The sequence below is a fragment of the Oncorhynchus nerka genome, linkage group LG25 (assembly GCF_034236695.1).
Source record: "Oncorhynchus nerka isolate Pitt River linkage group LG25, Oner_Uvic_2.0, whole genome shotgun sequence".
Taxonomy (NCBI): Eukaryota; Metazoa; Chordata; class Actinopteri; order Salmoniformes; family Salmonidae; genus Oncorhynchus; species Oncorhynchus nerka.
Genome location: NC_088420.1, coordinates 43,308,757 through 43,438,567, shown reverse-complemented (window position 1 = coordinate 43,438,567; position 129,811 = coordinate 43,308,757). Strand labels below are relative to the sequence as shown.

The 129,811-nt window shown below is 41.8% G+C and overlaps 3 protein-coding genes, 1 long non-coding RNA gene and 2 other non-coding genes across 9 annotated transcripts; 2 read left to right on the top strand and 4 right to left on the bottom strand.

Annotated features, from left to right (window-relative positions):
- Positions 1–8,254: 8,254 nt before the first annotated feature.
- LOC115109540 (F-box only protein 31) lies at positions 8,255–39,060 on the bottom strand. Of its 2 annotated transcripts, XM_029634533.2 has the most exons (10): positions 38,545–39,060; positions 36,654–36,725; positions 26,539–26,625; positions 25,948–26,024; positions 25,577–25,744; positions 17,709–17,783; positions 16,432–16,541; positions 15,909–16,062; positions 15,228–15,589; positions 8,255–13,240 (listed from the first exon to the last, which is right to left on the bottom strand). In XM_029634533.2, exons 1-10 carry the CDS (start codon positions 38,936–38,938, stop codon positions 13,018–13,020), a joined length of 1,722 nt encoding a protein of 573 aa, XP_029490393.1. In that variant the 5' UTR covers positions 38,939–39,060; the 3' UTR covers positions 8,255–13,017. The 2 variants fall into 2 exon arrangements, with proteins under 2 accessions (XP_029490393.1, XP_029490394.1); XM_029634534.2 differs by lacking the exon at positions 26,539–26,625.
- Positions 39,061–49,478: 10,418 nt separating this feature from the next.
- On the bottom strand, positions 49,479–49,551 carry trnar-acg (transfer RNA arginine (anticodon ACG)). Its single transcript has one exon. It is a non-coding gene; the product is annotated as a tRNA-Arg (tRNA).
- Positions 49,552–50,163: 612 nt separating this feature from the next.
- LOC135564541 (uncharacterized) lies at positions 50,164–52,827 on the top strand. Its single transcript, XR_010461127.1, has 2 exons — positions 50,164–50,915; positions 51,732–52,827. It is a non-coding gene; the product is annotated as an uncharacterized LOC135564541 (long non-coding RNA).
- Positions 52,805–63,483, bottom strand: LOC115109539 (DNA polymerase subunit gamma-1-like). Of its 3 annotated transcripts, none has more exons than XM_029634531.2 (22): positions 63,412–63,483; positions 62,513–63,158; positions 62,008–62,203; positions 61,507–61,680; positions 61,148–61,294; positions 59,969–60,048; positions 59,532–59,714; positions 59,048–59,184; positions 58,546–58,669; positions 58,009–58,248; positions 57,698–57,815; positions 56,846–56,920; positions 56,552–56,668; positions 56,184–56,344; positions 55,802–55,973; positions 55,559–55,694; positions 55,051–55,297; positions 54,533–54,655; positions 54,096–54,264; positions 53,794–54,002; positions 53,427–53,587; positions 52,805–53,095 (listed from the first exon to the last, which is right to left on the bottom strand). In XM_029634531.2, exons 2-22 carry the CDS (start codon positions 63,091–63,093, stop codon positions 53,031–53,033), a joined length of 3,615 nt encoding a protein of 1,204 aa, XP_029490391.2. In that variant the 5' UTR covers positions 63,094–63,158; positions 63,412–63,483; the 3' UTR covers positions 52,805–53,030. The 3 variants fall into 3 exon arrangements, with proteins under 3 accessions (XP_029490391.2, XP_029490390.2, XP_029490392.2); XM_029634530.2 differs by having other exon boundaries at positions 63,324–63,476; XM_029634532.2 differs by lacking the exons at positions 52,805–53,095; positions 53,427–53,587; positions 53,794–54,002 and having other exon boundaries at positions 54,178–54,264; positions 54,516–54,655; positions 63,324–63,477.
- Positions 63,484–63,910: 427 nt separating this feature from the next.
- trnar-ucg (transfer RNA arginine (anticodon UCG)) lies at positions 63,911–63,983 on the top strand. Its single transcript has one exon. It is a non-coding gene; the product is annotated as a tRNA-Arg (tRNA).
- A 44,115-nt stretch (positions 63,984–108,098) lies between these two features.
- Positions 108,099–129,574, bottom strand: LOC115108959 (ammonium transporter Rh type C 1). Its single transcript, XM_029633511.2, has 11 exons — positions 129,352–129,574; positions 127,484–127,676; positions 112,888–113,038; positions 112,534–112,681; positions 112,275–112,441; positions 111,972–112,109; positions 111,654–111,790; positions 111,410–111,534; positions 110,319–110,392; positions 109,867–109,934; positions 108,099–108,914 (listed from the first exon to the last, which is right to left on the bottom strand). Exons 1-11 carry the CDS (start codon positions 129,572–129,574, stop codon positions 108,875–108,877), a joined length of 1,464 nt encoding a protein of 487 aa, XP_029489371.1. The 3' UTR covers positions 108,099–108,874.
- Between the last annotated feature and the right edge of the window lie 237 nt (positions 129,575–129,811).

Sequence of the window (129,811 nt, the reverse complement as noted above, 5' to 3'; positions counted from 1 at the left end):
GTTAGCTATGCTAACAAACAGCATCAACTTCCAGTAGACAGGCAAAGTGTTAGTACGCTCAACTGAAAGGATACCGTTTGTTTATACTATTCCAAAATGAGCTAATAGTACATAATATGTAGTCATTAAGTATGTATTATACAGTATGTTAGTAAATGTAGCTACATTTGATTTTCATGTTTGTATTCGAGTCGGTGTAAATATGACCCCAGCAGAATCCTTGGACTGCTGTGACAGAAATCTGTAAAGTTGCATCTTAATTGTTTATCAAATATGAGTAATATGTTAAACCAAGACATGCTTAAACTGATATATTTCACAACAATATTATTACAGTAAGATGTCCGGCTGTGTTGACCCCCCTTATGTGTTTGTGTAATGAACAATATGTTGTGCTCACCTTAGCTCTGTGTCACCATTGAGCTCTTATTCCATGGCGCTGCAGCTAGAGCCCCCACTGACTTGTACCACCGCATCTGTGCAATTAACTGGAGTTTCGGGAAACTTATATCTGTTTTTGTGTCCCTATTCTACAACTCCTGAGTGAGTATCTATATCTTCTGTAATCAGACCCCACTCTCAGCCAGGCCAACTGGTTACAGCTTCGCTAGTCAAACACCAGAAAAAAATAACATCTATAAAGCACACCAATATTCTTAACTCTAAGGATCATAAGAAGAGGACAACTCCTGCCACCCAGTCACCAGCAACCAAGGCAGGGATGCAGAGACCTAGCCACCAGAGATTGAGGCAGGGATGGCAGAGACCCAGCCACCAGAGATGGAGGCAGGGATGGCAGAGACCCAGCCACCAGAGATTGAGGCAGGGATGACAGAGACCAATCGAGGCAGGGATGGCAGAGATCCAGCCACCAGCTTCAGTTCCAACTGACCTGGACAAATACGTCTCCAATTAGATGTTGTTGGATGAGGCTGGGAAACCTTTCCTAATTTCCACATTCAACAACTTAACAAAGCGTCTTAATATGAGTACCATGTTTGGTTACACTTCTTAATTAGTTGATAACATAGTATTGTGAGTTCTTATTTCCTCTAGGTGTGTGTCTAAGATGGTCTTTCTTTTATTTAAAGACTGAGGAGTTTGCCATTATCAGCAACTGCAACATAATGTTTAGTATTTGTGTTTGTATTTATTATGGATCCCCATTAGCTGCTGCAGCTACTCTTGTAATGACCACCAAAAGAGGCGCATTTTAAAGTTATCTGCCCACATTGACATAACTTTTGATGGTATTATAGTCTGTTTTTTAAATTTTATTATAGTCTGTTTTTTAAATGTATCTTTGTTTATGAATATAGTTAAGAAATAAGGCCTGGGTGGGTGTGGTATATGGCAAATATACCGCAGCTAAGGGCTATTCTTAGGCACGTCGCAACACAGAGTGCTAGGACACAGCTCTTAGCCGTGGTATATTGGCCATATATCACAACCCCCAGAGGAGCCTTATTGCTATTATAAACTGGTTACCAACATATAAGTGCAGTAAAATTCTTTGTTTTGTCATACCCATAGTATACGGTCAGCTATACCACGGCTCTCAGCCAATCACTATTCAGGGCTCGAACCACCCAGTTTATAAAGTTCGATATGACACACTAGTTATTGCTCTACTTTGTAATCAACATAGATTTTGCAAGACTGGAATGTGAGCACATCAGGACATTTATTGTCCAGCTCAATATAGTGCATGTGCACTCTGGTGGAAGGGACATTGGTAAGAGTTCACTTGTTTATTGCCTTCTTAAATGTTCATCCTTTTAACACTTTTGCAAAGAACAACCCCAATAATCAAATGGGTCTTGATTCGTTATCAAGATCAAAAGAAATATGGCTTTGATGTCATTCTGGAGCCCTTGGTTAATGATGTTAAACTGGAGAGTCATGGTGTAAATTTGCCTTTTTCAACTGATAGAGTTAATCTGCCAAATAACTGGAGACAATTTGGGGATGCATGCAGTCCTTGGTTTCACAGAGTCCTTCAGTGGTCATTACTTTTGCCAGTTCTGTTTGATAGAAAAGGCTAATGCTCAGACGGTTTACAGTGAGGATGACCCTAAGATTGTCTTGCGTGGTAAAGATACATTTTAAATGCATTTGAATCAGTCCCACAGCTCCCATCTATGGTGTGAAGTAAAATTCTAAACTAAACAGTTTTCAGCACTTCCATGTTTGTAGTAATCTTTCTGTGGACATAAAGCATGACATTCTTGAAGGGGTGGCTCCATTTGAGTTAAACTTGTTGTTTGAATATGTCTCAGAATTGTTTTTAAATAGAAACATGCGCTTCTCTCTAGAAACTACTCGTTTAACTATGGGTACAGTACATGGAACGCAAAAACCGTCCAACTAAAGTCAAGCTAGAGAACAGTGGAAATAGCATAGCACTTAATCCTATTCAAACTCTGTCTTGTGGGAAACTTTTCCTTGATTTTGAGTGATGTTGTTCCAACAGGAAATGAGAACTGGAGTTTGCTGCTCATCTGTGTTGTTTTTGTCGCACTGCTTTGCTTTATCTTGGTCAGGTCGCAGTTGCAAATGAGAACTTGTTCTCAACTGGCCTACCTGGTTAAATAAAAGTGAAATAAAATAAAATTAAAATAAATAAATATTTTTTTCCCATTTTCTTGGCCAGGGCATGATTGTGTATCTGAAGCATTATGTCTTAACAGTGTTTCAATATTAACACCACAAAAAGTGTTAAATTATATAGATCCACTGATGGGAGTGGATCTATATAAACACTGAATGAGTGTTAAAATTACCATGCCTGGTGTAAAAATTAGTCCAGGAGCACAATTACAACTTTTGGGGCAACTCCAAGTAGGTCACCATATTTGCAGAGTCTGCCGGTGGAGTGAGCGTATCAGTACTGGTGAGGATCCACACACACACAGCTTGTTAGCGCTTTTGAACAGGCTCTTAATATTTAGGGATAAAAGGAGGAAGGGAAGCGCTGCTCAGGTACATAATAGTAGTTTTTGGTAGACAGAAGATGCTCTTTGGTAAAAGGGGTAAATTGGTCATTAAAAATAAAGGAGGACCAAGGCATTCTTCATATAATTAATTAAAATGCCTTTATTTGTATGGCATGTTCAATGAAAACAAAGTTCAAGAACTCTGATGCGTTTCGGCTGCATGGCCTTTGTCAGGGCTCTTAATATTGTTAGTAATTGGCAGCTTCATTCACTGTTGTTTGCTGATCTGTTCCATCGTGCAATGGCGGAGTGGTACAGCTATGGATGTTACCATGAGCTCTGACCTGTTGTCTGTGGCCCAGGTATTTTCAAACTCTGTCTCCACCAAACAAAAATCGACACAGTTCAAGGTCTACATCACATCAATATACTATTTTCATCACAACTACCTCAAGTGATGTCCTGGAAACAAATTATTTGTGCCTAAAACTTTCCCTAGAGGGATACTGCTTGAATGACGTGTGACTCTTCTTTTTTTACTTAAATAATCATGTTCTCAACTTCTGTCTTTTTAAAGAATCAATTGTTGTATTGTGGTGTGACTGTAGATGGGCATTTCCTGCCCAAGTTGGAGTTTCCAAAACCATGAAATGCACAAGGTACCGTTCATGACTGGAGCCAACACTGACGAATTTGGTAGGCTACTGGCAAACTTAAGTCAGCTTTGAGAATTTATTTAAAAATGTATAACAATATTGAATGTGATATTTTACGTGACTTGGATAACACTAAGTTAACAACATTAAGTTGTTATTTCAGCTATTTAGGAATATCTTTAACAACTGTAGTAACATCTTTAGGCTATTAACATGTTATAAAATTCTTTAGCAATTGCATAGTAATAGAGCTATTTATTTATCTATATACTGTACCAGTCAAAAGTTTGGTCACACCTACTCATTCCAGGGATTTTCTTTATTTGTACTATTTTCTACATTGTAGCATAATAGTGAAGAGATCAAAAGTATGAAATAAAACATATGTAATCATGTAGTAACCAAATATATTTTATATTTGAGATTCTTCAAAGTAGCCACCCTTTGCCTTAATGAGAGCTTTGTACACTCTTGGCATTCTCTCAACTGGCTTCACCTGGAATGCTTTCCAACCGTCTGGAAGGAGTTCTCACATATGCTGAGCACTTGTTGGCTGCTTTTCCTTCACTGTTAATTCCTGGTTGGGTGGATGGAATTGATCGGGAGCAGGTCATGCCTTTGCTGGCATTATTCTACCCTGATCTAAGAGACTGCAGTCACACCTGCCAAGACATTGCACAGATTAAAATGTGGCTACACTAAATGGTATTTGTCTCCTTCAGCCAAAGGATCAGTGGATAACTGAGCTGATAGCAGATGAATACCTGGGAACCTCTGTAAATCGGGTGAAAAACCCTGATGTATTCACTAAGCTGTTTGGGGATGCTATGTTTACCATTCCTGCTCTTACAACAGCAGGCTTCCACAGCAGTAGGTTTGGAAGTCAAGGACACAAAGTATTCTGAGTCAGTAGAAAGTGTAATTCATGCATCAGTTTGCTTTAAACAGCCACTACAAACTCCAACTCAGGGCTAGATTTGATCAGATCTGCATTAGCTGACACCAGCATAGCTTTTGTTTTGGCGGCGTCGGAACTGCATTGGAGCTGTCGAATCCACAAGTGGCTCCTTGCGTTTGTTTATCACGAACACTGCCATTGGATGCAACAAAACCACATGACTGTATGATACAATAAATCTCATGAAGCCTCGTTACAAGTTTAAGCACTCAACTGCATGATGTTGTAGTCTACACCTCAATTAGACTGATTAGGCTATAAACCCCCCATCCAAATCATCATGAAAACATGCATTAGCCTACACTTTCTATGGTTTGAGACACAAGAGCAGCCGCTCACCTATTTGTCAGCTCATACCCAGGGGGGCTTTGAGGTACCGGAACACATTGAGGGGAAAAAAAGTGAGACCCCAGGGGAACCCGCAATGCCGTCGGGGGTACGCCAAATAAAAATGTGATTCACATAGTCTTCTTTTATAATAATAAAAAATACATTTAAAAAATATATATATTTCTTCACATTTTCAAACAGTCCATTTATATTTTCCAAGGGGGTTAAACTGTTGGGTGAGGTTCTAACCCAAGTCGCATTGTTTCACTGCCAGAAATAAAATTAAACTATCTTGTGTTCAGTGAAATAACAACACAATGCTAAATACAGATAGCCTAGTCAAATAATAAACATCCAATCACATTCACTGGTAACCCCCCCCATCTAAGTTGTTAGATGAAGCAGATGCTAAGCTACCAGAATATTTTGCTAGCACAGACTGGAATAGGTTCCGGGATTCTTCCGATGCCATTTAGGAGTACACCACATCAGTCACTGGCTTCATCAATAAGTGCATCGATGACGTTGTCCCCACAGTGACTGTACGTACATACCCCAACCAGAAGCCATGGATTACAGGCAACATCCGCACTGAGCTAACGGGTAGAGCTGCTGCTTTCAAGGAGCAGGACTCTAACCTGGAAGCTTAGAAGAAATCCCGCTATGCCCTCAGACGATCCATCAAACAGGCAAAGCGTCAATACAGAACTAAGATCGAATCATACTACACTGGCTCAGACACTCGTCGGATGTGGCAGGGCTTGCAAACTATTACAAACTACAAAAGGGAAGCAAAGCTGCGAGCTACCCAGTGACACTACCAGACAAGCTAAATTACTTCTATGTTTGCTTCTAGGCAAGTAACACTGAAACATGCGTGAGAAAATCAGCTATTCCGGACGACTGTGTGATCACGCTCTCCATAGCTGATGTGAGTAAGACCTTTAAACAGGTGAACATTCACAAGGCTGCAGAGCCAGACGGATTACCAGGACTCATACTCCGGCCATGCGCTGACCAACTGGCAAGTGCCCAAGAACACTAAAGGTAACCTGCCTAAATGACTACCGACCCGTAGCACTCACATCTGTAGCCATGAAGTGCTTTGAAAGGCTGGTCATGGCTCACATCAACACCATTATCCCAGAAAGCCTAGACCCACTCCAATTTGCATACCTCCCTAACAGATCCACATATTATGCAATCTCTATTGCACTCCACACTGCCCTTTCCCACCTGGACAAAAGGAACACCTATGTGAGAATGCTATTCACTGACTACAGCTCAACACCAAAGCTCATCACTAAGCTAAGGGCCCTGGTACTAAATACATCCCTCTGCAACTGGATCCTAGTCTTCCTGACAGACCGCCCCCAGGTGGTAAGGGTAGATAACAACACATCCACCACGCTGATCCTCAACACGGGGGTCCCTCAGGGGTGCGTGCTCAGTCCCCTCCTGTACTCCCTGTTCACTCATGACCGCATGGCCAGGCACAACTCCCACACCATCATTAAGTTTGCTGATGACACAACAGTGGTAAGCCTGATCACAGACAACAATGAGACAGCCTATAGGGAGGTGGTCACTGACCTGGCCGTGTGGTGCAAGGACTACAACCTCTCCTTCAACATGATCAAAACAAAGGAGATGACTGTGGAATACAGGAAAAGAAGGACAGAGCACACCCCCATTCTCATCAACGGGGCTGTAGTGGAGTAGATTTAGAGCGCCAAGTTCCTTGGTGTCCACATCACCAACAAACTATCATGGTCCAAGCACACCAAGACAGTCATGACGAGGGCACGACAAAGCCTATGCCCCCTCAGGAGACTGAAAAGATTTGCCATGGGTCCTCAAATCCTCAAAAAGTTTGACAGCTGCACCATCAAAAGCATCCTGATGGGTTGCATCACTGCCTGGTATGGCAACTGCTCGGCCTCTGACCGCAAAGCACTAGAGGGTAGTGCGTACGGCCCAGTACATCATTGGGTCAAGCTTCCTGCCATCCAGACCTCTATACCAGGCGGTGTCAGAGGAAGGACCTAAAAATGGTCAAAGACTCCAGCCACCCTAGTCATATACTGTTCTCTCTGCTTCCGCACGGCAAGCGATACCAGAGCGCCAAGACTAGGTCCAAAAGGCTTCTCAACAGCTTCTACCCCCAAGCCATAAGATTCCAGAACAGCTAATGAAATGGCTACCCAGACTATTTGCATTGCCCCTCTCTTTTACACTGCTACTATTCTGTTTATTATCCATGCATAGTCACTTTAACTCTACCTACATGTACATATTACCTCAATTGCCTCAACTGTTGCCCCCGCACATAGACTCTGTACCTGTACCCCATGTACACTACCAGTCAAACGCTTTAGAACACCTACTCATTCAAGGGTTTGTCTTTATTTTTTACTATTTTATACATTGTAGAATAATAGTGAAGATATCAAAACTATGAAATAACACATGGAATCATGTAGTAACCAAAAGTCTAAATATATTATAGATTTGAGATTCTTCAAACAGCAACTCTTTGCCTTGATGACAGTTTTGCACACTCTTGGCATTCTCTCAACCAGCTTCATGAAGTAGTCACTTGGAATGCATTTCAATTAACAGGTGTGCCTTCTTAAAAGTTAAATTGCGGAATTTCTTTCTTAATGCGTTTGAGCTAATCAGTTGTGTTGTGACAAGGTAGGGGTGGTATACAGACGATAGCCCTATTTGGTAAAAGACCAAGTCCATATTATAGCAAGAAAATCTCAAATAAGCAAAGAGAAACGACAGTCCATCATTACTTTAAAATACATGAAGGTCATTCAATGTGGAAAATTCTTAAAACTGCATTGTTGGTTAAGGGCTTGTAAGCATTTCACAGTAAGGTCTACACGTTATATTCGGCACATGTGACAAATACAATTTGATTTTAAAACTTGCCTCACTGTGATTGATCAATTTGAAGAAAGAAGTTTAAACGGTTGAAACTGATAGGAAAACATGGTCATGTGGATGTTGTTTCAAAACCTAACAACTGAATGCACAGCGCTTTCAAAAGGTGATTATTCATTCGAAACACCCATTTGTATATTAGACCTTATGAGCCCAAGCCCCCACACAAAACAAAACAAATTAGGATTGTGCCACTACACAATACAAAGCCGACTGCATTTTACGTTTGGCAATTTAACAAAATTGATTTAAGATTTCTTTGGTGCATAATTGGTCTGACTCTAGCCTATACTCAAATTAAACTAAATCTAGGAATCGCCTTTGTGTGTGGACAGTATTATTATGCATACTGGTTGGACTTGGCACCTTATGCTATGCTCCAAAACGTGTGAAATGGGAAAGAGGAAAAACAGAAGCGAAAATGAGTTATTCTTTTTTATTATTGTTAAGGGAAAGGACACTTCAACTGCAGAACTGAAGTCAGAGTGAGCAGTTCAACAGGTCTAACAGTTTCAAGCAGGGTTGTGCCTCTGGGATTGACGATTTACAAAGCGCAAGACTCAATTTACAAAGGTGCTTCATTTAAACAGCTGACCACAGAAGCGCTACTTACAAAACTCAAATCAACCAAGTAATGATGCAAATATTTCTACAGCTGTCCCCAAAAATATTTAAAACAAGCTTATTAAATAGGTTCCATTCATTAATATATATATTACTTCTTTACTCTCGCTAGAGCTTATTTTTCCCCAAACGTTAGTAAAGCTGCAGTCTGATACAAAAGAACTGCTTTGAATGGAGCCTCGGAGTTAGTGACTGTCTCAATACTATCAACTTAGCTTCCTTTCCTTATGTCCTGCCCTCCATGATCACTGACCTGTCGTCAGGAGAAGATGGGGGGGAAAGCCACATGGTGGAAAACCCTTCCGGTCCCGGTCATGAAGGAAAGGGATCAAGGAAAGGAATCCATAGAGGAGTTGGGACAAAACCATCCACTGTACTGCCAAGAACAGTCGTACACTTTTCGCAATGTAAATGTACAGTTTGATTTAGTATTCAGTAGGGTCCCCATTCACTGCTACTAAGGCAGCAGCAGCTACTCTTCCTGGGGTCCAAATGGGAATAAAGATGAGAACCTTGAATAGCATTTTGTGTTGTACAAACAGCCATTATCCTAACGGGTGTTGCAATACCTTTATAACATCCTGTTAAAAGCATCCAATAGGGCAATATGCTATCAGTCTAAATACAAATGGCTGATACAGCTACAGTACAGCGTAAGCTTTTTGCCAACATGTAGAAAATACTAATATGTTGAAACATCCAGTCATTAAATATTTGCATTTTACTACATACTATCCATCAGAAGTATTTTGAAAATAAAAAGTAGCAATTTCTGATATGCAAATGCCCAATTGCGTAATATTGTAATACATTATATTTTCCTTGACCATGTGACGAAAAGAGTAAAAGCACCAGAGATCTTTTCTAACACCATAATGCCACCTGTGAACCAAACTAAGAGCAATGTACACACTAATATATAGCAAACCAAGTGTCTCAGATTGTGAATAAGAGTATTGGAAACAGGTGGCATTAAACTGAAAATACAGCATGCATCCAAACAAAATCATTAAAGAATAAGTTTTAGTAGAAATTCCACTCACTTCTCATACAATGACTTGCAAAAGTATTTACCCACATTTACCCTATTTTGTTGCCTTAAAACCTGGATTTAAAATGGATTTTTTGGGGGGGGTTTATATAATTTGATTTACACAACATGCCTACCACTTTGAAGATGCAAAATATGTTTTTATTGTGAAACAAATAAGACAAACAGAACTTGAGCGTGCATAACTATTCATCCCCCCCAAAGTCAATACTTTGTAGAGCCACCTTTTGCAGCAATTACAGCTGCAAGTCTCTTGAGGTATGTCTCTATAAACTTGGCACATCTAGCCACTGGGATTTTTGCCCATTCTTCAAGGAAAACTGCTCCAGCTCCTTCAACTTGGATGGGTTTTGCTGGTGTACAGCAATCTTTAAGTCACACCACAGATTCACAATTGGATTGAGGTCTGGGACTAGGCCATTCCAAGACATTTAAATGTTTCCCCTTAAACCACTTGAGTGTTGCTTTAGCAGTATGCTTGGGGTCATTGTCCTGCTGGAAGGTGAACCTCAGTCCCGGTCTCAAATCTCTAGAAGACAAACAGGTTTCCCTCAACAATTTCCCTGTATTTAGCACCATCCATCATTCCTTCAATTCTGAGCAGTTTCTCAGTCCCTGCCAATGAAAAACATCCCCACAGCATGATGCTGCCACCACCATGCTTCACTGTGGGGATGGTGTTCTCGGGGTGATGAAAGGTGTTGGGTTTGTGCCAGACATAGCGTTTTTCCCTTGATGGCCAAAAAGCTACATTTGAGTGTCATCTGACCAGAGTACCTTCTTCCATATGTTTGGGGAGTCTCCCACATGCCTTTTTGCGAACACCAAACATGTTTGTTATTTTTTTCTTTAAGCAATGGCTTTTTTATGGCAACTCTTCCATAAAGCCCAGCTCTATGGAGTGTATGGCTTAAAGTGGTCCTATGGACAGATAATCCAATCTCCCTGTGGAGCGTTGCAGCTCCTTCTGGGTTATCTTTGGTCTCTTAGTTGCCTCTCTGATTAATGCCCTCCTTGCTTGGTCCATGAGTTTGTGGGCCGCCCTCTTGTCAGGTTTGTTGAGTTGCCATATTCTTTCCATTTTTTAATAATGGATTTAAAACTTGTTTGGGATAGGGGGCAGCATTTTCACTTTTGGATGAATAGCGTGCCCAGAGTGAACTGCCTCCTACTCAGTCCCAGATGTTAATATATGCATATTATTATTCGTATTGGATAGAAAACACTCTGAAGTTTCTCTGAACAAAACTGTTTGAATGATGTCTGTGAGTATAACAGACTGAGAAATCCAAACAGGATGTGGGAAATCTGAGTTTTGTAGTTTTTGAACTCACCCCTATCGAATACACAGTGGGATATGGGTTATTTTGCACTTCCCAGGGCTTCCACTAGATGTCAACAGTCTTTAGAACGTTGTTTCAGGCTTCTCATGTGAAGGGGTGCCAGATGGGAGCTGTTTGACTAAGGGGTCTGACTACAGCCTCGACTACACTTTCACTTGAGAGGTAGCTCTCGTTCAATTGCTTTTATACAGACAATGGAATTCTCCGGTTGGAACATTATTTAACTTTAATGATAAAAACATCCTAAAGATTGATTCTATACTTAGTTTGACAAGTTTCTTCGACCTGTAATATAACTTTTTGAACGTTTCGTCTGAATGGACCGGATCGCGCTTTTGGATTTGTTTACCAAACGCCCTAACAAAAGAAGCTATTGGACATAAATGGGCATAAATGATGGACATTATCGAACAAAACAAGCATTTATTGTGGAACTGCAATTCCTGGGAGTGCATTCTGATGAAGATCATCACAGGTAAGTGAATATTTATAATGCTATTTATGAATAAATGTTGACTACCCAACATGGAGGATATTTCTCTGGCTGGTTTGGGCTCTGAGCGCCGTTCTCAGATTATGCTTTTTCCGTCAAGTTTTTTTAGAAATCTGACACAGCGGTTGCATTAAGGAGAAGTGTATCTAAAGTTTTTCATCAACATTTATTACGAGTTTTTCTGTGAATTCATGTGGCTCTCTGCAAAATCACTGCATGTTTTGGAACTACTGAACGTAACATGCCAATGTAAAGTAAGATTTTTGGATATAAATATGAACTTTACCAAACAAAACATACATGTATTGTGTCATCTGATGAAGATCATCAAAGCTTAGTGATTAATTTTTATCTCTATTTGTGCTTTTTGTGACTCCTCTCTTTGGCTGGAAAAATGGCTGGGTTTTTCTGTGAGTTGGTGGTGACCTAACAATCGTTTGTGGAGCTTTCGCTGTAAAACATTTTTGAAATCAGACACTATGGCTGGATTAACGAGAATTGTATCTTTAAAATGGTGCCTAATACTTATATGTTTGAGACATTTGATTTATGAGATTTCTGTTGATTTGTATTTGACGCCCTGCAATTTCATTGGCTGTTGGCGAGATGGTGCTCCGTGGAATGTTCAAAGTTTCAGATATTTTTTTATAACCCAACCCTGATCTGTACTTCTCCACAACTTTGTCCCTGACCTGCTTGGACAGCTCCTTGGTCTTGATGGTGCCGCTTGCTTGGTGGTGCCCCTTGCTTAGTGGCGTTGCAGACTCTGGGGCCTTTCAAAACAGGTGTATATATACAGAGATCATGTGACAGATCATGTGACACTTAGATTGCACACAGGTGGACTTTATTTTAACTAATTATGTGACTTCTGAAGGTAATTGGTTGCACCAGATCTTATTTATGGGATTCATAGCAAAGTGGATGAATACATATGCACGCACCACTTTTCATTTCACTTCACCAATTTGGACCATTTTCTGCATGTCAATTATGACATCAAAATAAAAATCATTTTAAATTAAAGGTTGTAATGCAACAAAATAGGAAAAACGCCAAGGGGGATGAATACTTTGCAAGGCACTGTAGCATTAGGCAATACAGACATGGTGTATACATTACAACTAGAGGCACAGAGCGTTTGTTCTGGGGTTTGTAGGATGAAAAGTAAAATCCTCTTCTCTGGATAAAAAACTAATAACAATCAGCTGTTAAGGAAGCCTTTGTCATATCATATGACCTTTGGGTATATCGCAGCAGAGATACCGATGTCGTGTGGAGGTGAAAAGAGGGGAAACATGGGACAGGGAGCAAGGATACTTCAGGTGCCTAGGGGGTAGGGCAAAAGGTTGTTTCTGGCCAGGGCCAGAAATGTGTGGGACAGTGTGGAGGTGATTTGGGATTGTGAAGCTGTGTACAGTAGAGAGGGATTCTACAGGGATAGTAAATATGGGGCTTTTCTGTGTGTAAGCATTTCGGGGTTTTATAGGGGAAAGATATACATACATGAGTGATAATTAAGACCAAGAGTTTTGCCTAACCACATAACCTGATCAGGAAAAAACAACGGGCCTTAGTTATAGGTTACAACTAGGTTCCCAAATGTTTTCCAGGTGCGGTCAACACTCAGGATGTGTGTACGGGGTCTAGGTAAGCCTGTGTCTGTCTGGCCCATCAGGATGTCCAGGACTGCATGTTGCGCAGCATGGCCTCAAAGCGCTCCATGTCGGGGGCATAGGCGTGGGCCAGCCGGTCCGTCAGGCGGCTGTAAAGGCTAAACGACTTGAGCTCTAGCCAGATGAAGCCGAAGTGGTCTTCGTCGAACAGGACAAACAGGCCCGGTGTGCGCTCCGGACTTGTGAAGCCGTGACCTGCAATCAGGCCTGTTCCGTAAAAGCTGAAATCAATGAAAATACAAAATAAATTAAACATGATTTCCTGTTGCGTAGCATACGGTGCCTTCAGAAAGTATTTACACCACTTGCCTTTTTCCACATTTTACTGTTACAGCCAGAAATTAAAATGGATTAAATGTAGATTTTTTTCCCACTGGTTTACACACAATACCCCATAATGTCAAAGTGGAATAAAATGTTGCCAAATTGGCCTCCCCAGTGGTGCAGCAGTCTAAGGCACTGCATCGCAGTGCTATAGTTGGACGAAGAGTTTTTCTTTAATGAGTCGGACAGGAAGGATATACTCCAAACACCCGTACAGGCCCTCATCCCTGTATTGGCAGGATAGAACAGTAGCCTCTGGTAAAGACACAGAGCAGGGGCCTATGCATCTTTGTAAACAAAAGCTGGTGCACAATATCTAAGGAAGTCTTAAGTTCTTGCTCACCTGAGGTAGAGTATCTCATGATAAGCTGTAGACCATGCTATCTACCTAGAGTTCTCATCTTCGTAGCTTTCTATTTACCAACACAAACCGATGCTAACACTCAGACCACACTCAATGAGCGGTATTCGGCCATATGCAAAACAGGAAAACGCACATCCAGAGGCGGCGCTCCTAGTGGCCGTGGACATGAATGCAGGGAAACTTAAATCAGTTTTGCCTCATTTCTATCAGCATGTTGAATGTGCAACCAGACGGGGGAGGGGAAAAAATTAATAAAAGTTTTTATTTTTATTTTTTAAACAACAACCTCTAGACCACCTTTGCTCCACACACCAAGACGCATACAAAGCTTTCCCTCACCCTCCATTTGGCAAATCTGACCATAATTCTATCCTCCCGGTTCCTGCTTAAAAGCCAAAATTAAAGCAAGAAGTACCAGTGACTCAGTCTATAAAAAAAGTGGTCAGATTAGGCAGATGCTAAACTACAGGACATTTTTGCTAGCACAGACTTGAATAGGTTCCGGGATTCTTCCGATGGCATTGAGGAGTATACCGCATCAGTCACTGGTTTCATCAATAAGTGCATTGATGACGTCGTCCCCACAGTGACTGTATGTATATACCCTGATCAGAAGCCATGGATTGCAGACAACATTCACACTGAGCAAAAGGGTAGATTTGCCGCTTTCAAGGAGCGAGACTCTAACCCAGAAGCTTATAAGAAATCCCACTATGCCCTCTGACGAACTATCAAACAGGCAAAGCGTCAATACAGGACTAAGATCGAATCATACTACACAGGCTCCAACGCACATCGGATGTGGCAGGGCTTGCAAACTATTACCGAATACAAAAAGGAAGCACAGCAAGCTGCTCAGTGACAAGAGCCTACCAAACGAGCTAAATAACTTCTATGCTCGCTTCAAGGAAAGTAACACAGCTGATGCATGAGAGCATCAGCTGTTCTGGGCGACTGTGTGATCACTCTCTACACAGCCGATGTGAATAAGACATTTAAATAGGTCAACATTCTAAAGTTCACAGGGCCAGACGGATTACCAGGACTTGTAATCCGAGCAAACGCTGACCAACTGGCAAGTGTCTTCACTGACATTTTCAACCTCTCCCTGTCCAAGTCTCTAATACCAACATGTTTCAAGCAGACCACCATAGTGCCTGTGCCCAAGAACACTAATGGGGTATTGTGTGTTGATGGGTGAGAAAAAAAATATATATATCTATTTTGAATTCAGGCTGTAACAACAAAAATGTGGGTATGAATACTTTCTGAAGGTACTTTGGATGGTGTATCACATGTTGTGATCCAATGATTCAGTTGGCTGGAGTGTTGTGCTTGTAACAAATTAATTTTGTGATTTCCACATGCACTAGACACATGCATAAACTAAGTCCATATGGAGAAAAGTGTCTGATAAATTACCATTTTAGTATATTATGCAGCTACATTTTCCTGGCACTCTTGGCTATATGAGGATGTGTGAATAACAACCTGAACAGGTGTGATATAAATGGTCTCACCACATCTTGCAGGTTCGGGGGTAAACCTCATTGCGGGTCATGACCCCCAGAGGCAGGACGAAAGGCTGGGCCTCTGAGGAAGCGCTGCTGCTACTGGGCCCAGGCTGGGGGCTCTCTGACTGGGCTTCCATAGCCGACTCCAGCCCCGCTGCCCCAGCACCACCAGCCACAGCCCCCTCTGAAGCAGCTCCCTGGGGGGCCACGTCTGGGTTCTGCACCTCCCGCTGCGCCTCCTCGTGCATCCCCAGCACCAGGCGAGACAGCTCTTCTATGCTGCGCTGGTGCACCAGGTCCGGCAGGCACACAGGCCGGTTCAGGTCCACGTCAAGCGTTAGCTGGCCTGCTGGGACATTGGGGTCCCCCTGGGAAAGAGGAGAAAGGGCAGGGAAATGTTCAGTAGGCACAAAATGGGGAAAACATTTTGAAAGGAAAGAGGTACTACCCAAACGTGTAATAAGGAATTTTGTTTTCAATTTCAAAATGTCTTCATGCCAACTGAACTGATCACACTGAAGGTTTTGTTAAATACACAATGGAATATGTAGGCCACCTGTAATATAGTGTTCTGCCCACATAACTCAATGCCAACCAACTACTGTAAGGATTAAATAAAAATAAACATTAGGGAGAAGGTTGGAGTTGGAAACAGTAGGGTGGAAGCAATAGGGTTGAGGGACTGACAGTAAGCTTGGTGGCCCTGGCGCAGGGCCCATGAAAGCTGAGCATGACGATCTCCAGGCCGTGGCTGCCATAGGTGCCTTTAAACAGGCCCGGCTGCAGCAGGTCCGAGGGCACCCGGGGGGGGAGGTAGATCCGCCGGTACGTCAGGCAATTACTGTCAGAACACAGCATCATCAACATTCATGAAGCCAATTACATAAAACAGATTTATATGAACCTCTTAAAAAAGGAATACAATATCACTGAATGAAAAATGAATTAATGGGGTATGTGTCAAGTCACCTAGCGACCAATCCCTTAAAGCATTATAAGGACACATTGAGGAAAATGTATGTACATTACAATTAATTCATAGCCTCCAGCTAGATAATTCTTTAAGTCTTTCACTGACAAATGAAAGAAATGAAAGAAAAGGAACAATAGTGGCAAAAATGTAAATATTTAAATAAATTGTCTAAAACAGTAGATGTAATATGGAAGACCTACTCACATTGGCTGGTATACTGTCATAAGGAAGACCTACTCGTATTGGCTTGTGTAGATGAACTTCATAAGAATGAGCTCCTGCATATGCTCATGGAAGATGTCCTCCAGTGTCCTCCCCCACTCCTCCTCCAGCCATGTGCGGAACTCCTGCCAACAGATCAAAATCCCACGGTTACGCCCACTTACCGATGTGCCTCATTTACCGATTGAAATCTGAACGACTTGATTCAACACAAATCTTAGACAAGGCAACAGTAAACATGTCATCCCCAAAAAATTATGCAGCCAATCAATCGAATTTAGTGAATTACGGATCTCTGTGGCATGATGCATCATCTACCCAAGTTTCGTCAAAATCAGTCCAGCGCTGTCCAAGACATTGCGTGTGACTAATGTGCATACAGTCAATTAGTATAGCTACCCCCTTGGGCCAATCAGTGTAATTTTGTAAACGCTAGAACTCTATTGCAGGACGAATCACTCATCCAATCTTCATCCAAATTGGGCCAGTGGTGTCTGAGATATTGCGTCTAAGAGCGTTCCACACCCGGATTGCGCAACATTTGCCCATTATTCTTTTCAAAATTCTTCAAGCTCTGTCAAATTGGTTGTTTATCATTGCTAGAAGTAGATTTAAGTCAGAAACATTCACGGTCTTCTTGGTAAGCAACTCAAGTGTAGATTTGGCATTGTGTTTTAGGTTATTGTCCTGCTGAAAGGTGAATTAATCTACTAATAGCAGAAGACCAGGTTTTCCACTAGAATATAGCCTGTGCTTTGCCCGAAAAACTTCCCAGATCTTAACGATTACAAACATACCCATAACATGATGCAGCCACCACTATGCTTGAAAATATGCAGCGGTACTCAGTAATGTGTTTTAGTGGATTTACCCCAAACACAACATTGTATTCAGAGGAAACGTTCATTGCTTTGCCACATTTCTTAAATGTTACTTTAGTGCCTTGTTGCATACAATATTTATGTTTTGATTGTGTTCGCTAAGGCAAGACACATCATTCACCCAGGTTTTGTCAAAATCGGACCAGTGCCGTCTGAGATATCGCGTGACTAATGTACGAACGAACGGAGACAGATCCACAGTCCCCTCCCCGAGTTCATGAGGGACAACAGCGAACTTTCAGTATGATCGGAACATTGAGGTTGTGTGTTTGTAAAAAGTGCTACACTATGTGATTGATTGATTCCATGTTCAATTAATACATTTATTTTACAAATGCATAGTTGCCTCAGCCATATGATAACAATATAGAAAGTGTTGTGAAGTGACAAGAGACCCTCTCTCCTCCTCACCTCCTGCCTCCCCCCTGGCATGCGGTGATGATCTGTCTGGTTGCACTTAGTCGAGAACTCATCCTTCTTCCCAGTCTGGAAATAAGAAAAGACATTGCAGCTTTTATCACAAAGCCATGGAAGACGTGGGTCATCAGCTAGGCCAATGGCTGACAGACTCTCGCCAAACTCTCGCTCTCTCCTGGGAGAGTTCACCAAGGTTTTATGACTTAACAACCGGATCGTAAATACCTGGCAGAAACTCTACCTTTGGCTCTACAGTATTAAGAATGGAATGTCTGAGTGTTAGATAGACTCTTGCCAAATAACTTAAACATCAAACATGGAACATTGAAACAATATACTTCAACATCCAAATCTAGGTAATGATGAGAAATGGAATATGGAAAATTCATGTCTATTTTGTGAGGTCATTAAAATGATCATAAAGACTGTATAACAAGAACTAGACACCCTCATAGATACAGTTCAGGTTTGCATTTAAATGTTGTATAAAATAAATGATTAAGTATAAGAATACTTGAAGATAAAATGTGATTTTAGCCTTCGAAGTTAGATAATTGTTTTTCATATAAACTTTTGCCAAGTCAGTAACCACGCCCACGTGAGCACAGACTTCATTTCAACATAATGGAATGACCCCTTTATATCCAAGCTTAAAATAACTAATACAATTTACATTAGACCAGAGAACGTGAGGACGTGGTCCACACGTCAAAATGGTTGGAATTTAAATACAGACCAGACAATGTGGAGCGGTGGCTACATGGCTTACAAATGGTTTAAAACTACAACACTAGAAAATGGTAAGACCCTCTGAATCTCTCGAGTGAAGAAGATAAAGATCACACCGGAACATTCAGTCTACAGCTGTTTAAGTACTGGTAGTCTAGTAAACTCGACCAAAGACCACCGCGTGTGTAACAGCTGGAGTATCCATTCAGGAAAATAACCTCACACTCAACGTCAACAAAACTAAGGAGATGATTGTGGACTTCAGGAAACAGCAGAGGGAACACCCCCCTATCCACATCGATGGAACAGTAGTGGAGAGGGTAGTAAGTTTTAATTTCCTCGGCTAACACATCACAGACAAACTGAATTGGTCCACCCACACAGACAGCATCGTGAAGAAGGCGCAGCAGCGCCTCTTCAACCTCAGCAGGCTGAAGAAATTCGGCTTGTCACCAAAAGCACTCACAAACTTCTACAGATGCACAATCGAGAGCATCCTGGCGGGCTGTATCACCGCCTGGTACGGCAACTGCTCCGCCCACAACCGTAAGGCTCTCCAGAGGGTAGTGAGGCCATAAAGATCTTCAAGGACATCAACCACCCGAGCCACTGCCTGTTCACCCCGCTATCATCCAGAAGGCGAGGTCAGTACAGGTGCATCAAAGCTGGGACCGAGACTGAAAAACAGCTTCTATCTCAAGGCCATCAGACTGTTAAACAGCCACCACTAACATTGAGTGGCTGCTGCCAACACACTGACTCAACTCCAGCCACTTTAACAATGGGAATTGATGGGAAATGTAAAATATATCACTAGCCACTTTAAACAATGCTACCTAATATAATGTTTACATACCCTACATTATTCATCTCATATGTATACGTATATACTGTACTCTATATCATCTACTGCATCTTTATGTAATACACTAGTATCACTAGCCACTTTAACTATGCCACTTTGTTTACATACTCATCTCATATGTATATACTGTACTCGATACCATCTACTGTATCTTGCCTATGCCGCTCTGTACCATCACTCATTCATATATCTTTATGTACATATTCTTTATCCCCCTACACTTGTGTGTATAAGACAGTAGTTTTGGAATTGTTAGTTAGATAACTTGTTGGTTATTTTAATTTTTTTATTTCACCTTTATTTAACCAGGTAGGCAAGTTGAGAACAAGTTCTCATTTACAATTGCGACCTGGCCAAGATAAAGCAAAGCAGTTCGACACAGACAACGACACAGAGTTAGTTACACATGGAGTAAAACAAACATACAGTCAATAATACAGTAGAAACAAGTCTATATACGATGTGAGCAAATGAGGTGAGATAAGGAAGGCAAAAAAGGCCATGGTGGCAAAGTAAATACAATATAGCAAGTAAAACACTGGAATGGTAGATTTGCAATGGAAGAATGTGCAAAGTAGAAATAAAAATGATGGGGTGTAAAGGAGCAAAATAAATACAGTAGGGAAAGAGGTAGTTGTTTGGGCTAAATTATAGGTGGGCTATGTACAGGTGCAGTAATCTGTGAGCTGCTCTGACAGTTGGTGCTTAAAGCTAGTGAGGGAGAAGTGTTTCCAGTTTCAGAGATTTTTGTAGTTCGTTCCAGTCATTGGCAGCAGAGAACTGGAAGGAGAGGCGGCCAAAGAAAGAATTGGTTTTGGGGGTGACTAGAGAGATATACCTGCTGGAGCGTGTGCTACAGGTGGGAGATGCTATGGTGACCAGCGAGCTGAGATAAGGGGAGACTTTACCTAGCAGGGTCTTGTAGATGACATGGAGCCAGTGGGTTTGGCGACGAGTATGAAGCGAGGGCCAGCCAACGAGAGCGTACAGGTCGCAATGGTGGGTAATATATGGGGATTTGGTGACAAAACGGATTGCACTGTGATAGACTGCATCCAATTTGTTGAGTAGGGTATTGGAGGCTATTTTGTAAATGACTTCGCCAAAGTCGAGGATTGGTAGGATGGTCAGTTTTACAAGGGTATGTTTGGCAGCATGAGTGAAGGATGCTTTGTTGCGAAATAGGAAGCCAATTCTAGATTTAACTTTGGATTGGAGATGTTTGATATGGGTCTGGAAGGAGAGTTTACAGTCTAATATTACTGCATTGTCGGAACTAGAAGCACAAGCATTTCGCTACACTCGCATTAACATCTGCTAACCATGTGTATGTGACAAATAAAATTTGATTTGATTTGATTTCTCTCACCACCATAGGTATCTCCGAAGGATCCATTCTAATATAAATTTGAAACGGACACTCTTAAGATAAAGAAGCCTACTACAACTACAAAGGACATTGTGACCTCTGGTGGACAAACCAGTCTTACATCCCTCAAACTACTCGCCAAAGACAGACGAGTGGTTTCAGACACAGAGAAAGACACCTAAGCGTAAATATATGTTGCATTTCTAAATCCTAATGAGCGGTTGTTTGGGTGCTAAATATCCATATTTACAGTCAGCGTATTTTCCAAATGTATGTACGATAAGTCCACTACTTTCTCTCTCCCACTCTTTCCCCACCCACTTTCCATTGTGTAACAAGCCATCATATCGGGTTAGTCCACTAGGGACTTTTCATTGCATTATGTTAGTAATCAATATAGCCTTCACGAGTGGTTGTTTATGTAATTCTGTGTGATTATTTAGTTAATTATTTATTTCCTAAGCCAATTTGTATATCGCTGATTCATCACTTAGGCTAGGGTTTGTAAGTCGCTCTGGATAAGAGCGTCTGCTAAATGACTTAAATGTAAATGATGTAAATGTGGTTCGTGCAGATATCCAAGAATTTTGCGACGTTCAGAATGAGACTGATGAGGTAACAATACATTAATAAGTGACTTATCTATAGACAAATATATATCTTATAATCGAGTAATAATTAAACAGAGTAGGTAATTATTTGATAAATAGCAGTCATCACATTAATGATAGTCCCGTCACAGGGGACTACGTCACCACACAGTGAGTGCACTGCTTACACATAAAAGGTAGAACAATAGTAGTGAACATGACTATTTAAGCACAATAATCACATAATTATCTCCCTTACTATACAAAAGTAGTTAACTGGAATGGACTTCCTGTGAGTTAACGTTAAGTCCTCTATTTAGGGGAATTTGAGCAGATCTGGACAGGATCCGACCAACATTTTTATATTACAGAGCGCTCTGTGTACTTTGCAACATCAATTTCTGTGCACCATTGTCCTGCTTCACATGCTACTATCTGCTCTCATCTGAAATGCAGTACCTCATTTGCATAGTGAGCGACAAGTCACATTTTCTTGCCCATCCAGACAAAGGATCTAATTTCTCTGGCTTTGCTTGCAGCTCCGCTTACAATACAGCATATGGAATGGGAGACTAGCGATTGCAGCAAACGCAGTCTCCTCTCGCTGTGATGTTCTCGGACGGATTTAGAATTTAAACAAAACCCCTTTCTCTTGGTCCCAGAGGAACAAAATCACCTTGTGCTGACAGCCATAGCCACAGGAAGAAGGGGTGTTTCAATTTTTATATCTATATATATACACAGTTCAAGTTGGAAGTTAACAGACACCGTAGCCAAATACATTTAAAGTCAATGTTCACAATTCCTGACATTTAATCCTATTCCCTGTTTTAGGATCACCACTTTATTTTAAGAATGTGAAATGTCAGAATAAGAGAGAGAATGATTTATTTCAGCTTTTATTTATTTCATCACAATCCCAGTGGGTCAGACGTTTACATACATACACTCAATTAGTATTTGGAAGCATTGCCTTTAAATTGTTTAACTTGGATCAAAATTTCAGGTAACCTTCCACAAGCTTCCCACAATAAGTTGGGTGAATTTTGGCCCATTCCTCCTGACAGAGCTGGTGTAACTGAGTCAGGTTTGTAGGCCTCCTTGCTCGCACACGCCTTTTCAGTTCTGCCCACTTAATTTCTATGGGATTAAGGTCAGGGCTTTGTGATGGCCACTCCAATACCTTGACTTTGTTGTCCTTAAGCCATTTTCTACATCTTTGGAAGTATGCTTGGGGTCATTGTCAATTTGGAAGACCCATTTGCGACCAAGCTTTAACTTCCTCCAAACAGAACGATGGTCATTATGGCCAAACGGTTCTATTTTTGTGTCATCAGACAAGAGGACATTTCTCCAAAAAGTACGATCTTTGTCCCCATGTGCAGTTGCAACCCGTAGTCTGGCTTTTTTATGGCGGTTTTGGAGCAGTGGCTTCTTCCTTGCTGAATGGCCATACAGGTTATGTCGATATAGGACTCGTTTTTCTGTGGATATAGATACTTCTGTAACTGTTTCCTCCAGCATTTTCACAAGGTCCTTTGCTGGGATTGATTTGCACTTTTCACACCAAAGTACGTTCATCTATAGGAGACAGAACGCCTCTCCTTCCTGAGCGGTATGACGGCTATGTGGTCCCATGGTACTTATACTTGCGAACTATTGTTTGTACAGATGAACGTGGTACCTTCAGGCATTTGTAAATTGCTCCCAAGGATGAACCAGACTTGTGGAGGTCTACAAAAAAACATTCTGAGGTCTTGGCTGAGTTCTTTTGATTTTCCCATGATGTCAAGCAAAGAGGCACTGAGTTTGAAGGTAGGCCTTGAAATACATCCACAGGTACACCTCCAATTGACTCAAATTATGTCAATTAGCCTATCAGAGGCTTCTAAAGCCACCACATAATTTTCTGGAATTTTCCAAGCTGTTTAAAGGCACAGTCAACTTTGTGTATGTAAACTTCTGACCCACTGGAATTGTGATACAGTGAATTATAAGTGAAATAATCTGTCTGTAAACAATTGTTGGAAAAATTACTTGTGTCATGCACAAAGTAGATGTCCTAACCGACTTGCCAAAACCATAGTTTGTTAACAAGAAATTTGTGGAGTGGTTGAAAAACGAGTTTTAATGACTCCAACCGAAGTGTATGTAAACTTCCGACTTCAATTGTATGTATATATCTACTCATTCAAGAGTTTCTTTATTTCCACATTGTAGAATAATAGTGCAGACAAACTATGAAATCATGTAATAACCCCAAAAAGTGTTAAACAAATCAAATATATTTCGATTTTTCAAAGTAGTCACACTTTACCTTGATGACAGCTTTCTATACTCTTGGCATTCTCTCAACTAGCTTTACCTGGAATGCTTTTACAACTGTCTTGAAGGAGTCCCCACATATGCTGAGTACTTGTTGGCTGCTTTTCCTTCCTTGCAGTTCAACTCATCACAAACCATCTCAATTGGGTTGAGGTCGGGTGATTGTGGAGGCCAGGTCAACTAATACAGCACTCCATTACTCTACTTCTTGGTCAAATAGCCCAGGGGTGTGTTTTGGGTCATTGTCATGTTGAAAAACCAGCAGTATACCACCCTGCATCCCACTATTGGCTTGCTTCTGAAGCTAAGCAGGGTTGGTCCTGGTCAGTCCCTGGATGGGAGACCAGACACTGCAGGAAGTGGTGTTGGAGGGCTAATAGGAGTCACCATTTCCTCTGGTCTAAAAAAAATAAATATAATATATATATATATATATATTATGTTTTGAAAAATATATATTTTCACAAATTTAGTGCACTGGGCCTTTAATAGTATTACCGGACCGACATACCGTAGACGTCTGTAGCGCGGGCAAACATATTTTTCAGCATCTCCGCTTTGGCAAAAAAGGTAGTTGCATAATTAAGAACAGTATCTATCAGGATTCGATAGTTGGAAATGTAAGAGTTGATGCTCTGTCCTTTTCTCTGCGATTGTCATTCTTATGGAATTTCAGAAAGAACAAAACAGTCCTCAAACATTTAAATCAAAAAGGTGAAAAGTTATGGGCAAAGACACAACATCTACATTAAATTAAATATTTTTCTTGATCAAATAACATGGAAAACAAGCACTTTTTGCGCAGTATTAATTTACCATCCTTACAAACTACTTTGCGCTTGCAATGTTAGCTAGGGTTGTGGGTTCAATTCCCACGTGGGACCAGCATGAAAAAGTATGCACTCACTACTGTAAGTTGGTCTGGATAAGATTGTCTACTAAAATGGAAAAGGGATGAATAGACCATTTCAGTTCACATCGAAATAAGTTGCATTTACAAAGTATTTCAAGAAACTGAAAAACATATCAAGCAAGTATTTTTATATTCACACAAGTATTATCAGATTAACTGTTTTGTATAGATAATTATCAGACTCAAGTTACAAATGCTGTTAAACACTCCAATACATTTAGTTGAAATTTTTTCACAAAAGTAGTGCACTGGGCCTTTACTAGTCCTGTATTAGCAGACCAATATAGGACGTCTTCATTGCGGGCAATTTTGTTTATATATAGCCCTACTCCACCACTTCTGTTGGATAGGAAAAAAATAATATATGATTTTTCATATTTGTACTGTGTACTTCACACCTCAGGTATATTTATTTTTACCAGAAAGGCGATATTTGAATCTTTTTGGCACTATAAGTATTACTAGGTATTGTTTATGGCCCTCATTATAATTAATTAATTTGGGGGGTGTCTATTTAGGCAAATCGACAATTTGACATATTTAAACAGGTTAAAGATGCACTACGCAGAAATCGCTCTGCCATTTCCTGGTTGCTAAAATTCTAATAGCTGGCTTACTTTCAGTTTGTGACAAATCAAACAAGTATAGTGTAGAGAATCATTGTACTAATCTAAACCGCAGAATAAAAAAGATTATAGAAACAAAAATATTGTATTTTCAGCTGTTTGAAGCTGGTGTTCAAAAATGAAAATAAGACGCAAAAACTAAACTGAAGAACAGGACTTATAGAAATAGTGCACATAGAACAGATCTACCGCTCCTTAGACTTGCTTTCAATGAGAATTATAGATTTATAACTCACATTTCTATGTGAATTTCTCAGGTCGCCCAAAAAGTTACATATTGCAGCTTTAAGGAGGGATCACAGAATGCCATCCAGGTCAAGAGGAGTGATCAGCCAATCATTATTCTCATTAAAAGAAACTGCAGGTGGCAGAAAAATAAATAAATCACAAACATTAGCTTTACTGTCCATTCAGAACACAAAAGAAGAAAAAAAAATGGACTCACTTGGATGTCCCCCTTGTGAGGGCCCTTGTGTCCGTACATGCACTCTACCGCCACCTTGTTGCTCTCCCACATGTGGATGCGGAAGAGTGGCCGCCTCCTCATGGGATCCTCGACCCGAGGGTCATGGGGGGGCAGGTACATCCAGCCAATGATGAAAAGCCCGTCAACCTGGAGAGGGATGGGTGGTGGTAGCGGAGTAAAGGGAGAGAGAAAAGTAACATGTTTTGATGGGAAAATAGACACATTTTTGTACCCCTCTACAACCATGCGTGCTGAACAATTTAAAGACTGAAAATGTTTAAATGTGATAAAGAGGGGACACAACTGTGTAGGTGTGTGTGTGTGTGTGTGTAAACACACTAATTGCGTACCACCACGTTGAGCAGCCCTCCGTACGGGCCTATGTCAGGCTGCCAAAGACCCAGGATGTGTCTGTATGGGTGCAGCACTGCAACACAACAGTGCAACAAAGGGTTAATACACCAAAACAGCGGTGAACCGTTCAAATCGCAGGACATCAATACATAAGAGTTTGGACTGAGAAACTGATGACAACTCAACAGAGCATATCACCGTGGTCTGGCCTCACTTCAAGGACAGCAGATATGGAGGGGGCATATCGTTATTGTACTCTACGCACGCACATGTGAAGTTATATCCAAGTGCATGAAAAAAACTATAATGTCAGAGTAAACAGGGAGCGGTCACTGTAAGCACTAACCATGTTGACTAGCATGCTAAATGCGCACATTCATTTTCCAGTACCATTCCTAGTAGTCAGACGTCCGAGTTAAGGTAAGGAGCAAAGTGCAGATTCACCCCTTCAAAACCACGTCACACAGTCGGTGAGCACATGGTATTTGTCGCAACTGGCTACAACACAGGAGTCAGTCACACACTAGCATGTTAAAAGCCACACGTGTGTTGAGCCAGTCAGGTCAGGCATGTGCTGCTGTACATACAGTGCCTGTACACGTCCCTGTAGTCCATGTGCTCGTAGTCCGGTAGGAGCTTCATAAAGCGGCCAGACTTCACCCGAGGGTTCACACCTGGACAGGTACACCACAACAGTGGGCAGACTAATCAAGTTAAGTTTTAAAATGTCACATTCACAAGTACAGTTAAATGCCTTTCTTGCAAACGCTAAACCCAGCAATCAATATCAATGTAGTACAACAACAACAAAAACATAAGGTAGAACAAAAACACACAAGAAATAAAAATACGAGAAAGTAAGCTAAAGTGCCTTCAGAAAGTATTCACACCCCTTTACTTTTTCTAAATTTTGTTTTACAGCCTGAATTTGAAATGGATTAAATTGAGATTGTGTCACTGGCCTACACACAATACCCCATAATGTCAAAGTGGAATTTTGTTTGTAGAAGACTTTCAAAATTAATAAAAAATGAAAAGCTGGCATGTCGAGTCAATAAGGATACAACCACTTTGTTATGGCAAGCCTAAATAAGTTCAGGAGTAAAAATGTACATAATAATTTGCATGGACTCATTCTGTGTTCAAACATAGTGGTTAACATGATTGTTTTAGGACTACCCCATCTCTGTACCCCACACATACAGATAATTGTAAGGTCCCTCAATCCAGTGGTTAATTTCAAGCACAGATTCAACCACAAAGAGCAGGGAAGTTTTTTAATGCCTCACAAAGGGCCTCGATCGGTAGATGTGTAAATATAAACAGACACTGAATATCCCTTTGTAGTGCTTTTTTTTGGAGGTCGGTTCGATTATTTTAAAATAATCACGGTTTTGGTTTCGATTAGAATTTTGTCTACATTAATTGTATTATGAAATAAAGACGCTACAATGCCCACAATAGTGAAATGTAATTGCCAAAACATTGAAACTATTCCATTGCCTGTCAGGTCCACATTGGGTAGACAGAGGTCGACAGATTATGATTTTTCAACGTCGATACCGATTAATTGGAGGACCAAAAAAAGCCGATACCGATTAAATCGGACAATTTTATTTATTTATTTGTAATAATGACAATTACAACAATACTGAATGAACACTTATTTTAACACATCAATAAAATCTATTTAGCCTCAAATAAATAATGAAACATGTTCAATTTGGTTTAAATAATGCAAAAACAAAGTGTTGGAGAAGAAAGTAAAAGTGCAATATGTGCCATGTAAAAAAGCTAACGTTTATGTTCCTTGCTCAGCACATGAGAACATATGAAAGCTGGTGGTTCCTTTTAACATGAGTTTTCAATATTCCCAGGTAAGAAGTTAGGTTGTAATTATTATAGGAATTACAGGACTATTTCTATCTCTCTATACGATTTGTATTTCATATACCTTTGACTATTGGATGTTCTTATAGGCACTTTAGTATTGCCAGTGTAACAGCATAGCTTCCGTCCCTCTCCTCACTCCTACCTGGGCTCGAACCAGGAACACAACAGCCACCCTCGAAGCTGCGTTACCCATGCAGAGCAAGGGGAACAACTACTCCAAGTCTCAGAGCGAGTGACATTTGAAACGCTATTAGCGCGCACCCCGCTAACTAGCTAGCCATTTCACATCGGTTACACCAGCCTAATCTCGGGAGTTGATAGGCTTGAAGTCATAAACAGCGCAATGCTTGAAGCACAGCGAAGAGCTGCTGGCAAAACGAACTAAAGTGCTGTTTGAATGAATGCTTACGAGCCTGCTGGTGCCTACCATCGCTCAGTCAGACTGCTCAATCAAATCATAGCCTTAATTATAACATAATAACACACAGAAATACGAGCCTTAGGTCATTAATATGGTCGAATCCCGGAAACTATCATCTCGAAAACAAAACATTTATTCTTTCAGTGAAATACAGAACCGTTCCATATTTTATCTAACGGGTGGCATCCATGAGACAAAAAATGACTGTTATATTGCACAACCTTCAATGTTAAGTCATAATTAAGTAAAATTCAGGCAAATTAGTTCGCAAAGAGCCAGGCGGCCCAAACTGTTGCATACACCCTGACTCTACATGCAATGAACGCAAGAGAAGTGACACAATTTCACCTGGTTAATATTGCCTGCTAACCTGGATTTCTTTTAGCTAAATATGCAGGTTTAAAAATATATACTTCTGTGTATTGATTTTAAGAAAGGCATTGATGTTTACGGTTACATACACGTTGGAGCAACGACAGTCCTTTTTCGCGAATGCGCACCGCATCGATTATATGCAACGCAGGACACGCTAAATAAACTAGTAATATCATGAACCATGTGTAGTTATAACTAGTGATTATGATTGATTGATTGTTTTTTTATAAGATAAATGTAATGCTAGCTAACAACTTACCTTGGCTTCTTACTGCATTCACGTAACAGGCAGGCTCCTCGTGAGGCAGGTGGTTAGAGCATTGGACTAGTAAACCATAAGGTTGCAAGATTGAATCCCCGAGCTGACAAGGTAAAAAATCTGTCGTTCTGCCCCTGAACAAGGCAGTTAACCCACTGTTCCTAGGCTGTCATTGAAAATAAAAAATGTGTTCTTAACTGACTTGCCTAGTTAAATAAAGGTGTTAAAAAAATTTTAAATAAACAAATAAAAATAAAATCGGCGTCCAAAAATACCGATTTCCGATTGTTATGAAAATCGGCCCTAATTAATCTGCCATTTCGATTAATCAGTCGACCTCTAGTAGACATCAGAAAAACAGGAAATTACTATGAAATGAAAAATATTTCAGTTGTGTATATTACTTTGTTTCTATTTTATTACTTAATTTGTTTTCATTCCATAAAGTAATCATCTCTGCACAGGCAGTAGCAGTCAGGTCATCTAACATTGTGTTCCCCATACTGTAATGTCTTTAGTTATCCTATTTTTATTGAACAAATATTTAAATGCAACAATGTCAAAGATTTTATTGAGTTACAATTCATAAAGAAATCAGTCAATTGACAGACCCCATTAGACCCTAATCTATGGATTTCATCTGACTGGGCATACAGATACGCATCTGTTGGTCACAGATACTTTTTCTGTGTCTATATATGGTATATGTGGACAACCCTTCAAATGAGTGGATTCTACTATTTCAGCCACACCGTTGCTAGCAGGTGTCTAAAATCAAGCACACAGTCTTGCAATTTCCATAGTCAAATATTGGCAGTAGAATGGCCTTCCTAAAAAGCTGTGACTTTCAACATAGCATTGTCATAGGATGCCACCTTTCCAACTAGTCAGTTCATCACATTCTGCCCTGCTAGAGCTGCCCCAGTCAACTGTAGGTGCTATTATTGTGAAGTGGAAACGTCTAGGAGGCACAATGGCTCAGCTGAGAAGTGGTAGGCCACAAAAGCTCACAGAACGGGACCGCTGAGTGCTGAAGCACGTAGCGTGTAAAAATTGTCTGTCCTCAGTTGCAACACTCACTACCGAGTTCCAAACTGCTTCTGGAAGCAACGTCAGCACAAGAACTGTTCGTCGGGAACTATATGAAATGGTTTTCCATGGCCGAGCAGCCGCACACAAGCCTAAGATCACCTTGCGCAATGCCAAGTGTCGGCTGGAGTGGTGTAAAGCTCACCGCCATTGAACTCTGGAGCAATGGAAATGCGTTCTCTGGAGGGATGAATCACGCTTCATCATCTGGGACGCCGACAGACAAATCTGGGTTTGACGGATGCCAGGAGAACGCTACCTGCCCCAATGCACAGTGCCAACTGTAAAGTTTGTTGAGGAGAAATAATGGTCTGGGGCTGTTTTTCATGGTTCAGGCTCCTTCCAGTGAAAGGAAATGAACGCTACAGCATACAATGACATTCTAGACAATTCTGTGCTTCCAACTTTGTGGCAACAGTTTGGGGACAGCCGTTTCTTGTTTCAGTATGACAATGCCCCCCGGGCTCATTACAGAAATGGTTTGTCGAGATCGGTGTGGAAGAACTTGACTGGCCTGCACAGAGCCCTGAACTCTGCCCCATCGAACACCTATGGGATGAATTAGAACGCAGACTGCTAGCCAAGCCTAATCGCCCAACATCGGTGCCCCACCTCACTAATGCTCGTGACTTCATGGAAGCAAGTCCTCGCAGCAATGTTCCAACATCTAGTGGAAAGCCTTACCAGAAGAGTGAAGCAGCAAAGGGGGGACCAACCAACTTTTATTGTCCTCAGCACAAGCTGCACCTGTGTAATGATCATGCGGTTTAATCAGATTCTTGATATGCTACAACTGGCAGGTGGATGGATTACCTTGGCAATGGGGAAATGCTCACCAACAGGGACGTAAACAAATTTGTGCACAGAATTTGAGATAAATAATATTTGTGCGTATGGAACATTTCTGGGATCTTTTATTTCATCTCATGAAACCAAAACTTTACATGTTGCATTTATATTTTTGTTCAGTGTAGCTAGCCTGCCTAAGTATGATGCAAAGCTGTCTGACAAAATAATTGTACTATTTCTTCTAGAGTAGAGAAGGTATACTTTCACGGTCCCGCTCGTCATTGTGTTGTGTACATTACTCCCTCAACGCGGTCTGTGTGTATCTAACCTAACGTTGCGGGCGTAAAAGTGTATCCATCCAGAGATCTGTATACAATGAGGAGAAGCTCATGTCTATGCCCTAACGATGGGGGCCGTTGTTCGAAAGGCGGGAAGGCAAGCGACAAGTTTAGGTCAAAAATAAAGCCAAAGAAACGCATTGGTCTTATTTAGGACAGACTTTGGCGAGAGTGAAACCTCTCGCTTCACCTCTGATCCGTCAGCCATAAAAAAAAAAAAATGTTTTAAATGGTGCAATATTATAGTCATTGTAGTTAATTACCACATTTCTGCACTGAACTAGGTTGAATATTAGTTTAATGAAACCTAAAACTCAGCGTCCCACAGACTTGATTCCTCCAATTTGTCTTATGAATGATTTTGTCTCTAGAGAAAATTAGTTTAATAATCGAAAATTTGGTTAATCGCTCAGCACTACCTTTTAGCATGGTGAAGTTATTAATTAGGCATTGGATGGTGTATCCCAATCACTACAAAGATGCAGGTGCTTTCATAACTCAGTTGCCTGCGAGGAAGGAAACAGCTCAAGGATTTCCCTATATGGCCAATCATGATTTTAAAACCGTTACAGATTTGAATGGTTGTGATTCGAAAAAACTGCAGATGGCTCCACAACATTGTAGTTGCTCTCTAATTGACATTGTAAAAGGAGGAAGTCAAATCCAATCAAATATCAACATAACCATGTACCACTCTTCATATTTTCAAGCATGGTGGTGGCATGCTTGTCATCGACAAGGACTATAGAGTTTAGGATAAAAAGAAAACCGGAATACAGCTAAGCACAGGCAAAATCCTAGAGGAAAACCTGGTTAAGTCTGTATTCCAACAGACACTGGGTGACAAATTCACATTTCAACAGTACAATAAGCTAAAACACAATGCTAAATCTACACTGGAGTTACTTACCAAGATGACATTGAATGTTCCTGAGTGGCCTAGTTACAGTTTGGACCTAAATCGTCTTGAAAATCTATGGCAAGACTTGAAAATGGCTTTCTAGCAAAGATCAACAACGAACTTGACAGAGCTTGAAGAATTTTTAAAAGAATGTGCAAATATTGTACAATCGATGTGTACTAAGATCTTAATGAGTTACCCAAAGACTCAGATGTAATCGATGCCAAAGGTGTTTCTAACATGTATCATCTCAGGGAGTGAATACTTATCGAATCAATATAGTTTCATTTTTCATAACATTTTATCAAATGTTTGAATTTTTCTTCCACTGTGACAGAGTATTTTCTGTAGATCGACCAAAAATAACAAATACATTTTTGCAGGGATACTGGAGTGATAGAGGTACAGCTGAAGTCGGAAGTTTAAGGTTGGTGTCATTAGAACTCATTTTTCAACCACTCCACAAATTTCTTGTTAAGAAACCATAGTTTTGGCAAGTCGGTTAGGACATCTACTTTGTGCATGACAAGTAATTTTTCCAACAATTGATTACAGACAGATTACTTCAATGTATCACAATTCCAGTGGGTCAGAAGTTTACATACACTAAGTTGACTGTGCCTTTAAACAGCTTTGAAATTCCAGAAAATTATGTCATGGCTTTAGAAGCTTCTGATAGGCTAATTGACATCATTTGAGTCAATTGGAGGTGTACCTGTGTATGTATTTCAATGCCTACCTTCAGACTCAGTGCCTCTTTGCTTGACAACATGGGAAAATCAAATGAAATCAGCCAAGACCTCCACAAGTCTGGATCATCCATGGGAGCAATTTCCAAATGCCTGAAAGTACCACATTCAGCTGTACAAACAATAGTACGCAAGTATAAACTCCATGGGACCACGAAGCCGTCATACGGCTCAGGAAGGAGACGTGTTCTGTCTCCTAGATATGAACGTACCTTGGTGTGAAAAGTGCAAATCAATCCCAGAACAGCAGCAAAGGACCGTGTGAAGATGCTGGAGGAAACAGGTACAAAAGTATCCATATCCACAGTAAAACGAGTCTTATAATCGACAAAACCTGAATGGCCGCTCAGCAAGGAAGAAGTCACTGCTCCAAAACCGCCATAAAAAAGCCAGACTATGGTTTGCAACTACACATGGGGACAAAGATCGTACTTTTCTGAGAAATGTCCTCTGGTCTGATGAAACAAAAATAGAACTGTTTGGCCATAATGACCATCGTTATGTTTGGAGGAAAAAGGGTGTGGAAGCATCATGTTGTGGGGGTGCTTTGCTGCAGGAGGGACTGGTGCACTTCACAAAATAGATGGCATCATGAGGAGAGGAAAATTATTTGGATATATTGAAGCAACATCTCAAGCGATCGGTCAGGAAGATAAAGCTTGGTCGCAAATGGGTCTTCCAAATGGACAATGACCCCAAGCATACTTTCAAAGGTGTGGCAAAATGGCTTAAGGACATCAAAGTCAAGGTATTGGAGTGGCCATCATAAAGCCCTGACCTCAGTCCTATAAACTAGCATGTGCGAGCAAGGGCCTAACAACCTGACTCAGTTACACCAGCTCTGTCAGGAGGAATGGGCCAAAATTCACCCAACTTATTGTCGGAAGCTTGTGGAAGGCTACCCGAAACATTTGACCCCAGTTAAACAATTTAAAGGCAATGCTACCAAATACTAATGGAGTGTATGTAAACTTCTGACCCACTGGGAATGTGATGAAAGAAATAAAATATGAAATAAATCATCATCAATTTTTATGAGGATTAAATGTCAGGAATTGTGAAAAAATGACTTTAAATGTATTTGGCTAAGGTGTATGTAAACTTCCGACTTCAACTGTGCATACGGAAAATATTCAGACCCCTTTTTTTCCACATTTTGTTACAGCCATATTATAAAATATATTAAAATATTTTTGTATTTCGATCTTATCTCATCGCTGCAACTCCAACGGGCTCGGGAGGCGAAGGTCGAGTCATGCGTCCTCCGAAACATGACCCGGCAAAACACACTTCTTAACACCCACCCGCTTAACCTGGAAGCTTAATACCTTAATATGCATACGTATATACTGTACTCTAGATCATCGACTGCATCCTTATGTCACTAGCCACTTTAACTATGCCACTTTGTTTACTTTGTCTACATACTCATCTCATATGTATATACTGTACTCGATACCATCTACTGTATGCTGCTCTGTACCATCACTCATTCATATATCCTTATGTACATATTCCTTATCCCCTTACACTGTGTATAAGACAGTAGTTTTGGAATTGTTAGTTAGATTACTTGTTGGTTATCACTACATTGTCGGAACTAGAAGCACAAGCATTTCGCTACACTCGCATTAACATCTGCTATCCATGTGTATGTGACAAATACAATTTGATTTGATTTTATTTTATTTGAAGCCAGCCAACCAATGTGTCGGAGAAAACATTGTTCACCTGATGACCGAGGTCAGCCTGCAGGTGCCCGGGCCTGTCACAAGGAGTTACTAGAGCGCGGTGACCAAGTAAAACCCCCCCGGCCAAACCCTCCTGTAACCCAGACAACGGACCAATTCTGCAATGCACTATGGGACTCCCAATCACGGCCGGTTGTGAAACAGCCCGGGAGCGAACCAGGGTCTTAGACCGCTGGCCACTTGGGAGCTCCCCTTTACGTTACACCCTTATTCTATAATTGATCAAATATTTTTTTTCCCTCTCATCAATCTAGATACAATACCCCATAATGACAAAACAAAAACAGGGTTTAAAATATTTTGGCAAATATATTAAAAATACAAAACTGAAATATCACATTTGCATAAGTATTCAGACCCTTTACTCAGTACTTTGTTGAAGCACCTTTGGCAGCGATTACTGCCTTGAGTCTTCTTAGCTATGACGCCACACCTGTATTTGGGCAGTTTCTCCCATTCTTCTCTGCAGATCCTCTCAAGCTCTGTCAGGTTGGATGGGGAGTGTCGCTGCACAGCTATTTTCAGGTCTCGCCAGAGATGTTCGATCAGGTTCAAGTCCAGGCTCTGTCTGGGCCACTCAAGGACATTCAGAGACTTGTCCTGAAGCTACTCCTGTGTTGTCTGACTGTGTGCTTAGGGTCATTGTGAACCTTTGCCCCAGTCTGAGGTCCTGAGCACTCTAGAGCAGGTTTTCATCAAGGATCTCTATGTACATTGCTCCACTCATCATTCCTCGATCCTGACCAGTCTCCCAGTCTCTTTCCCGCTGAATTACATCCACACAACAGGATGCTAACACCACTATGCTTCACTGTAGGGATGGTGCACGGTTTCCTCCAGACATGATGCTTAGCATTCAGGCCAACGAGTTCAATCTTGGTTTCATCAGACCAGAGAATTTTGTTTCTCATGGTCTGAGTGTCCATTAGGTGCCTTTTGGCAAACTCGAAGCGAGCTGTCATGCATCTTTTACTGAGGAGTGACTTCCATCTGGTCACTCTACCATAAAGGCCTGATTGGTGGAGTGCTACAGAGATGGTTGTCCTTCTGGATGGTTCTCCACACTCAATGTGTTTGGGGACCTTCAGTGATGCTGACATTTTTTGGTATCCTTCCCCAGATCTGTGCCTCGACACAATCCTATCTTAGAGCTCTACGGACAAATTATTTTGACCTCATGGCTTGATTTTTAGTCTGACATGCACTGTCAAATGTGGGACCTTACATAGACAGGTGTGTGCCTTCCAAATAATGTCTGTGCTCCCCCAGTTTCCTTAAGTCCACGATCAGCTCCTTGGTCTAACTGATGTTGAGGTAGAGGTTGTTGTCATGGCACCACACTGCTAGGTCACTGACTCCTCCCTGTAGGCTGTCATCAGGTGGTGTTCAGTCCCAGGGTCCTAATACATAGATATTCCTCTTATTAGGTGGGTGAGGATGGAGTACAATTGAGAGTGCATCATTTATGGATCTGTTGGGGTGGGTCTAGGGTGTCTGGGATAATGGAGTTGATGTGTCCCATAACCAGCCTTTCATAGCAGCTAGTCATTGTGGCATGAGTCTGTTCGAGTGTCATTTCTGTATCTGTCGGTCTGGTGTCTGTCCATATAGTCTGTCTGGGTATGGCAGGTTGGTTCTAGTGGTGACTACAACCAACCTAACCTAGAACCAACCTAGCCCCAAACCTGATAGCATCAACTTCATGACACAAAAACAAAGTAAGCACAATCTCTCCACCACGAAGAGCAATTTCCCACAAGCCATCTTGAGGTTACCCCTACAGTAGCAAACAACTGAGTTAATCCCCAAAGTGTCAAAGGCAAGAAAATGCCTCAAATGGTACTATTGCTAACTACTGGAAAGTGTTTAACAGCAGCCCTTGTCCAAATGAGGTTGAGTCAAGATGCTGGAATTTAGAGGATGAAACAGAGTCATCGATGATTTGCAGAAAGTGACAGTATGTGATATTATTCCCAGACCTTCAATGCACAAGTGATACTAGTGTGACTTGGTTCAATTAGCCAATGTAAAGATGCCCACTGTTGTCTATGGCCCAGAGTTTTTCCTGATCAGGTCAGGAAAAACTCTTGGTCCTGATAATAAAATGTTTGATATTTTCAGAAAGAGAGAGACTCACGTTTGGCATAGAGCTCCCGACTGGACACACCCACCACCTCCATCTTGCGCAGGTCCTCCCTCATTCCAAACTCTTTGGGAGAGAGACAGAGACCGACAGACAGGCATGTGACAATGAAGGCCAAGGCAGATTGCGACAGTAGCCTAGTCATCAAAGCTACGTGTGCTTTAGCAAACTTCACTAGCATGACAACAAAATAGAGGAGTTGGCATGACAATAAAAGCATGATACATGATGGCATGACAATAAAAGCACATTCAGATCTGGCCGCCTAGGCTTATGAGAAGTTTGCACATCCCAAATTCCAAAGCTACGCTAACCCAATAATGGACTGGACACTATGAATAAAGGAAGAAATCCTAATCCAATACATTGTATACCAGGCAAATTCAAAATCTGGACCTCAACCAGTTCCACTGCTGATTTTCATTATTCCCCTCTAACCAAGGACTGATTTGGACCTGGGACACCAGGTGGGTGTAAGACATCAGGTAGAACAGAAAACCAGCAGTATTCCAGACCTCAAGGCTCGGACCCCTGGTCTGCGTATCTTACAGTGAACATATCATAGCTGCCTTGCTCACCATGTTTACATGATGACTTAGCTACTAGAATGCACATTGCTCTCAAATGAAAAAATGCCAGTGGACACTACTGCTCCACTTGGCAGATGTCCCAATGGCAGAGCCAATATCAGGCTGGTGCGGCGTGTACCCACAAGAACTATGGCTTTCACTGAGAAACGACTCATGCAAACGTGCATTGGTGAACTACAAGTTTCTTAAAAGTTGTAATGTACTTTTATTTGAATTTCAGTTAGATTTCAGACTTGATTTACTTGTTTTCAGTTTGATAAAACCTTTCTATTTCATTTTTATCTTAGTTAATTTCAAGGTTATGGACAGAAAGTAGCCCATGCAGCCTTATTCTAAAATTATTGTTTTCCTCATCAATCTACACACAATAACCCATAATGACGAAGTGAAAACAGGTTTAAAAATGTTTGCAAATATATTAAAATAAAAACAGAAATATTTACATAAGTATTTAGACCCTTTGCTATGAGACTTGAAATTGAGCTCAGGTTTATCCTGTTTCCATTGATCATCCTTGGGGGGTTTCTACAACTTGATTGGAATTAATATCGGAATCGGATGATATTAGCTAAAAATGCAAACATCGGTGTCGGCCCGATGTCTAGTTTAACGCCGTTGCGAAAAACCGATGACAAAGCTGACATGCATACCTACAGTTGAAGTTGGAAGTTTACATATACCTTAGCCAAATATATTTTTTGTAGGTGACCAAATACTTATTTTCCACCATAATTTGCAAATAAATTCATTAAAAATCCTACAATGTGATTTTCTGGATTTTTTTCTTCTCATTTTGTCTGTCATAGTTGAAGTGTACAGGCCTACAGGCCTCTCATCTTTTTAAGTGGGAGAACTTGCACAATTGGTGGCTGACTAAATACTTTTTTGCCCCACTGTATATATACACACACACCTAAAGGGGTCCTAAAATTAAAAGCCAAATAGCTAAATGATCCACAGTTTGACCATTTTAACATAATTCCAAATGCCAGCTTTTTCAGAATTTCAGAAAATGAGCTTACATTTCTTTTTAAATCCTTGGTCCTTCAAATTAAAACAAAATCAAGTTGGTGGTGTATTTAATAGGCAATCTCAATAAATAAAAAAATACATCAAATGTGAAAAAGGGGCCATGGGGAAACAAGGATGGGAAACCATGCTATAGACTAACCTGTGGACCAAATACTGTCAATTAATTCCCGTATGATAAAACGTCACACTTCGCATAGGACATGATAGCAGCGAATGAATGATTCTTCTATCTGAAATGACAATGAGCGATCACTATTATTTACCCTCCGTGCATCGCCTTCTCCAGATGGTTTCCGTGTTGAGAATTTGCCTGAATTTCTTGCAGACGAGGGCCAGGTTTGGTAACTCCGTGCCCGGGAGAGATGAGAATACTTCCACTAAAATCTCTGGGGGCAGATCCAACAGGGACTGCGGGTTCGGTGGTACGGGGCTTGCACTGTCAGCAGTGGCTTCAGCAGCGGCTTCATGGGCCACACTCGGCCCTGCCGCAGCAGAGTTTTCCGGGCCGCCGGTGACGGATTGTGTCTCACCCACAATCCGCTCCCCTTCCTCCTCGTCCATATCGGAGTCGCTTCCCTGATCCTGTTGATTATGCCGCTGACGCCGCCTGCACCTCCGAGACTGACCCACTCCGCAGAGCCTGGCACACACAGCCATCCGCAGTAGTCACCAAAGGGATAACATTACAACAGAATGTTTAGTTATACAAATCTTTGACATTACTGCACCACAACAACTGCAGTATCGACAATCTCACTGTCCAAGCGAGCCTGGGCGGAAACACGTGACGCAAAGTCAACGTGTTCTTCTTCGTCTTTGGTATAATGGCGTTCGCAACAATTATAGGTGCATTCCGCCATCTACTGTACAGGTTGTTAATAAAGATGCCAAAGGGAAGAAATGCGGGCTAAAATTGTTAAATTATAATAATATATATAGAAAAAAGAATCCATACAAACTATCCATAACATTTTAATTCAACTAAATCAGCCTGCTTTTCTGTTCCAATCAGGTCCCAACACAGGCTCAGAAAGATCCTGCGATGGGGGGACATTTCCTGGTGACAGTAGTCTAGATGGATAAAAACCTGTTTTGGCATGGACATTGTCATTGAAGGTATCCACTATTTTAAAGTAGTCAACTGGGTGGGCCTCCTATCGCTGAAGGAAGGATCACATGATACCATTCGGGATATCAGGAGGGATCAGCCAATGAATTATATTCAATTTTAATGGCCCTCCAACTGGTAATTACTAGTGGCAAGGCCGGTCCTCCCATTAGGGTCAGTTTGTTATATCTGGAGTACTTCTCCTGTCCTATTCTGTGTCCTGTGTGAATCTAAGTGTGCGTTCTCTAATTCTCTCCTTCTTTCTCTCTCTCGGAGGACCTGAGCCCTAGGACCATGCCCCAGGACTACCTGACATGATGACTCCTTGCTGTCCCCAGTCCACCTGGCCATGCTGCTGCTCCAGTTTCAACTGACCTGAGCCCTAAGACCATGTCCCAGGAATACCTGACATGATGACTCCTTGCTGTCCCCAGTCCACCTGGCCATGCTGCTGCTCCAGTTTCAACTGTTCTGCCTTACTATTATTCGACCATGCTGGTCATTTATGAACATTTGAACATCTTGTCCATGTTCTGTTATAATCTCCACCCGGCACAGCCAGAAGAGGACTGGCCACCCCACATATGCTCTCTCTAATTCTCTCTTTCTTTCTCTCTCTCGGAGGACCTGAGCCCCAGGACCGTGCCCCAGGACTACCTGACATGATGACTCCTTGCTGTCCCCAGTCCACCTGACTGTGCTGCTGCTCCAGTTTCAACTGTTCTGCCTTATTATTATTCGACCATGTTGGTCATTTATGAACATTTGAACATCTTGGCCATGTTCTGTTATAATCTCCACCCGGCACAGCCAGAAGAGGACTGGCCACCCCACATAGCCTGGTTCCTCTCTAGGTTTCTTCCTAGGTTTTGGCCTTTCTAGGGAGTTTTTCCTAGCCACCGTGCTTCTACACCTGCATTGCTTGCTGTTTGGGGTTTTAGGCTGGGTTTCTGTACAGCACTTTGAGATATCAGCTGATGTACGAAGGGCTATATAAATACATTTGATTTGATTGGATTTGATTAGGCAAGATTCACACTTGAATTTTGTGAGTCATTTTGGCAATTGGTTCCTCCAGCGCCCCTAATCGGCTACTACATTGCCGGCAGCTCATAGCAATTGATGCAGTTCCCACCCCCTTCCCATTCCTGCTTCTCCGAAGTTCACTCCCACTATCCTTGGTAGCAATGGTGATATGTGTGTGTGTTTTTGGGATTATCCAATTGTGAAACATTGATCAAAATGAATCTGCCAATTAAACTATTGTAATTGTTTTTAAATGTTTGTGTGAGGTAGACGATTCGTGATTAAGGCAGTAGCCTAACCTAGCCTGTTTACGTTAGCTAGCTACCAGTGGAAATTATTTCAGCTAAAAGTAATCTATAGAGAATGAAATGATAAAATATACAGACCACAAATTCCAAATTGGCTATACTCAAACTCTTTAACATCATCCTCAATTCTGGCATCTTCCTCAATATTTGGAACCAAGAACTGATCACCCCAAACCACAAAAGTGGAAACAAATTTGACCCCAATAACTACTGTGGGATATGCGTCCTCAGCATCATCATTAACCGCAGACTCGTACATTTCCTCAGCGAAAATAATGTACTGAGCAAATGTCAAATTGGCTTTTTACCAAATTACCGTACAACAGACCACCGTATTCACCCTGCACACCTTAATTGACAAACAAACAAACCAAAACAAAGGCAAAGTCTTCTCATGCTTTGTTGATTTCAAAAAAGCTTTTGACACAATTTGGCACAAGGGACTGCTACACAAATTGATGGAAAGTGGTGTTGAGAGAAAAACAAACGACATTATAAAATCCATGTACACAAACAACAAGTGTGCTGTTAAAATGGGCAAAAAACACATACATTTCTTTCCACGGGGCCGGGGGGTGAGAAAGGGATGCAGCTTAAGCCCCACCCTATCAACTAATTGGCGAGGGCACTAGAACAGACAAATGCACCTGGCCTCACCCTACTAGAATCTGAAATCAAATGTCTGTTTGCTGATGATATGGTGCTTCTGTCCCCAACCAAGGAGGGCCTACAACAGCACCTACATCTTCTGCACAGATTCTGTCAGACCTGAGTCCTGACACTAAATCTCAGTAAGACCTAAATAATGGTGTTCCAAAAAAGGTCCAGTTCCCAGGACCATGAATACAAATTTCATCTAGACACTTGCCCTAGAGCACACAAAAAAACTATACATACCTTGGCCTAAACATCAGAACCACAGGTAACTTCCACAAAGCTGTGAACGATCTGAGAGAAAAGGCAAGGGCCTTCTATATCATCAATTAAACTTATGTTTATGTTTATTTATTATGCATTTTGTACTTTAACTATTTGCACATCATTACAACACTGTCTATTTTCATAATATGACATTTGAAATGTCTTTATTCTTTTGGAACTTTTGTAAGTGTAATATTTACAGTTAATTTTTTAAAATTGAAATTGAATTGATTTGCCACCAAATTTGCTACCATGTCTAAGAGACATAAACTATCAGGAAGCGAATATAAAAAACAAATGAGAAAAGAGGCATAATCTCTAAACCAAAGAGATTCGCGGAGGAAATTTCTCAGCATGCAGTAAGGGCCATCAACCGGTGTGGAGAACAACAAGTCTCAGAGAACAGGCCATTCAATTGCAGAGACTGACAAGCCCCCGTTCGCCGGTTCTAGCAGCGAAGAGGGTAAACCGGAGGAGTCCAGCCATCCACTTCCAACGATGATGACAACTCTCTGGGGGCACAAGAACAGGTGGCCGCACCAGGCCTAGCCACACTTCCAAACAATGCTAGCGGAGCCGGAGACGCTACTATCTGGGACCCGGACTCAGATTCGTTGCTCCACGTCCCCGATAACAGTTGTGCTGCTGCTAAATCCAAATCCCAGACAAAAATATAAAAGATCCCGGTGAGTGACCATAAGATATGAATGGATCTTTACGGGACATGTTAGTGCCGGTTGGGCCATATCAACATAAGGAGGGGAATTTCCCAAGAGATGAGGTGGCCAACTACAATAGGAGCATGGCGAACAGAGAGAGGGTGGAGAGACCATAGCTCGTCTATTCCAAGCAAAACGATGCAGCCTTCTGTTTTTGCTGAAAACTTTTTTCACACACGTGCAAACCTGCGCTGGTCAGGGATGGAACCGGGGACTGGAATAATCTGTGCCACTCCCTCACCTCGCATGAGAAGTTGAGAAGCGTGATAGTTTCCAGAGGTGGAAGGAGCTGGAGATCAGGCTGGTGTCCAAACAAACTCAGATGCTTTGATTTCAGGACCATGGGCAGCTACCGATGCCCGAAGAGACGCTCAACTGGCAGCAGGTGCTGCAGAGGCTCATTGCCCTAATATTCGTAATGGCCACCCATAACATTGCTCCGTGTAGGGCCACCGACAGGCTGAAAGAGCCAAATAATAGGAACTTTCTGAAGTTCCCATAGGGCGGCGAGAAATTGGACCAGCGTCGTCCGGGTTTGGCCGAGGTAGGCCGTCATTGTAAATACGACTTTGCTCTTAACTGACTTGCCTAGTTAAATAAAGGTTAAATTACAAAATGTATAATAATAATAATTACGTTTGTGGAAAACCTGGGTATCTTTGAAGGAATCATGAAGGAGCATGTAAGGAGAGTGTACTCCAAAGAAACACATGAGCACTACCTCTGTAAAATAATCCAGAACGAAATCATTGCCATGCTGGCAGCAGACTGATATCCAGCAGACAGCGTGCAGTGAGCTAAAAGCAGCCAAATATGTTTCTATAATTTTGGACTGCACACCAGACGAGCAAAACAGAGCAGAGGACCATGGTGGTGCGTTTTGTTTAAACTGAGAATGATGGGCCAGTGAGCAGGAGAGAGCACTTCCTGGAATTTAGTGAACTGCTTGACGCAACAGGTGCGGGCATCACCGAGTTGCTCATCTCAAAACTACAGGAACATGGCATTGCCAACGTGAGAGGGCAGGGGTATGACAACGGGGAGAATATGAGGGCAGTGGCGGAACTAGAGTTTTATACATGGGGTGGCCAGGGGGTGGCCAAGGTTACTTCAGGCGGTCCATAAACCATGACAGAAAAATAGTGTGTAACCCTAACCTGGCATCTAAGGAGCATGAATGAATCCTATGATTGCTGATTAGAGGTAGAAGTGATCATTCACTTAACCCCAGAATTCTTCAATGTGGCAGATAGTGTGGTCCAAAAGGGTTACTTCACTAGAATACTTTAACATACTATGAATAGTCAGTGTCTCTACCTCGGAACTGCAGCTCAATTTCTTTCTCTCTCTCACACACACACACTGTACTGTGCTCACATACTGAAGAGATTTAGGTCACTCTGTTTTCATGAACATATAATCTGGGTCTATAAGTGTTGAACATCCAAAGTATTTTCAGAAAATACATCTCAAGCACCAAGGAGATAATATAGCATTTTTGTGTTGCATAAATTGCATAGTTTATTTACAAAAAAGTACATTTACAAAAAAACACACTGCAATTTGACATACCAGGTATCAAGCAGAAATGTGCTTCAAAAATATAATTACTTTTGGTGCCCATCAATATAGTATCAAATTATTCTCATATATATCATGTTAACTAATAGCAAAGAAACGTTTTTGAATTGGCCAAATCAAGACCAAATTAAAACTGTGTGACATGTTACCCTTTGGATTTATAATTTTAGAATGTCAGTGTACTAGCTAGTACACAGTGCAGGTTTTAATCATGATCAGAGGGACCGCCTTAGTGACAAATTATCCTAGGTAGATTTAAAACTGCATAAGTCTGCGGTTATGGTGAGAACTGGCAAAATGTTTCACAAACTCATCCATGTTAAGGGAGCGTGCCCTCCTTGACTCAACACTGAGAATTCCGAGGTGTCATCAACCATAAGTACAGTAGTAAGTACAGTTTTCCTCCACTTTCTTTTTCCGGTCCTCATTTCTGACATCTAACATTGAGTTGCTGTCAATAGTCCATTTATGCTGATTCCAAGCATACAGAGCATTGATATGATGCTCTGCCTTCGAATGGAACGTAAAACCCAGAATCTTTAAACAGCACCTTTTTCCAGTTACAAAAACCTGACTGATGTGAAGGCAGATTCAGGTAGATTGGGCAGAGAAACATGCCTACAGGCGAAACAATAAGTCAAATGTTGACTTACAAAATATTCAAGCCATGGATTGTCCTTATACCAGGAGCTGTTGAAAGCCCTTTTCCTAGTACCATGCTGAGTTCTGGAAAATGTTTTAAAACACAGCTGTACAGGACCCTCGACTCTGGATCTTGAAATGACTGACATACACGTTAAATAATATGTCACATCTCTATGGAAATGTATAATTAAAGGTCCCCAAAGCACACACATCCCTGGGTCGCTCCTCTTTTCAATTCGCTGCAGGTAGCGACTGGAACGAGCTGCACTCAAACAACACATCTCTTAATTTCAAACACTAAATCATGGACACTCTTACTGACAGTCGTGGCTGCTTTGTGTGATGTATTGTTGTCTCTACCTTCTTGCCTTTGTGCTGTTGTCTGTGTCCAATAATGTTTGTACCATGTTTTGTGAGGCACCATGTTGTGCTGCTGTCATGTTGTGTTGCTACCATGTTGTTGTCATGTACTGTTGCTAACATGCTGTATTGTATGTTGCTGCCATACTGTGTTGTTGTCTTAGGTCTCTCTTTATGTAGTGTTGTGTTGTCTCTCTTGTAGCGATGTGTGTTTTGTCCAATATTTTTAATTTTTAATCCCAGCCCCCATCCCTGCAGGAGGCCTTTTGCCTTTTGGTAGGCTGTCATTGTAAATAAGAATAATTTGTTCTGAACTGACTTGCCTAGTTAAATAAAGGTTTTTAAAAAAGAAGGGGGAAAAGGTGTCTGTCTGGGTGGAAAGGTACATTTCGAAAGTGCCATGCTTAGATTCATAAAGATGTCTAGGATGTAATTATTTGCAAACAGTGTTGCAAACAAGACACTCTAGTTTGACATTGGAGAAATATGGTAAGAATGCTAATTTCTCTGTCCATTCTTCCCTGAAACTTCTATTTTCATTATCCATCTGTCTTTTGAGACTGTTTCAGCCTGACATTTTCATTTGATTGCAAGCTGTTTTCCCCAATCAACACACACAGAAATATAAAAAAGAATTTAATAGAAACATTGGTGATTTTATCAATATAATCAGATTGAAAATATTAGGCTATGTTATTGATATTGAACTGATTATATAGCCTACTAACCAGATGTGTTGAAAATTGTCCCAAGGCCAAAACTATTGCCAACCCCTGCTGTACATAGTTTAGCATTAGCAGGGATAGGAAGGGGCAGCAGTTTTTTGTTTTGTGTAGGGCGGAAGAACATCCAGGACCAGGCCTAACTAGTGGGAAAGGTGTTTACCATTCTTGAGGTCCGACTTCTCCTACATGGTGACCTCTGACTTCATCTACTAACGAAATTACCTTGATAACAGCATTTTCGGCAATTAAATGCAATTACAAAACTTAATTTAAAAATGTAGTCTATTCATATGGTTTTTGAACACTATAATTGGTGTACAGGCCTGATAACTGCACTTTTAGTTGATGGTTTACACAGCTTGTTGTCCATTAGTCGATTAGGCGTTTCTCAACAAGTTCATATCACGTGAATGCATCCAACTGGTATTTATGACTGGTAAATTCCCACCTCCCACTTGGAGCTCAGGGATGAAAGACAAGTTTCCCACTAGTAATTACCAGTTGGAGGGCCGTTCGAATAGATATTTCCCAGTCATGTGGTAAACGTAGAGAATGAGATATATGTATTATTTATACATGTCCTTTTACAGAATCTGTGAGTGCACAGGCAGCGCCATTAAGGCATCTCCATTTTGAAGTAGTACATTTTTTGCCCTTCTACTACTTCTATGAGTTGGCAAACAACCTGAATGGGAGCATACTGCCATCTAGAGTGTGTTGTTTGAACAGGTATAAAGCCAAGGATGGCAAATGACAGCCATCTACAGTTATGGAATGTTTGCTCGCGAGTATAATTCATTGGCTGATCCCTTCTGATTACCCGGCTGGAATCATGTGATCCTGCCTTCACCCATAGGAAGTCCCACCCAGTTGATTACTTTAAAATGGTGAAGCCCTCAATGGCAATGCCCATTGACATTAAAGAAGAAGAAAGGTGATGTCCATGTCAAAACAGGTTTTTATCCATCTAGAACAGAGTTTCACAACTGGCAGCCCATGGGTGATTTTATTCCCCCCCATAAAGAATTCCCACGCACAATAAGAAAGATAATCAGTGCTTTCAGAAAGTATTCAGACCTCTTGTCTTTTCCACATTTTGTTATGTTACAGCCTTATTCTAAAATGTATTTCAAAAAATAATAATCCTCATCAATCTACACACAATACCCCATCTCTGTACTTTGCTCCGTTCACCTATCCCTCGATCCTGTCTACTCGCCCAGTCCTTGTTGCTGGAAAAATGCTGCCATCACCATGCTTCACCGTAGGGATGGTGCCAGGATTCCTCCAAACATGACGCTTGGCATTCAGGCCAAAGAGTTCAATATTGGTTTCATCAGACCAGAGAATCATGTTTGTCATGGTCTGAGTGCTTTAGGTGCCTTTTGGTGAGGAGTGGCTTCCGTCTGGCCATTCTACCATAAAGGCATGATTGGTGGAGTGCTGCAGAGCTGGTTGTCCTCCTGGAAGGTTCTCCCATCTCCACAGACGAACTGTGGAGCTCTGTCAAAGTGGCCATAGGGTTCTTGCTCACCTCCCTGACCAAGGCCCTTCTCCCCCGATTGCTCAGTTTTGCCAGCTCTAGAAAGATCCTTGGTGTTACAAACTTCTTCCATTTAAGAATGATGGCGCCATTAACTCGCCGATTTATGCATTGATATAATCTGGATGCGTTTGATGTATTTATTCCAAAATATAAAGCAAACAATAGATATCCTTTTTGCCTTTTTCTTTAACAAAGGGTATGTTGTACCCTCACTCAATTCGAGCCCTGGTTTTAGTCAAACACACCAAGCCCTTCCCAGACACGGAGGTATTTCATCAGTGCATGTGACCGTACTGGAGTATTTGGCTATACCGAAATCTATGGATAGGATAATTGTGTCTGTCAAACAGGTAGGCTTACCACTTACCGAGATGAAGAAATATGCTCCAATTATATATGTTTATGCCCATAAAAAAAAATTGGTGCACACGTGCACATATAGGAGGTCCCTTACCAGGCAGAAAGGAATTTGACTTTAACCCCTGCATGGGAGAGTTACACTGTTGCTATCACTATGCAACCTACTACCTATAGTAGGAAAACGAGTTTCTTATTAATAATATCACACCTGTTATCACACATGGCACGACCACATAATTGTTACAATTATAATAAAAATAACACTTTTATATAACATATTTAACATATATTTTAATATTCATGTACTGTAAAACAGAGTAAGATCGTTTGAGCTTTGGAAACAAGTGCTCTCATAAATGCATGGTGGGCCTCGTTTTGTTGGAGCAGTGTAAATTAAGCTTTATGCTAATCACCCTACCTTAACGAATTTCGTTAATTTACATATCGAATGTATTTATTTCGTCAACACCTAGAGTGGCATCTTTTCCTTGCTGTGGTGCTGCATTGCAGTCAGAGATGTTTTCTCTCTGGTAGCTGTCCATGGTCCTGAAATCAAATAATTTGAGTTTGCTTGGACACCAGCCTGATCTCCAGCTCATTCAATCTCTGGAAACGATTTAGGGGGTCATGCGACTTCTCATGCGAGCTGAAGAGGTGGCACAGATTCTTCCAGTCCCTGATTCCATCCCTGTCCTCGTAGGCTTGTAATTCCCCACATCGGCTGATGGAAATTGCTGCACGCTGAATTTCTTTGGTTTAGAGATTGTGCCTCTTTTGTCGTAGTTTAAAAAAATGTTATATTCGCTTTCTGATAGTTTTTTTTCTCTTAGACATGGTAGCAAATTGTTTCAAATCTCTAAAGATTACTTATAGCTAAAATGATATTCACTAGTAGTAGCTAGCTGACGTTAACAGGCTAGGTTAGGCTACTGCCTTAATCACTAATCATCTTCCTCACACACAAACATAAAAGAAAAACACAATAATTTAACTGGCAGATTCACTTTTATGAATGTTTCACAAATTGGATAATCCCATATAAACACACAATTTCGAGAGAAGCGGAAATTGGGTGGGGGCGGGAACTGCATCAACGTTATGAGCTGGTGGCTGGAATGCCGCGGGCGGTGTAGTAGTCGATCAGGGGCGCCGAAGGGCGCCAGTCAATTGTCAAAATGCCGCCCCAAATTCAAGTGTCGCCACTAATCTAGCCTAATGAGAGGGCCGGGCTTGCAGGATGCACCTGAGCTCAATTTCGAGTCTCATAGCAAAGGGTCTGAATACTTATGTAAATGGGGTATTTCTGTTTTGTTTTTTAAATAAATTTGCAAACATTAAAAAAAAACTGTTTTCGCTTTGTCTTTATGAGGTATTGTGTGTAGATTGGTGAGAAATAAAAACATATTTGAATACATTTTAGAATAAGGCTGTAACTTAACAAAATGTGGAAAAAGGGAAGAGGTCTGAATACCTTCCGAATGCACTGTATGTGATCGTATACAAACGTGAGCAAGGTTTGAAATTATTATGTTTTAACCTAATGTTATATCTGTTTGAGCTACTTGTTGTCAATTTTCAGTCTACAAATTATTTGTAATTATGTTCCGGGCCCTGACCATCCGCTCAAGAAAAAACCCGTCCCACGGCTGAATCTAGTTGATGATCCCTGATCTAGAGTCCTCTGAAGCAATGGTCGTAAATGTCCACTTAATTACGAATGCAGCATCACATACGGGACTTCTCAATGTATATATATGTTTTATCATGCAACACGTGCTAAATTAAATTAACCGACATGGATGGAAAAAAATCAATATATATATATATATATATATACACGCACGTGTTGCATGATATAACTTGTCTAAATGAATTTAACCTAGATGGATGGAAAAATTCGAGCCAGCCAGGAGTCGAACCTAGAATCTTCTGATCCGTAGTCAGACGCGTTATCCATTGCGCCACTGGCCCACAGCCATCCTGTATAACCCACGTCTATTTATAGGTATATGTGACGTCATCACGTGAGCCCCATTCATTCCATACAGTTAGCAGCTTCTAGTTCCAACAATTCCGTAATATCTACCAAATTCACAACAACTACCTTATACACTCCAAATGAACAATCGTTTATTTCTTGAGAAGGTCGCCTGTCGAGCTCGCAAAACTTTGATGAGATGGAGACTGCTTCACTTGCTTTGGCAATGTTAACACGTTTCCCGTGCCAACAAAGCCCCTTGAATTGAAATTGAATTGACTGCAGGTGGGCAGGTGTTGAACGGTTTCCTGCATCACCTCTTCCTATGAAGGGTTTGATCGAACTTCGTAGCTAGCAAGCGAGAAAACATTTTCCTATATCTTCTGCTAACGTTACCTTCCCTGCCACGGTCGGATAAATTATCCCGCTAACACAACATGGGCATATGCATATTTCACCAATATAACTAGCTACTCGTTGTATATTCGGGTTGCTAAATTTAGTTCTGAGTAAGTCGTCTGTTGCTTTTCACGAGAAAAAAATTGACATGCAGCACGTGCTGGGCGTTCCAAACATACACAGGGAGCCAATCACTGGCATGCAAACAATAACGACAGGAAAAGGTTTGCTGGTGGGAATTTCGTTGGTGACTCAAAAGAACAACAAAAAGCATTGAGCTAAAGCTAGCTAGCTATATCACACCAAACAAATGTGTGTAAGTTACTGTACATGGATCGTTCAAGACGATCCAGCTAACGCGACGTGACTCAACGTTTTGACCCTCACCTCTCTCTGCCACCAGTAGCAGCTATATCCATTTAGTAGCAAGTGACTCGAAACTTAGCATCAGCCTTATATAATAAAATAAAGACCAGTATACGGTTGGTTCAGTCAATATCCGACCTTAAACAGTAAGACGGATAATCATTTCACTGCATTAATTCATTTTTCTTAGTCGTCCACAATATTTAATTAATGAACATAGACGGTGTGGGCGTAGAGGATACGTGTGCTAGCTGTTTTCCAAGTACAAGCGGTCTTATCTGACGTTACCTGACCATCGCTCCAGCTAGCTACCTTTCGCCAGGTTAGTTGTAAATAAGGGCAACCAACAAGTAACGTTAGATACCATTAGCTAGCTAGCTAGCTGCCTTCCTTCAATACTTGGTGGCTTTACTGACAGACAAGACATAACTCATATTAAAAGCCACCAACCATCGACCTAAAGGCTAAGCTAGCTATCATACCAAAAAAGTGTGTGTGTGCCTGTACAACAAGGATCCTTCAAAACTATCCAGCCCCAGCTAACACGGCTTGACATACCACGTTTTGACCATCACCCTCTCTCTGCCATCAGGTGAGTATGAATTATCAACAATTGCCTATATGCTGTAGGCAGCTACCTATAGGTGGTCATTCTCTTCCCTCCACCTATAATAATGGCAGAGATTAAATTAATTAAGATAGATCGTTCAACCATTCAATTATTCTCAATGGTAATTCGTGAGTATATCTGTAGATAATTAGGTGGGCATACTGAGTATGCCTGTGTATGGCCACCACTACACCTGCACCGCTGGGTGAGATCGAAGCTGGCAGTGTTAAGTGACACAAACACAGATAGGCAGGCACAACACTTCTGCCATTCCCTGCCTTGTATGGTATGGCTTTGTATACTGAACAAAAATAAGCACAGCATTTAACGATTTTACTGAGTTTTATATAAGGAAATCAGTCAATTGAAATAAATTAATTAGGCCTTAATCTATGGATTTCACATGACTGGGCAAGATCACAGCCATGGGTAGGCCTGGGAGGGCATAGGCCCACTCAGTGGGGAGCCAGGCCCAGGCAATCAGAATGAGTTTTCCCCCACAAAGGCTCTCAACTGACTCTACAGTGCTACTCCTACATCACCTATGTGTAGGTATAGCCTCATGTTGACGTAATCTATGCAGCCATTGTCTGCCAACAGGTGGCATCGTTTGTTCCTAAACCCTCGACCTATGACACTATGGACAGATTAACTAAGTGTTTGCACTGTTTTTTCAGCAAATGCTTAGTAGATCTGGCCATAGGGCCTCTAGCGAATACAACTTTTCTTGTTGACACTGTCCTCTCGTTAAGAGACCCTTTCATGTTATTGTGACCTTTGACATGTGTTTTCCTGCAGTGTTAAGTTGGCTGGAGGAGGTGCAGATGACAAGAAGAAGATAAAGGAGGGGGGGAGGCCACCACTACAGCGTCTGTACGGAGTTTCTGTTACACACATTTGATTTACAGCTACAAAGTAATGCCCACCCACTTCAACTGATATGTTGAGCCTTGGTCTAACTAAAACCACGTGTACTGTTCTCCCATTCTCAAGGCAAAACTCCTGTGTGAGACCAAGGCCATTCCCAACCTGATATACAGTATAGAGCAGTATGAGAAATACCTCATCAACCTCTCCAAGAAATCAAAGTTATGTATGGGAGTGCTTTGGGATGGGAGATTGTCTCAAATTGAATGTAAGTGTCTACTTGTAACCAAACATAAAGCAAGATGAGGACACACAATAGAAGATAGAGCCTTGTGGGACATTTCAGTAAAATAACATCTCCACAAACTAAACATACACTGCATTATTGTAACAAGATAAAACGGGTGTCTGTGTGTTGCGTAGGTGAATCTTATTCAGTACATGAAGCTGAGAGATTTCTGCAGGAGCAGGACAAGTCAGCATCAACCATAACACTGACACACATGACAGCTATCCAAAACATTGGTTTAGTCTCCTATTCACTCAGCTCCATCATGACCTGTCACACCAAATTTACTTATGCTTTATTAGTCCTGCCCATACGCCCGCATTCCTCACATCGTCCTGTTCAATAGCACATATCACATTTATAAGTTATAACTCCATGGATACATTTTTCTTTTGGTTCTCCTATTTTTCCCCAGACCCAATGGTGTGAGCTAAAGTATGTGTCTGACACCACATATCCAATTGCGTGTTGAAGAGGATAAGTGCTGCTTTGGATCTTTTCCTTCTTTAGACCACAGCCTCTCAGGAGCCAGAGCAGAGCCAGGAGCCCAAGAGGAAGCAGTGATGGAAAACAATACATGTTTTTCCCTCTAAACCGCTCAATAGACTCCTCTCTCAACCAGTCTGGAGCTGCCCCCATTCATTCGGATGATCCACTGAAATGGGTTGTGTTCATTTGGGCTAACTGTAGCAAAATAATTGCAGCCAAAAACAAATTAGCCCTTAAAAAAAAAAATTTTTAATAAAATGGGACAACTCTAGATAGTACAACTCCGCTGCTGACTGTTTTCTTCTGTTTGGTGCCTTATGAACGTGACCCTGCAGTTCCCATTGACGTCATTGGTTTGACTCAGTGCCTGGGTTGGGTCAGCCCTGGAGGACCTTTATCCCATGATGCCCCTGTCTGCACGAGCTACACAGAAGACTGGTCTGTTCACCCTGTTATCTCCCTTTCCCCAGAGAGCCTTTGGTGATGTCTATGATTTGGTATATGTCCAGAGCCTCGCCTGTGGAGATTCAATGTGTGGTTATTCTAGGTACATGCTGTACAGAGAAAGATACAAGAGGTTGAAGATGTTTTCTATTATCTCATCATTTGTTTAAAGCTTTCACTTAGCATACTGAGAGCATGCAGACATTTCTGCTTATTCATTTACTGTGAAAATGTTACTATTTAAAACATGTTTCTAAATTATATAATGTTTCTAAAATTATTTTTAGAAATAAGGTTGCAACACATGCACACTACAATCTGAAGACATTCTGGGGCTGTATGTATGAAGCACAGGTTTTAAGAGCAGCAGTTTAAAGAATGATGTACAGTGATGATATACTCACCCTGTGGGAGGCCGTATTTGCGCTCCAGCCCTGTGGGGTTGGAGGGAGTCACACAGTCCATGGTCACCTCCTTCCTCAGACAGCGGTCAATGTCCACGGCACTGAAGAAGGCCACTGACTGGGGCAGGTCCTGCATACCCAGTGCATGGGTAAACATACACCTGTAAAGTATGAAGGAACACAATGTCTCAAGTCTGTTCAATAAGCTGTTTATGTAAAACAAGTAACTCACAGGCTATGAATAACAATTACATAATACTTTCAATTTTCAGTCATTTTTGTATATTATCCTGAAAGAAAGTATTTTGCAAGGGGAGATGTGGCAAGTCATCAGCAGGAGTGTATGAGTCAGGGCAGTACTACTGACCTTGTGAGAAGGTTGGTGATCTGCAGGGCCAGTGCTGCCCGGTAGCGGTCTTCGCTGCGGACCAGGTAGCGTACCTCGTCGTGGATGCTGACGCAGAAGCGTCCGTCGATGTCGTGCTCCTCCATCAGCCAGCGCATGGCCACCAGCATCAGGTGGAGGTAGTCCACCGCCGAGCTCTGCACCACCCAGTTCACTCTGCTGGTGATGAACTGACACACACACAAACACGTTAAATCTCTAAATTTAAAATGTGTGTTTGATTCTGTTCTTATGATTGTGTGTTTCTCCTGGTATCTCCTGACCTCGTCTTTGACAGCCTGAGGCTCCAGGGCTCTGCTAATCCTGCAGCCCAGGACAGGGGTGGCTGGCTGGGCTGAGAGGGCAATGCTCTCCAGCTTGTTGAACATCTCTGACTCCGTACCACCAGCCCACAGACGCTGGCCCGCCACCTCCCACTTCCTCCTCCGAGAACTGCACGGCAAATCAGGAGAGAATGAGATAGAAATTAAGTGTGTCCCTAGCCAGATCTACAGCAGTATCTGGAGGTCGGGGGGTCAGATGTAGTGAAGAACTTCAGTTCATACAATGCTGACATTAGTGCTAGGTTCAAAAAAATCTCGAACCACTATTTGCAGAACTGAAGGAACCTGATAGGTGTAAACAATGGCTCCACATGGCGATGGCTCCGCATAGCCTTCTAATGGGCTTAGGAGCACACTCACCCACACTGCTGCCTCACCTTTGGGAGGCCAGTCTTGTGATCCGGCGGAGATCCTGCGGGGAGACGCTCCCATCTTCGTCCCTTTCCACCTCCACATCCAGCTCCTTCAGCAGCCACTCACCCTCCTCAGACAGACGGTACCTAGCATCAAACACGGCTCAGTGTGGCTCATCCTTTCTGTAATTTAATCCTCCAAACATCCAAGGAGTCCCTTGTTGTGCTTAGAATTACTATCTACTGCTCTGTGCACATATAGATACATTTAAAGTGCTTAGATCCAAGCTTAAACCTCCAAAAGAGCAAGGATAGGCGAGTTTGATTTTCACAGTACAGCTCCAAACTCCCATCATGTTAGCCATACTGTACCCCTCGGCGAGGTGCTACACATTGGTAGTAGATGAGGGGAGTCCTCCCTCTTCACAATCTGAAGCGCTTTGATCACTAGATCTACATCTGCAATGGCATATTCTGTTGTCTATACAGCGAATAGGGTGTCATCACTACTTAAATCCAATCCATCACTATCCTTCCTGTACCTGCGTAGGCCCTTGGTGAGGGCATACATCTGCCGGGCCTTGCTGGCGGCCTCTGGCTGGCTGAGGCGGTGGTTGAACTGCATGAGCAGACGCTCGGCGAAAGGCTGCCCAGCGCCGTAGATGCGTCCGTAGTTGAAGACCTTGGCATGTTCGCGGCTGATGCCCACCGTGTCAGCCGTGCGGCTGTGCAAGTCAGTGCCCTGGCTCTTCTTGCCCTGCAGGGTCATCCAGCCGAACGCTGTGCAGCCTGGACACAGTAACAGATACATGATTAACAGGCCACGTTTATGACTGAATGGATTCCTCAAGTCCATAGATATGGGGCCCTGTTTAAAAACATGCTATATGTGACAAAATACAAACAGACACTGAAATATTCTGACTGGGAATGAGTTCATTAGATTTCCATCTTTAATGGACATTGTCAGAAACTCACATTTCTGACCATTCACATAGCAAACTGAATACAGCATCAATCAGAGTATCAGTGCTAGGGGTGAAGCCTCACCATGCATGCCACCAAAGTGGGCCTCTCCCAGAACGGCAGCGATCCAGAGCTCCTGGGAGTCCACGTCCGCCCCCACCAGGTGGTACCCAGGGGGCACCTGTACCATGGCCTTCAGCTCACTGCCCACTCGATCCCGCTGCACAGACCACATACAACCTCTATATCAGTGGCTCCCTTAAAAAAGCTGTGTTGCCCAATACACTCCCGCCATAGTTCTCTTTCTCTCGCTTTCTATTCTCTTACCCGAGCGTTGCTGGCAGTCAGCCACGTTGGCTCCACAGCCCTGCGGGTGACGGTTCCCGCGGTGATGACCTGGGGCAAGATGGCGCCGTACTGCCCCTCCTCATCATACTCTTCATGCCTGCTGACACTGCGAGGGAGCTCCCCTTTCCTCAGCCACACCACCTTCTGAGAGCTGCCAGGACACATCAGACATGATAACACAACTGTAATTTAACCCTCTAGGAATTATCATTTCTTATTTCTCATTGTGTCTGGCCATGATGATTAGCAATGTAACTGCAGTACGTCTTCAACTATTCTTTTCCAGAAATTAATTTAATTCCTATTTATTAAGTCATTCTTACATGTAACTGTCCACATGAAGTGGAGCCTGGGTGCCTACCTGATGCGTTTCTGGGCATTCCTCCAGAAAGAGATCATCTTGTTTATCTCCAGAGCCCGGGTGGCGTTGGTGGCCCCCCGCCCCGCTCTCAGGGTGCCGTCTTCCATCTTGGACAGGAAGTCCTTGGAGAAGGGGCTGCCCACGTTGTTGTCATTTCCATCCTGTAGCCAAAACAGTCTCTTAAGCATTTATGGGTGTGTTCAGGTGCACAGATTCTAGGATCATTCTATTAAATACTTGATACAGACAATATACCCATGCAAGATTAAGTGACCGATTTGAGTTAGGATTCGCCCCTATGAGAGGATCGGCATTTTGTTTCGGCACAACACAAATTAGGTCAGCATCGCATAGATCAGTTGATATACCTTGTGTGGGAGTTTGAAAAACCAGCAGCCCGGAAAGTTGACATCGTTGTAAGGTCCATTTCCATGGTGATAGGGACAGTGACTCTCACCTGGTAGAGAATTAATATCCTGCATTTCCTGGTTACATAACATAGAACATGTCACCCAACGCATTAAAATCCTAAAGATCATTAAGGTAATAGGTGAAATGTGTAGGAGGGGACCATAGAGATGTATAGAGGGCACACTTGCCACAATAATCAATGTCAACGAGAGGTGTGCCCTCGTTCCATCTCTATGGAGGGGACAGTTCACCTTATTGCTCTTCCTAGTCACCCTGCCACCGTTCTCCTCCTCTGACACACTTTCCAAGCGACCCAACTCTTCCACCTACAGGTTAACACAGGAAAGACACCCACCTGTTATACTTTGACAGGAGAGGATATTTGCTATTTGCACTGAATTCCTAGTTGATATGAAGATCATTCTCTGTGAGTAATTCTTTATTAAACAGTTATCATGTAATTTATATATTCCAGCTATTAAAACTATAATCAGCAGTTGAACGAACCCCCACCCCCACGTTTTGGTAAAAAGCTGAAGGATGGGCCTGAAGAAATGTAACCACTCTCAAATTCATAGACAGAGCTATGGGTTCAAGGACTGACCATCCATGATATCAACTTTACAGTTTTATCATGTTTTGAGGCTATACAGTGTTTGTTTACATGTAAAACAAGTGTATATTTTGGGTTCTGATGGGGAATGACAGTTGAACTAAGCTCATGGCGCATTTTTATTTTATTTAACCTTTATTTAACTAGGCAAGTCAGTTAAGAACAAATTCTTATTTTACAATGACTGCCTACCACGGCCAAACCCTCCCCTAACCCGGACCGCGCTGTGCCAATTGTGCACCGCCCCTATGGGACTCCCGATCACTGCCGGTTGTGATACAGCCCGGGATCGAACCAGGGTCTGTAGTGATGCCTCTAGCACTGAGATGCAGTGCCTTAGACCGCTGCGCCACTCGTTATATTCTTTATGAATCAATGGGTACATATAATTAAGTGCAAAATAGATGTAGCAACTGAGGATTTTAGCTTTAACGCTAATTCAGATGTCATGAAGACAGACCCATCTTGTGTGTGTGTGTCAAGGTCTTACCGTCTGCCACAGTGTGCTGTCGGTTAGCATGAGGTCATCAGAGAGGCCGTTGTCCAGACACCTAGGCTGCTCTTTACCTTTCTGCTCACAGTACTCTCTGTACACACTTTCTATGGCCCTGTGAGTTACAACAACACACAGAGGTAATTATACACACACTACCACTGGTGGATGCACTTAGAGTACACCCAGTGATGTGGTAACAAAAATAAATAATTAAATTCACTTGACTCATCCCTGAGCCTCCTTTGTCTTTGGTCTCGGTTTCCCCTGGTGCCCCTGACTGAGCTGTGTGTTGTGCTGTGACCTACCTGTGGGGACACACAGGCCCCATGGTGTCCTCCTCCCCCCCATGGGGTTCCATCAGGTTGTCCCTGCGGCCAGGCACCAGGTAGCCCCAGCCGTGCTGCTCCGTGTAGTGCAGGGGGAAGCCGTCCCACGTCAGCCCCATCAGCTTGGGAGTCACCCGCATAGCCAGACTGATCAGGCTGGCCCCCGGCGACCAGCTCTCCTCCTCCTCCGACATCTTCACACACAACTTACGATACCACCTGGTAAGGTAGGGAGGAATAGACTGGCTGTTTCTCAATGGGATTTCCTCGTTTTCTTGCCTCCCTTTTCACTGTGTAGGAGAAGGTCCTTCCCCTCCTACCTTCTTCTCCAGTGCATTTTGAGGCAAGGAGAGAGGATGCGAGGAATCAAGGAAAGATTGAGAAAGAGCTCAAATGAGAATTGTTGCCTGATGTATTTCACAGCCACAGTTATCTGTACCGGGGTGTTAGTGTGTTATATTAGTTAACAGTTAGCTACATGGAGCTCCACAGGGGGCCCAGTACAGCCCAGCTTACCCAGGATGTCCAGGCAGGTGCTGTCTCCTCTTAGGCAGCCTGCTGACCATCTTCTTCAGCCTCTCCAGAGCCTCCCTACTTGGGCACGTTTCTGCTATCTCCTCCTCAGTGGGGGGACCTGGGTCTGACAGCACAACAACACTGCTAAGTCACCTGCTAGTTTTAATCCAAGTCAACACAGCAGCAGAGTCAATCATTTTACAGCTCCACAAGACACCTTTACCCCAATGGGATCCAATATAAGCACAAAACAACTTAGCAAGACAGAATAGTCCTGCAGTACTGGTATTGGTCCCGGAACCATATACCAGTCTTAACTAGTTTTATGAAAGGCCCTTGGTCTATCTCTGTTCCAGGCACATATGTACTAAGAGTCAGAGTAGGAGTGCTTATATTGTGTCAGTTTTGCATTTATATCATAAGATTGTATGGACAGGGGATCTGATCCTAGATCAGCACTCCTTTTTAAATATGGGCCCTGGTATATAGTGTGAGCTCCTACCCTGATCCCAGTCTCTCAATGGTGTGCTGGGTGCTGGCTCAGCCTCTGAGCGTTTTCTCTTGCTGACGGTCACCTTCTTCTGCTTGAACTCCTGGACGTCCCATTCCACATCCCAAAGCCAGGCGTCCTCCTTATACCTTACAAAGAAACAGTCCGTTATTTTAAGGCCGCAGCCACAATCAGACGGATGAACACATAAAAAATCGCATGATGTACATCATTGTTAGCTTTTCTTCATCAAATGTGTTACTCATCTCTTTTTTTCCCCCAAACAAGTTTGGACAAGTTGCATACGTAAAAAGACAGATCGTTTGAAAAGGCATTAGCTCCATCCGAAATTCTCAGACACAAAATCCCAATATGACCATAGTCTTAAACACACGCATATCCAGTACGTATGCACACACCATAGAGTATTTACAATGTTATTATGTAAGCCTCATTGCTTCATAAAACAAGTACTGCATGCATTACGGTCCCTCACCTGTCGTCCTGTAGCAGTTGACAAGCGTCATCCGCAAGACTCATCAGACTCTTCTTCATCTCTCTCTGCAGCTCCTCAAACGTGTCTTGAGAGTCTTCCAGGTACCTCCCCCAGTTCTGATTGACAGGTAGGTAGCACCCGCCCATCTCCAGCATCCCTGCAAATGTTACTGGATGAGGGCACCTGTGTACAGACAAAGGAGGGACAGTGATTGGTTGAGAGACTACTGTCCAATGATTGGCAGGTGGCGAGGGAGATGGGTTAGCTTGGTCCTAGATCTGTTTGTGTTATCTTGCCAACTCCAATAAACAGATCTGGGATCAAGCTAGAGATGCCCCTAAAAGTAAAACATATTGTGGCTTTGCCTCTTGGGCATTATTATATTATTGTTATTAAATTAAGTTTTTTAATTAATTAAGCAAATGTGGTTGTCTGACCTCTCCATGAAGAGGGGCAGCTGCTCACAGAACACCTGGTGAGTGGCCTGGACGTCCAGAGCGCAGTACTGCATCAGCTCCTGCAGGGGGCAGCAAAGAAATGACTCCGTTATGACTCAACTACAGTGGGTGAATAATGATTTGGTTTGGGCATATACAGTACCAGTCAAAGGTTTGGACACATATTCGTTTAAAAAAATATATTGTCTACATTGTAGAATAATAGTGAAGACATCAAAACTATGACATAACACATGGAATCATGTAGTAACCAAAAAAAGTGTTAAATCAAAATATATTTTAGATTCTTCAAAGTAGCCACCCTTTGCCTTGACAGTTTTGCACACTCTTGGCATTCTCTCAAACAGCTTCATGATGTAGTCACCTGGAATACATTTCAATTAACAGGTGTGACTTGGTAAAGTTAATTTGTGGAATTCCTTTCCTTCTTAAATGTGTTTGAGCCAATCAGTTGTGCTGTGACAAGTGTGGGTGGTATACAGAAGATAGCCCTATTTGGTAAAAAACCAAGTCCATATTATGGCAAGAACAGCTCAAATAAGCAAAGAGAAATGACAGTCCATCATATAAAATATATTTAGATTTGTTAAACACTTTTTTGGTTACTGCATGATTCCATGTGTTATTTCATAGTTTTGATGTCTTCACTATTAGTCTATAAAATAGTAAAAAATAAAGAAAAACCCTGGAATGAGTAGGTGTGTCCAAACTTTTGACTGATACTGTATGTTCATTGAAAGCCTGTTATTTCCATCCTGACAACTACTTTGAGAGGAAGGGCAATCTAATCTACGATTGATATATCAATTCTTTTACTTTTAAATGAATGAGCCATTTATTCTTGAAGAATATAACTCATGAATGCCTCGTGAGGTTAGTTCAATTGTCCAACCCTAAATCTAATCTTGTTTTACTCCATTTGTAAACAATGTAATTGTAAACAAACACTGTATAGCTTCACAAAATAGTTTAAACTATAATTTTGATCTCATGGATGGTCAGTCCTTGCATCCTTAGCGGCATCTAGCTGATTTCCTAAAAAGGTGGCAGGGAGGCTGCATGTTGTTGTTTAAACTTTTAAGAAAAGCAAATCAATGAGATTTGTAAACAACCAATCATTATTGTACACGAGAGGTTGGACCTCCATTGACCTCTGACCTGGAAGTTGTTCCTGACGTCAGCCATGCTGCCCTTCACAAAGATCTCTCTGGCCTCCTTCTGCAGTGGCTCCCCTCCCACATACAGAGCATGCACATCAGCCAGGTTGTTGATGCTGCTGATATTCACCCAGTCCCATGAGCCGATCTATACACACAACAACAAAACCAATTTATTAACCAATTAACTCCTTTTAAAACTTTGGATACCTGAAGGAAAGAGCCAATCCAGGAAAGGAAGGGCTGAGGAACGAGATTGTTGACCTGCGGATAGGCAACAACAACATTTCTACAGAAAAATCGCAAATCAACAGTTTTCTGTGTCCCATAATCATTGACTAGAAGACAGAGAGCACTGACCATGGGCCCTTCCTTCCGCCCAGGTCGGCCCACTTTCTTCATATGCGCTTTGACCTCCAGGAGGCCACGCCTCTTGCCGTGCTTGTTGGCCATCCACAGCGTGCGCTGGAACCCAGTCAGACCAGAGATGGCCATGTGGAGACTCATGGTGTCCAGGAAACGAGCCTTGGACCCCTGTGGGAAAAGAACACACAGAAGCTGTGTTTCAATCCAAAGGCAGCTCCCTACCTGCTTCCAATGCAAGCATCCATGTGAATTGGGAAACAGCCATAATAATAACAGAAAGCATGAGCCACTCCAAAGACCCTAATGCCTGAGTCACACTGTTGGGACAGCCCCGAGCTGTTCTGGGTTAGCCTGAGGATAATAAAATATCATAGCCAGCACAGCACGGTGCCATTCGGTCCTATAGTGTGAATCCGGCATAAATTACTGTCAATCACACTAAATAGGGATGAATTATGCCTCAAAACGTGTCCCCGTAACCCTGTGAACTCTGACCTTCAGCAGGTACTGCTCCTTGATGTAAGACCGGTCAAAGCTGACGTTGTGACCCACAATCAGTCTCTCCCTCCACTGGCCCTCCGGAGGGCGGCTGGAGTTGGTCGGGGTCTCCATGGGGATGAGGTCAGCAGGGGTCAGCTGGCTGGACCAGGAGTATCTCTCCTCTATCAGACGCTTGCTGCACCACGAGTACCTGGCAGGAAACAGAAAGACAGAATATTCAATGAAACTGCAATACTGACCTGGCCTAAAATAAATAGTCCTTGATAAATAACTGTAATCATTCCTGACCAGTTCCAACACATTATACACCATCAACCTGTCACTAGAAAAGCCTTTCAATATTTGTATATTTACAGATAATTTTACATGAAAAATAAATAGGTACAAATACTAAGAAGAGAAACTGTCTGGTACTGAAATAAAGTTGTCAGTTCCTCCAGCTAATTGTAACAACTCCTCTCTCCCACAGTAGGGTCTTGGTCCTCTCTATTAGTCTCACCAGGCAGTAGGGGATACAGCCACAGCCAGCGTGGGACAGTGTCCCTCTGCCATGCACACCTCCACGTCAAACACCAGGCCTGCCTCGTCTGGGAAGTCAACCCGTTTGGCCTCCCCACCCGGCCCGTAGCGCATCCAGCCCACCTCCCATACCCAGTCCTGGGGCATGGGTGGCAGCGGGGCCTGCTGGAGCTTACTGGCAGCCTCCAGGTAGGGAAGGCTCTGCTTTTGGGCCAGCAGGCGGAAGTGGTCGTTTATGTTCTCTCCGTACATGTGGGGCAGCTGGAGCTCCACACCAGGCAGCAGGGAGGCTTCTTTTCCCCACAGCTGGTGCCTCTGTAGGTGCCTGATGCTCCGCTCCACCTTCTCATCCTCGTACTCCTGCTCTGCGCCGCGGAAGATCTGCTCATGGAGGTTTTGGGACAGCATCTGGATATTGAGGGGGTTCAGGCGGGTCTCTGGGGGGAGGGAGCCCTGGAGGGAGTGGGGCTGCTGGGTGGAGTAGGAGGTACAACATAGTCTCCTCCATAGGACAGAGGAGAGAGGCCCCCGGAAGGGACGAAGATGCAGAAGATGTTGCATTTTCTAACTAGTCCTTACAGTCACTTGTTCCTCCCCTTGGACTTGGTCAGGAACACGATGAAAAACTGAATGGAGAGAGAGCCAAGATGCAACTTTGTGACCATGCAACCATCCCATCAAAGCCATAAAATAATTAATACAAATAAAATGTAATAGCTATATAGATCATCAACACGATCCCCTGGCACTCAATTCCTCACACCAAAACCATGATTGATTCGTAGGCCTACCTGAGAAACCTGCTGATATCTTCAAGCGACAATGCAGAGAATGGTCAGAATGCTGTGTTGACAGCATAATAAAATAGTGATTATTTACCAATCTCGCTGTGAGTCCTACCGCTTTGCAATTCACCGCTGGCCAATGTGACATAAACAATGTGTTTCCCGGTCGCCACTAGTTACCACAGTCACAAAGTCATACTTAAGGTTAAACCCCGCCCATTTCTACAATGTATGTTATTAAAATCTGATTTGAAACCTAACCTTAATCCAAACCACGTTGTTAACCTTATGCCTGACCATAACCTTAAATCAAGACAAAAAAATTATGTTTGCAATACAGACTACTATGACTTTGTGGCTGTGGTAACTAGTGACAACCGGATTTCCCCGGCATGGAGGTTGAAACATTGTAGCAGACCAGTTATCTAGTGACATCCAGTGGTAGGGATGACCTCCCGTACGGAAGTGTAAGATAAGGTGAACATTTTACAAAGTATCTGGCCAGTGTTTGATGAAAATATGCTTTCCGTCTAAACGGTCACTGGTTAAAATGTTCATTTAGTATAATATCATATTTTCATATGATTGTTGTAGGCCTCGTGGCCTAATGGATAAGGCGTCTGACTTCGAATCAGAAGATTGCAGGTTCGAGTCCTGCCGGGGTCAACCTTTTTATACATGAACAATGACGTGAAGATTCCATCCTTGCTTGGTCAATCAGTGACCACATTTATATGCACACCAATATCCCGTTTTAATTTGGGATACTCAACTATTCTGTTTTTAAATTGTCGCATATGAACATCATATCACGTTCACAATAACCCGAAAAAAACTCCCGATTATAAGCAGTGGTGTAAAGTACTTAGGTAAAAATACTTTGAAGTACTACTTCAGACCTTAAACGGGATATGAGCCACTATCCGGAATACTGTGCACATGAAAACGTGGTCAATGTGATTATCACCGATACAATCATACATCAGATATCTGGTATTTTATGTGAATTAAGGATATGGTCCTCTCTTACTTTTTCCTGAAAAGAAAAATGCATCTCAAACTCTGTGCAGTGTGTCTTTTGGGTGTTTGGACTGCTAACCGAATTTTTAAACCCAGAGGCGCAACATCGCGAGACTTCAGGGAATGCTTGCGAAACATACCAAAGGCCGGGGTTTGGGGTTTGAGAAGTCCGTGAGAGAGGTTAAAAAGAGGGTAAATGGACTAGGGTGTGTCTTGAACCGTAGCCCAAAATCTCAGAACTAATTAACCAACAATGTATATAAACCCTGGATTGCTGATTCAGTGTATTGTCCCGTGAGATGCTTTAAAGCCACCGGTCGGTCTTATTGGCATTCTCCAGAAGAAGCAATCTTCCATAGGAATGAAGGGAATTCTACAGTATTCCAATTAAATTTTTAAAGGACAAAATTACATGTATTTAAAAAAAAAGGTATGTTTAGCACACATAATATAATGTACACGTATGCATTAAGGTGTATGTAATAGAATAAACGTGGCAAAAACAAATGTTGACTATAATACATTTCTATAGCGTCCAACATTTTTTTACAATGGTGGGGGAGTGCCTAGATTTAGGTTGGGCTGCTTCAAAACAGCGCCCCCTGTCAGCCATCTAGTATATATAAAAATAATTGTAATTAACACAACTGAGCTTTCTTTGCTCAAATTAGATAGGGCTACATTTATTTTCTTTAGATAGGCCTACATCATAATTGGCTCATAATCTTTGTGAAATGTCCAATAAAAAACAATGTGTAAAAATGTTGCCACTGTGGTGCAGAGGGAGTGGGATGGAAGGTATGGTCACCAGCAAGAACTTGACCCCTGCCCTATGTGCTTTGTTACAGGTTATATTAAGAACTTGACCCCTGCCCTATGTGCTTTGTTACAGGTTATATTAAGAACTTGACCCCTGCCCTATGTGCTTTGTTACAGGTTATATTAAGAACTTGACCCCTGCCCTATGTGCTTTGTTACAGGTTATATTAAGAACTTGACCCCTGCCCTATGTGCTTTGTTACAGGTTATATTAAGAACTTGACCCCTGCCCTATGTGATTTGTTACAGGTTATATTAAGAACTTGACCCCTGCCCTATGTGCTTTGTTACAGGTTATATTAAGAACTTGACCCCTGCCCTATGTGATTTGTTACAGGTTATATTAAGAACTTGACCCCTGCCCTATGTGCTTTGTTACAGGTTATATTAAGAACTTGACCCCTGCCCTATGTGCTTTGTTACAGGTTATATTAAGAACTTGACCCCTGCCCTATGTGCTTTGTTACAGGTTATATTAAGAACTTGACCCCTGCCCTATGTGCTTTGTTACAGGTTATATTAAGAACTTGACCCCTGCCCTATGTGCTTTGTTACAGGTTATATTAAGAACTTGACCCCTGCCCTATGTGATTTGTTACAGGTTATATTAAGAACTTGACCCCTGCCCTATGTGCTTTGTTACAGGTTATATTAAGAACTTGACCCCTGCCCTATGTGATTTGTTACAGGTTATATTAAGAACTTGACCCCTGCCCTATGTGCTTTGTTACAGGTTATATTAAGAACTTGACCCCTGCCCTATGTGCTTTGTTACAGGTTATATTAAGAACTTGACCCCTGCCCTATGTGCTTTGTTACAGATTATATTAAGTGCTTGTTTTCAGTGAATCTTTCAATTTAGGTCACTTAAGGTTTATTCTGTTCAAACCTGTTAAAAACTTGTCAACTGGTAGCTTATTCTGGGATAATAAATGAGAACAATTATTTACTGTATTCTGTATTCCTGTGACAATACAGTATTAGATAGATTGTTCTTATTTCAATTTAAGCATACGTTTGGGGTTTGTGTAGGTCTAGTGTCATGTGTGTAATAGATTATGTGAAGAACAGGAGTTTGCTGTGTGTATGTTGATATAGTAGCATTGAAATGAATGTCATTATCATATGGAGATTTAAACTGTTTTGTAGGCTCATTGATGCTGTATCTTTTCAATTATATGTATTTATTATTCATGGGAGGTTATCGTCTCATAGAGGAGAACAATGTAAAACAATATTGCACATCAAGCATAGCCTAAATAGTGAGATTATATTTTTGAAGGAGTCTATTTTGAATGAAGTTTCTTAGCCTTTATCGCCTAGAAACTTGTCCTGAAATAATTGTTGAACTCCATGTGTGCACACGTTCCTGGCACCCACACACACACACATACAATGGTGCACTCTACAGATCGAGTTTCTGTTGACTTTATTTTGTTATATTGACAACTTTTGAACTCGGACCTGAAAATGAATATTACCTTAAGAACAAAATGTGTACTACACATTTGAAATTCTGTAAAACCTATAACTATTCCATGGAGTCCCAGGTGTACATCAGTTGGCTATAAAGTTAACCATGAAAGATAGCTTCCAGCTTTATTGTGAGATAGACCGTAATCTGGAAAAATTGCAAGGAAAAATAAAGTCTGAGTTAAATTTCCATCAATTCAAGTAGCCTAATGCCTTAAAATGTCAGGGAATCGTGGCTGAATGAGGACATTCAGTGGGATATACGCTGCACCGGCTAGATAGAACAGCACAGTCCGGTAAAACGAGGGGGGACAGTCTGTGTATATTTGTTAAAAACAGCTGGTGCACGAAATCTAAGGAAGTCTCTAGATTTTGTTCGCCTGAAGTAGAGTATCTCATGATAAGCTGTAGACCAGACTATTTGCCAAGAGAGTTTTCATCTATATTTTTTTGTTGATGTTTATTTACCACGACAGACGGATGCTGGCACTAAGGCCGCACTCAGTCAGCTGTATAAGGAAATAAGCAAACAGGAAAACACCCACTTGAGGCGGCACTCCTAGTGGCCGGGGACTTTAATGCAGGAAAACTGAAATCAGTCTTACCTCATTTCTATCAGCATGTTAAATGTGCAGCCAGAGGGAAAAAAAACTCTAGACCACCTTTACACCACACACAGAGACGCATACAAAACTCTCCCTCTACCTCCATTTGGCAAAACTGACCACAATTCCATCCTCCTGATTCCTGCTTACAAGCAGAAACTAAAGCAAGAAGCACAAGACTCTGGTCAGATGACGCAGATGCTAAGCTACAGGACTGTTTTGCTAGCACAGACAGGAATATGTTCCTCCAATGGCATTGAGGAGTACACCACATCAGTCACTGGCTTCATCAATAAGTGTATCGATGACGTCGTCCCCACAGAGACTGTATGTACATACCCCAACCAGAAACCATGGATTACATGCAACATCCGCACTGAGCTAAAGGGTAGAGCTGCCGCCTTCAAGGAGCAGGACTCTAACCCAGATGCTTATAAGAAGTCCTGCTATGCCCTCAGACGAACCAAACAGGCAAAGTGCCAAAACAGTACTAAGATTGAATCATACTACACTGGCGCCGATGCTCGCCAGATGTGGCAGGGCCTGCAAACTATTACAGAATACAAAGGGAAGCACAGCCGCGAGCTGCCCAGTGACACAAGCCTACCAGAGGAGTTAAATCACTTCTATGCTCGCTTCGAGGCAAGCAACACTGAAGCATGTATGAGAGCATCAGCTGTTCTGGACTACTGTGTGATCACGCTCTCCGTAGCCGACGTGAGTTAGACCTTTAAATAGGTCAACATTCACAAGGCTGCTGGGCCAGACGGATTACCAGGACAGGTGCTCCGGGCATGTGCTGACCAACTGGCAGGTGTCTTCGCTGATATTTTCAACATGTCCCTGATTGAGTCTGTAATTCCAACATGTTTCAAGCAGACCGCCATAGTCCCAGTGCCCAAGAACACTAAGGTAACCTGCCTAAATGACTACAGACCTGTAGCACTCACATCCGTAGCCATGAAGTGCTTTGAAAGGCTGGTCATGGTTCACACTAACAGCATTATCCCAGAAACCCTAGACCCACTCCAATTTGCATCCACAGATGATGCAATCTCTGTTGCACTTTACACTGCACTTTCCCACCTGGACAAAAGAACAAAAGCGTTTCCCACTTGGACAAAAAAGTTCAACACCATAGTACCCTTAAAGCTAATCACTAAGCTAACTGCAACTGGATCCTGGACTTCCTGACAGGCCGCCCCCAGGTGGTAAGGATAGGTAACAACACATCTGCCACGCTGATCCTCAACACTGGAGCCCCTCAGGGGTGCGTGCTCAGTCCCGTCCTGTACTCCCTGTTCACCCACGACTGCATGGCCAGGCACGACTCCAACACCATCGTTACGTTTGCAGATGATCCAACAGCGGTAGGCCTGATCACTGACAACGACGAGACAGCCTATAGGGAGGAGGTCAGAGACCTGGCTGGGTGGTGCCAGAATAACAACCTCTCCCTCAACGTAATCAAGACAAAGGAGATGATTGTGGACTACAGGAAAATGAGGACTGAGCACGCCCCCATTCTCATCAACGGGGCTGTAGTGGAGCAGGTTGAGAGCTTCAAGTTCCTTGGTGTCCACAACACTAACAAACTAAAGTGGTCCAAACACACCAAGACAGTCGTGAAGAGGGCACGACAAAGCCTATGCCACCTCAGGTAACTTAAAAGATTTGTCATGGGTCCTCAGATCCTCAAAAGGTTCTACAGCTGCAACATCAAGAGCGTCCTGGTTGCAACACTGCCTGGTACGGCAACTGCTCAGACTCCGACCGCAAGGCACTACAGAGGGTAGTGCGTAAGGCCCAGTACATCACTGAGGCTAAGCTGCCTGTCATCCAGAACCTCTATACCAGGCGGTGTCAGAGGAAGGCCCTAAAAATTGTCAAAGACTCCAGACACCCCAGTCATAGACTGTTCTCTCTGCTACCGCATGGCAAGCGGTACCGGAGCGCCAAGTCTAGGACCAAAAGGCTTGTCAACAGCTTTACCCCCAAGCCATAATACTCCTGAACAGCTAATCAAATGGCTACCCTATGCATTGTGTCCAGCCCCCCCCAACCCCTCTTTGAGGCAGCTGCTACTCTCTGTTTGTCATCCATGCATAGTCACTTTAACTAACCCTATATGTACATATTACCTCAAATAGCCCGACTAACCGGTGCACCTGCACATTGACTCTGTACCAGTAACACCTGTACTTCCTTACTGTTATTTTTTTTACAGTTTTTTCCATTTCTTTTTTTGCTTATCTATTGTTTACCTAATACCTATTTTTTACTTAAAAACTGCACCGTTGGTTAAGGGCTTGTAAGTAAGCATTTCACTGTAAGGTCTACACCTGTTGTATTCGGAGCACGTGACAAATAACATTTGATTTGATTTGATTTGAAACCAACACAGACTCCCTTGTAGGAATTGAGTTTCAGTCATTATTCAGACAGGCAGTTATATTTAATTTTATTAGGCTACTATGACATGATTCAAGAACCTACGTGTACGTTGCCATAATTAATGTGGCTGGATAAAGAGTCGCCTTTTACGCACCAATTAGGCCAATGCGTAAATTAGTAAAGGCTATCAAGTGAAACGTATACATTCCTCTCTAGTTTTGTTTCTGCGTAATAGCCTACATTTAACGAGTAAACATGAGCCATATTAGCCTACGTTAGTTGTATGCGGGCATAACTGGACATCACCAAATATAACTCATAGTTTGCATATGCATATGAAGAATAAGAATAACGCGTCAAAAACTGGCACATTTGGATTCCAAACTGTGTATCAATTTGCACTGATTTGACAATGGAGATACTCAATGGTAATTAATAAGACATTTACAGAAGGACTCCCAACCCCATGCACCTTACCAACACATGCGCACATACAAAAACCTTCGTTTTCATCGGGTTCTGTGATTGGACATACAACAACCTGCCACTGGAATGGCGTCACGGTGTGCAAAAATTGTCACCAGAGGATGCGCGCACGAAGTGAGTAGCCTAGAGCTCGGAGGACTAGGGAAGGAGACGGACTAGGGGGAGAAGACGGTGCGTATTAATGCAATGATAGGTCGGACAGATGAGGAGCGAGAGCGCGAGTTAACTAGACATAGCATACGCACGTGGAGGGAAAGATAGAACTGAAGACTGAAAAATGGGGATTCAAAAAATATAGTTCTTAATCTAGGACTTAAACACAAGTAAGCTATAGCGGCATCACTGCAAACAGACAGGGTATCTTAGATAAGGATAGATTGCACCTTTCAAGGAATCTGTTTTCTCGTCTTGTCCATGGTCTGCCTGCTGCCTTGGATGTGTCTGGTTTGCTGGTGGTCACCTTTTACTTACAATTATCGGATTTTTGTTGTGCATTGGTTATAAATAGGCGTGCGCTTCTGGCATCGGGTACATTATAATATATTGGTGGCATATGTTATTTATTTACATCGAATAGAAAAGTAGCCGACATTGTTGTCGGAAGTGTTATAACAATGTACTGTGCAATTTTTAGTAGACTAATAGATTAGAATACTGTGATTTTCCTATCCAGGCTATAGCCTTGCTTTTGATGTGAATATAGCCCTTGATTCGGAACTAGGTCATTGGCAAGAACTCTCAATAAAAGTGACCAGGCCTAGGGGCACACAAAGGCAACTCGACAATCATATTACTAGCGTTTGAATTATGGTCTATTATATAGCATAGTCCTTCTTTTCTATCTTGTATGTTTGTAAACGGTTCGGTGGTTTGTAAATCGGAACGTGCTTGAACTGAAGACAGCATGAGGGCCGAGTCCTACACGATATATTCGCCATATCATGCGTTATAGCCGCGCTATCTCAAATTCAGTTTCACGTCCAAGTCATCCTCTAAATATGCTAAACTTCTAAACAGTGACATATAGACAAATCATTCAGTCTTTAAAAATACTTTTCACTAAGTATAATAGTGTTGTTGTTCTTAAAATACAAAACAAACAATGGTTCGTATTGCGACTAGGAAGAACTTGTGAGCCTAGGTCTGCTTTTGGTTGTCTTTATTCACATTTAGTTAGTTTGATTACAGACAAGGAACTCTTAAGTTTGGTTGTTGTTCAGTAAATTGTATATTAATGTATAGAAGGAAAATAACTGTCCAAATGCAAACCAAATCAGTAGGCCCTATGCAGCCTACACCCTTACACAACTAATAAGTAATTTAGTAAATCAAATGTAAGCTATTCACATCTCTTTGAGTCATATTGCCTATTTTCAGTGGAAGTTTAATAGTTTATTTCTGTGTAAGCATTGTCCATTAATATTAGCCTAATGAAATGTAACAAAGCACCTGTTGGAGAGGACCTGTTGGCGCTATCCTCTCATGCCAATTAATCAACACTCGTAACATCACATTTACTGAATTACTTACTAAGAATACAATTATCATTTTCAAGATATAACGCAGGCTACTTTACTAGACTATGATTTGATACTAGACACACCAGGAAATGTTTGTTCTGTCTCTGAGATAAATGAAAAGCTTTGACAAGGAAACATCTCCAAAATCTCCACAATGCTGTGGCGATATCTTCTAAATTAAGATAAGACACTTGATTAATTTAATTCAGGCGACAGATAATTTATATATAGGCCCAACATAACCAAGTCCCATGCGCACATTATACAAACTATCTTGATCGTTGAACAATAAATTAGCCACTTTGTTCGAACTGAGTTTGTTTGGATATATTTCCCCCCCTTCAATTAAAGGCAATCACATTTTTGAACTCACATCGAGTGTAACCCTATACGTTTTCTAGCCTACCTGTTGATGAACTTCCTAATAATGATTAGAAAACTAAATATAATCGAATGATAGGCCTATGCCTATCAATGATAAGGCCAATCAGTGTAGGCCTTTTTGTTGCCATAGCCTGAAAGATGGTGCTATATATTGTAATAACAGGCCTAACTGTATAAACGCCACTCACTTATAGTCAATGTTTATTCAGGTTTATCTTGTCCTTATTGGTCCTTTAAAAATGAATTTGATGACTCGCTGTCAGTGTCCTGTCCTCACGCCACATGAACATCTCCGAATAGAATATATGGACATCTCTAGAATATAATAGAATATTTTTCCCAGTTATTTTCGGCCGTTACATTTACATTACATTACATTTAAGTCATTTAGCAGACGCTCTTATCCAGAGCCGTCATTGGTAAAAGGACATTTATTATGGTCATAACAAATTTAAATCATATCTATCATTCCTTCCTCTCTCAAGGTGTCGGATGAAGCACGTCATCACTACCGCTCACCAATCGGTCATGAGTACGAGACAGCAAGACGAAGTAGTCTACGAAAATGCATGTAAACCGGAGGTCGGTTTCTGTCTTTGGTTATCTAGCTGTATGAGTATTAAATACCTGTCATAAAGCTAGATAACCGAAAGTAGAAATTACTTCCACATTCACGGTCAGGTAGGAAATAAGGCCTAGGGTATACCTACAACTAATTAGGCCTTCTAACAAGTTTCGCCAAGTTCCACCTCAAAGGTAAGCAACACGTCATGTGGTTAATTGTAAAAACAATAAACGTATTTGTTGTCACAATGCTTGCAATGTAATTTGTTAGACATTATTGTGTTTTTAATATTTATGGTTACAAATATAATCAAACAAAATCAACAATTTATTTGAAATGGCTGCCTTTTTAATTTCAGTAAACAAAATATGAGCAGAAGTAAGCCTACTTTTATCCGAACTCTGACATCGTGAACATTCCTTAATGTATGCCCGCCTCGACTGGCTTGAGGACATTTGTTCGTTTTTCTAGGCCTTTTTGGCGGTTACCTTTGTGGTAAGGGTGTGCGCTACTCTTATGACCATGTTTGTGGCCAAATAAGGACTACAGGCCTCTCTTTACATTTAAAACTTTTCGAATAAGGTAATCTAAGTAAATACCACGTCTTTGCCTTTTTGATAATGGCTAAGGCTGCCATAAAAGCTATTACAACAAGCACATGACTCGATTACATTTGTGAATATAGGCCTATATAGGCCCGATGTTGGTTTGTGGCATTAGTCGCAGTCACTGACGAGGTATGAATCTGTTTCGATGTGTTTGGATTAGTTTGTGTTCTCGGTGCGATTATCCACCGAGTCTGCCTACGCGGGAGCTATCCATTCAGGCCGTTCTAGAACATGGTGCTGAATGCAAAACAACTCGCTCTCTCTGGCTGCGTATTAAGTTAAACCGCCACGTTCAACCACCACCCTGCCAGCACTTTGCCATGGCCACGATTCACACCTTCTAACTTAAATTAATCTCTTACATTTTGGCAAAAAAATATTACAGTGTGCCTATTCCTTATTCAAGCCATTAGGAAAACGAAACATTAAAGGATGTTTGAAAGAATAGCCAAATAAGAGTGTAGGCTAAACCTGCCAGTAAAGCACTACGTGTTCTAGGCAGTGTAGGCTATTTGAATATGCAATACACTAGAAATGCAACTAAATGTGAATGGTATAGGTAAGCCTACTCTAAGAATACACCCATAGGTAAGAAAAACACTTGCAGACTGCAGTTACAATTGAAGTGTCTGAGACCTTGGGCGTAATTCTACCAATACATTGTGTCCTCTCAATAACAAGGGCAGGGACATCCAGGATACAGGGCCCGCACTTCTTAACTTTCTACTTCACCTACTTTGTGTGCTTTGGCCAGAGAATTAAGCAACTGAGATTGTAAAGCCTAGAGAGCACTAAAGTGAGATGAGTTTTCATTCATCCCTTTTAACTACCTGCTGCAGCAGGCTCACTGTCAGCCTAGGCCGGGCTAATTGCTTTGATTCAGATAGGGAGATTGGATTTATGTCAAAGTCCTAGTTCTTTTCCCTTGCATGCCTGGAACAAGCTTTCACTCAGTGTGGTCTTTACAGTATAGTCAGGGCATTCTGTACGCCATCACAAAGTCTTGCAATAATATAGATTTCCTTTCATTTCGTTAATTGTGGTGTTGTTAGCTTGGGTGGATGATGTAATAAGGATGACTTGGGGAGAAATTCCTGGGAGAGGCGTGCGTGTGTTATCCATACTATCTTTAAATCCTTTAAATCCTGCATCAGTCATCATGCACAGGTAATGGGTTAAGATATTGACCAACAGCATGCTGGGTTCTGCACATGTCAGTCACACACTGTTACTGTACATCTCCAGCTGTATCAATGTAATGCATGAGTCAGACAACTCCTCAGGCAGCCAAAAAAAAAAAAAAGCACATCTGTGTAAGTAGAGTGTGTATAGATGTATGTCATAAAATAATTAGATGAAAGCAGAATGGGTTTCTGTGGTGTCATTTTTAAATGTTCTATATGTTAACATTTTAAGGAACTAGAGGAATTGTGCGTCCACATTTGTCTCTTAAAAATAATCTGAAGAGGTAGTTGCCATGGCTTTGAAAAGGGTAATAATCACCAAATATCATGGTGTATGTTTTTCTCGTCCATCTGCTTTCTCCACAGGTGACTTGTTCACAACTTGGTGTGATCAAGGAGCACAAAAAGGGGACAGAATCACTGCAAAAAGAGAAATAGGAGGATGAATCTATCTGGAAATTGCCAACCCCTATCCCAACACCCCACCCCCTTCACCCACCAGCCTCTAATGTCATCTGTACTGCCAACAGGGAGACAAGAGAGGGGACAAAGACTGTGCCTGATCCCCGCCGGATGGGTGCTGAAAGAGGAGAGAAAGGAGCCATCTTGGGAGACGTTGCCGCGGTACCTAAAATGGCTGGGCTGGCACACGAGGTGAGTTGCATCATGGTCCTCTGTTGGGTACCAGAGGTGGGAGTGGGAATGGGGGTGAAAAATTGTTAGGGGGTGGTGAAGAGAGGGGGGGTATTCCCTATTTCCTCCCACATCACACATGGCCTTCTACTATTAATTAAAAGAGAAGGGGTTGGGGCAAGGAAAAGGAGGCATGGGGCTGGGTGGCAAACAAAATGAATGAGCTGGCACTGATTGGAGGATTGCAGGAAGCCTACAATTTTCTCTTGGCTGTGTTTTACTCTTTACAGTAGAGGAAGGAAGGCCTATTCCTCCCGCTCAAATAGGATATGCTATTCTGAGAAGACCGTGATTATGTTATATAATATTTTAAAGGAGCAGTGCAGTCAAAAACGTGATTTCCTTAAAAAAATAAAGATATTTCCACACCATGACGTCAAAATAACACTCTGAAATTGTGAAAAATATGATCATGGAATTTCAGCCTGTTCAGGTGGGATGGAATTTTTGGCCCACAGCATGACATCACAATCTGATCAGATCTGACCAATAACCAGTCCATCTTTTATATGCATATGGATCCTCATTCTTTGAAGGGGTAAGTGAAGTAAAACTCGGGGTCTCAGAAGTACTCAGTCGGGGTCTCAACGAGTTAGAATAGTAGATTATGCAAGGTGCAAATTCTAAATTTCATTGTGCATCAACAGTTTTTCTCTAGTTATATCAGTCATTGATAACCAATTAATAAGCCCATGTTAGCAAAAAATGTTTTTGATTGCTAAGTTAATTTAACTGCCAGCTATCAAAATGTGTTATCATAGTCAAATTATCAGCCAGGGCGGCCCCCTATTTATTTTGTTAATCAGTCTCACTCAGATATCATATTAAAATCAAACATTCCTCTCCACCTCATGTCAAAATAAGTAGAATTGGATGAAATGTGTTGTAAAATTGCAAAATATTCTCTCCGCCCCATGGCAAAATGTGTACAATTGCATCAAACTTGCTTTAAAACTGCAAGATTTTCTCTACACCCCATGGCAAAATGTGTAGGATTGCATGAAATGAACTCTTAAACTTAAAACATTTATCTTCGCTGTCAAGAGGGGGGGCCACTCGTCTGTCGCCCACATGATCAGACTAAGCCTTTCAATGGCAAAAGGAGGCTCAGGAAAATAAATGAGAAGAAATAGTTTGAGTTATTTACATGAAATAAACAGACATAGTGATTTATTAGACATACAGTGATGATTCAAAAAATGATATGAAAAAGACTACGGGCAGGGACATTTTGTTCTGAAAGGCTTAGTGCACTCGGGAAGTAGTCTAGTGTGGGTTGTGTTGATGGTTGTCTTGCTTGATGCAAATAGTTTGCAACGAGGGATTTTGAATGGGGTTTAAAATGTTTCATTGATAATCTACTACAGATACCTGCTAAATAGATTTTTCTATAAGATTCATTCTTAATCTTATTTGTTTTTTTCTCATGAAAACGTTTTTGTTCAGATGAAGACTAATATAGTGCTCCAAATTATACAGTACAGTTGTAGTATCTTACTACATCAAACTCACATGTACCTACTGTGTAATTAAATGGTGAATGATATGGAATAATTATTCAGATATTGTGTGAGATTATCAAACAAACATCAAGGACAATTTACAAAGTTATGCTCATACTTGGCTGTTACTTGCCATTCCCAAATTATTAATTGATTCATATTAATCTATATTCATCTTTTTTAGAATCAAGTTTATGTATGTGGGGTGTGTGTGTGTGCGTGCATCTGTGTGAGCATATTTTACTGGCAAATTACTACCTAATTTCTGTATACTCTACTCCCAAGTATTGATGATGAGACATGTAAGGGAGCTATTATAATCACAAAAACTGTAGAAATAGCATTGCCTACATTGCGCAACTGGCTTGATTTATGAATGAAGTGCACAGACAGAGATGGTCAGACATGCAAAACACACGCACAAACACGCACAAGCACACACCAAAATCAGACTTAAGTCTGGTATAAATGCCACCCTGTGCCCCTGGCGGTTCCTGCATCAACCTGAAACGGGGCAAGAGAGAGAGCGAGAGAGCGAAAAGCAGAGAGGCCAAGAGAGAGAGTCTGCGTTAAGGGCCAATGTGTGCAGCTGCAGCCTGCGTTCGTGTGTTAATGAACAGAGGCCTGCGTTTTCACATTATTATTCATCCCCACTCTCTCTCCCCCTCAAAGGCTGTTCACCCCCCCCAAAAAAAACAAACTATCCCCACTATTGTGAGGGCTGGTGGTGAGGTGAGGCCTGGGCCTGGAGGGCCGGGGGGCAGGGTGGGAAAGGCCCTCCAGACTAGACTATGAGCAGATGCCACAGACATTAGAATGTTTTAACCGATCAGGAGAGTCTTGTGAGCGACTGGGTTTAATGTGTGTGTGGTGTGTGTTTTAATATGTGCATTTGATATGTTGATTGGATGTGTGAGGAGTGGTGGGTGGGGTTAGGTTCACACACTAGAGTGCCACCTGACTGGGTTCATTAGTCTATTCAGTCTGCTCTGCATGACTGAGAGGGACATTGCTGTGGACTGGGAAATACTTTGACAAACGTATAGGAGATTTGACTGCCGTTATACAGTATGTACGCTAACAATGTACACAATATACACAAGCTGACAAAGGGATATGATAGAAATATAAGTCACATTACAGGTGAAATGTTACTCATCACTATTAGTATTTTATGTTCTGGATTGTTTTGTTGTTGCTTTAGTGGTAAAAATAGATTTAAGTCTGAGACAACAAAAAAAGGCAGGGAGTGTTTAAGTGTTATCAGTGGATCTGACGTGTTTCCTCTCTGCCAAGCTCTCCTCCTCTACCTCATTTTATCTCTGGGGTGCATGGAGCAGGTTCCACAGAGGAACCAGGTATAGATAGAGAAAACCCACTGAGACCACTGGATGTATCAGAGGGAATCTAATGGTATAGTAGTTCATTTGGTTGAAGTAGATGAAAAGTGATGTATTGAATGACTGAGTACTTTCAGCGGACCTGCAAGGTGTGTTGAAACAGCTGACTCATCATCCATCTCCTTCATCATGCAGGTTTAATGAATGTCTCATTTATATTTACAAAGCTGGTTTCCCAGAACAGCATTATGACTAGTCCTGGACTAAAAGGAACTAGTAGAGATTCTCCATTGAGTATGCTTTTCAGTCCAGGAATAGACGTAATCTAGGTCCAGGAAACCAGCCCATAGAGTATTACCCTTCTTATTCAGATGAATGATGTGCACAGCTCTCTATATACTGTAACTGTGTTAGGCCTGTCTCTCTTATATACTGCATATGTGAAACTATGATAAAGGGGACAGAAAGAGAGAGAGAATTCACTCAGATGACACTTCATCGCTTTTCTATAAGAGTGGTACTACTGTGTTATAGCAAACAAAGAGAGGAAGAAAATATGTCTGACAGACAATCTGCTTTTAAACAGACTAAAAACAGCTATAGAACGCCACTTTGAGATGTCGACAGTTGCTCATCGAAAAGAGGTAAAAGACATATTGGTGGAAAGGAGAGGAAAGAGAGGGGCAGGGAGAGGCTGAAGGATGCTAAGAGGGAGGAGGAGAGAGACACATGATAGTGTGTATAGGGTGAGTGGCCATGTTTCTTTCCCTCCGCCTCCCCGCGTGGAGCAGAAGCTACTGTAAGCAGAGGAACAGCGAGGCGCAAGCTCAATCAAAAGACCTGTATGCGTTTAATTGCATGTCAGTAATGGAGAATTAGGGCGAGTTATTGAGGGTGTGTCTGTGTGTCTGTGTGTGTGGTGGGATGGGGTGGGGGGGTCAGCTCTATGTGACAGATGCTACAGTCGTCGGCACAGTGGCCAAAGAGAGTCAGCGACCGAGGCAGATTTGTGAGGCAATCTAAATGTATTCATGGTCACTATACTAGCATTTAAAGGAGACAGGTGTTTCTTTCAAATACTGGATGCATGCATTCAAACGGTATTTAGACCCCCCACCCAGCCTCAGTACTGTCCAGGCACATCTGTTCAGTGTTCACAGACAAACAATGTTCCCCTGTGTGTTTTCTTTAAAGCCATATTTGCATTTAGGAAAGAACACAGTTAGTTCACATAAAATACATTATGTTCTACAGTTCCAGTTCATGGGAATTTGGTATAGAAGTAAAACATAAACTTCTATCTGAACAGAAAATCAACTATAACAGAAAATACCAAAGTGATCCAAAACATGTCAAATGTGGTATAGTTTGAGAGTTGACCTATGAACTGAAGTGATTTCATTATAACACATCCGTATTGAGGTGTGTAAGGAGGAATACTTAAATTTTAAACCCCAGCTTTCAATCAAAATGGTAGCCATGTCCAATCAGTGATTGGTCAGAGAGGTCAGTGGCACTAAGACATGGTTTAAGAACAATTTGGGATCATAGTTTCCGCAAGATTACCCCTCCCGTGTATGGATACATCAGCCAAAATGTTCCTTTAATCTCTGAACAAACGTAATTTACATATAGGGACCTCAAACTCGACTCTGGACCTGCATTTTTTCATCAGAGACTTTTAGACCTGGGACACCAAATCGGTGCAATTCATTATCGGGTAGAACCAAAAGCCAGCTGGCTCCGGACCTCGTAGGGTAAGAGTTGAATGCTCCTGATATAGGGGAGCAACTGTATATGTTTTGGTGACCGCCACAGATGACTGTGTGTGTCCTGAAAAGGAAGGGAAGAAATGAGAGATATTGTAGCCTTGCATGAATTGAATCTTAGTACTGTTGTTTGAGCGTTTAGGATAAAGTATTATTTAATGTTTGGAGGTATTTCAGTGAGGGAGAGTCATACCATAAACTGATCTTGTGTGTTCCCACAGTTCCCATTCTGTACTTGAGTAATGGAGCCCACAAACAGTTAATGAAATAAGTACATCTCCCAAGTTACCTCTCTGGATTCACCTCTCGCTGTGTGGATAGTATTAATGTTTTAATGGCTCACTGTGATATATATTAAGCCTGGCTCACGTGTGTGTGTATGTGTGTGGGGGGGGAGTCCAATGTGGGTCAGGCTGGCCTCATCAGGGCTCCCTAATACAACTCTGGCCGGTAGTAATCTAGCACAAAGCCTTGTCTTTAAGTATCTTATAGAGGAATACACAGGAGAAGTTTCCACATCCAGGGCTTTTCAGATTATGTCTGTCTGCCCCCAGAGTCCCAGAGCAGGGATCTTCTGTGCTCTAATGAAAGTAGAGGAGAATTAGGTGACTGAGCTTTTAATACAGTACTCATATTATAATCACACTAGGGGAAGATGGAGTTTGGAGGTGGGGTGGTGGGAGGTCTTGAGAGTGACCTGTTTCTTTCTTTGCATGTTCTTAATCTGATTGAAGATGTACAGCTACTGTATAGTACTATCTACAGTTCTGTAATGATTGTGTCGATCCCTCAGAAATACTGCAGATTTGCAAGTGAGGAACACTTAGGAAGAGGAGTCTCAGTTTCAGTGTTAAGTATATCACTGTATAGATGTGTAGCTCTCAGTCCTTGCTGATACTGCATACTGGTTCCTTCTCCATTTTGATCATTGTGCTACTGATTCTAGATTATTATCTGATTTGGATCATTATTTGACAGATCAAACATCCACATCTGGTCAGGTGATGCAATGCGCATGCTTTTTTGTTTCAACGTATTCTTGTAGTATAGGTCAAGTTCGTCAAGCTCAAGTTCATGGCTGCCAAGCTGTCTGGTCTCTGGCCAGTGGGAGAGGTGGTCTTGGAGGTGGTGGGGTGGGGTGGGGTGGGGGGTGCCCTTTGACCCCTGTGGAGGTTGCTAAGGAAGGGAAGCCAGCTGGCTCAGCAATGCACCCGTGAAAAGGCCAAGCTGTCAGAGCTGTCTAAATGGGTGGGAGTAGGCTGCACATCAGCCCCCCCAATACACACACACAAACGCACACTCACAGAAGGCACAGGGCCAGAGCTTTGGAATGTCAGCTCTGAGGGAAGGACTGCTTTATGTTCATCAGACACCTCCTTACCATAACTCCAGTCTACCCTCCCACCACCTCCACCCCAACTTCAGACACACAGTCTAGTCCCCCATAAGCACACAGTCTTCCCCCAAACCCCAAATACTCAGTCTACTCTCCATAGCTCCAGTCTGGCCCCTCCCTCAGTCTACCCCTCTGTAGATCTGTGTAGGGTACCCCCCCACACCTTTGATCCCTGTCTAGACTCAGCACCCTCACCCTATAGAAGAGAATTCATACATCCTCCACCCTGGAATCTAACTTTTCCCTCTGCCACTCACTGCATGCTTTACCTACGTATATTTGAGGTAGTATGCTTCTGTTGTATTGTATTATATTGTTGTGTTGAATTGAGAAGTATTTGGATGGCATAAAACTCTAGTGTTACAGAACCACCTTATGGATGTGGTAATACCAGCCAGAGAGAATTTTCACTTTTCAGTGTAAAATAACTGGTATGTCAGTCTATTTGTTTGAGTGTTTGTGTTTGTGAGTCTGTGTGTGTGTGTGTGTTTCTGTAAGTGCATGTACAGGCTTTTTGCGTATGTATTTCTACACCTCTCTCTGTTTGTATGCGAGTGTGGTTGTTCATGGTTGTTCCCCTTCAGGGGAGGGGTCTGGCGAATGAAATGGCCTCTATTTGCATATGCTGCATGCTGTCTGACGAGAGGGAGCAGTCAAAAAATATATCAGAGGTGGACAAAGAGAGCAAGGACAAACCCTGCATTGTGGGGTTGGAGACAGAAAGGGACTGTTTGAATGGGGGAGTGGATGAACATTGACAGAGAAAGAGTCTGGGTCGGCTCCCTGAAGTGATTAAAGCCTACAGAGCTCCATGTATACAGAGTTAAAATGGAGAGGAACAACATGCAATACAGTGCATGCAGGGCCTATTTGCAGAAAGGGGGGAAAATACTGTTTGCGTTTCAGTGCATTTCAGTTTGCATTTCAGATTTGAATAAATGTCTGGAAGTGTCTAAAATGAATAAAAGATCAATAAAAGATAAAGATAAATTATGTTTATGTAGCGTAAATAAAGAGTTTGCTATCATGTTGACCAAGGATCTGGCTTTGTTATGGGTTGTGTAAGTGTTTCGGGTAGGCAGTAAAATGCATTTAAAATACAATCCCGTAGGTTGTCTTTCTTCTTAATTAAGCATCTGAGCTTGCTATTAGCTTGCCAATATGGAAACTATTCCAGATATTGTTGTTCATAATGCTGTTTGTTTGTCAGATATGTGTGGGCTGCAGTTCTATTAAATGGGTTAGAGTAGGCTGCAGTACTGTTAAATGGGTGAGAGTGGGCTGCAGTTCTGTTAAATGGGTGAAAGTGGGCTGCAGTTCTGTTAAATGGGTGAAAGTGGGCTGCAGTACTGTTAAATGGGTGAGAGTGGGCTGCAGTACTGTTACATGGGTGAGAGTGGGCTGCAGTTCTGTTAAATGGGTGAAAGTGGGCTGCAGTACTGTTAAATGGGTGAGAGTGGGCTGCAGTTCTGTTAAATGGGTGAGAGTGGGCTGCAGTACTGTTAAATGGGTGAGAGTGGGCTGCAGTTCTGTTAAATGGGTGAAAGTGGGCTGCAGTATTGTTAAATGGGTGAGAGTGGACTGCAGTTCTATTAAATGGGTGTGAGTGGACTGCAGTACTGTTAAATGGGTGAGAGTGGGCTGCAGTTCTGTTAAATGGGTGTGAGTGGACTGCAGTACTGTTAAATGGGTGAGAGTGGGCTGCAGTTCTGTTAAATGGGTGAGAGTGGGCTGCAGTACTGTTAAATGAGTGAGAGTGGGCTGCAGTTCTGTTAAATGGGTGAGAGTGGGCTGTAGTACTGTTAAATGGGCGAGAGTGGGCTGCAGTACTGTTAAATTGGTGGGTTCAATGTCTGGTTTGGAGGACAAGGTAGACTGAAGAAGTGAGTGGAATCAAAAAAGTTTTTGTTTTGGGTCTCTTTGTACTATTGCCCTTTTTTTGTGAAAAATGTGTGCATTATATACACTACATGACCAAAAGTATGTGGACATCTCATTCTAAACTTGTGGCCATTTATATGGAGCTGGTCCCCCCTTTGCTGCTATAACAGCCTCCAGTCTTCTGGGAAGGCTTTCCACTAGATGTTGGAACATTGCTGCAGGGACTTGCTTTCACGTACCCACAAAAGCATTAATGAGCATGAATGATTTTGGGCAATTAGGCCTGGCTCACAGCCGGCATTCCAATTCAACCCAAAGGTGTTAAATGGAGTTGAGGTCAGGGCTCTGTGCAGGCCAGTCAAGTTCTTCTAAACCGATCTTGACAAATCATTTCTGTATGGACCTCGCTTTCTGCACGGGGGCATTGTCATGCTGAAACAGGATAGGGCCATCTCCAAACTGTTCCACAAAGTTGAAGCACAGAATAGTCTAGAATGTCATTGTATGCTGTAGTATTAAGATTTCCCTTCACTGGAACTAAGGAGCCTAGCCGAACCATAAAAAACAGCCCCACACCATTATTCCTCATCCACCAAACTTTACAGTTGGCACTATGCATTCGGGCAGATAGCGTTCTCCTGGCTACCGCCAAACCCAGAGTCGTTCCTCGGACTGCCAGATGGTGAAGCGTGATTCATCACTCGAGAGAATGTGTTTCCACTGCCCCAGAGTCCAATGGTGGCACGCTTTACACCACCCCAGCTGACGCTTAGCATTGCGCATGGTGATCTTAGGTTTGTGTGCGGCTGCTCAGCCTTGGAAACCCATTTCATGAAGCTCCCGACGAACAGTTATTGTGCTGACGTTGCATCCAGAGGCAGTTTGGAACTCGGTAGTGAGTGTTGCAACCAAGGACAAATTATTTTTACGCACTTCTTGCTTCAGCACTCGGCGGTCTCGTTCAGTGAGTTGTGTGGCCTACCACTTCACGGCTGAGTCTTTGTTGCTCCTAGACGTTTCCACTTCACAATAACAGCACTTACAGTTGACCGGAGCAGCTCTAGCAGGGCAGAAATTTGACAAACTGACTTGTTGGAAAGGTGGCATCCTATGACAGTGCCATGTTGAAAGTCACTGAACTCTTCAGTAAGGCCATTCTACTGCCAATGTTTGTCTATGGGGATTGCATGGCTGTGTCCTCGATTTTATCCACCTGTCAGCAACTGGTGTAGCTGAAATAGCCGAATCATCTAATTTGAAGGGGTGTCCAAATACTTTTTTATACACAGTACCCGTCAAAAGTTTGGACAAATCTACTCATTCAAGGGTTATTCTTTTTTTAAACTATTTTCTACATTGTAGAATAATAGTGAAGACATAACAACTAACTAAATAACACATATGGAATCATGTAGCAACCAAAAAAGTGTTAAATGAAAATATATTTTAGATTCCTAAAAGTAGCCACCCTGTCGTTGATGACAGCTTTGCACACTCTTGGCATTCTCTCAACCAGCTTCATGAGGAATGCTTTTCCAACAGTCTTGAAGGAGTTCCCACATATACTGAGCACTTGTTGGCTGCTTTTCCTTCACTCATCCCTAACCATCTCAATTGGGTTGAGGTCAGGTGATTGTGGAGGCCAGGTCATCTGATGCAGCACTCCATCACTCTCTTTCTTGGTCCAATAGTCCTTACACAGCCTGGAGGTGTGTTTTGGGTAATTGTCCTGTTGAAAAACAAATGATAGTCCCACTAAGCCCAAACCAGATGGGATGGCGTATCGCTGCAGAATGCTGTGGTAGCTGATTAAGTGTACCTTGAATTCTAAATAAATCACTGACAGTGTCACCAGCAAAGCATCCCACACCATCAGTCCTCCTCCTCCATGATTCACGGTGGGAACCACACATGCGGAGATCATCCATCTACCTACTTTGCGTCAAATTTGGATTCATCCGACTAAAGGACAGATTTCCACCGGTCTTATGTCCATTGCTCGTGTTTCTTGGCCCAAGCAAGTCTCTTCTTATTGGTGTCCTTTAGTAGGGGTTTCTTTGCAGCAATTTAACCACGAAGGCCTGATTCACGCAGTCTCCTCTGAACTGTTGATGTTGAGATGTGTCTGTTACTTGAACTCTGTGAAGCATTTATTTGGGCTGCAATCTAAGGTGCATTTAACTCTGCAGCAGAGGTATTTCTGGGTCATCTTTCCTGTTGCGTTCCTCATGAGAGCCAGTTTAATCATAGTGCTTGATGGTTTTTGCGACTGCACTTGATGAAACTTTCAAAGTTCTTGAAATGTTCTTAAAGTAATGATGGACTGATGGACTGTTGTTTCTCTTAGGCAGAGCAACCTAACGGTGGCAGGGTAGCCTAGTGGTTAGAGTGTTGGACTAGTAACCGAAAGATTGCACGTTCAAATCCCCGAGCTGACAAGGTAAACATCTGTTGTTCTGCCCCTGAACAAGGCAGTTAACCCACTGTTCCTAGGCCATCATTGAAAATAAGAATTTGTTCTTAACTGACTTGCTTAGTTAAATAAAGATACAATTAGCATATTTGAGCTGTTCTTGCTATAATATGGACTTGGTCTTTTACCAAATAGGGCTATTTTCTATATACCACCCCTACCTTGTAACAACACAGCTGATTGGCTCAAACACATTAAGAAGGAAAGGAATTCCACAAGGTAACTTTTAACAAGGCGCACCTGCTAATTGAAATGCATTCCAGGTGACTACATCATGAAGCTGGTTGAGAGAATTCTAAAAGTGTGCAGTGCTGTCATTAAGGCTACTTTGAAGAATCTCAAATATAAAGAATTTTTTGATTAGTAGATTAACACCTTTTTGGTTACTACATGATTCCAAATGTGTTATTTCATACTTTTGATGTCTTCACTATTATTCTACAATGTAGAAAAATAGTAAAAATAGAGAAAAACCCTTGAATGAGTAGGTTTGTTCAAACTTTTGACTTTTACTGTATAGTGTATGTGCCTGTTCTTAATAATTATTTCTGTCATATTCTCAGGTCTGGATATGGAGTCGTCAGGATTCTGCATACCCTATTGGGGATCCTGGTATGGACCAAACAACCATTAGACAGTTAAAAACATCTCTGTCACTGTCATAGTCAGTTTATACATCTGGCATGAGGAACTACAGTAGCCTACACTGTTCACAGAACCAGAGGACCACAACAAGCTAGAGGGAAGACTATGGAAGATTATGCAAGAGGATGCTTAAAATATACTTTGGCAAAAATCACAAGAGACTAGAAAATACTGGAGAAATCTGATAATTTTTCATGGAATACATTCACACATTCACTCTTCCTTGAATTTGTTGTTCTTTCACTGATTCAATGTAATAATAATAATGAAAAACATAAACACACTTATGTTCTCAAGTCACAAGTGACATTCAAACTCTGCTGTGTGTGTGTGTGTGTGTGTGTGTGTGTGTGTGTGTGTGTGTGTGTGTGTGTGTGTGTGTGTGTGTGTGTGTGTGTGTGTGTGTGTGTGTGTGTGTGTGTGTGTGCGTGCGCGCGCGTGCGTGCGTGCGTGGCATTGCTCTTTACAAACCCTGAAGAAAGTGATTCCACATTGTTGTCAATTAAATTATGTACAATGATCATTTGTGTCTTGCTTCATGTTCATCAATTTTTTAAGGGATAGTAAATGTTGAGAACCAAAAGAACACTTTGGGTGGGGAGTGGGCCTAAGGACACCTGCCTCAAACTAGAATGAGAAAAGTAGCACAGGGGTATGGGTGATAAAAACAATTGTAATATAGGCTACCATGCTGAGAGAAACCCACCTCTTTGGAGCTGGCCATAGTGCAAAGCAAACAACTTATCATTTAGTCATCTTGTATCAGTACCTTGGACAGCACCATGGGTTGGGAAACAGCTCCCACCTTTTCATATAACAAACTCATTTATGCAGGTGGGAGTGAGAAACAATGGTGGCCTCAGGAACATAAAATGTACATCAATTAGTAAATATAATACAATCAAATGTTCCCATATTTAACGCAGTTATTTCTGAAGTAGGTTAAATCTGAAGTTAGACTTGTTTTGATGGAGTTGTTTAAACTATTAGAGGCTATTCCTAATTACAGACTTGACAAACTTGATTAGTGACTCCATTTTCTGACACCAAATCAGGTTTAGGATTATACAGTGTAGGTCTGATTTGATGGAACGAACATTGACTCCAATATCTCACCCTTGACCTCAATCAGTGTCCATCCTGATGACCAAAGTCAACAACAGATGGACAGAAGTAAGATCAAGAAGGGATTATTCAGTCTTTGTGTAGTTATAATCAAAACATGTTTGTTGTGACAGACAAAAAGTAGTAAATATAACTAAATGTCACGTTCTGACCTTTATTTCCTTTGTTTTGTATTCATTATTTAGTATGGTCAGGGCGTGAGTTGGGGTGGGCAGTCTATGTTTGATTTTCTATGATTTGGGGATTTCTCTGTTTCGGCCTAGTATGGTTCTCAATCAGAGGCAGGTGTCATTAGTTGTCTCTGATTGAGAATCATACTTAGGTAGTCTGGGTTGCACTGTTTGTTTGTGGGTGATTGTCTATGTTGATTGCTTGTTTCAGCACAGTTCTCATTAGCTTCACGGTTGTTATTTCGTTTATTGTTTTTGTATCGTGTTTTAGTGTTCAGTGTTTTCTTTATTAAAATTAATGATGAACACCTACCACGCCGCATTTTGGTCCTCCGATCCTTCTCGCCTCTCCTCTTCAGATGAAGAGGAGGACGACCGTGACACTAAATGAATGCTTATCATTGGTATTGATGCTAACACTTACAAAGTTGTCAAGGAAATTGTTTAATTCATGCTGGAAAACAGTCCAAATAGTGCTGTTTTGGTGGAGTGAAAAGACTGACACAATGAAATGTAATAGAATTACAGAACAGTAATACACTGTTATAAACTATTATTATTATTATTTATATTTTGCATTAACAAAAAATAAAATGTTTAAATTGATAAATCATATGGTGTTTTCTTGCAACCCCAAAGACAGAATGTACACAATTGTGCAAGTAGTCTTACAAATTGTGCGTTGGCTGTGATATTTCACATGCATTTTACATTAAAATATTTCCTGAAATATAAGGCAGCAAGCTCTCTTCATCATGAATATTGTGGTTTATATTGTAGATCGCAAGTGGACGACAGTTGTCACGTTTGACTGGACAACAAAGTAAAACACTGAAGTAAAATGCTGTAGAAATTATTATAATTTCATTTGATTTTTATTGATTTATTGTAATGCAGGCCTACTCTCCACCACCTTTGTTATTATTGAGTCTGTTAAATTAGCAGCTTGAGGTAGTAGAAGCATCCTCTTTGATGAGACCAAAGTGGGTCCGAGGCACATGGACCTGTTGGTAATGGCCTTAAGGTGGTTGGAGGTTAGGGTCAAGAGGTCATGCTCTGGACAGTCGCCCAAAGGACAATCATGTGATACCAAGGTCAGGGGTCACAGCCAGAGGTCAAGTGCCAGTAATTAAGTGTCTATTTCTGTCTATTCCCCAGTGACCCCTTGGCTGAGATGGACAGGCAGAGGCTTGGGGAGGTCCTTGATGACCAGGCTTTAACAAACACTATATGGTGATTAACTAACTAAATTAACTAGTGATTACAGCCTATTCACCACAATCAGGAGACTATTGGAGGGAACAATAATGGGTTGTTTTACAGGGTGGTTTTACTGGGATATTTACCACACAGGATTTCAAGCAGATTTCAGGCAAAATATGTAGTAATCTGTAGTAATACTGTAGTAACTACAAAAGAAGATTTCTGATTGCTTTTTGGCGATTGCACAATGTCATAATTACATTGTGTTCATATACAAAAAGCCAACTTTTTTCCATATTTTTTAAGACCAAGATAAATGCAGTGTCAGAATATACTGCAACACATTTGCAAAATCATGTTCTTTTGTGAAAAGGAAATAAGTTTATATTTTTTATATAGCAAGTAGTAAACAAAAAAAAGGAAACACAACCAGAAGAGTCAGCCAGTAGGCTATTGCAGTTGTAGGCTAGTTTGAGGAGTGAAAGATAGAGGGAAACTCACTAACAAGTTGCTATACATTCCAATTCAGCAGTCAGTGGGCGCTGGAGTAAGTTTCACAGTGAGCAGATAGGAATAGGAATAGTTTATGTCTTTCTAGCCAGTGAGCATTAAGTCTGTGTATATGAACTGTTAGCATGAGAATAGCGATGGGTCCTGTGAACTTCTCTGACCCATTGACCTCTCTCCTGGGATGTGAATAATATCACTCAAGAGCTGCCCGCTCGCTATGTCAGACCTGAACCATGCCTAAAATTCTAATCAGGCTGATTTAATGTATCCTACAACCCCCTTCTAGACACCCCCACCCCCCATTTATTCAGACCGGGGGTACGGCAGTTTGTTTAAGGCATGCCTCGCCCCCCCAATCCGGGTACCCCTCATCCAATTTATGGGCCCCTGGACTTGGAAGTTGGAGGAGTCTGAGGAGCTGGTATAAGACAACAGGGGTCCCTTTCTCTTCCTAAAGAAGTTGGGCCTCCAAATAATCAATTGGTTCCCCAACCACTGAGCGGTTTATAGCTAATCCGAATTAGAATGGTAAAAGGATCAGACTGGTGTCACTCTGATCATAATCACACATCTCACATTCAATACTGAAGTGCAACTGTGCAACTATTCAAAGATAGGTGTGAATTAGAATAAGGATAACATGCTGCAGAAAACCTGATGCAGAAAGCTGGTCTGAGAGGATCATATGTGTACCAGAGAGAGAGCTTCAGTGAAGTGTTCTCAGCAATGCAGTCTATCAGATGCAGGAATAATTGAGAGAAGGCTGGAAAGAGTGACACCTTCAGGCATGGAGAAGAAACATTTCATTCTGTAAAATCCACAGTCTCTGATGAATGTCAAGAATATAGCTCAAATGGTCTACCTTTCAAGGCAGAGAATGTGTATCTTGGCCTATTTTATTACATCGTTTGAGAAAAGAGACGTCATTGAATCTTCCTTCACAATTTGTTCCTCATACATTTAATTAAGGTACATCTCATTGTTTGCAATAAGTTTGAATTAAATATTGACACACAAATATTACTTAACCAGCAAAACCTTTATTGTAGCCTAGGCCTATCGGGAGAAAGAGGAGATTATTGGCAATACCATTGCATGTGTCAGTTTGACTCATTTAGCCTATGGATTCGAAGTGCTGAGAGGACAGCGCCACGTGTTTCCAATGAATCTCTATCGTTTGCAATCGAGAACCAGACACAAAAAAGTGAATTTCCTATTTCGTCTCTATTTATGCACATTTTATATTGTTCCAGTTTATGTATTTATATTTATTAAATAATTGCAAAACTGTTTTATTTAGAGCCTATGCGTTTTCATCAGTTTATAAATGAGAGATTGTGACACAACAACCAATGAAATAATCGAATAACTTGCATTAAGTGAAAGGTGCGCGTAATCAATCGGTAAAACTGTGTCAAACATGGATCTCATTGCATTAGATTGTGTAAATGCTCCTGTGCCCGTGGCACTGCTATATTAACGTAGTAGGCTCAAGCGTACTCTCTGAATACTTACTGAACTGTCAGTAATATAGTTAATGGTATACCTGGGTAGTCTGATGTAGGCCTGCCGGAGGGGCGTCCTTAAGCGATGTCTGGCTCTCTTCCCAGAGCATAAGTGGGGCTCAAAACGAGGTGTGAATATAATGTATAGGCCTACAACATGGTTATACATCATTGTCTTAATCAATCATATGATTTCATACCTTACGTTAGACCTGTAAAATGGTGTATAAAGTGTAGCCCTGTAATATGATTAGCTCATTGTCCTCATACGTTTTGCCATTTTTGGAATATAAATGATGTATATTACATTCTCACATTTGATTAAAAAAATACATTATATTATTCCAATTGAATTTCGCACTGTTAAACACGTTGATCCAAACAGGTTCAAAAATAGTTTCTCAAAACGATGTGCAACACAATGGCAGACCAAATAAATGGCAGTCCATTTCATTTCTTGATTGAATCCTCACATAAGCAATTATAGGGCTAATTGTCATCAAACTTGTAATATGTCAACGAAAAGTCTTGAAAATGATTCATCTGCAAGTGAAAGTGAGTGTTCTGCTTCTTGGTCTCTTACACAATTGAGGAACTAAAACTTGTAACATAGCTCTCTTTTTGACTTATTAATTCTGGCTAGTAACATAGCTCTCTTTTTGACTTATTATTTCTGGCTAGTAACATAGCTCTCTTTTTGACTTATTATTTCTGGCTAGTAACATAGCTCTCTTTTTGACTTGTTAATTCTGGCTAGTAACATAGCCTTGGCCTACATAATGTGTGAAATGTAAATGCTATAAAACGAGAACGAGAGGGAAAGAAGACAATAGAGAGATTCTGTTAACGTTTTTGTTAAATTGCCTCGAGTATAGTCTATACCAGAACATGTGTTCATCACGAATTTTGATATTATTTATATCTTTATATTGTAAATTGTAAAATTCATAATAAATCACTTTCACATTCTAACACATATACTAATTTGCCAAGCAATTTTTAAAAACTTAAATCTTATATTTGACCTTTTTTTAAACTAGGCGATGTTCAGGGGCAGAACGACAAAATAAATAATTTGTCAACTTGGGGATTTGATCTTGCAACCTTTCGGTTACTAGGCCAACGGTCTAACCACTAGGCTACCTGCCGCCCCAAATACGCCTTAAATATGTCGAACTGGATTTTTTTTTAAACTCGAAGCCTGGATTACAGGGAAATCTAAAATGATTGTAGTCTTTATTAATTGAATCGTGTGAAATTGACAGAGAAAATAATGGAGAGAAGTGCTTTCTTTTTTGAACTGATCTCCCTTTTACTGTCACTCCCTGACACCCACGTCTATAATGCACATTATACCGTATATCTGTATATTACATTTCATTATATTTTTGTTACGGTATAGGCTGTGTAATGCATCTGAAATATCCAGGAGTCATGGGAATCAAATATTATACTTACACGTGTTACAGATCCTGTGAGGAAAAATGGAATAAAGACTTCTTTCTCGTTGCATTTTACAACCAGAAGGAAACGTAGGCAACATCAACATGGCCAAAGTGTGATCTGACTAAGAACTGCAGGCTGTTATACGATCCTCAGAGGCTCCTCTCTGACAGCAGCATCTAGTAGAATATATAAGACCAGAATCCTATCTGCAGAGTCAGAGCCACGCAACACATCATATGTACAGCAAAGCACTTGATACAACACAGCATAATACATTACTTTCAGAAACTATTCATACACAATGACTTATTCCACATTTCGTTGTGTTACCACCTGAATTCAAAATTGATTCAATATTTTTTTCTCTCTCACCCATCTACACACTGTACACCATAATTACAAAGTGAAAACGTGTTTTTATACATGTAGGAAAATGTCTTGAAAATGTAAAACAGAAATATCTAATTCACACTCCTTTGCTATGACACTTCAAATTGAGCTCAGGTGCATCAAATTGTCTTTGATCATCCTTGAGATGTTACGACAAATAGATTGGAGTCCAGCTATGGCCAATTGTTCAGACATGATTTAGAAAGAAATACACGTCTATCTATATAAGGTCCCACAGTTGACAGTACTTGTCAGAGCAAAACTATACCATGAAGTCTAAGGAACTATCTGTAGCTCTCCGAAATTGTGATGAGGCATATACAATGCATTTGGAAAGCATTCAGACCCCTTCAGTTTTTCCACATTTTGTTACATTATAGCCTTATTCTAAAATGGATGAAGAAGAAAACATCTCATAAATCTACACAACATAAACCATAATGACAAAGTGAAAACAGGCTTTTCATAATCTTTGCTGATATATTACAAATAAAAAAACTAAAATTCCTTATTTACATAAGTATTCAGACCCTTTGCTATGAGACTCGAAATTGAGCTCAGGTGCATCCTGTTTCCATTGACCTCCATTGAGATGTTTCTGCAACTTGATTGGAGTCCACTTGTGGTAAATTCAATTGATTAGACACACACCTGTCTACATAAGATCCCACAGTTGACAGTGCAAAAAAACAAGCCATGAGGTCGAAGGAATTGTCCATAGTCAGGATTGTGTCGAGGCACAGATCTGGGTAACCAAAACATCTCTGCAGCATTGAAGGTCCCCAAGAACACAGTGGCCTCTATCACTCTTAAATGGAAGACGTTTGGAACCACCAAGACTCTTCCTAGAGCTGGCCGCCCGGCCAAACTGCACAATCGGGGGAGAAGAGCCTTGATCAGGGAAGTGACCAAGAACCCGATGGTCACTTTGACAGAGCTCCAGAGTTCCTCTGTGGAGATGGCAGAACCTTCCAGAAGGACAACCATCTATGCAGCACTCGACCATTCAGGCCTTTATGGTAGAGTGGCCAGATGGAAGCCACTCCTCAGTAAAAGGACCATGACAGCCCGCTTGGAGTTTGCCAAAAGGAACCTAAAAGACTGTCAGACAATGAGAAACAAGATTCTCTGGTCTGATGAAACCAATATTGAACTCTTTGGCCTGAATGCCAAGTGTCATGTCTGGAAGAAACCAGGCACCGCTCATTACCTGGTCAATACCATCCCTACGGTGAAGCATGGTGGTGACAGCATCATGCTGTGGGGATGTTTTTCAGCAGCAGAGACTGGGAGACTAGTCAGGATTGATGGATAGATGAACGGAGCAGAGAGATCCTTGATGAAAACCTGCTCTCTCAATGTCCTTGAGTGGCCCAGCCAGAGCCTGGACTTGAACCTGATCGAACATCTCTGGAGAGATCTGAAAATAGCTGTGCAGTGACACCCCCCATCCAACCTGACAGCACTTGAGAGGATCTGCAGAGAAGAATGGGAGAAACTTCCCAAATACAGGTGTGCCAAGCTTGTAGAGTCATACCCAAGAAGACTCAAGGTTGTAATCGCTGCCAAAGGTGGTTCAACAAAGTACTGTGTAAAGGGTCTGAATACTTATATAAATGTGATATTTCAGTAACAAACATTTCTAAAAACCTGTTTTTGGTTTGTCTTTATGGGGTATTGTGTGTAGATTGATGACAATATATATATTTTTAAAATCAATTTTAGAATAAAGCTGTAACCTAACAAAATTTTGAAAACGTGTAGGGGTCTGAATTCTTTCTGAATGCACTGTATCTTGCGAAGGGTCTAACACCATTTCTAGAGTGTGGAACGTTTCTAAGAGCACAGTGGTCTCCATCATTGGGAAAAGGAAAAGTATGAACTATCCAGACTCTGCATAGAGCTGGTCATCTGACCAAACTGAGCACCTGGGCAAGAAGGACCTTGGTCAGGGAGGTGACCAAGAACCCATTGGCCACTCTGAGAGAGCTACAGAGTTTCTTGTCTGAAATGGTAGAACTTGCCAGAAGGACAACAATCTCTATAGCACTTCACCAATCTGGGCTTTATGGGAGAGTGGTCAGACAGAGGCCACTTATGAGAAAAAGGCACACGACAGTACTCTTGGAGTTTGCAAAAAGGCTCTTGAAAGACTCTGAGAGCATAAAGCATAAGATTCTGTGGTCTGATGAAACAAAAAATGTAATTCTTTGTCCTGAATGTAAAGCACTCGGTCTGGAGAAAACCAGGCACAGATCATCACCCATCTAACCCCATCCCTACCGTGAAGCATGGCGGTGGCAGCATCATGCTATGGGGTTGCTTTTTGGCGACAGGGGCTGGGAGACTGGTAAGGATAGAGGGAACAATGAATGGAGCCAAATACAGGCAAATCCTTGATGAGAACCTGCTTCAGAGTGCAAACGACCTTAGACTGGGTGAAGATTTATGTTCCAACAGGACAATGACCCCAAGCATACAGCCAAAGTAACGCTGGAATCACTTCAGAACAAGAATTTGAAAGTCCTTGTGTGGCCCAGCCAAAGCCCAGACTTGACTCCCATTGAAGACCTGTGGAAAGACTTGAAGATTGCTGTTCACCGCCGCTATCCATCTAACTTAACAGATCTTGAGAAAATCTGCAAGGAAGAATGGGAAAAATCCACAAATCCAGATGATAAAGACATACCCAGGACGACTCAAAGCTGTAATATCCGCCAAAGGTGCTTCTACAAAGTATTGACTCAGGGGTGTGAATACGTATGTAAATGAGATATTTCTGTATTTCATTTTCAATAAATTTGCAAATATTTCAAAAACATGTTTTCACTTTGTCATTATGGGCTATTTCGTGGAGATAGGTGAATATATTATTTTAATCCATTTTAAATTCAAGCTGTAACACAACAAACGTGGAATAAGTCAAGGGGTATGAATACTTGATGAAGCCACTGTGTATACCAACATCATAAATGAATCAACACAATATCATACACCTCCAGAAATGACACAACAACACAGCATCATCAGAGATTTTCTTCTAATGATGCTACGGGCTCTGACGTCATATATATGAATGTAAAAGAAAAATGTTTTATGCCATTCAGAGTCAGCATACAGGTGTGTGAAAATAAGTGTGGACAGCAAAGTACATAATGTTTCAAATGGTGTGTGCTTTTAGATGGACTCCTACATTTAGTCCAATGGTTTAATCCTGAACGTGACAAGGCCTCCACTGCAGCAGTATGGAAGGAGTGTTTAGAGCACCGGTGCTGGGCGGGCACTATTTGGTAAGAACTCTTTGGCGGGCACCATTTGACAGGCACCATTGTGAATAGGCTTTTGGGGGTGGAGGACGTGGCATCTTTACGTGTGTGTGTGAGCGTGTGATTGTGTGTGTGGGAGAGATCTTGAATAACTTAATCTTACAAGCATGTTGACTGGAGGTGAAAAGAAAAAGTGCTGGTTTTGCTCTCAATATCTCTCTCATAGTAGTATAGCATTTTGGTCTCTTTTATTCAGGGTGTACGATCTAGGGGCAGAATGTTAATGTTGATGTCCTGTGGTGGAGGAGAGGAATGTAGACTACACACAGCCTCTCTCCTTCTCACAGCAAGAGAGAAACCAATAGCCTGTTACTGCTTGTAGGCTATGTGCTGATGATGTTGAATGAGAAAGGTGCAATTTCATTCCCTATTGTAGAAAACAATCCAACCAGTTTGAGTAACTCATTAGGGGGTGTATTCAGAAAAGTGAAACGTTCCAAACATTGCATAGAAATGTGCTAACATGATTCCTCCTATTCTACATGGCATACAATCAGGTTTGTTCTACACAAGACATTTCTATCTGAACGTTTTGTAGCGTTGAACCCCTGATCAGAGCCCAGGATTCATTAGAGCTAGGAATCATTCAATAGTCAGTGAATAAGAGGTTGTTGTCTGTGTTTGCACCTGGCTTGAAATGTGTTTGGATCAGTGGTGTATCTCCCAATGTTATCTTAGTCTTAATGGAAGGGTTTCTCTTATTTTCTTATTCTTCCAGAGAAAAAGAGAGAGAGAGAGAGAGAGAGAGAGAGAGAGAGAGAGAGAGAGAGAGAGAGAGAGAGAGAGGGGCCATGTATTGACAGTCACACTTATATGCATGCACATGCTTACAGTCAGGGGGAGAGAGAGCTATCTGAGCTACATGCTACGTGGATGGACTAGCTGCTCAGTGCACAGAGGATGAAGCCCATCCTCTCTGTTATAGATCAGTTATAACAAAGAGGCAGGGACGAGCGTGGGGATTGGTTGAAACCAGTTTGAATCAACACAGTCAAAAGGTAAAGTTTGAGCTGTGAGCTGTGGGTACAGAAACAAAACAATGTTACAAAGAACAGTGGCTGAAACTGTGTTTGTTTAATAGTAAAACCAATAATGATATTGAATAGCAAATTGTCTATCATATTGTACAGGTCTGAGGTCCCTTTAACAACAACAACATTGACAACTTAGCAATTAAAGCAATATGTCCTTTCATATGTTTAAACATAAGTGAATGCACATCTTCCTTTTAAAAGCCATTGGCCATATGATACGGATTGTTCATACGCTTTATAGTTATCAAATAAATAGTCAAGTCCATATACCCCAACTTTCCCTATAAATCGTAGACTTTGAATCAAAATATAATCTCACAGCGGGTAGGAAGGCAAGGGGCCCTTGAAACAACACAGTTCTAATTTGTCTTCACGGTCTACACATTTAGAATATCTAGAGTCATCCACTATGCTTGTCACACCCTTCTAAAAGGACCCAAAAGGTCTTTGGATCCATGTCTATAGGAATGCACCAGCAACATTCCAACAGCCTGACTCTCAATTTGATTACCATTATTCTCCATTCACATCAGTGGTCCATCAGGCATGGTCCATCAGCCATGTCTGATGTGTGGCTGCTAGGCTAAACTTTAACCCCAGCCTGTCTGGAGGGCCACTGTGACAGGGGGTCAAGGGTAAAGGGGGAAGGGGGCTTATGGAACGGATTTGGGCGGGCTGTCTGGGAGAGAAGGGTCCAGACTGTCCCAGACGTCTGGTTGAGAGTACAGGGGAGGCTGTGTATCCTGCACCCCCTTTAGATCCTCACCCCACTCTGTCTGTTTCCCTTAACCCCCTGGGCCTTAATGAACAGGTGGACTGCTGAGGGATTGTCTGGGGACTGGCGGGGTGCTGGTTCCCAGACAGGGGTGTGTAAAGTGGGTACACAGACAGACACAAAGAGGTCCTAACGTACACAAACACACAGAATCATTGCATAAACACATGATATACTGTATTATATGCATATAAAACACATAAAATCAGAATCCACACTATATCCCCACCATTAAAACAGGGCCTTCAGAAAGTATTCACACCCCTTTACTTTTGCACATTTTGTTGTGTTACAGCCTGAATTTAAAATGGATTAAATTGAGATTTTGTGTCACTGTCTACAAGCAATAACCCATAAAGTCAGAGTGGAATTAAAGTTGTAGATACTTTCACAAACTAATAAGAAATGAAAAGATGAAATGTCTTTGAGTCAATAATTATTCAGTCCCTTTGTTATGGCAAGTCTAAATAAGTTCAGGAGTAAAAATGCGTAACAAATCATATAATAAATTGCATGGACTCATTCCGCGGTCAATAATAATGGTTAACATGATTTTTGAATAACTACTCCATCTCTGTACCCCACACATACAATTATCTGTAAGATCCCTCAATTGAATAGGGAATTTCAAGCACAGATTCAACTACAAAGACCAGGTAGGATGCCTGGCAGGAGTTTTCGATGCCTGGCAAAGAAGGGCACCGATAGGGAAATGTTTACAAAAAAAAGCAGACGCTGAATATCCCTTTGAGCATGGTGAAGTTATTAATTACACTTTGGATGGTGTATAAATACACCTAGTCACTACAAAGATACAGGCGTCCTTCCTAACTCAGTTGCTGGAGAGGAAGGAAACTGCTCAGGGATGTCACCCTGAGGCCAATGGTAATTATAAAACAGTTACAGAGTTTAATGGTTATGATATGAGAAAACTGAGAATGAATCAACAACATTGTAGATACTCCACAACACAAATCTAAATGACAGAGTGAAAAGAAGGAGGTCTGTAAAGAATAAAAAATGTTCCAAAACATGCATCCTGTTTGTGACAAGGCACTTAAAGGTGCAATTATGTAGAAATCGCTCTGCCATTTCGTGGTTGCTAAAATTCTAATGGTTTGCCTAATTTCAGTTTATGTGACAAAACAAGCAAGTATATTGTAGAGAATCATTGTACCATCTAAACCGCTGTGAAATATATTTTCATTATAACCTAAATATTGTATTTTCAGCTGTTTGAAACTGGTGTACAAAACCGAAAGTAAAAGAAGCTAAATTAATCTTAAGAACGGGAAGCAAAGAAATAAACCACATATCTACCGCTTCTTAGTTTTCTTTTCAATGAGAATGTCACCCAAAAAGTGACATATTTCAGCTTTAAGTAATACTACTAAAAATGTTGCAAAGAAATTAAGTTTTTGTTCTAAATATAATGTTTGGGGCAAATCCAACACAGCACATCACTGAGTATCACTCTTCATATTTTCAAGCATGGTTGTGTCTGCATCATGTTATGGGTGTGCTTGTCATGGGCAAGGACTAGAAGGTTTTGGGGATAAAAAGATACAGAATACAGATATAAGCACAGGCAAAATCCTAGAGGAAAATCTGGTTCAGTCTGCTGTCCAACAGACACTAGGAGAAAAATTCACCTTTCATCAGGACAATAACCTAAAACGCAAGGCCAAATCTACACTGGAGTAGCTTACCAAGGCATCATTGAATGTTCCCGAGTTACTGTTTTGACTTAAATTGGCTTGAAAATCTATGGCAAGACTTGAAAATAGCTGTCTAGCAATGATCAACAATCAACTGCCTAGTTAAGTAAAGGTTAAATAACATTTTAAAAACTTGACAGAGCTAAAGGGCCTCCCGGGTGGCGCAGTGGTTAAGGGCGCTGTACTACAGCACCAGCTGTGCCACCAGAGACTCTGGGTTTGCGCCCAGGTTCTGTCGCAACCGGCCACAACCGGCCACAACCGGGAGGTCCGTGGGGCGACGCACAATTGGCCCAGCGTCGTTAGGGAGGGCTTGGCCGGTAGGGATATCCTTGACTCATCGTGCACCAGCGACTCCTGTGGCGGGCTGGGCACAGTGCACCCTAACCAAGGTTGCCAGGTGCATGGTGTTTCCTCTGACACATTGGTGCGGCTGGCTTCCGGGTTGGATGCGCGCTGTGTTAAGAAGCAGTGCGGCTTGGTTGGGTTGTGTATCGGAGGACGCATGACTTTCAACCTTCGTCTCTCCCGAGCCCGTACGGGAGTTGTAGCGATGAGACAAGATAGTAGCTATTAAAACAATTGGATACCACGAAATTGGGGAGAAAAAGGGGCAAAAATTCACACAAAAAAACTAAACAAAATTGACAGAGCTTGAAGAGTAATCCAGGTGTGCAAAGCTCTTAGAGACTTACCCAAAAAGACTCCGCCAAAGGTGCTTCTACAATGTTTTGACTCAGTGGTGTGAATATTTATGTAAAATAGATGTTTCTGTATTTTGTTTTCAATAAATGTGCAAACATTTCTAAAAACATGTTTTTACTTTGTTATTATGGGGCATTGTTAGTAGATAGGTGAGATGATTTAAATGACATTTAATCCATTTTGAAACCAGGCTTTAACACAACAAAATGGGGAATAAGTCAATACGTATGAATACCTTCTGAAGGCGCTGTGCTTCACTTTGCTGAGTGAAGAACTTTGTACACCATGTTGAAAGACATTCATAGTTAACACAACACATATCAGCAATCATTTACAGGCTGTTTACAAATTGCAACAGAACCTATATTTTATACAGACTAAGAACAGAAAACATCTGTTCAGGTAGGTTTGGAAGGAGACAGCCGTTTACACATCCATCTGAGGGCCCTGTGAAACTAGTGTTGACTAGGGGGGTCAAAGAGCTGTGATGGATGTCCTGGTGGGGCCCAGGCAGGCACGCAGACAGCAGACATGTAGTGGCCCTTGATTTACTGAGTAGATGGACAGTACTGCCCCCTTCAGACCATAGTGAACAGGGCTGTTTGCTAAATATGCTAGAAAATGAAACTTGAGAGACCCCATCTTATGGACTTACAAACAGTGCTTTCAGAGCTCCATCAATGCTACCTAATGCTAGCACATGCAAATGCACTTCACAAACGCATGCAGGCAGGGTTGTCCATTAATTATAATCCACATAATAATTCACATTTCCTTTTGCTGCAGGATTATCTCCCCCCCACACACACACACAGGACCCAGGAAGTACAGACCTCCCGTGCGGTCGGCACTAGAGCATGTAGCCACCTGTCAATCACCAGATCCCTCCTGTCTTAAGAGAGACATTTCGACTTCGCCCGTCCCTCCCCACACATTCTGCTTCCCCTGGCAGCCGTTGTCAGGCGACCACTGGGCATTTTCCCCTCACAACGGGGCCTCGCCATTGAACCCTGGGGTCCTTAGCAACTACAATTAGAAGGTGCCAAAAATACCTATTTTCTGTGGCTGAAAGGGCCTGTTCTTCTGCGCTGCATCTGGGATTCATACGCCAGGACCTGAATGGACGAACCTGTTCCTTTTAAACGGCAGTGTAATGGAGTGTATAAAGAGGCCGGCTACCAGTGGATAGGATAGATAAGATCATGGCTAATCTGCTGTTCCACTCCACTGTGGTTCGATAGGGACACTTAACCTGCCTCTGTGGCCAGTTAGTGTCCTTGGGCGGCCAGTGGTCAGTGGGCTGTGACAGGCTGTGTTTTGAGAAAACTATAGAGAGGCTGTGTATAATATGAGGAGAAGAGGTGGGATAAGTAGAGTTCATGAACACTTTTATGGACTTCTGAATGGTTTCACTGGATGTTTTTACAAGTGTCTTTATGAGAGACTGAACATAAGGCCCTGAATGCCTCCCTACACATTGAGGGTCTGAGACAGACAACTCTTTGGCGATCATAAAGTTAACTCTCTGGAGCTGACATTTAAATAAACCAATATATAAAATCGGATCAAGAGTCTGATGGATAAAAAGGGAACTATAACTGCCATATTGTTTGTTTATCATCCAATTGAGAGATCGTCACCAACTGTGGTGGGTGGAGTTCATTGTCTAGATTGGCTTTAGCTCCCTGATCAAAAATCTAAATGAATGCTTTTTTATCCCCAATATATAAAATAATCACGCAATAAACATTTTTGTATTTATTAGGGTCCCCAGGAGCTACTCTTCCTGGGGTCCAAACAGGGTTAAAACAAGCACATCATAACAAAACACATCAGCTTAATAAAACAATACATCATACAAGACATTAGATTATTACTCTCTTTTTATACTCCTTTTCCTCCCCATTTTACGTGGTATCCAATTGGTAGTTACAGTTTTGTCTCATCGCTGCAACTCCCCATGGACTCGGGAGAGGCAAAGGTCGAGAGCCATGCGGCCTCCGAAACACGACCCTGCCAAGCTACACTGCTTCTTGATACACTACTCGCTTAACCCGGCCGGCCACAAGTCATCGCTAGAGCAGGATGAGACAAGGAAATCCCGGCCGGCCAAACCCGCCCCTAACCCGGACGACGCGAGGCCAATTGTGCGCCCCCTCATTAGTCCCCTGGTCACAGCCGGCTGTGACATAGCCTGGGATCGAACCCGGGGCAGTAGCAATGCCTCAGACTGCTCCGCCACTCGGGAGGCAAATTTATTACTGTCTTATTACAAACTTAAAATATCTATTCCACAATACCACAACATTACAATGTGTGTCTGTGTCTGTGTGTGTCTGTGTGTGTGTGTAGAGTATGTGTTATAGTGTTTGTGCGTATGCGTATGCGTGTGTCTGTGTTTGTGTGTGTCTCTTCATCATTCAGCATTGTTCCGTGCCCTTCCCTGTATGCTTGCTGAAAGTCAGTTGTTAATTTGTTTACTGTGAAATAGCATTGTATCTGGTCAAAAAAAAAAATTCTAAAATGTTGATAAATGCTTGTAAAGTTTTATGGGCTTACTTCTAAGTGGTCTAATGTGTGTATTTTAAGGCTACTCACAGTTATGTTTTCAAGTACAGCAGACTACAAACAGACTATAACTTTGTACCAACATTTTAGTAGAGATGATACAGTTCTTTATCATTAATGAGCGTCTGTGGCCCTTTGTGAGTGTGTGCTTTGTCTCTACTCCTTTCTTAACTCTCGTCCACAGCACACTTGCCCACCCTCTCAGTCAGCACACCTGTCAATCAACAGTCCTGATTGACCCTAGAAGGCAGGCCGTCAGGCATCAGCTCTGAAAAGGAGGAGCCTCTCTGTACCTCCCTGCTCCCTCCTTTCATGCCTTCTTCTCTCCCTCTCTCTCCCTTTCTGTCTTTCAATTACTTTTTCTCGTTCTCTCTCTCTCTCTCTATCTTTCTCCTTCACTCATTTTCCCCACCACCTCACCTCTTTCAGTCTCATCCATTACCAAGGTCAGTGTCTCTGTAAAAATGGTAGTATACTTGTCTCTCCTTCACCTTCCCCTTGCTTCTCTCTACTCAACTATGTTCCCCCTTCCCTCTTCAACTTGGTTCCCTGTTCCCTCTTCAACTCTTTGCCCCCAGGGTCATGTCCCTCTCAGCACTAACTTCTCTGACCCCTTGGGAAAGGACTAGGACCATAAAATGGGCCTCTGAATTAGTTTTAATGGGGTCTCTTATCCGCCCTTTAAGTGGTTGATTGATAAACGTGCTGAGTTTGGGATGGTGGGAGGGGCCGTGGTTGAGGAGAGGTGTGGGGGGGGTGAATTATTATGTGGATTATAATGAATGGACATTATTTGTAGGGGTTGGTACATTCTTTGTTCGGGAAAATTAAGTGTGACATTTGAAGTGAAAATCACAAACTTTAGAAGTCTGTTTAAACCTTGATCACACTACAAGTGTGCACTTCCTGCTGTGGAAATGATCAGCAACAACAGAGTGATCAAATTAAGATCTTACATCTGTATATATATATGTGTGTGTGTGTGTGTGTGTGTGTGTGCGTGTGTGCGTGTGTGCGTGTGTGCGTGTGTGCGTGTGTGTGTGTGTGTGTGCGTGTGTGCGTGTGTGCGTGTGTGCGTGTGTGTGTGTGTGTGTGTGTGTGTGTGTGTGTGGAGGGGGCTGGGTGCAGTTGGTGTCTGAATAGGGGAGAGGCGCTCCCTTCCTTCCCAGCAGGACAGCATCTCTTTTAATTGGAGCTTTTGTGGCACCATTACCTCCTTTACTTCAACACGTTACTGATGACAAAAGAAAACACCTCTAAGCCTGCCTTTGTGAGAGAGAGGAGAAGGATACCTCGCTGCTACTGATGTGGGAATCATCCACACTCATGAGCTACTCTCTAATACGGGGCAACAAAATATCACTGCAGAGGGAACTGTAAATGCATAGTGGCAGATCATATTTATGCATAGAGTAGTAGTAGGCTAAATTAAAGAAAGAGTGGATGATTCTGTTTTTTGTAAGAAGGTAAAACACCATGCACAACAGAGCTCTTCTGTTAGAAGATACCCTTTTTCATTCAGGAAACCTCATTATAATCTCTCAGCGCAATTCAGAGGCTCTAAAGCAAGATCCAAGGCCATAATCGTCTCACCTACTCTTTCTCTACTCAATGGGACATATTGTTTTTACAGATCCATGCTGAGTTAAGTGGGATTTAGATGAACATCTGAATCCTGAAACCTCTGGTAAGTCATTCATGCGGCTCTACCTGTGGAGCCCTGAGTGTGACCTTGCACTAGGTCAAACCTTTAGGCTGATGCTGCGGGCTGGACTTTGATGTGTTCCTGTCCCTATGTCCCTGTGGTCATTCTAGTCTCCCAGGAGACTATATGGACATGATCTCTCCCTCCTGTGCATACATGCGTGTGTGATCGCTCCTGTGGTCACTCTGGTGTAACAGGAGAGCATGGGAAATGACTTCATGAGCGTCTGTGATCTCGTGTGATCTCTCTGCAGAGAGGACTATGGAGGGTCTGGGTCAGAGTGATGGTGCGTTACCAAACATTGGTTGTGTGAGGTGGCTGGAAATTGACACTAGGGTCAGAGCCCTCTAATTAGAGCTAAATGATGAGGACAAACCAGGACATCCTGGGATGTTGCATTTGGGTAGTGATTTTCAGATGTGCAATAAATTGTGATATATTGGGGCGTATTGTGCAATAATTATATGAACACATATATTGGATGAGGTGAAGTCTCAAGGGTTGGTATGAGTTGAGTTTGAGTGTAGGGAGATGGGGTGATACACCTACTGTGTAGTATTTTTATTTGTACAAAGGTCACATTCTTTTGAATACAATACATCGTCATTAATCAAACAGCTATTCCATTCTCACTGTAAACTAGTTTTAATGATTTCATTTCTCATCACAAAGGCAGTTGATTACATGAGTTACAATAGGAGTAAAAATATCCATATTTGTGGTAGGGCCTATATACTGTATCTTAAATTGTTTTAAACAAATATCACAGTTCTTTAAACATAAGGATAATTGAAAAACACAATTGAGTGACAGACAGTATATATTGCCTTGACATTCTCAATGTAAAGGTTCTTAATGTTTCTTTCTTTGTTATATTGATAGATATTAAACAAAAACAACATCAACAAAGACAGAAACAATAATAACAATCAGAAACAAAATAGTGTAATAGAAAAAAAGTACAACAATAATAACAAACGCATCAAAATGAAAATAAAAAATAAAAGATTTCCACACAGTTGCCCAACTTTCTGCTCAGATACACATCTCACATTTCACGATGCAATAAGTTTACGTATCGGCACAAACAGTATTGTATCCCCTTACTCCCTTTACACTGAGTTAAAGTGGACATGAAATCTTATTCAAATCTGTTCATATACACTCCCAGGAAGAATATGACACTTCGTTTTTAACACTGACCGTTTTGCTCGCCCTAGCAGAGCTGGTTAGGTCGTTTTCATTTTATCTAGAGCGTTGGTGACTAACTGTGCTGCTGGCAAAAATTGAATTACTTTTTTTTGCCGACATTTACTGACACCAGTCATATTCAGAGGGTGTTGAAAGTCGGTAAATTAATCAGTTATTCTGCGCTCTGGTACACTCAGACAAGAGTGCTCTGAAATCGGAGTAGTTCGCCAGAGTGAATTTATGAACGCAAGAGATATGCTAACTGGTTAACAGTTGTTCAAGTTCAGCATAGCTAGCAAAGCGATTCACAATTCTTGCTAACTAACCAAATTACGCCTGCATCTCTAGCTGCAGCCACCGGCAAATGATATGAGGGGGAAAAGTCGGTCACTCACCCACTCATCCAATGATATGACATCCTCCTAGTATAAATGTTTTAATTTCATTTTAGTGCTAAGTCTTTCCATAGGCAAGACCTTAAAAATCTATGTTCAAGAACCTTTAATTGTGCATTAATTGGGGATTCACACTTTCACCCGTGTCATTCATGCAAAATCGAATTTTTCCCATGAAATTCCATGAGCACATTTTGTTTAATCACCAACACATCAGATAATGATTTTTAAGTTTATTTATTTAACTAGGCAAGTCAGAAGCACAAACAACAAATCCTTATTTACAATGACGGCCAAACCCTAACGACACTGGGCCAGTTGTCCGCCACCCTATGGGACTCTCAATCACGGCCGGTTGTGATACAGCCTGGAATCGAACCAGGGCCTGTAGTGACGCCTCTAGCACCAAAATGCAGTGCCTTAGAACGCTGCGCCACTCGGGAGCCCAATGATAGGCTCACCATTTTGTAATTGTAACTACCATTTATTGCATCCTCTATCATTTACCTAAATCACTTCTCATCTCAGCATATCAGACAACGCCATCCTCAAAAAAGTTTCCTTCAACATCAAACAAGGTAAACCGATCAGTTGGGCAGAAGTAAACCAATCTATCTGTTCTGGCTACCATCTATCCTCAGCCCTCACGAACCACTCACCTACTGTCTACAACCCAGACAAGCTCAACATGCCTCTCCATCTGATCCACTATTCATCACCGAATCTGGCTCCATCACCTCGCCAATGGTTCCATTCCCATCTGAGACAAGCTATCCCTATCCCAGCTATCCTGCTGACCAATTCTGCAGACACTACTTCCACATCAGAGCTGCATCCATGGCATCTCGACACGGCATCCCAAACACTCCTTGGATGCTGGTCCCCTCAAGCCCATCATTCCTACATCCACTCTCACAACAGCCCACAACATGCTCATCTCTTAGAACTTGCATTAACTCAAGCAGTTCTCCAGTTCCTGCCTCAGTTTACAGACGCCATCCACCTCACACACAGAATCCTACCTAATCAGCCAAAAGAGGGTTGGCTCCTCAACTAAGCCTGCTTCCTCTTAAGGTTTTCTTTCTTCAAGGGAGTTCTTTTCCTTGCCACCGTCGCTTCTGCTTGCTCTCCTGGGGTTTAAGGTTGGGTAACTCCATGGGCATCTCATCCATATGCCTGTACTACCTCAACTATATCGCCATCCATTCAGCACCTGCAGTCCAGAACAGCTCAATTCCTCGCCAGATTCAGACTAACTTGGAGTTTTCTTTTTAGGGATTGCCATCACCACAGCAGTATAACTACCATGGCCTGACCATGTCTACCTAAGACTCCAATCTCTAGATTCCACCCCCTGGATCCTTCATCTGCAGCCCTCTGCTTCATCTGGTCCATTCTCATCCTCATTCTCACGTCCAATTCCATATCCTCAATAACAATTCTAAACCCATTTCAATGTCTGGTCCTTAACTCGTGAAATTCCAGTTTTGACCAATGAAACCTTGTACAAGATCACTTTTTCTACAAGACTTGTCAACTGATACAGTATTGCCCGTCTCTCTGCTTGGAATTAATCAGCTTAGTGTATCAATTAAATATATGGATTATATGGTTATATACAAATCAGTTATTTCAGCAATGGTAGTACAGGGTGACTTTCCACTTTGTCCTATTGAAGCACACTGGCAGATGGAGAATGATGTACTATTTACAGACATATGATTTAGTTTTACCTTCCAACATGTATAAACTGATACATTTGAGGTAAAAATATAGTGTTCAGCAGTTGTCAAACTACATATGTTAACTAGGCACTACATAACTTTGGTTCAGTAGTTTTCAGATTTGAGTGGTTAGATGAAGTTAATTGTACTAACAAATTAAAAGAAAATAATAATGAAAGTGAATATCGCATTTTGAAAAGCCTATGCAGAGCTGTAGTTGGGTCCACAACTGGTAGCTACATACACCCGAGAAACGATACAATCAGGAATTTTGGACCTAGACCCTCTCAGGTAGTCGAGTTTGGGGGACCTGTGAAGACCTGCTACAGTAGACCTACTCCACTACAATAGACTCAAACACTTCGTGACGAGGTTGCATAAATGGGTAGCTAGATTTAATCAAATGCTTCAAAACGTACAGATTAGAATGAACAATAAATTAAATATGTAAAACAGGTTATAAGTGAAGACATCCAAACACAGCAGTTTTCATTTGCCTTGATTTAGTTTAATCAAATTCACATCTCACTATAAACACCGGTAATGTACCCCCTTTCTCTACAGTCATAAATATACTTTACACTCCTTGAATGCAGCGATGCAAATTTAATCCGGTTCTATGACTAAACGATGAAAGCTTGAGCTGAAATTCCATAGAGCCATTTGGATAAACCATAAAACCAACTGGACCTAAAAAACATCAACCTAAGCTATAAACAAAACATGACATACAGTAGAAGATTGAAGAGGGCGCTGCAGTGGATAGCTGCCGTGTTAGGGTTCCTGACCATTTCTGCTTCTGCATTTTTGGGAAGGGGCCATAAGGAAGCGTTTCACTGTTAGTCTACACCTGTTGTTTACAAAGCATGTGACAATTGTATTTGATTATACCTGTCACAAAGGACAGAATCTCCACAAATTCCGATTAATGCAATAATTCCTCTCACACCAGCATCACCGGTGGTTTGGCCTGTGGTCTTTATTTGGTAAGGTGACACAATGACAATGTGGAAAATAAGGTGTACAGTCACCTATCTTACTGTTAATATTAATGATGCTTAGGATTCGACTTAGGCCTGACTGGTGATAGAAACATGGCACCATTATTTTTGTCAAAACTATTTCATTAAACAAAGATAATTGTCACTGTTTCTCAGGGAGTTCATGTTGTGATTCCAATGTAAAGTAGTAAAGATTGACTAAATTCCATGAACAGAACAGGAGGATAGGAGTGTTTTCTGTCCAGCATGAGTCAGTGTAGGATAGAACCATCAGTTTTTGTAGGGGGGAGATGACATCAGGCTCTAGCGTCAGTTCTGACTCTGTTCCATAGAGAAATGGGATTCTGTACTGTGAATGACAAAAGGTTACGTTAAGATCACAACCCTTGCGTGAAACTGGTACAGCCCAGGACTACACATAGGCTTCAGACCGTTTATTCATACTTTATGAACAGTACACTCTTTCTATTTTCACGTTGCTTTGCTTAAAGGGAATTGAGAGAAAGTTGGTTCCTGTTCTTTTTCTATATTGTTCTACATCAAATAGACAGATTCCACCTAATTAGATAAAATCCTCCTCTCACACAGAGTAAATGTTTTTTTAATCCCCAGACACTGTCCTGAAAATGACCTATTCTAAAAGCAGTACCATTGTCATTTTCAGGCCAAGCACAACAGCTACGGGATAACTTCAAGGTCACTTTCAGAAAGCACCTGTCCAGGGCTATGGAACACCCCTACCAACACACAGAACAGATGAGCAACACACAGAACAGATTGCCACACACACACGTAGAGCACAAAGACCAATTCAGCTTTTCAAAAAGTCTGAAACAACATGTTGTCAACTAATTTGTGGCAATTTTTCACAGTATTGTGTGGGCTATTGTGTGGGCCCAAACAAGGATTGTATGCACTAGGGGTGGGCATACACTTCATATAGCACAGTGGTCTGCTGCCATCTTGAGGATATTTGACATAACACATTTTATGAGGACAAAGGCATTTTAGGGCCCTGTGTTTTGGTTAATCATGTCACATGACCTGGATTTGAATCTTTATTATAATAAGCCTTTTCCAGAAAAAATAATTAGACTTAAATTAAAGCAATTCTCTGAGGATGGTTTTGGACCATCTGACAAAAATTAAAGGGGACGTTTAATGAAAAAAGGTTCAAATCCAGGTCAAGTAACATGACTAACCAAAAAAACAGGAACTATTGTCGTATCATAAGGCATAATGAACAAAAGCCTTACAATCCAACCTCCATAATCCTATTGTTGCACAAATCTGCTACTTACACATCCCTGTTCCGCATGTGGTTGTTGTCCTCCAGTATAGGTGGAATGCTCTCTTCATCCTCAGGTAACTGAGGGCAGAAATCAACATTTGATTCGAACTTCCAAAAGCATGTAAAAAAAGAGGTAACTAGTTTCCACTGCTATATCCTTCCTTAGCTTCTACAAACCAAAGACCATTTAGTCATAATAAGCAAACCTCCTCGGACTGGAAACAAGCTAATAGCTAAATATTGGTATTAACCATTCCATGAAGGACGTGACAGTATTAGGGAAACAGTTTAGGGGGAAAAATATATATATATACTGCCCTTTAACAATGACACATTGTTTTGATTCAAATTCTCAACAAAAAAAATGCTCAGAAATCACCTTCAGAAAGATCGGTCGAAAATGACTTCAGTCTTCATGCTATGAATGCATTTGGACTTTAATGGTTTAGGACAGTATCTCACCTCCCAGTAGAGTTCATCGTCAAAGCAGTTGTCATCAGGAGCATCCCCCCAGATAGGCATCCTCAGGATACAGCCTAGGGACAAACAGCATCCTCACCACGGAGTACATACAGCAGTTATTCAAATACACCACCCCAGCCGCACAATACTACATGAACTAGTCAGCTCCCTCAAAACCTGTCCTCACTAAAACACTCATGAATGTGTCACATGTTGTCTCCCTTATATTTAACCCAAAATGGAGACCTTACTTTTTTTTGTATGAATGTAACATTTATTTTGAGTGGGAAGTGACCTTTCTTTATCCCCTTACACTTGTGTCTATAAGGTAGTAGTTTTGGAATTGTTAGCTAGATTACTTGTTGGTTATTACTGCATTGTCGGATCTAGAAGCACAAGCATTTCGCTACACTCGCACTAACATCTGCTAACCATGTGTATGTGACAAATACAATTTGATTTGATTTGATTTGATTTATACTTTGTGAGCCTTATTCAAATGTTGCATGATTTATATTGTTTGCTGTGTTTCTCCTTCCTTTTGTGTTTCCTAATTGATTTATTGTAGACTCCCCTTGGAGACAGGAGTTGGGCCTGATTGACTTAATGAGCTACCACACAAATGAAAAAGGAGCTTTCAGCATCAGTCTGGGCCTGCTGATGGAGGGAGATGGCCATCACTGCTGCTGCCTCCGCCACCACCACTGAAACCTTGATGGGGACCAGCGTCGACCACGCTCACTACCACGTAGATAACGAACGGTAGACCCCTAAATGTGTGGGTCAGATGGAATACTTCTGTTCAGAATGGATGTTTCCTCTCTATATCTGTGCTGTCAGCACTGTTCTGTGGGCTGGGTGCCGCGAGCAGATGATGACCGAAGGGTGGTGGGGGCAGCCAATCTTGAGGACATCCAGCAGTATGTACTGCATCTCTGGGACTGAGCGTGTGAACCAGATTTTTGTACATTTAAAAATCTTTGACCTTGCAGTATATTAGCCTTGTTTGTGTGGTGGCCTGGGATCTCAGAACCTGTTTTGATCAGCACACACAATCTAATCTAGAGACGGTTACATTGTGTCCAACTCACCAACAATGATTCCTCCTCCGACTCCAAAGCAGAGGGCAACACAGAGCCCTGCTGCCTGGTGTCCTCCCTGCCGGCTCGGCACCATGTCTTTCCATTTCCCCGTGAAGTCAAATGTGTTTATCAACCTATTCAAAAAAACATTTACTATATCTGAGGTGGGGGGAAAAAACTATTGGAAGCAGACAAACTGAGCAGACTTCATTGTTGCAGCATTGGATGTGCATAATGATATGCCATAACTCACCCCGCCTTGCCATAGACCCCTTCACTGGCGGCTGCTGCAGTGACGGCGCCCACAATGCCCCCTATGACCCCAGGCATGGCGTGGAGGTTGTGGATGCCACACGTGTCCTGGATCTTCAGATACTTCTCCATGAATGGCTGAGGGAACAGACACATACATGCCCACTAATCAAATAGGAGTACCCTAGTCAGTAGTCACTACTATACTAGCCTCTAACTAGCAATTACACTCCTTCACTGCATTCGGTAGGCACATTTCGTGGAAAGTTGCAAATAAATCTGATGAACAAAGCTGATGTGACTCCATATTCTACATTACCGTGATATAGATGTAGCCCAGGGTGGAGATGATGCCACAGCAGAACCCTATGATCAGAGACCCATAAGGCATTAGCATGAACTCTGCTGCCGTACCCACGGCAACACCCCCTGCCAGCGTGGAGTTCTGGATGTGAACCTGGAACACAGGAACAGAACGGTTGGCCAATAGTTTTAGTGGAGATGTATGATAAAAAGGAAACGGGTATGGCCATTACTCCAATGACCATAGGAGTTGGCAAGACAGCCCAAACAGATCTGGAACCAGGACAATGTATGTAAGGCACACCATATGGCCAATTACCATGTCCAGCTTGCCAGTCTTCTGGGAGAGACTGGAGATGGCTACGGTGGTGAGGACAGTGGAGGCCAGGGCCAGGTAGGTGTTGATGGCCGCTCGATGTTGCCCATCCCCGTGGTCCGTGATGGCTGAGTTAAAACTAGGCCAGAACATCCACAGGAACAGGGTTCCTACGGGACAGGGGTGGATCCATGGTAGTACAGTTGCATATATACCAGTATGGAAAATGTGCAAAGAGTCAACTATTGTGAATCCGACTCACCGATCATGGCAAAGACGTCTGAGTGATAGACAGAGCCATTCAGACGCTTGCTCTGGTCCAGGTTGGGCCGGTACAGCATCCACGAGATGGACAGACCATAATAAGCCCCGAATGTGTGGATCACCATGGAGCCGCCAGCATCCCTGGCCTGTAAGGGAGAATGATATACAGTAAACCAGCCACCTTATTCGTATATGTGGATATCAACATCTATTCCACAAAACCCTATTGTAACAGTAAATGTATTCAGAAAATCAATCAAGCACAGACCTTGATACAGCATCACTGTGGGCCATTTGTGAGAACCATGTATGCAGGACTTAATATTAAAGCCTTCATTTACTAAAGACTTACATGTATGAGGTTGAGGATGATGAACTCATCCACAGCATACAGAGTGATTCCAAACAGTGTCATCACCATCAGCTGGACTGGGCTCAACTTGCCTAGCACCGCCCCATATGCTATTAGGCAGCTGGCTACACAGAAATCTGCATTGATCAGACTGAGAAGGAAGGAACCAGAGCAGGATTACAATGTATAGTGGGTCGGTGTCAGCCTGGTACCATATCCTTTTTTGCTGACTTGCCAACTCATTTGGTCATTGTAACACAGCAAAAACAGATCTGGGACCAGGCTACCCCTTGACATTTTGTTACGTTACAACTTTATTCTAAAATGGATTTTTCCTCAATCTACACACAATACAATATAATTAATTATTTTCTACATTGTAGAACAATAGTGAAGACAGCAAACATATGAAATAACACATGGAATAATGTAGTAACCAAAAAAGTGTTAAGCAAATCAAAATATATTTTATATTTGCAATTATTCAAAGTAGCCAACCTTTGCCTTGACGACAGCTTTACACACTTTTGGGAATGTTAATGTTGTATAGTTTTGGAAAGGTCTGGAACTTACCTTTCTGGTATTTTTTTTAAATAAATTGCTGAGGTGTACTCACGTTTGAGGACACAAGCTCAAGTACGTAGTACAAATACTATGAAAATATGACAAATCTAATATTTTTTTCCTATTCAACATAAGTGGGGCAATAGGGCTTGAAATGACTGAAATGCTTTCTAAATATAGTAACAATAATAAACATAAACAACTTACTATAAGATTTCACATTTCTTATAACTGTAAAATAAATATGATCATACTTACTGTGACTCTGTACACCTCACAACACAGAGTACACCTTTCCTGCAGTCAAATTACCTAGTGGTCTCATGGGTGGAATGTTAGATTTCTCTTAATTCCATAATTAATACTCTTTTATTTTTCTTTATGCCGAAAATACAGTGTTTCTATGTCAAACAGTTTTGTTATATTTCAGTCTTATGTGACGTATATAAAGTGTAATATTGGCATGCAAACTCAAAATTGAATACATTTCAACTCAATATCTGACATGGTGCAGGTGTCTTCTTTTTTTAAAGCCGATAACCATGTGTGTGAGGTGAATACTTCAATTTCAAAGTAGATTTGTTTAAGACTACCAAGAAACATTGTGTGACCCTTATTTAGCCCACTGCTGTAAAAGGTTTTAAGGACTCGATTCAATCCGTAGCACTGAAGTTTGGCTTTACAGCATGATAAAAATGTAAAGGCAATGCATTCACGCAAACTGCATTAACGCTAAATGCTTTATATGTAGGCTCAAATGTAAATTACATTTAATTTTCAACTCTTCAGCACTGCGGATTGAATAGCCCTTAATTTGCATCTTACTTTATAACAATTTGTTCTGCTAGGATACGAAACGGCTCTTATGGCATTAGCGTTATGGCATTAGCGTTAAGGCATTAGCGTTATGGCATTAGCGTGGGAATTATTATGGCATTAGAGTTATGGCATTAGCGTTAAGGCATTAGCGTTATGGCATTAGCGTGGGAATTATTATGGCATTAGAGTTATGGCATTAGCGTTAAGGCATTAGCGTTATGGCATTAGCGTGGGAATTATTATGGCATTAGCGTTAAGGCATTAGCGTTATGGCATTAGCGTGGGAATTATTATGTCATTAGAGTGCTCAGTGAAAAGGGCACCCTACCTCCCGAAACCACAGTTGACTTAAAATTCTTACATTCATAGTTCATTATCTAATGTTCCTGTAATCAAATTTCAACAGCATAGGCCTTTATTTTCTGTCAAATCACACTCATCCCTGCAAGTTTACAGCCTACTGCTCAAAGAGAGGGCAAAGAGGGGCGGGCTATCAGCTGATCATAGCGGATGTAGATTATGTAAATCAGCTAGTTAGTTAGACAGCTAGTTAGCTATGCTGTTGAAACAATCTAACTGGTCTTTAACTGTGATTGTTTTTTGTTCTGCTTCCCTATTCCTAACCGTGAGAAGACACATGCAACTCAAAAGGTAGCCCCTACTACACTACCTTTCGGCACCTGTGGCTTCTGCCTGCAGGACAAGTGCAGTCGGGGTGGACTCGAGTGGGGGAGGAGGATTGGGAATTTTCCAAGATTCAATCATGAGAAATTAGCTAGTTTGATGGGCAATTCATTTAAATAACAAGAGTGAAAATATACTAAAAGTTAAATAAAAATTTGGGCACTTTTCTCATAGGAGGGCAAAAGGGTGGGTGCTCAGGCACCCTTAGACATTTATCTGTTCACGTGCACAGGCACAGAGGCATACACGGGTACACAGGGGTACATGTTTGATTCCACACACACGTCACACAGACATGCACCCACACATATTATATCTGTTTACACAAGATTGGAGAAACTTCAGCAGAATCATAAATGCATGATTAGCACTAATATGTCTTTTGTTTGCCCTCCCATTACTGTGTACAGACTGTACACCTCACAAGTCAAGAGGATCAATAGTAACAGGTGATACATACAGTGCCTGCAGAAATTACTCACACCACTTGACTTTTTCCACATTTTGATGTTACAGCCTGAATTAAAAATGGATTCAATAGATTTTATTTCCCACTGGTCTACACACAATACCCCATATGGTCAAAGGTGAATACTGTGTTTAGACATTTTTACGAATGTATTAAAAATGAAAACCTGAAATGTCTTGAGTCAATAATTATGTTATGGCAAGTCTAAATTAATTCAGGAGAAACATTTTTCTTAACAAGTCACATAATAGGTTGCATGGACTCACTCATGTTTACCATGATTTTTTGAATGACTACCTCATCTCTGTACCTCATACAGACCTCTGTAAGGTCCCTCGGTCGAGCAGTGAATTTCAAACACAGATTCAACCACAAAGACAAGTAAGGTTTTCCAATGCCTGGCAAAGAAGGGTACCTATTGGTAGATGGGTAAAAAATAAAAGAGGCAGACAACTGCTGAACACAAGTACTCAGACTGCGTAAAAGCGCTGCTTTCGACAGTCTGGGCGGTCAAACACTTCACCAGTCATGTCGGCGGACAAAAGGTCATCATAGAAACATGTCACCAGCCTGTGACTTTTCTGAAAAGCCAACGAATCAGTGAGGGTGCTGTACACAACAGCATAATAGCGACTTGACTGATGACACTGCAGAGCCATGATGTAGTAGTCAACTACGCAAAAGGGTCAAAGGGTCAAACGAAGGGTCAAACCTGCCTTTGGGTGAGGCTTTGGCGGTGTGTCAAAGGTGTGGTGATGATGAAACCGACTTCACACCACCCCCGGTGATGTAGCTCCGCCATTGCATTTGAACCATCACTACTTCGAAGAGAACGTGGGTCTTGGCATGCCGATAGCATTTGCGGATGGCTGTTCTTACCGCCATCTAGACCATTTGCAAGCTGGTGTGGGATTGGTATGGCACAATGACAATTTCAGCTAGGCAACAAGACCAGCCAGTCCTCAGAAGTGGGCGTGCTTATCACACTGCAAATGGCGGTGAAACACGGCTTGTCAAAACTTGCAATCTGCACCGACTCAGACTATGCCAGACTCACCTTCTTATGCCACTTACTGTTTTGGAAACAAAAACACATGACCACTTCAAGTGGCAAAGAAGTGAAAAACAAAGATCTCATTCTAGCTTGCGATGACCTCATCACCAAACACGACATACTGGAAGATTGGAAGAAAGTCAAGAGACACTCCAAATCACCTTGTCATGAACAAACTTGGCAACGACCATACCGACAGCAGGGCGAAATCTGGTGCAATTCACGTCACCCCTTGGGTGTTCGATGCCCGAGACGCAAAACCACCGAGGCGGCCATGGTATCTGCAGTAACGCACAGCCATGTAGCATCGCGGGAAACGTCTTCGCACTAACATAATGTGTTGCCAACTCATTCATTCCTGAATGGTCACCTGGTAGCAATGCAAAACCAAGATGGGTCCCTCAGACTTTGAAGGCTTTCCTGTCTGATCCTGTCAATCACCCAGTGTCCGAATTGGTTTTGGCAGGTTCACACGACTTTCGTTCGCAGTATGCAACTAAACATAAACTCACACTCACACTTGACCTACTGGTTTATGTTTCAGAAACCGACGCCACATGAAGATGGATGGTTCCTAAAACACAGAGGGGGATAATGATAGCTCATGCCCACAACGAGTCAATGTGGAAGCCATAGGGGGGTCAAGGCTACATGTGAAACATTGTGACAGGTGGCCCACTGGCCTCACATGGAACAAGAAGTGGCACAATACGTGAGGGGGTGTCTAGTTTGCTGCCAGTTTCAACCCTCTAAGCCACTTCACAGAGCACCCCTGCAACGCAAGCATGTGTCTTACCCCTGGAGCTCGATCCACAACGACTGGATCGGCCCAGTTGCCAGGTCGGCCAGAGGCAACAAGTATTTCCACACAGTGACTTGCTCATTCACAAGTGGGTGGAGTGCCTGCCCGCAACCAATGACACAGCGGAAACCAAGGCCATTCTTTTGCTCAACCACGTTTTCAGTCATTTCGGGCTGCCAGGAGTAACCATGGACAGCGACAGAGGAACCCACTTTTCGGCAGCTTTAATGACCAAACTATGGCGGCTCCTGGGAGTCGAAGCTAAACTCCACATCGCGTACCACCCTAGGAGCTCCGGCAGGGTAGAAAGGAGCAATCAGACAATCGTCAGAATCCTGAGGAAATATGTGGCAGCCAACCACAAAGATTGGGACCTCAACCCCCCACTGATGGCGAGAAGAGCCTCACGCAACAGGTCTATGGGAATAACACAATTCGAGATGATGACAGGCTGGCAAATGACACTTCCACTGCATCTCCTGTACCAATCGGGAGATGTCGCAGCAGACATGGCATACACGGCTCATCAATATGTGACGGACTTGCGAAACCACCTCCAGACTACCTTTGCGTATACTCAAAGAAAGTTGGAGAGAAGTACAGAAGGTGACAAAACCTATTATGACAAAAAGGCCTCACACCGGTTGTTCGAGGACAAGGTGTGGTACTACATATACACCAAACCCGCGGGCGTTGCGACAAAGTTCCTGCCCCACTGGACGGGGCCACACGAGATTGTGGTGAAGCTGTCACCTGTAGCTTATCAAATCAGAACCATCAAAGGTTGACAAAACACAATGTTAAAGTGGGTCCACAGGAACCAAATCAAGTTGTACACTCGCCCCATGGGAATAGAAGGGGTGCTAGCCAGCACCGAATAGACAGAAACCTAGCAAGTCGAAGGCACTAAGAAAATTCTTAAGTACAGTGCCTTGCAAAAGTATTCATCCCCCCCTTGGCATTTTTCCTATTTTTTTTTAATTGCAACCTGTAATTTAAATGTATTTTTATTTGAATGTCATGTAATGGACATACACAAAATAGTCCAAATTGGTGAAGTGAAATGAAAACAATTAGTTCTTCTTCGATATAGGGGGCGCTCTTTTAATGTTTGGATAAAAAAACGTTCCCGTTTTAAACAAGATATTTTGTCACGAAAAGATGCTCGACTATGCATATAATTGACAGCTTTGGAAAGAAAACACTCTGACATTTCCAAAACTGCTAAGATATTATCTGTGAGTGCCACAGAACTGATGCTACAGGCGAAACCAAGATGAAATTTCAAACAGGAAATGCCCCAGATTTTGAAGGCGCTGTGTTCCAATGTCTCCTTATATGGCTGTGAATGCGCCAGGAATGAGCTTACACTTTCTGTCGTTTCCCCAAGGTGTCTGCAGCATTGTGACGTATTTGTAGGCATATCATTGGAAGATTGACCATTTTACACTACATCTACCAGGTGCTCGCTTGGTGTCCTCCGTTGCAATTATTGCGTAATCTCCAGCTGCGTGTATTTTTCCATTTGCTTCCGAGGAGAAACCCAACTGCCATGAATGATTTATCATCAAATAGATATGTGAAAAACACCTTGAGGATTGATTCTAAACAACGTTTGCCATGTTTCTGTCGATATTATGGAGTTAATTTGGAAAAAAGTTTGGCGATGTAATGACTGAATTTTCTGGTTTTTTTCTTAGCCAAACGTGATGAACAAAACGGAGCGATTTCTCCTACACAAATAATATTTTTGGAAAAACTGAACATTTGCTATCTAACTGAGAGTCTCCTCATTGAAAACATCCAAAGTTCTTCAAAGGTAAATTATTTTATTTGAATGCTTTTCTTGTCTTTGTGAAAATGTTGCCTGTTGAATGCTAGGCTTAATGCTATGCTAGCTATCAATACTCTTACACAAATGCTTGTGTAGCTATGGTTGAAAAGCATATTTTGAAAATCTGAGATGACAGTGTTGTTAACAAAAGGCTAAGCTTGTGAGTGAATATATTTCTTTCATTTCATTTGCGATTTTCATGAATAGTTAACATTGCGTTATGGTAATGAGCTTGAGGCTATGATTACGCTCCCGGATACGGGATTGCTCGACGCAAGAAGTTTTAATTTTTTAATTTAAAAAAAATATATATATATATGGAAAAGTGGTGCGAGCATATGTATTCACCCCCTTTGCTATGAAGCCCCTAAATAAGATCTGGTGCAACCAATTACCTTCATAAGTCACATAATTAGTTAAATAGTCCATCTGTTTGCAATCTAAGTGTCACATGATCTGTCACATGATCTCAGTATACATACACCTGTTCTGAAAGGCTCCAGAGTCTGCAACACCACTAAGCAAGGGGCAACACCAAGCAAGCGGCACCATGAAGACAAAGGAGCTCTCCAAACAGGTCAGGGACAAAGTTGTGGAGAAGTACAGATCAGGGTTGGGTTATAAAAAAATATCCAAAACTTTGAACCTCCCACAGAGCACCATTAAATCCATTATTAAAAAATGGAAAGAATATGGCACCACAACAAACCTGCTAAGAGAGGGCCGCCCATCAAAACTCACGGACCAGGCATGGAGGGCATTAATCAGAGAGGCAACAAAGAGACCAAAGATAACCCTGAAGGAGCTGCAAAGCTCCACAGCGGAGGTTGGAGTATCTGTCCACAGAACCACTTTAAGCCATACACTCCACAGAGCTGGGCTTTACGGAAGAGTGTTCAGAAAAAAAGCTGTTGCTTAAAGAACAAAATAAGCAAACATGTTTGGTGTTCGCCAAAAAGCATATGGGAGACTCCCCAAACATATGGATGAAGGTACTCTGGTCAGATGAGACTCAAATTGAGCTTTTTGGCCATCAAGGAAAATTCTATGTCTGGCGCAAACCCAACACCTCTAATCACCCCGAGAATACCATCCCCACAGTGAAGCATGGTGGTGGCAGCATCATGCTGGGGGGGTTCATTGGCAGGGACTGGGAAACTGGTCAGAATTGAAGTAATGATGGATGGCGCTAAATACAGGGTAATTCTTGAGGGAAACCTGTTTCAGTCTTCCAGAGATTTGATACTGGAACGGAGGTTCACCTCCTAACAGGAGGCTTACTGCTAAAGGGGAAACATTTAAATGTCTTGGAATGGCCTAGTCAAATCCCAGACCTCAATCCAATTGAGAATATGTCGTATGACTTAAAGATTGCTGTACACCAGTGGAACCCATCCAACTTGAAGGAGCAGGAGCAGTTTTTCCTTGAAGAATGGGAAAAAATCCCAGTGGCTAGATGTGCCAAGCTTATAGAGACATACCCCAAGTGACTTGCAGCTGCAATTGCTGCAAAAGGTGGCTCTACAAAGTATTGACTTTGGGGGGGTTAATAGTTATGCACGCTTAAGTTTTCTTATTATTTTTTTTCTTATTTCTTGTTTGTTTCACAATAAAAAATATTTTGCATCTTCAAAGTGGTAGGCATGTTGTGTAAATCAAATGATTCAAACCCCCCCAAAAAACTAATTTAATTCCAGGTAGTAAGGCAACAAAATAGAAAAAATGCTAAGGGGGTGAATACTTTCGCAAGTCACTGTACCTTCCGCTGATCCCTTCCAGGAGATCAGTGCATTGCACCTAACATCTTTCTTCTCCTCCCAACTACAAGATATACGTGTTGTCACTATTGATATTGTCCTGCGCTGTGCTGTCCAAAATAAGAAAATCAGAAAAACAGTTGTCAAAACATTTTCATTTACGAAAGGAAATAACTGAAATAATCAAACAATATCTCTGATTATGCTTTTCTTTAGGATGGAGTTCCTTTGGCTGATCCTGACACTCTGCGCCCTTGTCAAAACCAACCCAGCAGATGTAATCACGAGCGGACCCCGTACGGGTATCGTTCACCGCAATGATCCAGGACTCCTTATAACTAACTGCAGAGTATACCAATCAAATCAAATCAAATCAAATGTTATTTGTCACATACACATGGTTAGCAGATGTTAATGCGAGTGTAGCGAAATGCTTGTGCGTGAGGGTGTATGTCCGCCTAGATGCAAAGAACATGTACCGCCAACACATTTCACCTGCGGCTTATTTGAGTTGGCCCGGGATTGGACCTTCCAGGCAGTTAAGCATGCCCAGCTAGACACTGCCTATATGTTGGCCCAGCTCCAAAAGTTCACAGTCACCCAGTCAGAACTAGCAGTGCCCAGGCGAGAAAAAACTATTAGTCCGGGCGCTACTCTCGATAGGTGCAGCCGTAGGGTCACTATTTGCCCTAGGTACCACTAAAGTCAACGCAGTCAGTCTAGCCACAGTCAAGCGAAATGTTAGGGAGATTACTGAAGAGATGCCACTTATCCAGCAACAGATGAAAACACAGGCACTCAGGTTGCAACATGTGGGAAAGTCTCTCCATGAAACTATTCTGGTGGTAAACACACATGCCACTCTCCTGAACAAAACCCTCCAATATTTAGGAAAGCTAGTAGAGGTCAGGAACCATGACTTTGCCCATGTCCAATTGGTTCGATTGTTATTGGAGGATTTTCTCTGTGAAGTTTAGCAGTTCTTCGGACCACTTGGCCATGAATAGAATCCCCTCGTATCTAGTGCCCCTCTCAATGGTGTACGACATATTGACCTCAGCTACTACAACCATGGTAAGGCTGTTACAGTCACATTTGGCCTATAGTCTGGGGATGTTGATGTTGATCGTAATGAAGTGGGATTTTTACTGACGCTGCCGGTTGTTGAATTGGAGAATATCTACAGATTGAAAACGATTCTAAATGTAGGATTTTGCCGTGACAGAACCCACATGAAAATTGCCACACCCCCAGACATAGCTTATCAGGAAAACAATACAGATTTCTATCTCACCCCTAACCTGTTACTGTGTACTCTAACCAAAGATGTCCACTACCTCAGTCCAAGCAAACCGTTCGTCAGGGATAACACTGAGCATCTTTGTGGTCTGAAGCCTATCATCAGCGAAGAACGCTGTAGAGCCAAAATAACCAAACAAGGGATTGGGCCACCACCACACAAGTGGAGGTGGTACGGAATCGATGGTTGGTTAACACACCGTTCGCGTCCACCACTATGACTTACGAACGCCATGACTCAACCACCCAATTGAACCTCCCCAACCAGACTGTACCAGAGGGGGCGATTACCCACATAGACAACCTCTCTCTATACCAACTTTCCGACATCAGGATAGACACAGAGATTGAAATGCCTGACGCTTTTGCTAAGTGTTCCCTTGAGTTACCACAAGCCATTCAAAACCAAATCCAGTATGAGGGACCAATGACTGTTGATCTTAGCGTACAGGATGAGGCACTTTTAGTTGACCCGACTGACTACAGACCAAAAGATTGGTCTGTCACCCGCTCTTGGATGGTGCCGAACAGTATCCTGACTGTTACCATGATCCTTGGTCTTATTTCCCTTGGCGTGTGCACCTACTATGTACACAGGCACACATGTGCAATGGAAGACCAAATGAGATCTTATACTAGGATCACTGTGGGACGGAAGCAATCCCGATTTGCGGAAAGTTGGCATAGATCCAGCATCCCCAGCCTCCCGATATTGTTAGGTCAGCTCTGTAATGTCCCCAATGTAAGTTTTTTCATTCAGGGTGCCATTTTTCCAAATGCCTTAACTACCCACCTTCAAGTAGGATCGCCCTAGATATGGCATTAGAGTCAATGCCATGATAGACCTTGGACATATTTTGAACATAGTCCATATTAGGTGATTAAGGTGTGATAGCTATATTTTCTATATCTCTTGTTTTTGTTTTTATTCATTTTATTGAATTTCCTTTGAAGTGATAGAGCCATAAACAAGTTCCCCATACAACCACCAGTTAAAGCCACAACGCCGCTCATTTGGGGAAGAAATGTAATGATGTATTGCCTGAGTGTTTTGCGTTATTAACGTCTGCCCAAGTTACTGCCTAGATCCACTAGCAGGGACAACTGGACAACGGGCCGGAACACAGAGCCACTGCTGGACCTCCCATATCCATTCTAGTGGTGATCTGCAGCGTGCAGAAATCCTACCAGGGTAAACCACCGGGGGGGGATTGCTACGATGATCCACAAACCAGGACATTGGATGGTCATTCTTATGGTGGATTGCAACATGCAGAATCCTTCTAAGTTTAACCCACCAGAGGGTGACTGTCATGACTGGCCTGTTCAGGTCAGGTTACCATGGACCACACTCCTACAGATTATATATCTCACACCCACCAGAGGAGGAGAGATAGAGAGGTATGGAGGTGGGGGGGTTTTATGACACCTCACGCCCATTGTAAATCTTAATAAAGACAGCAGACAAAATCCCTTTGTCCTCTCACTGTGGAGGAATGGAATGTATGATGGGCCTATGGAGAACCTACCTCAGAACAGTAACGTGCAATACAGTGCCTTGAGAAAGTATTCGGCCCCCTTGAACTTTGCGACCTTTTGCCACATTTCAGGCTTCAAACATAAAGATATAAAACTGTATATTTTTGTGAAGAATCAACAACAAGTGGGACACAATCATGAGGTGGAACGACATTTATTGGATATTTCAAACTTTTTTAACAAATCAAAAACTGAAAAATTGGGCGTGCAAAATTATTCAGCCCCTTTACTTTCAGTGCAGCAAACTCTCTCCAGAAGTTCAGTGAGGATCTCTGAATGATCCAATGTTGACCTAAATGACTAATGATGATAAATACAATCCACCTGTGTGTAATCAAGTCTCCGTATAAATGCACCTGCACTGTGATAGTCTCAGAGGTCCGTTAAAAGCGCAGAGAGCATCATGAAGAACAAGGAACACACCAGGCAGGTCCGAGATACTGTTGTGAAGAAGTTTAAAGCGGTTTGGATACAAAAAGATTTCCCAAGCTTTAAACATCCCAAGGAGCACTGTGCAAGCGATAATATTGAAATGGAAGGAGTATCAGACCACTGCAAATCTACCAAGAACTGGCCGTCCTTCTAAACTTTCAGCTCATACAAGGAGAAGACTGATCAGAGATGCAGCCAAGAGGCCCATAATCACTCTGGATGAACTGCAGAGATCTACAGCTGAGGTGGGAGACTCTGTCCATAGGACAACAATCAGTCGTATATTGCACAAATCTGGCCTTTATGGATGAGTGGCAAGAAGAAAGCCATTTCTTAAAGATATCCATAAAAAGTGTCGTTTAAAGTTTGCCACAAGCCACCTGAGAGACACACCAAACATGTGGAAGAAGGTGCTCTGGTCAGATGAAACCAAAATTGAACTTTTTGGCAACAATGCAAAACGTTATGTTTGGCGTAAAAGCAACACCCTGAACCTACCATCCCCACTGTCAAACATGGTGGTGGCAGCATCATGGTTTGGGCCTGCTTTTCTTCAGCAGGGACAGGGAAGATGGTTAAAATTGATGGGAAGATGGATGGAGCCAAATACAGGACCATTCTGGAAGAAAACCTGATGGAGTCTGCAAAAGACCTGAGACTGGGACGGAGATTTGTCTTCCAACAAGACAATGATCCAAAACATAAAGCAAAATCTACAATGGAATGGTTAAAAAATAAACATATCCAGGTGTTAGAATGGCCAAGTCAAAGTCCAGACCTGAATCCAGTTTTTGATTTGTTAAAAAAGTTTGAAATATCCAATAAATGTCGTTCCACTTCATGATTGTGTCCCACTTGTTGTTGATTCTTCACAAAAAAATACAGTTTTATATCTTTATGTTTGAAGCCTGAAATGTGGCAAAAGGTCGCAAAGTTCAAGGGGACCGAATACTTTCGCAAGGCACTGTAGATGGACTTTGGGACAATATGTTTCGTCAGCCAAAATGGTGGTGATGACGATAGATGGAATATTAAAATGAATGTCGTTTTTGTTATGTTATTAAAAGTTAAATGACGACGTTATAATGAAAACATTGTAACTTGAAAACTTTTCACAATATGTAACCTGATGTTTTCATACTGTACGTTGTGTGGAAAATGTCCAGATTAAATAGAATGTTTTTGTAAAGATAAAATGTGAAGTTAGTTGTCTAAATTGGATCTGAGTAAAATCCAGCACTTGCCTCGTAACTAGCGACGCCCAAAGAACTTGCCATAAATACGGAAACGCACCTTTCTGACCCGAGGGTATAAAACATATGAGTTAAGAAGTAACATAGTAGACTAGGTGACCACGAGCTGCAGCCAAGGTCCGAGGTAGTCACAAACCCAAAACGCAACACAGGGTTGAAGAAGACAAAGGAACCTTTGAACAATCTATGCTACGGATGAGTAGCTGTGTCTAAGAGGGTGAACTCAAGCAGGACCACCCGGTTACCACTTTCCAAGGAATCGTGTTTCTACACTGCTTTCATTCATACACTGGATCCCTGAGTTACACGGCTGACCGTACTCAGAAGACCCCCTTTCAGAACAAGGGCGAGGAAACCGACCACTAACCCTCTCTGTTGTGGTCTGTTTCCTCGCCCTTGTTCTGAAAGGGGGTCTTCTGAGTACGGTCAGCCGTGTAGCTTAGGGATCCAGTGTATGAATGAAAGCAGTGGAAAGGACACAGACATCGTGTGGACAATCAGAGAGTTACACCCAGTGACAACAGAGGTGCCGCCATCAGAGGAGAAGGAGGAACTCGGTCCTCGAGGAGATACCCCATCAGAGACCTTCGACACGTAATTACATCATTATATTCTGACCCATAAGAGCGGCAGTTCGGGGCAAGGTTGGGGTTAAACTAAGAATAGTTTACAAATGTACCTAAGTGTGTTCTTCTCTCGCGCACTCTCTGTCTTTCTCTCTCATTTTAAATCCCCATTTTGTGTAACACGCGTCATATTGTGTTGGCCCGCTTGGGATCTGTTTCATTGTACTACATTCTAGTCAATAGCCAAGACTGTGTGTTTGTGTATGTGTATCTTATATTATCATTTTAGCTTGTTAGTAAATAAATAATCAACTCAATTTGTGTGGTATGGACTTATTTAGTGGGACTCGGGTTAATGCAGATTCCCGGATTATGCGACGTTCAGGATGAGACTGTAGAGGAAATTAATTAATTAGTGACGGTTGTAAAATCGATATTCTGATATTCTTTGAGTTAATTTGGGAAATAGAAACTCAAGCAAACCAAATTTTCCCATGGTGCCCCAGGTTACTGAGTTAATAATTTCTTGATTAATTTAATCACGTAATTATAAACAGTTAATCATTTGATGAACAGCAGTTGTCGCATTAATCAATACAACGTCACGACAGTGCGTCTACAAAGTATTTACTCGGGGGTGTGAATGCTTATGTCAATGAGATATTTCTGCATTTCATTTTCAATCATTTGTAAACATTTCTAAAAAACATGTTTTCACTTTGTCGTTGTGGGGTATTGTGTATAGATTGGTGAGAATTGAATTCAGGCTGTAACACAACAAAATGTGGAATAAGTCAATGGGTATGAATACTTTCTGAGGACACTGTATGATAGATTTTCACACACAGACTGGTCCCACCACTTCTCCTCCGTCTTTAGGACAGCTGTTTTTAGTCAAGACTTTCGTGTTTTTAAGGTAAAATGTTTTTGTTGCACTGTATGTGTGTTTATAGTTTTGTTTAATGTTGTGTTAGTGTATGTAAGTTGTTCTGTCTGAAACGTTGTTCCCAATGCTGCTATTGGATCAGGTCTCTCTTGGAAAAGAGATGTTATGTCAATGAGAAAAACCTGGATAAATAAAGGTCAAAAATATATATATATATTTTTTTAAATATGCTCTTTCTGGCACTCACACTCACATGATCCTTTTCCATTAACATATGTTATTCTATGGATTGATTTCAATGACGTAGGTCTAAATTCTGAATGACTGACTCATTCACATATGACTCATTCATGCTAAAGTTATACATACTACAGTCAGTGAATGGTCAGCCAGAAGAGCTCTATACATTGATGTTGAATGGGGTGAGTTTGTTAAAAAAAAAGATATCAATCTATACAATATTGTATGGATTTATATAATTATTTGCGCTGAAAAAAGGGATGCTTTAACTAGTTCTATATAATTATTTTTAGACCCACATCACTTTCACCTATCAAATCCGATACTAATATTCACTGATCTCAATAGACCAAGAAAACGAATTTAACACTGTTAGACCAAAGCCGTCAAACTTTAACCTCTCCATGCTGATCTTGATCTTTTCGTCCATGGGGTCCAGAGATTGGAACCAGCCCTGCATCAGCAACGCCCACTGAAGGCCGAAGGCAGCGATGAGGAAGTTGAAGCCCACGGCGCTAAAGCTGTAGCGCTTCAAGAAGGTCATGAGGAAACCGAAGCCCACAAAGATCATCACATGGACGTCCTGGAAACCTGAGAGAGATAGGGGGGGACTATATTGACAAAATGTCTGATGAATACATTTACGCTGTCTGGAACTATTTCAGAAGAAAATGCACAACCTGCCTATTATCTGACCCACAGCCATAATCTGGTGGTGATGTAGGTACATGGTTATCCTCTTATATCACAATACCGAGCAGAAGACAGGACCTTTTTGCATGTGTATCTCCATTGCAAACACTGAAATTGAAGTAGCTAAAGTAGTGCAGGTGATTGTGATTGCGATGAAATGCTTTCATAATGTCTGTCAGGTGCTGAAGGTACATACTGGTATCATTTTTTTTATGGAGTAGATCAGCTTTAATATTGCAGATAGATTGCTTCATATAAGGAATTTGATGTATAGCGTTTACTTGAACTTTTACTCAGGTATGTTAATTGAGTACTTTTTCCACCACTATACTTAAGTATATTTAAAACTTTATACTTTTAGCCTTTTACTCAAGTAAAACTTGAACTTTACTGGGTGGATAACTCAATATACTTTAAAGTGACTAAAACCAAATCGAAACTGTAAAATGGACCTACATTCACACAGTTGCTGGACCATGTCCAGACAGTCAAGGGGATTGTACAACTGAAGTCATTTACTGAAATGTGTCTTCCGCATTTAACCCAACTACTCAAAGAGGTGCAGGGGGATGCCTTAATCGACATCCATGTCTTCGGCAACCGGGGAACACTGGGCTAACTGCCTTTCTGGTTCAGGCAGTTAATGAAAGCTTTTTTCCTTGTCAATTCAGGGATTCTCTCCAGCAACCTTTCGGTTACTGGTCCAACAATCTAACCTCTAGGCTACCTGCCGCTCAGAGGCTGGTGCTCTTGCGTTAGATTCAACATTTAAAATGTATCGGTTTAATTCCGATTTTTATAATTAACCACATGGCAGTGATTTTGAGAAACGAAAAAGGTATTATTGAAATGAAACTGTTCCACAAAAATGTACATATAAAAAGCACAACTGACATGCAGACGGTAGGATAACTTGGGAACTTCCCCAAACTTGACTCACGTACCGCCTTTACTATAACATCTATTTAAAAAATATGTGCAACATAGGAGGTTCATTGAAAAAAAAGTGCCCCCCTATGGAAGTCAAATACCCATCCAACTGATTCGTTCTGACGCCAACCCTGAATAGTAGGTGTGATCACCTTAACATGACATGCTATTTCTGAACAAATTATTAAATGTCCATTTTAATTTAATAACTGCTCAACTATTTAATTGTACATTCAAGCTCAGGTCATTGTAGTGGAGATTTGGAATTGGGCAGCATGAGGCTGGCTGTGGTTCGGAGTCCCATAGGACAGCGCACAATTGGCCCAACGTCGTTAGGGTTTGACAGGGGTAGACCAGCATTGTAAATAAGAATTTGTTCTTAAATCACTTGCCTGGTTAAATAAAATACTACGCTATGCGTTGTCATTTTTTTTAGTAACATGACAATAAAAAGTTATCCTTTTGTAGAGGAAAAGGACTACCCTAATGACCAACGTTTCTGAATAAAACGACCAAATTGGCAAAGATTTGGTTGGAATATATATTACTATTATATATAATGTAAATATATATATATTTTTTAAAGAAAACATAGTTTACGGAAATGTAAAAGCAACCGAGCATATAATTTTGGGTCACTTACTTGGGTATCTGAAATAGAAGTCGTTCTCAATGTCACTGGAAATGTTTTGAAATGTTCTATACTCTGCCCAATGTGCGTCGGATTCTTGGTCATAGCGGATAAAAATGCCGAATAAGATGATCATGACAATTTGCCATACGAAACACACTGCTGGAAGACTAATTCGGACGTTGGTATTTTTCGGCCGGTCACAGCATTGCCTAAAGCTTTGTCTACAACCCATTCTGGTATCGCCACAATGGTCCAGTTGCCTTGGTGCCTTGTGGATAAAGACGGGCAAATATGTTGTACAGTAGTAGCCTAGTGTGTAAGCGATAATGGCAGCAGTTCTAGGGGGCCCACATCAGATGTGTGAGCAGGGAGGAGGGCGCATAGGGTGTTGGCGGAGGTGTGTCCGCTTGGAATCTTCTGAGTCCACATCTCCGCGCCTCTCGAGGTAAACATGAACATGATTTTTTTC

Bases quoted from the DNA above. Each gene is read 5' to 3' on its own strand.
- LOC115109539 (XM_029634531.2), bottom strand. From the start codon at position 63,093: ATGCAACATCTTCTGCATCTTCGTCCCTTCCGGGGGCCTCTCTCCTCT. The intron at 59,715-59,968 runs GTCAGACAACCA...GTCTGTACACAG, and splicing joins CTGCCCCTCTTCATGGAGAG to GTGCCCTCATCCAGTAACAT. The intron at 58,670-59,047 runs GTAGGAGCTCAC...TTGTGCTGTCAG, and splicing joins ATTGAGAGACTGGGATCAGG to ACCCAGGTCCCCCCACTGAG.
- LOC115108959 (XM_029633511.2), bottom strand. From the start codon at position 129,574: ATGGGTTGTAGACAAAGCTTTAGGCAATGCTGTGACCGGCCGAAAAAT. The intron at 113,039-127,483 runs GTTAAAGTTTGA...CTTCCTTCTCAG, and splicing joins ATCAAGATCAGCATGGAGAG to TCTGATCAATGCAGATTTCT. The intron at 112,110-112,274 runs GTAATTGGCCAT...CCTGTGTTCCAG, and splicing joins AGACTGGCAAGCTGGACATG to GTTCACATCCAGAACTCCAC.
- LOC115109540 (XM_029634533.2), bottom strand. From the start codon at position 38,938: ATGGCTGTGTGTGCCAGGCTCTGCGGAGTGGGTCAGTCTCGGAGGTGC. The intron at 36,726-38,544 runs GTAAATAATAGT...TCTCTCCCAAAG, and splicing joins GAGAAGGCGATGCACGGAGG to AGTTTGGAATGAGGGAGGAC. The intron at 13,241-15,227 runs GTGAGACCATTT...CATTGATTTCAG, and splicing joins CCCCGAACCTGCAAGATGTG to CTTTTACGGAACAGGCCTGA.